At 33.0% G+C, this 139,317-nt stretch overlaps 11 protein-coding genes, 3 non-coding genes and 1 pseudogene across 24 annotated transcripts; 7 read left to right on the top strand and 8 right to left on the bottom strand.

The window, feature by feature from the left end:
* The first annotated feature begins 22,117 nt into the window (after nt 1-22,117).
* On the top strand, nt 22,118-29,752 carry LOC100788595 (uncharacterized). 4 transcript variants are annotated; one of them, XR_003263199.2, is made up of 12 exons: nt 22,118-22,235; nt 22,875-23,034; nt 23,915-24,599; nt 24,735-24,819; nt 26,728-26,815; nt 27,107-27,291; nt 27,459-27,591; nt 27,838-27,974; nt 28,117-28,191; nt 28,394-28,495; nt 28,608-28,778; nt 29,334-29,752. XR_003263199.2 is itself a non-coding variant. In XM_026124110.2 (11 exons), exons 2-11 carry the CDS (start codon nt 22,887-22,889, stop codon nt 28,668-28,670), a joined length of 1,701 nt encoding a protein of 566 aa, XP_025979895.1. In that variant the 5' UTR covers nt 22,118-22,235; nt 22,875-22,886; the 3' UTR covers nt 28,671-29,752. The 4 variants fall into 4 exon arrangements, 2 of the variants coding, with proteins under 2 accessions (XP_025979895.1, XP_025979896.1); XR_005886643.1 differs by having other exon boundaries at nt 29,291-29,752; XM_026124110.2 differs by having other exon boundaries at nt 28,608-29,752.
* Nucleotides 29,753-32,809: 3,057 nt separating this feature from the next.
* On the top strand, nt 32,810-38,501 carry LOC100806070 (ATP-dependent DNA helicase Q-like 1). Of its 2 annotated transcripts, none has more exons than XM_006589060.4 (10): nt 32,810-33,042; nt 33,128-33,456; nt 34,254-34,514; nt 34,815-34,978; nt 35,169-35,265; nt 35,368-35,411; nt 36,539-36,653; nt 36,745-37,098; nt 37,671-37,895; nt 38,144-38,501. In XM_006589060.4, the coding sequence occupies exons 1-10, from the start codon at nt 32,910-32,912 to the stop codon at nt 38,252-38,254; spliced, it is 1,833 nt and encodes a 610-aa protein (XP_006589123.1). In that variant the 5' UTR covers nt 32,810-32,909; the 3' UTR covers nt 38,255-38,501. The 2 variants fall into 2 exon arrangements, 1 of the variants encoding a protein (XP_006589123.1); XR_005886642.1 differs by having other exon boundaries at nt 32,838-33,042; nt 36,745-37,028; nt 38,144-38,285.
* Nucleotides 38,502-53,487: 14,986 nt separating this feature from the next.
* LOC102665160 (uncharacterized) lies at nt 53,488-58,056 on the top strand. 3 transcript variants are annotated; one of them, XM_006589059.4, is made up of 5 exons: nt 53,488-54,042; nt 54,358-54,416; nt 54,526-56,292; nt 56,649-56,727; nt 57,256-58,056. In XM_006589059.4, exons 1-5 carry the CDS (start codon nt 53,940-53,942, stop codon nt 57,846-57,848), a joined length of 2,601 nt encoding a protein of 866 aa, XP_006589122.1. In that variant the 5' UTR covers nt 53,488-53,939; the 3' UTR covers nt 57,849-58,056. The 3 variants fall into 3 exon arrangements, with proteins under 3 accessions (XP_006589122.1, XP_006589121.1, XP_014618657.1); XM_006589058.4 differs by having other exon boundaries at nt 57,169-58,056; XM_014763171.3 differs by lacking the exon at nt 54,358-54,416 and having other exon boundaries at nt 57,169-58,056.
* An 11,392-nt stretch (nt 58,057-69,448) lies between these two features.
* On the top strand, nt 69,449-71,922 carry LOC100805542 (uncharacterized). Of its 2 annotated transcripts, XM_003535277.5 has the most exons (2): nt 69,449-70,945; nt 71,451-71,922. In XM_003535277.5, the coding sequence occupies exons 1-2, from the start codon at nt 69,792-69,794 to the stop codon at nt 71,485-71,487; spliced, it is 1,191 nt and encodes a 396-aa protein (XP_003535325.2). In that variant the 5' UTR covers nt 69,449-69,791; the 3' UTR covers nt 71,488-71,922. The 2 variants fall into 2 exon arrangements, with proteins under 2 accessions (XP_003535325.2, XP_014618656.1); XM_014763170.3 differs by lacking the exon at nt 71,451-71,922 and having other exon boundaries at nt 69,449-71,330.
* Nucleotides 71,923-73,978: 2,056 nt separating this feature from the next.
* TRNAP-CGG (transfer RNA proline (anticodon CGG)) lies at nt 73,979-74,050 on the bottom strand. The gene has a single exon. It is a non-coding gene; the product is annotated as a tRNA-Pro (tRNA).
* A 5,899-nt stretch (nt 74,051-79,949) lies between these two features.
* Nucleotides 79,950-81,590, top strand: LOC100805000 (pentatricopeptide repeat-containing protein At1g09190). The gene has a single exon (XM_003535276.5). It carries the CDS (start codon nt 79,988-79,990, stop codon nt 81,437-81,439), a length of 1,452 nt encoding a protein of 483 aa, XP_003535324.1. The 5' UTR covers nt 79,950-79,987; the 3' UTR covers nt 81,440-81,590.
* A 215-nt stretch (nt 81,591-81,805) lies between these two features.
* LOC100804467 (uncharacterized) lies at nt 81,806-83,072 on the bottom strand. The gene is made up of 4 exons (XM_003535275.5): nt 82,948-83,072; nt 82,756-82,823; nt 82,311-82,536; nt 81,806-82,201 (listed from the first exon to the last, which is right to left on the bottom strand). The coding sequence occupies exons 1-4, from the start codon at nt 83,057-83,059 to the stop codon at nt 82,095-82,097; spliced, it is 513 nt and encodes a 170-aa protein (XP_003535323.2). The 5' UTR covers nt 83,060-83,072; the 3' UTR covers nt 81,806-82,094.
* Nucleotides 83,073-83,490: 418 nt separating this feature from the next.
* Nucleotides 83,491-83,563, bottom strand: TRNAA-AGC (transfer RNA alanine (anticodon AGC)). Its single transcript has one exon. It is a non-coding gene; the product is annotated as a tRNA-Ala (tRNA).
* A 4,754-nt stretch (nt 83,564-88,317) lies between these two features.
* LOC100788066 (GTP-binding protein SAR1A) lies at nt 88,318-91,046 on the bottom strand. Its single transcript, XM_003536000.4, has 3 exons — nt 90,635-91,046; nt 89,793-89,924; nt 88,318-88,810 (listed from the first exon to the last, which is right to left on the bottom strand). Exons 1-3 carry the CDS (start codon nt 90,761-90,763, stop codon nt 88,490-88,492), a joined length of 582 nt encoding a protein of 193 aa, XP_003536048.1. The 5' UTR covers nt 90,764-91,046; the 3' UTR covers nt 88,318-88,489.
* LOC112998253 (small nucleolar RNA snoR83) lies at nt 89,257-89,374 on the bottom strand. The gene has a single exon (XR_003263290.1). It is a non-coding gene; the product is annotated as a small nucleolar RNA snoR83 (small nucleolar RNA).
* Nucleotides 91,047-93,137: 2,091 nt separating the features above from the next.
* Nucleotides 93,138-94,423, top strand: LOC100305594 (USP domain-containing protein). The gene is made up of 4 exons (NM_001250696.2): nt 93,138-93,367; nt 93,486-93,592; nt 93,744-93,856; nt 93,976-94,423. The coding sequence occupies exons 1-4, from the start codon at nt 93,196-93,198 to the stop codon at nt 94,070-94,072; spliced, it is 489 nt and encodes a 162-aa protein (NP_001237625.1). The 5' UTR covers nt 93,138-93,195; the 3' UTR covers nt 94,073-94,423.
* A 2,761-nt stretch (nt 94,424-97,184) lies between these two features.
* On the bottom strand, nt 97,185-100,671 carry LOC100037475 (calreticulin-1). Its single transcript, NM_001249422.2, has 14 exons — nt 100,493-100,671; nt 99,628-99,735; nt 99,319-99,511; nt 98,961-99,219; nt 98,816-98,872; nt 98,677-98,724; nt 98,504-98,590; nt 98,340-98,397; nt 98,177-98,244; nt 98,002-98,097; nt 97,877-97,924; nt 97,760-97,789; nt 97,581-97,679; nt 97,185-97,499 (listed from the first exon to the last, which is right to left on the bottom strand). The coding sequence occupies exons 1-14, from the start codon at nt 100,590-100,592 to the stop codon at nt 97,488-97,490; spliced, it is 1,263 nt and encodes a 420-aa protein (NP_001236351.1). The 5' UTR covers nt 100,593-100,671; the 3' UTR covers nt 97,185-97,487.
* Nucleotides 100,672-102,657: 1,986 nt separating this feature from the next.
* On the bottom strand, nt 102,658-106,594 carry LOC100803942 (pyrophosphate-energized vacuolar membrane proton pump 1-like; annotated as a pseudogene).
* A 2,416-nt stretch (nt 106,595-109,010) lies between these two features.
* On the bottom strand, nt 109,011-115,257 carry LOC100803405 (RNA pseudouridine synthase 1). The gene is given in 4 exon segments (XM_014762753.1): nt 109,011-109,499; nt 112,547-112,561; nt 114,863-115,124; nt 115,229-115,257. Coding segments are annotated over 4 exon segments (795 nt in total).
* Nucleotides 115,258-115,801: 544 nt separating this feature from the next.
* Nucleotides 115,802-120,187, top strand: LOC100527400 (uncharacterized). Of its 4 annotated transcripts, none has more exons than XR_005886565.1 (5): nt 115,802-116,121; nt 116,280-116,395; nt 118,292-118,694; nt 119,678-119,746; nt 119,870-120,187. XR_005886565.1 is itself a non-coding variant. In NM_001248615.2 (3 exons), exons 1-3 carry the CDS (start codon nt 116,014-116,016, stop codon nt 118,647-118,649), a joined length of 582 nt encoding a protein of 193 aa, NP_001235544.1. In that variant the 5' UTR covers nt 115,906-116,013; the 3' UTR covers nt 118,650-118,720. The 4 variants fall into 4 exon arrangements, 1 of the variants encoding a protein (NP_001235544.1); XR_005886563.1 differs by having other exon boundaries at nt 119,633-119,746; XR_005886564.1 differs by having other exon boundaries at nt 119,627-119,746.
* Nucleotides 120,188-139,317: the final 19,130 nt, after the last annotated feature.

The following is a 139,317-nucleotide window of genomic DNA, read 5'->3' as shown; positions in this document are numbered from 1 at the left end:
ATCTCTTTGTGAATTATGCATCCATTTCTTAATATAATTTTCTTATCTAAATTGTGATTGCCCAAATCTTTGTATGAACTATGGCTCGAGAAATCCATACACATCGGCATTCCCCACTCGCATGCTTGTATCATTAATATGTCTATTGTTGTTAAAGTATAGTCAACTATGCATGAATATAAAACAACCAGTTAAGTAATATACAATAATGTAAAGTGACTTAATGAATCCACAATTGTATAATAGAGATGCTCAGACATTGACCACTGTAAGCTATTTCAGAAAGATCTTCATGTTTTATGTACAATGGAAAGTTATCATTATACACCCCAAACACGCTAACATCCCACAACACCTACAACGGTTTGAGGAAAAGCTACGGGATGGTCAATATCATCAGGTACAGGGGATCAACGTCAGGATCCAACATATCTATAGGTTTTGTCAGTCCCTTAGCTACTTGTTTATTCTACACAGTTAATAAATATTAAACAAATGATAGTCAAAACTTGATTTGTAACAAATCATTTATTAATAATTTTTAAAAAAACAAAAATGAAATACCTGTTCTAAAAAAGGCTTTACAAGATGTGTCGGCCAAATAAGGAAGGTGTTAAGTGTCTGCCCCATTAACTGAACCTCTTGAGTGGGTACAGGAACGCGAGCATCAGCATGTCGGACTTCCTCAACACCAACCTTCACTTGATCATTGCCCAAAGGAACGTTATGGATAGTCATCGACCCCTCATAAACTCTTCTAAGAGCAACTAGTCGGGGAGGACTGTCATCAACATACAATCCACATTTGTCTGAGTCTTCCATTTCTGGGTCATGCCCCGAGGGATCGACACAACTTTCTTTTGTGCTGACATGAGCAACAAAAGGACCAACCTTAGCCTGAAAAGGCAGTGCGATTCCCTGTAATTACATTTGTTACTGCATCTGGGACTGCATTTGGCTGAAAGACATCATTAATTATTGAGTCACTTTTTGTGTGATCAACTCCTCCAGCTAGTCTCTGATCTTTTGTGTCACCTGCTCTAGGTCTTCAGCAGCCATGGACGAAGAGGTGCAAAAGCCCCTTGAAGTCAGTCCAAAGTAGTTTTTGATTGTGACACCAGCTCCAGCAGCATAGACACGACCAAGGTGCTCTAGTCGTCCAATGGTAGCAATCAATACATCCTGACGTCCATGAGCAACAAAGCTTCCCTGTGAGACCTGCTCCTCTAGGGAATCCTGCAGTCAACAAATTAAGCAAATTTGTTTTACTCATCCAACAATTATTATAATAAAATGACCACTAACAAATGATAGTCACTTACAATCCTCTCTGCAATTTCATTTGTTGCCTCAGACACCATTTGACCTGATTTTTTTGTGCAGGCCATCTTCCACTTCATGTGTCATCTAATGAAAGATAAAGAATCAATGATTGTATCAGTGCTCCCAAATTAGGTTGCTTCCTCTAATCGTTTCTTTTGCTTCTCCTCTGTTAACTTTTGTTATAGAAAATCATAATCCTCATGAGACAACACGTGAAGGGTAGTGTTTTGTTTCTAAATGGCCTACGCCTTCTTTCGAACATCTTATGACAATAACACATAATGGTAAGTTAATATAGTTGACAATAATATGTAAATATGAAGTTTAAAAAATAATGAAAATCAACTAACCTCCCATGAAGGGTCTCTACGACTTTGACAAAATTGGGCCCACTTCTCTTTACTTATGTCGTACTTCTCACATACTTTGTCATCCTCACACTCCCTGTCGTGTGCCAGGCCCCATTTGGAGGTCAAATATGACTCAAACTGCCTCCACCGCTCTCCTACAATCTGAAGTATTTTTTTTCCTCAAATCAGATGATTCAGGAATATCAAATTCGCAATAAAATAAATACATTTTGTAGTTAGTCAATTACAAATTAAGATTTTTAGTACAACATATTACAACAACATTCAACATTTAGTTAAAATACCTGAATATCCTCCCAGATCAAATCCTTTTGAGTGACAGGGACTTGTTTCCAATTATCATATGTAACATCCACTTTATCACAAGCGACAATCCCCAAATATATTCTTAATTTCTTTTTGTGGAGACCATCGGCTTTTCCAGTGACAGGATCGACATGAATCACTGGTCTCTCCACCCCAGCTGGTCTAGTAGCCAACAATCTAAATCGTGTTGCTTTTCTTGTCTTCTTCAACGTAAACAGTGAAAAAGGTGTTGTTGACTCAGGAGGAGAAGGAGGTGAGCTAGGAAGTGTGGCCATGTGTCTGTTAAAAAACAACATTAATTACACAACATATGAAAACTATATTAAGTTGTGTAAATAAAATTAACAAACCAAGTAAATATAAAATAAATTACATTATACGATGTTAATTAATTCTCCTTCATCATGATATTATGATTTGTGAGGACATCATCAACTTCTTCTTCTCCGTCGACGTTAGTCAACATTTGTGTGGAGAAAGGAGTGAGACAAGTATCAACGGTTGAATCATCATCTTTGATATTAACACCAATTGCTTTTTCGTGTAGAACCACTAACCACTTTTCATCACAAGGATCTTGAACATAAAATACATGTTTAGATTGTTCTGCCATGATGAAAGGCTCATTTTGATAAGCAAGCTTCTTCAGATCTTCCAAAGTAAATCCAAAATCATTGATTCGTACATTGATATTGCTATCTATCCATTTACACTAGAAAACACAGACACTGAATTTTACATAATTAACCTCCCAAATTTCTTCAATGACTTCAAAGTAAGGCATGTAAGCTACACAAGGATTGTCGTCATGTACAGTAGCAAAGTATTGAGATTCAGCCCTTAGACTTACACCACTTTTTTACATAGTGCTCTTGTCGTCTTATGATTTCGTGCAAAACGAATACTTGTTGATGTCATATCCTTGCCAAGTTACAACATTTATTTTAGGCTCATCTACTATCTTCCTTAACGTTTCAGATGAATCATGGCTACCGAAGATTATATCTTTAAACCAATTTAGGAAAGTCTTGTTATGCTCTTTCAGCACCCTATTCTTGGTCATTTTTAGGTTACTTTCCTTGACTAAAGCTTTGTGACAAACAATGTATGGCTGATCTTCATTACTGTTATTCAGTATATACAAATGAGCTTGTTATAATTCTTCTAAACTTGGAGTGATAACATATAATCCTCTTGAACCCTTACCTCCCACTCTCTCGTCATCCCGAGACTCCGAAACCCCAATAGGTTTTGCCTTTTTCATGTACTCGAAACAAAATTCAAGAGCTTCTTTCGCAATATACCTTTCAATAATAGATGTTTCTGGACATTGTAGATTCTTTGTATACCCTTTTAAGATCTTCATGTATTGCTCAATTGGGTACATCCACCGCAAATAAATGGAACTTCAACATTTAATTTTCCTCACTAGATGAACAATTAAGTGAACCATGATGTCAAAAAATGAAGGAGGAAAATACATTTCCAACTAACACAAGATAATAACAGTCTTGTTTTACAGCTCATCTAGCTTGAGAGGATCAATGACTTTGCTACATATGGCATTAAAGAAAAAACAAAGATGAGTTATGGCATGTTTGAATTTCTTAGGCAAAATGTCTCGTATCGCCACAACTAACAGTTGTTGCATCAAGACGTGAGAATCATGAGACTTTAAGCCAACTAACTTTAGATCCTTCAACTACACAAAGCTCTTAATATTTGAAGAGTATCCTTGTGGTACTTTGATACGGCGCAGACACTGACAAAAACTTATATTTTCCTTTATGGACAAAGTATGACAAGCTAGAGGCAAGTACATTTTGTTACCATTAGACCTTGGATGTAACTGGTCTCGTACACCTATTTCAACTAGATCTTGGTAACTATTCAAACCATCCTTTGTCTTGTCTTAAATGTTAAGAAGTGTGTCGATAACACTATCATATACATTTTCTCGACATGCATAACATCAATACAATGTATGAGATCTAGATCGGGCCAATATGGAAGATTAAACAATATCGACATGTTCTTCCATATGGAAGTTTTACTTTTTTTCCTTCTTTTGGGTCTTTCCAAATACAATATTGAAGATCTAGATCAGACCAATATGTAAGATCAAACAATATCGACCTTTTCTTCCATATGGAAGTTTCACTTTTTTCCTTCTTTTGGGTCTTTCCAAATGCAATATTGATGTCGCCAACCCGCTCAAGAACATGTTCACCAGTTAATGATATTGGCGCACTTTCATGCTCTTAACTTCCATTAAAAGCTTTTTTCAATCTCTAGTAAGGGTGCTGAGGTTACAGAAAACGTCAATGTCGAGTGTATACTATTTTTCTTCCATGTTTCAATTGTACGTAGCTTATGTCCTCTTGACCAATAGGACATGCACGATGGCCTTTAACACTGTATCCACTTAAATTCCTGTATGTTGGAAAGTCATTAATGGTACAAAAAATATTGCACACAACTTGAAAGTCTCATTTTGATACCCATCAAACACGAAAACCCCATCGTCCCATAACTTTGTCATCAAGGGATTGAGATAAACATCGATGTCAATTCCTGGTTGTCTTGGGCTCGATATCATCATAGACTATCATGTATTTTTGCTTTATGCACAACCAAGGAGACAAGTTGTAAATTACTAGCAAAACAAGCCACAAACTGTGTTAAGTGCTTAAATTGGCATAGGGATTCATTCCATCAGTGGCAAGTCCAAGCCTAAGATTTATTGCTTCTTTGTCGAAATCCAGATACAAACGATCAATCTTCTTCCACTAGGATGAATCAGTCGGATAATAGAGCATTCTATCGTAATTTCTCCCATTTGAATACCATGTAAGGTCCTTTGCGTCGTTTCCATTAGAAAACAAATGCTTAAACCTTGGAACGATCGAAAGATACCACAACACCTTCGCTGGGGAACCTTTCTTTGAGTTTTTGTCACAGCTACACTCATCATCATTCTTCACTTTGTACTGTGATACCCCACACCTAGGGCATCGGTGCATTTCTTCAAACTCATGTTTGTACAATATTCAATCATTAGGGCATGCATGAATCTTCTGATACTTCATACCCATCAGACATAGTATCTTCTTCGCATGATAGTAACTTTTTGGCAACATGTTTTTCTCTTAAAGCGTATCATGCACTACCTGAAGCAATGAATTGAAGCTTTTGTCACTCCACCTATATTTGGCCTTCACATTAACCAGACTTAACACCACTGACAACAATGTCAACGACTTGTTGTACCTCGGATACAAAGGCTTTTTCGAATCACTTTGTAATGTATTATGCCTAGGAGCATGTGCTTGCTGAAAAGACTCTTGTCCAAGATCACGAATCATATCCTCTAAGTGATCTCCCATTTCTTCATCAAACCATTCAGACTAGGACCCCTCTACAAGTCTGCAATTCACCATGTCATATCCACATTATATAATTCTTTTTAATTCCATCACACAGTAGATGTTCTCGTATGTCATCGAGTGTTTGTCGTCTCCCATTCAAACAGTTTATACAAGGACAAAAATATTTTCAATCCTCATTTGGTCGACTTCTTTCGGAGGCTAATTTCAAGAACTGTTCCACGCCTTCCTCATACATAGGGCCCATGCGACTTGCCTTCTTCCAACTTTGATCAATGTAATTAATAACTCTATGATACTCACAAATTTTTTCGATGCATGGAAATTTCACTTTTTTCATTAAAGGTGTGGTCTTATCCTATTCAGGAAGACATTTTTTTATAGTAGATTCATACGTTAAGGTTATGTTTCGTTTCTTAAATTTGATGAAATTTCAGCAACATTTCGCATTGATCTTTAAGTACACGACATGAAAGTGTTGACATTAATTCCATGATAATCAAGTATGCACTCAGAGAACAAAGAGAAATGCATTGTACCGAAATTTCATCAAATTTAAGAAAATAAACTTAACCTTTGCGCATGAATGTAGTATAAAGTTATGACTTTCCCAAATTGTCCAAACGGACAATTCAAGATTCAATACAATGATTAATACAAACTGCCCGTAAGAATCATTGTATTCAATCTCAAACGAGAATCTAAGGTTCATTCATCATGAACATACCTTGTATATAAATCAATACACATTAATCACAGTCAACAAGTAATAAAAAAGTGAATTGACAAACTTACCAAGAATTGCACCAACAAACTAGTGTGAAGCTAGATTGGAGTGGGAGCAAGCAACTCAAGGCTCAACACAAGACACCCCAAATATCGGTTCAAACACTGAAATCAACAACTTTGATTAGAACTCAGAATTAAGAAGTATTGCATGTTATTTATATAATAATGAATAATGGTCATTTACAAAAATAAGCTTGAGATAACAGGAAGTGGGGGAGTATTGCACCTTCAATGGCTGTGAAATAAGCCTCATGGGACACATCTTAAATTGCTCTTATCTGGAAAAACAAAAACATATATACAAATAAAGGAAGACATGATCAAGATTCAAAGAATTGCTCCTATATGAAATAAGCCTCACGGGACCAACTAGAAGAATAAAATTTTGCATCATGAATGACTTTTGGACATACTAGAGGAATAATAATATAAGGTTGCTTTTTATTTTAGCTAAACAACATTTTTCTACCAACAAATCAACAATACATTTTCATGTACTGTAAGGTATGCATATTTTACAAGCATTACAATCACTAATGAATATTGTTATACCTTTATCCTTTTTTATTCAAAAATCAAATAATTCATTAATAGAAAAGGACAAAAGATTTCGTCATTACAGTCTTACATAGGCTTGTCGAGGCACCAAGTTTTCCCACACAATTTTGGTAGGACCTAGCAAGTGGTGCCATAACATGTGTTGGTTTATTGTTATCTCTTTTCACAATAGATAAAGATAAAAAGTTAAAACTCTATGCTAACTGAATACAATCTTTGAATTTGAAGAGCAATTGTGGACTTCCTTTACTATCCTTAAAGCATGCGCAAACAACTTGAAAAATGAAAATCAGACTCAGCTTCAATCCTCTCCATCCTATAATTAATTCTCAGTTGCAGACTCCATCTTAAGGCTAAAACTTCTGCTATCTATGGTGCTACATCTCACTCTAAGTATTGAATATACATGTACAATACAATACATAAATTGTTGATCTATACATAAAACAGATTTCCTTCAGGAGGAATATGTCTTTGCTTCTTTAAGCTCAATCAACTACAACCAGACAACACCAATGTATAGCACAATCTAGTGTCATAACTTTAGCATTATAAGATTATTGCATAACACAATTCAGTATACATAAAAACATAACATTTTGTCATGACATGAGGAATAAGTGTATCAAGTTTACTATATCGACATAGTTGGGATTTCTATGCCCACAAAGAAAGCATAACACAAAACATTAAATGCTTAGGCCGATGTCGCTGCGGCTGGGAAGGTACCTAGCACGAGATGTACCTGTCACCACAAAGAAACCAAATAAAAAGAGAAAGGGTGTAATAAAGGGAAGGTACCTAACGAAGACGCAAGATGTCACGGTGGCAGAAGACGTCGACACCAGAGTGTGAAGACCAGAGTTTGAAGACACAATGCTTTTAAATGTAGGGAGCCGAGACAATGACGTGAAGAGTGAAGGCGAAAAGGGAGCTGAAACAGAGAAGAAGAGAGTGCGAGAAAATAGGGCTTTGGTTCATACATTTTTAAATGTAGGTTCAACATCAGTTTTTACTAAAAAAAAACCGATGTTACCAAGTGATGTTAACATTAAAATCGGTTTTTGTTTTGGAAAAAAACCGATGTTAACTAATCATTTTCTAACATCGGTTTTTTGGAAAACCGATGTTAACGTGAGTGAGTTAACATTGGTTTTTTTAGAACCGATGTTAACATGAGTTAGTTAACATTGGTTTTTGAAAAACCAATATTAAAAAACTCACGTTATTCACAATTATGTCTCCGCGTTTTTGTTAACATCTGTTTTATCAAAAATCGATGTTAACCTAGCAATGTTAAATTTATATTTTCTAGTAGTGAAACTAAAAGGCTTGGAATCTTACAATCTTGTAACCTTTCAACTCCAAGAGTAAAAATTACAAGAGAAGCGTTAATATCTTTCATTTATGATGGTGCTTTGAAATATCAATTATCAATCCATAGATCTTGTCCTCCAAAAAATAAAATACTTGATTGATGGAGACTCCTAAGAGCTCTATTAGGGTTTCTAATGGAAAAACATACCAAGAGGAGGACTTGCTCTTACGAAGTAGGAAAAAGAACAAGCAAGGCAGGTGGAGTTAGACCGAAAATAGTAATAATGTCAAGTCTGAAGGGGAGGAGGACCCAGAAGGAGATGATCTGTTAAACTAAGTACGAGTAACAATACAGGAGAAGAGATGAAGTTACTTCACGAATAATCTTAACTTTAAAGGAGTTATTATACATTTTTTTCTTTATTTATCTAATTTAATCGTTAATAATTATTAACTCATATTTAACCATTAGATAAACAAATGTAAAAATTGAGAGTAACTCTAAAAAATTTTAAGTAAAAAGATCTCACCTATCCCTATCCATTGGATAAAAAAATACATTATTTTTACAAATCATGTTAATCAACGAAAGTTGTTTTATTTTATGCAAAAAAAAATATTTGATATTTTAATTTTAAAAAAATTATAAAACTCTTTAAGTAAATAAAAATTATTTTAGCCATATAATATGTCACATGTAGTTTTTCTTTTATATTGATAGTATATTTTATAAACAATTAAGCTTGGTCCTTAAATTTTCTAAATATTTTTTAAATTTATTTTTTTCTTTTTGGTTATATATTTTTCAGAAATTATTGTATTAAATTTTATAATGTTCTCTTGAAGTATAGGAAATTTGGTTTTTCAATTTTAAATATTATAAAAACAATATATGTTGTTACTTTACGAGAGACGAACTTTATACATATAATGGACCTTTTCAAAAAATTATAAAACTCTTTAAGTTAATAAAAAATATTTCAACCATATCACAAGTGTCATCTATTACTTTACTTTTATATTGATAATATATTTTATAAAAATTTAAACTTAGTTCTTAATTTTTTTTAAAAATATTTATTTTGCTTTTTGGTTACATACTTTTAATATTTATTGTATTAAATTTTAAATTGTTCTCGTGAGATATAGGTATTTTTCAATTATATATATATATATATATATATATATATATATATATGAAATTTTTAATGTTTAAATATTTTAATGATTTTAAGAGATTTTTCTTATTCAACATTAAATTTTATAAATTGACAGATTTGTTTATTATTCAGAAATAAATGATAAAATTATGTACGAGTTTTTTAATAATTTATCTTTGAAATTTAATTCAAATAAAGGGTTAAACTATTTACATTGATTATAATGTTGGGGATAAATGTGTATGCCTAAGATTCAGTTTATCATGTTATCAATTTTAATACATAATTGTTCTTTATTTAAATTATTATATTTATTGTTTATTAAATTTTTAATTTAATTATAATAATGAGAAACAAGTTCTTTATAATTTTATTATAAGTTGTTTGTGATAGGTTTATTGTGAATAGGAGTATATGACATTAATATTCTAGATAGACCAATATATATATATATAAAATGATTTTTATTGGATAAATATTGATAAATCTCATTCATTAAATTGCATATATAGATGATTTATACGTGGACGTCATCATTGAACTGACTCAATTAAGAATTTCTAATGATTAATATTACCTTAATTTGTCAATAAGAAGTTCTAAAAAAGAAATATAACATATTCTTTTGGCCAAGATTATCATAATAATTAAAAAATTATTTATTATACTTTAATCTCGGACATCTAAATGCCTTAGAACACTAGTTGAATGGATATTGATATGACTAAATACTTGTAGAATTAATGACTAATCAAAAAGAAATTCATCAACTCTTGATAATGAGTTTTAGTTCTATGACATAATTAAGACCTTGGTCAAGACAATTTAGTGAAAGAAAAAAATATTTTTTTAAGTTATTCATTGATTAAATATGATGTATTAACTTATTAGAGTTTGATAGTAATATCATACTTCAGAGTTAACATTGAGATGTAATTGATGAAAATAAATATTTTGTTGGTTATTGAAGGTAAAAGATGTTATTTCATGTTATCTGGACTTTAAATAATGTTGTTAGACGTCCACTTTGATTAGTAAATTATTTATGATTGATTTAATTTACCGTCAATTAAGGATTGAACCTATCAGATCACACAAATGAGTGTTTCAATTTTGGCATAAGAAATAAATTTATTTGATAGTTAAATTAGAAAATTTAATTTAATAAAAAAATAGTGAAATATTATTGTATTCTTTACTAGCACCAAGAATATAATTAATATAAATAAATAATATTTTTTTGTAAATATAAAAATTATCCACAAAACAAGAATAAGATTCTATTGCTACATATTAAGATTAAGATTAAATCTGTGACTAGTTACTTTAATTAGTCATCTGATTATTTCTTAATTATCTTTGACTTAAATCATAAAGCTTATTAAGGTGTAGAGATATGAGATAGTTTTTGTTTTCAAATCAAATATAAGGTGATATGAAATTATTTTAAATTAAATTTCTCATTTTTGAAAAGACTCATATCCATATTTTTTTAACACTATAAATAGAAGCATTTGCATAAGAACAAAATGTACTAAACACAAACTATAAAAAATTCAAACCTAGTTTCTAAACCTGAAAATAAGAAAAAGGGTTTGCTCCTTAGAATTTCATTTATTAGAGAGTTGATAGGAGACATTGTCTAAGTGTGAACACACGTGAAGTCTTCATATTATTAGAGAAAAATTTGTGTTACTTCAAGAACATGCATTCAAATACATAATTTTATTTTTCTCTATTTGTTATTATTGTAATATATTTTGAATGTAAAATAAATCCTAATTTTTCACTATAAATATTAAGAACACTCATATCCTAATTTATTGTAGTATCATATAACACATCTATATTACATTTATAAAATAATTATTTTTCTAGGTTTGAAATTTTTAACAAATAGTTTTATCCCATAATGAGATATAAAATAGTTTTACAACAATTGAGTTTCACATTATACTTTAACTGTTTCAGAAAAAAAAAACAAAATATTATTAAATAATTCAATTAATAAAAATCAAGAAACTAACTCACATTCTAAACTTTAAAATCTATTGTAGATAAGTGAAAAGATAAAACAAATCAAAAGGATATAATTAAAATGATAAAACCAAATCATGGTTTTAGCCAAAGTTAAAGGGGGCATTTGTGTAAAAAATGATTTTATGTTCTATTTAAATAGAAACTAATTCAATTGTTACATTGTTAGGTTTTTTATGGTTTACTCATTAGTTCAGCCAGTTAGTTATTGAGAAAAAAATATTAAATATTTATATTTTAATACTTGTGGAATAGTTACATAGATTTTTTAATATATTTTTTTTTATCTTTTGAGTCAATAAAAAATAATGCAAAATTTTCAATTCCTTTATTTTTTAACCAACAAAATTTTCAAATTCTAACTAAGTTCACTCTTGATTAAAAAATGGTAAATAGCCATTTTCAATTCCTTTTTTCATGATGCGACTCATGTTCGCGATCGGAAGGAACTGGTCTTGCTCCCGCGGCGACATCTCGCTCCCCTTCTCGGCGTTGAGCGCACCACCGGACTCGTTGTTGGAGTCCGCCATCGACAAACAAATAATCGAAGAAGCATTGAGAAAGATGAAACAAATCACTAAGTTAGTGCAGGAAAATATTGGACCTGAAAATTAAAATCAATGAATCGTACAATTCTGTGTGGAAGTCGAAAACGGTGTATTGGGAGGGTCTGATACGGTGGCCGACGGCAGGTGACGACTGCTCTGGCGGGAAGAGGAAAGGTGAAACGGAACGGAAGGGGAGCAACAAGTGTGAGTTTGCACGGACAAATAAGAGCCTTTGGATTTGGTGAGTGCTCCATGATCTGGACCGTTGCTTTGGTATCTGGCACGTGGCAATGACGTACTTAGTTGAAAAAAAAATATTAAATAATAATATATATTTTTTTGGGTATAAAAAATTTATTTAAACTGTTAAATTTTTAATTTTACTTTACCTTTTTCTTGTTTATGGAAATGGGAAGAGATTTTGTGGGCTCGGTAAAATCAATCTTTCCAAATGAAATTTGTTACACTTACACATGGATCAAATTAAAAATAAAAATGAAATTGACACACTCTTGGGCAAATTTCCAAAAATGGGCTCCTTTTCGAAACTATTTCCCCAAATGATGTTGTTTTGAAACTTATTCCTGCATGGGGCTATTTTTTACGTACCCTGTATGCATATCACCAGCCCCATTGGCGGCTTTGGGCTGACGTTGACACATGGCACTGGTCTCACTAGTGTCACTGGCGATTTAAGCTGCATGAGACTCGCCAGTTTGACTGGCGAGTTGAGCTAGGGGAGGTTTTCCAAGGGTTGCAGGCGTTTCCGAGGGTTGCAGGCGCGTAGCAGAAGAAGTAGAACCAGGTGCAGGTTCGCAAGGAATCGCCAGTTTGACTGACAATTTGGTTGGAGGAAATCGCTAGCTTCAATAGCGATTTGAACTCCATAAATCCCCCCCTCCCCCGTAGAGCATCCACTTAAACGCAAGAAAAAAACGCAAGAAAGAAAGAAGTTGTTGCTGTTGGTGTTGGAACGAAGCTTTCCCAGAAAGAGAACATGTTCATCCACTTCCAGTTTTCTCACTTGGTAAGATTGTTTAATTATTTTTTTATTTTATTTGTATTCTGATAATTAGTAGTAAATTAGGTATAGTAAATTAGTATATACGTTATTAATTTTCTATCTTACCTTAGTTTTAGTTTTAAATGATAAATTAGGTTTACTTTGAAAATTTAAGTTTTGTACAATAGGTTTATTTTTTGTTATAGTTTTAAATGACATTAGGTTTAGTTTTAGTTTTAAATGATATTAGTTTTCTACGTTAGGTTTAGTTTTAGTTAAATATATTTAAATTTTCTATGGTAGGTTAATTATATGATACATTGTATTAATTTTGTATATATATTGTATTAATTTTTGTTCGTAAATATATATATATATATATATATATATATATATATTATGTTATTTATTTAAATTTGTGTTTACTTAATAATTTAAGTTATTTACTGTAGGTTTAGTTTTAGTTATAGTTTTAAATGATATTAGTTTTAATTATAGTTTTAAATAATATTAGTCATAGTTTTAAATGATATTAGTTTTGTACGTTATGTTTAGTTTTAGTTAAAAGTATTTAAATTTTCTATGCTAGGTTAGTTATATGATACCTTGTATTAATTTTGTATATATATTGTATTAATTTTTTGTCACAAATATATATATTATGTTATTTATTTAAACTTGTGTTTGCATGTAGTTTAATTTATTTATGAAATATATTTAAATAATGTTTTATATATTTAAATAATTTTTTATATTTAAATTTTGTGGTTGGTGGGTATCTAAAATACTTTTTGTTTATATGTAGTGTAAGTTATTATTTAAATAATAACTATGTTATTTAAATTTTGTATGCTAGTTATATGATACCTTAGTTTGTAGTAATTTTGTATATATATTGTTTTAATTTTCGGTCGCAAATATATATATTATGTTATTTAATTAAATTTATGTTTGTATGTAATTTAATTTATTTATAAAATATATTTAAATTTTGTTATTTGTATAATATATTTTGTTATTTAAATATATATATTCTGTTATTTATTCAAATTTTAATTATGTGGTATATATATTTAATTAATTTATTGTAAATGTAGTTAATTTTTTTTCTTTACAAGTAAGTATAAATTATTTTGTGAATTTATTGTATTATATTTTATTTTGCAGTATCAATGATATCTTTGTCATCATGTTCATCAAATATTAAAATTAAGTCTGCCTCGATCGATGGTGACGTATTATGGATGCAAGCTAAGCATGTTTCAGAACATGTTTGGAATGGAGAAGAAGACCGGAAATTACACATCAGACGAGTTGTCCCCACGTACCAAGGGGAAGAAGAAATATCAGAGGAAATTATTCCTTTACTTCGACAATCTGATTTTTATTGGATAATGAAGATGGACTACCTAAAAATAAATGCGTCATTAATTACTGCCTTGATTGAAAGATGGAGGCCCGAAACACATACGTTTCACATGAGATGCGGAGAGTGCACAATTACTCTTCAAGATGTCTCTGTATTATTAGGTCAGCGTGTTGATGGGGCACCATTAATTGATCAAACTAATCTTGATTAGGCTGGATTATGTGAAGAATTGTTGGGAGTCAGACCACAAGAAGGTGAACTTCAATGCAGTGTGGTTAAATTAAGTTGACGGGCTCACCATTTTTTCACAAATAAATAACCATGACGGTAACGTAGAACAACTACAAAGGTTTACCCGTGCATAGATCCTTAGATTCATAGGAGGTGCCCTATTTGTTGACAAAAGCAGCAACAAAGTTTTCGTAAGGTACCTGCAATTTTTACGTGACTTTGAACAGTGCAATATGTATGCATTGAGACCTGTCATGCTTGCTTTTTTATATAGAGAGATGCGCAGCGCCACCGATTACAAAATTAAATCAATCGGAGGTATGTGCATCTTAATCCAAATGTGGGCATGAGAACGATGCACGACTATGGCTCCAAAGAGGACTCCTCCCGTAATAGAAAATAAACCACTCAGACACATGTTAGTTGTTTAAAAAATAAGATTTCATTTGAAAATAATTAATAATGTAACGCGTCGCCACTGATGATTTCATATTTTTTTGTAGGTGGCTGTGACGTGGAAATCAACATATTGACAATGATGATCTGATAGTTTTTCGTCGCAAATTGGATATCATGAAACGACATGAGGTAAGAAGATTGTATTGTATTTGTTAAATAATAAATAAAATGCCATGTTTAAGTGAAAATTAACAACTGTGTTATTGTATGCAGTTTCTGTGGGAGCCTTACACAACAAATGTTATGTCAGTGTTGCCTCCAATTTGTTTGGTTGGTAGTGTAACGTGGTGCGCGGCGGTGCCACTCATTTGTTTCCATGTTGTTGAGTGGCACCAACCCGATAGAGTGTTGCGACAATTTGGAATGCAACAACCTATTCCCAAGTGTCTTTTGCACCACTAAATATCCATGGCCTAACGCTGAAAGGCAAACAAGATGAAAATTAGTTCCAGCTGCTGACCCCAATGATCAGTCAATGGAACAATCGAGCTGAGTTTAGGGTCGACATTTATCCTCGACATGAGGGCCTATTAAGTTTTAACTCCGACTACATGGTCTGGTATAGGCGAAAAACGAAGATGTTTGTCGACCCAAAGAATGCAAACACAGCTACATTGGTATTTATTTCTTTTTGAATATTTAACTTCAATTTATTTTTTAAAGCATAATTTCCTGATCCTAATAATTGCAGGCTGAAGTTGTGGAGACATTACAGTATATGGTGTCACCACAAGGGAGGAACACATGGACAGTTGATGATCTCGTGCCTTATGTGGAGAAGATAACGATTTTATCTGAAGAGCAAGAGAGAATCACTGAGCCTGTGGCACATGGTCTAGCATCAGAGCGTCGATTTCCACCACAAGAGTTTCACATGCTTCAGTCAAGTGTTGAAACTCGAGGTTTTGACAGACGAAGGGAGGCTGTTGAAGCGCAATAATTTTCCTAACAAATTGAGGAGCGTGGCCATGAAATGTATTACACGCCACCAACATTTTCTCAGAATCCTTCACAGATGTATCAGTATCCGTTTGAAGGTCATCACACTGATATGTTTGCAAGCGAACATTCGTTCGATGGTGTTGCGGAAACACATCCTCATTTTTCATGGCCGACTATGACCCCTTCACAACAACATGATGCCCCAATGGCAACACCTAACGCCTCATTAGCTCCGCAATGAAATATACCCGGAGCAATACCTGATATGGGTGACTTATTAGGTGTTGATTTGCGTCAGGAGTTTTCTGCTGAGGCTGAGCAAGTAGAAGCGGGGAGACATTGCGGTAGAAGAAATCCTGATCTTCAAGCGCGAAGATGGGATCGACCATGTGGCACATCCTCACGTCATCACTGACATCATACCCAATGATTTTCATGCCTCTGTTTAAATTTGTTGTTGTATATTTGTCATTTGAATTTGACACTTAATCTATCGTATCTCATTTATTAAGGCTTACTAATGGATATAGTTTATGTCGCGCATCAAACTATAATAATAAAAAAAGTTTAAAAAAAGTATAATAACGAAAATAACTAATGGTACTAACTAACGATGAAGGGTATTAGGTTTTAGGGTTTATGGTTTAGGTTTAGGGTTTGGGGTTTATGGCTTAGGGTTAGGATTACGGTTTAGGGTTTAAGGTTTAGGGTTTAGAGTTGTCCAAAATAAGTAATGTTAAAAAAATATGTAAACTACACAAACCAAAATAAGTAATGTTTCTAACTAACGATTTCATTGAACCCCACAAAGTAAATACATTGAAGAGAACTTAAACCAATACAAGTCACCCGTGTAACATACATAAATCAATTAAATGAACAACTCCAACGTTCATATTGCATTGGACATCAATGCCTGTTGTACCCTTCTGCTCTACATCTACTACATTTTTGTCGGTGCTCAGATGGTTCAACCCAATCCATCTCATTTCTTATCCTTGTTGATTTTGGTTGACCTTTCGCACGAATTGTAGTTAGGTCAGGGATAAGTGTCTATGCGTCATTAGAAGGAGGAATAGTCGCTTCATTCCCAAGAGGCCACCATTGTGCGGAGTAAGCTTTTAAGATGTGCTCATTTGTGTAAACAACATCTATATATTGGTAGTAGTTCATGCTCACGTAACCACAAGCTACAATAATATGTGAGCATGGATAGTGAAGCGCAGAATACCTTCCGCATTGACAATAATGACCATTCAAGTTAACTTCCCACTTTTGTCCACCACATTGTGTAATAGGATTGAAGGTCTCCTCTACTTCAAACCTTGTCGAGTGGATATCATACACGCGAACGATGTGCGAACAAACTTGTTCTTGATTTTTTCTAAGTTCTTCAACAAGCTTAGAACAATATACTTGTCCTTCATTTAACTGACTTTGGGCTTGGCGGCCACGATCAACAAAGTACTTTTGGCACCTACTATATGTTGATTTGATCAACGCTGTTATCGGTATGTTGCGACAATCCTTCAATACCTTATTTATACATTCTAAGAGGTTCGTTGTCATGTGGTCATATCGACATCTTTCTCTATCATAAGCCATGGTCCATTTTTCCTTTGAAATGCGATCAATCCATGTTGCTATGGCTGGACTCAATTGACGGAATTTTTCTAAATTTTGATAAAAAAAAAATATGCTTGCAAGGAGTGTAGCCTGCATGAAATTAGTTAGCAACAATAATTTGAAGTATACATGAAACTTAAATTAACGTGACCATGATAAATGAAATCTTACTCAATTTTTTCAACATTTCTTTTTGTTTGGCATTATTGAATTTGTGATTGAAATTGCTTGCTATGTGTCGGACGCAGTAAACATGATAATCGTGGGGAGGTTGCCAACCAAGTGCTTCGTTAGCCACAACAGACTTTATACTCGCGTGACAATCAGATATGAGACAAATACCATTTTTATCTGTGATACGTGTTCACTCAAGTGTGTCAAAAACCATGACCACGTTGTTAACGTCTCACCTTCGACCACGACGAATGCTAGAGGAAGGACACCACCATTTTCATCTTGTGATGTGGCCATTAAGAGGGTCCCTCGGTATTTTCCGTACAAATGTGTGCCATCAACTTGTATGTTGGCTTACAAAACTTGAAAGCCTCCTTACATTGACCAAAAGTCCAAAACACTCTATGAAACTGACGGTGTTCACGACTAACCATGTTCTCAACAATAAAATCGTCATGTAGTATTTGAAAATATGATCCAGGAGAATGATTTTGCATGTGTGTTAGCCACGACGAAAGTTTTGCATATGACTCTTCCTAATTGCCATATTCAAGTGCAATGGCTTTTTGCTTCACCAACCAAGCTTTATTGTACGATACCTTGTAGGCAAATTCACTGTTAATCCTCTCTTGAATCAAAGAAACTTTTATTGATGTATCTTCTCTGATCATGCCTGTTAATAGTGTAGAAGCAAATGACTTTGATGTTTTGATGATGATCATGATGATTTGATGCAAATGCGCTTTTCAAGTTTAATTCAAGACAATGTGATTCAAGAATACAAGACACAACATCAAGATGATCACTAGTATTTTAGGAAGGGAATTCCTAATTGAAATAGCAAAAGGTTTGGCCAAGTAATTTAAGTTAAAAAGTGTTTTTCAAAATATTTACTCTCTGGTAATCGATTACCAGAGGATGTAATCGATTACCAGTGGTCAAAAATGGTTTACAACAGTTATTAAAAATTTGAATTCAAATTTTAGACTGTGTAATCGATTACACAATATTGGTAATCGATTACCAGCCGTTAATAAACATTTTAATTTAAATTTTAAAAGCTGTAATCGATTACACAAATTCTGTAATCGATTACCAGAGGAGATTTTCAGAAAATTATTTCTAAGAGTCACATCTTTTCAAATGGTTTTTACATGGCCACCAAAGGTCTATATATATGTGACTTGAAACACGAATTTGCTCAGAGTTTTTCATAACAAAAAGTCTTATTCTCTCAAAGAGCAAAAACATTTCATCCTCTTAAGAATTCCTTGGCCAATACACTTGCAATTCAATAAGGAATTAATTGAGTGCTCATATTGTAAAATCTATCTCTTTCAAGAGAGATTTATTCTTCTCTTCTTTCTAAATTCTCAAAGGGGATTGAGAGACCGAGGGTCTCTTGTTATAAAGAAATCTGAACACAAAGGAAGGATTGTCCTTATGTGTTCAGAACTTGTAAAAGGATTTTACAAGATAGTGGAACTCTCAAGCGGGTTGCTTGGGGACTGGACGTAGGCACAAGGGTGTGGCCGAACCAGTATAAATCTGAGTTTGCACTTTCTCTTCCCTTAAACTCATTTATTTATTATTGATTTATATTTATATTCAGATTGTTCTATTTGAATCATTATTTAAAAGTTCATTTTTAAGGGAACTTGCAACTTGCATTGAAATTGAAATAGAATTTTTAATTAGGGAAATAGTTTGTAATATCTTAATTCAACCCCCTTCTTAAGATATCTGAGGCCATTTGTCTAACAAATAGAATAACAAAATTAAAATGACAATTAACGCAAAAGTAGCATAATATGAACATAAAATACGTACTTACTACACCAGTGACAATTAAATCAGAATCAAGCTTCTCGTGATCTTGTGTCATGGTCATATTGAGACATGTGTGTGGTCCACCCCATTGTGTGACTTTTCATGAATCAGTTTTTTTAAGATAAAATTGCCCTCATATAGAACGGGCAAGGACACTCTGCACTTTTATTCAAGCAACAAACAACATACTTGTTCGATTTGCTTTCAACAACTTTGAAAGTTTGATGCACCTTCATAACATATTGTTTCAGTGCATTTTTACCGCATCTTTAGTATCAAAATCCATGCCAACATATAATTCTTGTCCAACATTAAAACTCGATGGCATCTCCAAACCACAAATGTCTTCCTCATCAGGATGACTCTAGTTGATATTGTTATAATGCAAAGCATCATTCCAAAATGGATTTTCAATTCCTTGTACACCTAATAGTTAAAAAAAATTCAAATCATACTTATTTAACATTAAATACAATTGACATCAAATGATAAATGTATTCACCTATTTTTTTAATTAATAAATTATACCTTCTATTGGGTGAACAGTTCTTACTGGTTGAATCATGTCGGCAACTTCATCGTGTGTATCAGATATACCGTCAAGACTATCATCTTCGTCTAAAGACTCTTCAACGTATGAGTTAGACACAAGATAATCATCATCATCATCATCATCTTCATCACCATGTAAGTTGCTCACATTTGTTGGCTGTTGCGTCTCATTATTAGATAAATTATTTTCACATGATGTAAGAAAATTTGCAGAATGAAACATAGAATTCCAAAATCGACATTTGATTTTGTTGTTGAAAAATTTCGAGCATGGTTTCAACATCTTCGTCATCACAAATTTGCAAAACAACATATTTTTCAAAAACTAAAAATCTACAACTGATAGCAGAAATAATTTCATTATTTTCTAACTTTACCTTATTTCCAAAAAAATTTCAAAGCATTGAAACTAATTCCACGTTTAATCTGAATCGTTTTTTTTACTGCCTTCAAATATTACACCATCATTCTTTTCATATACCCTTCGATTGAAATACAACACTGTTATAACTGAATTCATCATGTACCTACAAAAACACTATTGTAAATAATTAATCATAATAATAATAAATTCAAAATAAATAAATCTAATCACAAAAAACCTCTTTACTGAAAAACTTCACATTAAAACTTTATTTTAAATAAAAATTATTAACTTCAACTAAATATGACGAAAAAGACTTAAAACAGTTGAACAATTTGAAGGTACTAATTTTAAAAGCAAAATAATTCATCAACGAAGCAAAAGGTAGTAATTAATCTTCACAATAATAACTTAAAAAAAACAACAACAACAAGCTAATCTAATTAAAAAAAAATACTACACACTTCATATTGAAAATTTTTTCCGCACTCAAAATACTTACTTCAAATAAATATGATGTCAAATAAATTTTTTATTTTAAACAAGGTTGAAGTTCAAGGCTCATACATTTTTAACACACAAACAAACCATCAACACCCCAACCTAATCTAATTAAAAAAATACTACAACTTCATATTTAAAAAATTTACCATACTCAAAATAATTACTTCAAATAAATATTATGCCACAAAAATTTTGGATTTTAAACACACTTCAAAGAAGACTCATAAATTTTTAAGACAGTAACACAACATTAACACCAACCTAATATAATTATAAAATGACTACAAATTTCATATTCAAAACAATTTTTCGACTCTAGATATTTTATTCAAATAAATATGATGAGACAATTTTTTTTTCAAAACAAACTTTTACTTCAACCCTCACAAATTTAATTAAAAAAATACAACTTAATTAAAAAAAATTATAATAAAAACTTCACATTCAAACTTTTTTCCGACGTCAAAAAAATTACTTCATAAAAACTACTTTCATGCCACACACATTTTATTACGAACTTCATACCTTGAAGGCTGACTTCAAGAACAAAAGGTTTAGCAATGACAAAAATCGGATAGCAAACAATTCGAAAAACTAAGCAATTTTTAAAAAACGCACAGCAAATGTGGAACGAGAGTGCCTATTTAAAGCTGATGATCTCGCCATTGACAATGGCTATTCCAAGGGAAACTCCTCAGTGCTACTGACTATTCCAACTCCAACGCAATTCGTCAGTTCCACTTGCTATTACAACCTGAAAAAGCTGCTTCTCCTGCAACGCGTGCCTGCTTGGAAAACCTCCCCTAGCTCAACTCGCCAGTCAATCTGGCGAGTCCCATGCAGTTCAAATCGCGAATGACGAGACCAATGCCACATATCAACGTCAGCCCAAAGCTCCAATGGGACTAGCCATTTGCATGTAAAAAATAGCCCCATGCACTCAAAACAACATCATTTGGAGAAATAATTTCGAAAAAGAGCCCCTCTCGAAAAATTTGCCGGCTCTTGCGGTAAATTGGCCAGGTCTTATTAAAAAAATATTAAAAGAAAATATATAAAATTTTCTCGCGGGTAAATCGGTTAGGTCTTATAAAAAAATATCAAATGGAAAAAAATATAAAATCTTCTCGCGTCACGGATTAATGATTTAATTTTTAAACTAATGATTATGAATTTATTATTATTTATTATTTAATTGAATAAAATAATTGCCCGTCTCATTCTCCGTCTATTTTCTTCTTCTAATATTTGCATCCAACAACTAATGCTGACAACTTAAAAAAAAATATAAATACCAAAACTGACTATTGAGTCAAGCATAAGGCAAAACAGAGCTGCTACAATCTGCAAAAAAAAATTCTATCGAATTGGTTCCAACTGCAGTTGGTGAGTTTCTCTTTTTTCTCTTCTTTTCTTCTACTGTTCTGTTATTATTTTTGTTTTTTTTCTCCCTTTCGTTTTCTCAAAGTTTAGTCTCTTTTTTCCGCTGCATGCTTTGTTTTGCTTATCATATTCATAAAAAGAAAAAAGGGAAAAGCAACCGCACCGAACTTCTTCTTTTTATTCATTTATGATTTTTTTTTATGTTCCTTTTCTGAACTTGTCTCCAACGGGGATGCAAGGAAACACGATGTTTTCTCAAAATCACCGTGAAATATGTTGGTTTCTTCAGTCGCAAATGAACACACCGTAAGAACATTGTTGGTTTAAAAATCACTTACCTTTACCCAACTAATACACTTGAAAAACATAAAAAGTTTGTTTAAAAAGATAAATATAACATAAATGTGATATTTTATCATATGGTACTCATATTTTATTTAATTAGAATCTTTCTGTTTATGTGAATACGGTCTTTCCCGTGTCCTATATTTTAGACATTGGTCATATTGAAGTTTTCGTGCTTCATTTAGAGTCTAGAGATTAGATGATCTGATGAATGCATGGAATTAAGAATCATTAGGTGTATGCCTGTAATTTTCGAACCTCAAATAGTTATCTAACGCGTTGCTGCTATGATTACAGTTTTGACCAGGGATGAGTTTGAAGGAGAATGTAGCTAAGACAGGCAACACTGAGGACAATGCTAGTCAAATGTGGACCTTATGCAAACATGCTTTCTATGATTTAACTCATGTTTCTCCGGTGGTGTTTCTGTTCCTGCTGAAAGAATGTTATTATTATGGTATGAATTCTTCTCCTTTCAATGCCAATAATTGTTGTCTGAAATGAGATCATACGATGACGAGTGCTAAGTGTTTGCCGAAATGGTTCAATTGACCTTTCTGGTAGTTTGTTTTTCTTTAAGTAAACATCATTTGCCCAGATAAACTGGACATCAATGCTTATTTTCAAGGTTTTAAATTAATGCCACGGTTGTGGTTTTGTTGCAATCATTGACATTGTAGAAAATTGTGGGCTTATAATTCTTCAGTTAAATTCTTTCCCTCATGTTTCAAGATATTAATGGTCATCCAAAATCTTTGAGGGCTTAGAATTATTCAGTCAAACTCTTTCCCTCATGTTCCCAGATATTAATGGTCATCTAAAATTTGTCCAAAATCTCACTCTTCCTTGTCGTAAATATTTATGTTGAATGAAAGATTGAAATGATCAGCATTGTTAATTATGTAGTTTCCCAAAACTATTTATTTTGGAGGGTGAGCATTTCATTCAATGTTCTGATGTCAGAGATTTTATATCCTATTATATCTTTTAGGTTACATATGTGGTATCCTCCTCAATATGTTATTGCCCATGTGTGGCAATTTTTGTGTGTAGAAAATGATTTTGGAACCAATTATCTCTTTTCAGGGTCTAAAAATATGCTGAAAATTTATTATTTGAAATGCCCATAACTGTCAATTTTATAGACCTATTTTTTTATCAGATCTGATAAATGAGTCCTTGATCAAGTTAGTAACGTATTTTTTCAAATAAGATATCTAACATCTTTGTTGCAATGGCAATTGAAGATTATTCATTACGCGTGCTTCTGTCTCATTAATGTACATCTTGTTTCTTTCTATTTTCAATGTTGTTTCTCTTCAAATGCCATTGCATAGGCACATGTAAGGCATCAACAAAATTCCGAGCCCTTCAACATCAAGTACATCTTGTTCTTAGTAATGATCCAAAACCCGAACCAGCAACTTTTATTGTTCAGTGCATGTATGTCTCTCCATTATTTGAAGATCATAGTCAAGGATTTACTCATCTGATAATATCTGCTCTTCGCCGATTCCTGAAAAGATCAACAACCACTACAGAAGACTCATTGGAGGTGAAAGACCTAGTTGCCCATCTACTTGTAGATATTATTTGGGGCCAGATCGATCATGATGAAAAGATTGTCCTGAAGCTACTCGAGATTTTTGATGTAAAACTAACAAATGTTGAGAAAGCAATGTGTCAAATTAAGGAAAAACATGATTTAAGTTGTGGTACAGCAAAAGAATTTGTTGAACAGTATATTGTTGAGTTGGTAAAATCCCAGTTGTACATGACAGCTGTCACTTTAATAGAGCAATTCTCTGTCTACCAGTATGGCCAGTCTTTTCTCCTTGATATGATACAGAGTAATCAATTCAAAGCCGCAGAGAAGTGGGCAACATTTATGGGGAAACAAATGCTATCCACACTTGTAGAGGAGTTCATTGAGAGGAACATGCTAAAGAATGCCCATGAGATTATAAAGAAAAATAATCTAAAGCAGGATTTTCCTGATGTATACAAAAGGTGTAAAGAAAGGTAATTGATTTGTACTGGTTGACATGGTGAGGATTTTCTATTGCTGTTTGATTGTTCAGAGAATCTTAAATCCAATTCCACAACCCCTTACCTTTTCTAATTTCTTATTTACAAGATTACCTTATTGATTTGCAGCTCACTAAAAAACTTGGCAGAAAAAGGATGCTGGGAGGTTGCTGAGGCAAGAATAAACAATGATAGACAGCTTATGGAATATCTGGTTAGTAGTCATTTTCATCTCTTTGATAATAACTGTCATTCTATATGTACATACCCTGAGTTGAATAGGTGTACACCACTGGAAACTCTGTAAAATAGCAAATATTTACTTTTTAAACTACGTCCTTTATAGTATTGTACTGATTAGTGTGACCATTGTATTGATTCTCCTGTTAGATAAAATAATTAGGAAGCCAAAAAATAACAAACATAGCAGTGGTATAATTTCACCTAGAATTAAAACACAAAAAATGTTTATATAATAATCAATTAATACAAAACATAAAATGTAATAGTAGAAGAGTTTATAAGAGCCTGGGTTGAAGTGCACTATGCGCTAGAGAAAACGGCCCTCTGCAATGGTAGTAAATTAATATGCATGTGCTCCTCTCCCAAAATACGACAACCCATTGATTCAATAGAGTGCAGCGAAAGGATCCCGAACCAAAGAACACCATGCTCCATAACATATAATAATGGAATTTTATATTGAAAGAGAAGAGTTTTTTAAATATCCGTGAAGGAAAAACTGGGTACATAATTTTACTACTCAGTATGTTGTGCTACTTCCCTTCTAACAGCAAGCAACACACTATATATAGGAAGAGTTTAGGAGGAGTGCCGCTCACAAAACAACCCCAACGTGTTGCAACAAACAACCTCAACTTGCAGCAACAGATTACTAACAAACTTAATAAAACCTTCAACGTGCACCAAAGCCTCCAACAGATAGAAAATCAAAGATATAGTCAATAGAATTCCTACAAAAACAGGAATAAGAATATAACAAACGATAGTGGTCAGATTTTATATCTTTAAGATAAAACTGATTAAAAAGATATTTTTGACTTTAATTTTAAATTATAATGAAAATATTTTCCAACATCTCCTTGATTTTGAATTTTGATTTCTTTGCTATGTTGGTTGTGTTGTTTACAAAAGACACTTAGACAATCTGTTTCCTATTCCGCTTTAGTTGCATGGTGTTTTCAGCAGTACTTGTTAGACAACCTTCAGGTGTCTTCATTAGCTTTATTTAACTTTATTAACTTTATATTTGTCAACTTATTCCTCATGAAAACCAGAACAAACATTTCATTGTGTTACTCTTCTCTTAATATTTAATGGGTGATTTGGGCCATGTGAGTAACCAGTGCTGCAAAATATGTTTAAAGTATATTTCCTAAATATTGGATGATCTATACATTGTTTAAAATTGTTTTTGCAAAGGTAAGAATATTTCTCAGTGAGTTTTTAAATCACTGCTAGTCTGTTGATAATTGAAGTATTGAACCCATTGCTTAAAGACAAGGGGTTTCAGGTGGTACACTCATACTTGTTTGTTATAAACTGATGGATGGTGTAAATTACAAGGCTAGGGGTCGCCTCCCAGAATATATGATTGGTTTTTTTTACCAGCTCTCTAACTTAATATATCAGTCACATAATACATAGGCACCCTAAGCATAATTTTGCTTGGTTATTAGGCACCATCCACGCTGCTGCTATTAGAATTGCTTAGAGTGGATATATTAAAAAGAAGACTGAAGATTTTCAAATTCAAGACAGGGAGGCTTCATGAGCCCATTATGCCCAGTTTTGAGTGGGATTGAACAGTGTGAAGTGCCCAGGATGTATTATTAAAGCATCAGCTGCTCAATTGGAAATTGTGACAGTTTCATTTAAAGTTGATACAGAACATAGGCTTATGAGCAAAATATTAACACTCTGGTTCTCCATTATATTGAAATGAAGATGTAATAAGGTTTATAATATTTTTATTTATTTATGTTTTTGAAAAAAATGATGCTTGTTGAATGTTAGTTTTTCTCGACAATTTTGGCCTTATAGCCCCAGTAAAATTTTCAAATGTGTATATAGTATAATCTTTTAATTTTACTTGTTCAAGGTTTATTTGGCAATGGAAGCTGGATACATGGAGAAAGTTGATGAACTGTGTGATCGGTACTCCCTATCCAGGTTTTTGGACATCAATGGTAAGCCAGCTTGTTGTGACCAAGGAGAAAATAATTCTAATTAACACAAATTGTGTACCCATTAAGATTGCTGGTTGCTTATTCTTCTTTTACTTCAAATAGTTCTCTTTTTTTCCTGTTATTTTCTATTTTTTTTTTCTTGTATCCCTGAAATTTCTTATTGCCTTTGTTACCATCTCGCTTACATTGATGTTGTTACCATTTTCTTTTATTTACTTTATTATGTAAAGTGTCTATTCTCTGCGATTTATTCTCCAGATGACAAACACAAAACTGCTTTATTTCCTGCAGTACCTGAAACAAGTAATCTGCAAGGGCATTATTTAAATCTTGATGAATTATTGGTTGAAAGCATCATTTGGGTTGATGAAGTTGAAGGTTTGCTTGATGCAACAAGGCATATTGAGGGTTTTAAAGTTATAGGTCTTGACTGTGAATGGAAACCCAATTATATAAAAGGCAGCAAACCAAACAAGGTAAATAAAATGATCTTCCTGATAGATTAATGTTTCTCCGTACATCTTTCTAAGTTTATTTAAAGTTATAGGTCTTGTTGAATCGTTTCGAGCTATGCATGTCACTGATCAGAAGCTGAACTCTTGATTCTCTCTTTTCCTTTCCTCCTTGAATTTCCATGTTTCAGGTTTCTATCATGCAGATTGCTTCTGAAGATTCGGCTTTTATCTTTGATCTGATAAAGTTACACAAAGAAGTGCCTGACATTTTAGATAACTGTCTATCTCGCATTTTGCTGTCACCTAGAATTCTAAAACTTGGTATGAAAATTCTAAATTCATTAGTCTTTGAATAGATTGACAAACCAAATTTTTTGTGGACAAGATTGATCCATAACTTCTGTAATATGATTATTTTGACCTGAATGAGATTGCTACTATTAATGGGCTGTGATAAGTAGTATCTTCTTACAATTGTAAGCAAAAATGCTCAAGACAGATGAAGCACTTAGTGTTTTTTATAAATCTCAACTAGTAACCAAACTGCCCAATGGCTTGTATTTTCAGGCTATAATTTCCAATGCGATGCAAAGCAACTTGCTTATTCGTATGAAGAGTTGAGATGTTTCAAGAACTATGAAATGTTGCTGGACATCCAGAATGTTTTTAAAGAACCTCGGGGTGGTTTGGCTGGGCTTACAGAGGTACTGTATGTATTAATGTTTCTTTTAGTGTTCATGTCTCCTTTTAAGTAGTTTTGATATTTAAAAGGGATAATTATCAAAACCCCTGGTTTTTCCATGTTAGTTTATTTTGACAAAACCGGTGTTTTTATTGGTAAATCAGAAAATACTGGGAGCTAGTTTAAACAAGACAAGACGAAACAGCAATTGGGAGCAAAGACCTTTAACTCCACATCAAGTAATAGCTCCCCTTTCTTCTTTGCTATCCATTAATGCTAAACTTTTCTGATTATGCATTTGAGACATTTGCTTGGGGAACTTGAGTTTTTGAATAATTCCTAGTATGCTAGGTCTTGCAATCCATACATGCCTGCTGAATACGAAGAGCAACACATTTGAACCAAGTCATTCAGTTATCTAACGCGGTTCTATATGTGCAGTTAGAATACGCTGCTCTGGATGCTGTTGTACTTGTTCACATATTCCGCCATCTTCCTTGTCAAGGACATAATAAAGATAAATCTGAGTGGAAGTCTTGCATCGTATGTGACTATATACCTTTTTTTTCTGCCTAGTCCACTAACCTTTCCTGTATTGCAAATTCTTTGTTCTAACATACTTATTGATTTTTACTGTTTTTTAACTACCCTCCAGGTGTCCCTCACCGAAAACGCCAAGAAATTCAAGAAATGTGTACCAAAGATTGTAGACACTTGACAAGGAGACCAGCAAGCATTGATTTCTGATGAATTGAGATCGAATTTTTTAACTGATTGCATGTGTATATGGAAAAGTTCCTATAGAAAAATAAGAAATTTTCAAGAGGTAAATGATAATTAATTTCATTGAATATTTTCTTTTTCTTTTTTTGTATATGACATACAATTTGAAATTTGGCATTTTGTACATGCTATATTTACTAGCTGCAATTACAGTTGTATAGGGTGATACCCAAAATTAGCGCGATAAACTTATATGTAGTTTTTTTTAAAGAGAAACTATATATAGTTTTCTTTTTTGAACCAAGAAATTGTATATAGTGGAGGGTGATGAACATGGCTAAATTTAGACTGACCAATTTACCTCCATTCACCTCTGATCTCTCCTTTCTTCTCTACCATGAAATCATATATAAAACACAATTCATAGCATTTCAAGACTCTTGAATTCCAATATCCTTTCTTTCTCTCTATCTAACCAAGTTAAAGATTCATAATAAAGGGAGAGAGAGATAGAGGGACAATCAAACGCCAATACATATATAGAAGGAAAATATAAAACCTGGATAGAATTTTGAGATTTAAGAATTGATTATCATATCCAATCAAATCATATAGATGGAAGTGATCCAGCAACGTCAGGCTCAATCATTCTGTGTAGGGACGAGACAGATCCAACTACATGAAGTGCAACGGAGAACCATACATGACAACCGAATGAGGATACAAAGGAACAGGGACAGGGCATCTACTAATTATAAGCCATCTCCAAGGAGTGAACGAAAACCCAATAATGAATCGCGATGGAATCACGACGAGACCAAGAGAAAGCGCAGAGTGGCCAAATACCAGCTTTACGAAACCCAAGGCAAGGCCAAGTCTTCTCTTAAGGAAGGATTTCGCAGTATTAAGGTCACGTACATGAAGATCGTCGCCAATTTTTAGCTATAATGCATTGGAATGTGTCATCTTTATATTACGTTACTTGTATTGTATATGTGAGGGAACCTTCCTCGTGGTTTCAATCCGGTGAATGCGCTTTCGAGAGTTTGCTATACATGTACAGATTCTTGCTTTGCATGTTTGCTTTTTTCTAGGATAAATATGGGTTGCGTTTCTTTCTTTCTTGCATTAGTTCCATCTTGTAAAATCTTATCTTTTTCCCCTCTTTCAGTGGTGACATCTAGCGAAATGGTTTCATCTTTCCATTTCCAGTATCACCCTCAAACCGTTTCTTGGTGTCCTCGAAAGCTTGGAACAATGAGATTCTATACATTTTTTTTCTTCTTGTTTTTTGACTTGAGATTCAAGACCAGGTTACGTAAACAAACTGATGTTTCTTAATTGATTTTTTTATGACTGATTGTCGCAACCAGGGTCGAGAGAGGACATCGAAAACCGATCTAAAAATTGAAGAGTCATCACCATAGTTTATTACAAGGAAAATTATGAAAAAAATCTTTTTGAAAAAAAAAATTTGAAATCAAATTTGAGTTCACCATTACTACTTCTCAAGTCGGTTATCTCTAATTAATTAAGCAAATCAATTTTTTTATTATTTTTGAAAAAGAGAATTAATTTTTATTATTTTTTTATGATTATTAAATATAGGATTTTTAAATTGTCACCATCCATACGTCGCGAGATATAAAATTGACATGGGTATACACCCAAGTCAATTCTTAGAAGCAAATCAATTTATTATGGTTTAATATCTTTATTTTAGATGGAAAGTTTAAAACATGTCATAATGTGTTTAAAACCTTAGAACTAAAAGGATGTGACATCCAATTAACTCTTTTCTATTATCATTAGTAACTTATTTGTTTTTATTAAATCATGGAACTATTATAATTATTATAATAAGCACCCGTTAAATTAAAAACAAAAATAAAAAAAATTGTTCATAAATTAAATTATTCTTCAACTATTTATTTATTTATTTATTTTAATAAATGGATGAAGAAAGCTTTGATATTTTTTGAAAGAAGTCTATCAAGGAGTTAAGGAATTAGTTCTAACTAACAAACAGAATTTTTTATCAATTAACTCTTAAACTATTTACCCTTTTTATTAAAAGAGGAACAAATGAAGAAGCAAATAACTAAAGGAACAGTTATTCAACGCTAAAAGGAAAGTGAATTTTCTAGATGGAAGGTTTCTATTACAGAATATGTACATAAAAGGAAAAGAATTAAAAGTCATGAAATATTGTGAAACAAGAATCTTATAAATATACTAACAATTAGACATTGAGCTTTCAAAAATGCTTTGGCATGAGAAAATATTCAATTCATGATATGCAGCAAATGAATGGCAGTCTAAGAGCAAAAGCTATATGATAACATATCCAAAAACAAAGAAAAGGAAAAAAGGGTCCATGACAGCATGACAACAGTGGCAAATTTGCTTCACATCAATTACAGCACCACAAGTCCTCTTTTCGTTTTTGGACTAACATGAACTGACAGCACTTTTATATCAATCTCTGCATATACATATTCCGGTTTAAACTAAAAGTACCAAGAGCTAAACTCCTAACAAGAATTAACAGCCATGAATAGATCACCAAGACTAAAGAACAAGGAGTTACTCAACAGTGTATGCATTTTATTGAACCGATGAGATAACTCAAGCACGCAAATAATATATACAAACTTAGCACGAGATCATCGAGCTTTGACAGAACAAGAAACAATCTTGAAGAGCTAAAATTTGGTAAATACATCAGTTTAGGCATTTTATCGAGCAACTAATTAGGGAGAACAATATAAAACATATACCAACAAACAAGCAAAATTATTAAACCAGTAACAGCTCAAAGCTCATAACAGGAAGGATAATTCAGGGAACATCAAAAGAGAACATATTCCTTACACAGTGAATGCACAATGAAACTTACACAAGTGATTAAGATGAATTACTGAATCGAAGGTTTTCTTCCATTAAGAGTTCGGCGCCCGATTATAAGCTGAGTTCTTCAAGAAGAGAAAATTACACCAATTCCTCTCCTCACAATTCCCTTTTGCCCTTTTTTACAGAAAACTCTCAGGAATACTAAACCCCCAGTAGCAACAAGAAAAATCCCCTCATATTTGAAGTCCTCCTCGCCTAAGTAATCCCTCTCTAGTTTCAGTGGCTCCCTTTTTATTGTTGGTGTCTTCCTCTCTTCCATGAACCAAGTGTCATAGTTGACTACAGGAGGGTCTTGTGTGTGGCAGTTTCTAATCAACTTCATTTTCCATTTAAGGTCTTCTTCAGTTGCCATGCCTTCTTGCTTCTTCCCATACACTGCTTTGTAATCGAAAATGGTACTGAGTGACTCTCTTTGATGGTCGCTTGGCTTGTGTTTTAGGTGTGTAGTGTGATGGAGAGGTGCTGGGTATTTGGACTTTGGAGGTTGTGAAGGATGAACGTTGGACAAAGAAGATAAAGATTTAAACATTGGATGCTGACACCGATACTCATTGATGTTCCTTGGATTCAGGTAAGTGTAGACATTTTATGGGTGAGACAAAATAATAGATAAAGATTCTTATATATAAGTATTTGAAAATATAATATATATTATATAAAATAATAAACTTATAATTTTATAAAAAAAAACATACATTTTAATTAATTGAAAAATATGGCTTTAATAAATATAAAAAAGATGTATCACAATTTTTTATTTAATTTTACTATAATATCTTCTATCATTTAATTTACTTTCCGATAAAATTACCCCCCACTCATTAATATCTATGTATAAACTATAAAGTTACATCTAAAAAGAAAGAAAAAAGATATATACAGATGATATATGATTTTTTTTATCATGCAACTTTTTTTCTTATATCTCTTTCTTCATTTTTATTTTCTTTTTCTTTCTATTTCTTCGTGATCATATATCATATTACAGCTCACACCTCTCTCTCTCTCTCATTTTCTTATTTTTCTTACTAGATACACCTCTCATAAAATATACAACCAACATTCAATAACTTTTTAAGGTCTTTCTTTGTTTTCCTAGTGTTTCTTAATAATAAAAAAATTAAAGAAACATTATTTCACTATTTGAAGCAGATAATGTATTATTTTATCACAATTAATTTGAAGAATAATAATAATACGACCTCGTTTTACTGTTTAAGCAGCAAAGTCCGCGTCCCCAACCTTGTCTTAAACCCGGGAGGGAGCAGAAGCATAAGAGCGCAAAGTAGAATTGAAAGCAGAAAAAAGCGCGGGAATCGAAATGGGAAGCAGTAGCAGGAAGAAGAACCAAGATCTGGAGTTGGAGAAAGTTCGCTTAATCAGTTTAGCCCTCGAATTTGGCTTCGACGAATCCTCCGCCAACAAATGCCTCGACCGTCTCATCGCTCTCTACGGTTCGTACGATACCCACACTTTACCAATTCCGTTTCCCTTTTTTCAAATTCACGCAATGCAATTCGATGCTTTCATTCTCTTCAGGCGAAGACGGTCGCGATTTCATCACCGTCGAGCACTGCGGCGACGATTTTCTCGCGGCGCTGGCGGAGTCGATGCAGACCGAGGATTGGGATGACCAGCAGGAAATGGAGTCGCAAGCGTGTGGAACATTGACGCACGTACTCGACAAAACCGTTGACACGTGTGCCGATGCAGATAATGACGATGCTTCGAGAAGCTTCTTCGTTGACATTGTTGACGACTCGCCTCAACCGCAGAGACGCAAAGGCAAAAGCCACACTAATGTAGTGGAGTTGGATTCGAGTGACGACGAGGATATGCACTGTAGTGTTTCGAGGGAAAAACCTACGGTAACACAATAATTTGATTTTATTATTATTTGCTAAGATACTTCGAAATCGCAGTGACTAAAATTTCTTCGAGTTCAGATTGTTTTCCTTAGTTATTTTGGAGTGTTATGAAATCTCTGACTCACAGTTCAATAGAATGCTGAATATGCGAGATTTGGATGTGTACATGCATAAATAACAGTGGATTAAACAAATAAAGTGGATAGGGAAGGAATATTGATGCGGAGGAAATAAAAAAAAGTGGGAAGAGGAATGATAGTGAGCTTTCTAAAACTACATCACAGAGTGATGTGTACATTTGATGCTGATTAACTCAAATCCTTGTGAACAAGATTAAAGCTATACCATTCTTTTATAAGTGAGAAAAATGCACTTAAATGGACATAAAATTATTATGGGTCTGCATATACACTCTAATGCTTAAATGTTAGGCTTCTTCGAAAGCCAAAACCTTGAACACCGATTATTAAATGATCAGGAATAAAACGAAATTAACAAAATAGGAAGTGATGTAACTCAAAAAACAATATGGCACTAATAAAAAATTGCAAGGACAGTTTCTTCGATGGTTGGGGCCTTGAGAGCTTTTCACCCACCCTTCTTTCTTAGGTAATCAACTAAAACTATTGCATGGTTCTGAAACAGTTGATTATTTTGGAGGGCAATAATAATAGGTAAAGATTTCCTGTGATTATTTGTAGTTCTATTATATTTTCTTTTCCGTAGTTACATTTTCTGGTATATAAGACCGAGACCATGATGAGAGACTATACTGAAATAATTACTATATGTTGTAGGATTACAGAAGTGGCATTACTCAAGGGTCAGTTTCATCAACTTCCAGCAAAATGCAATCCTCCTTTGCATCAAGGGATACAAGCAGTAGTCCCACTTATGAAGAATTGCAAGCACTAGATGATATTGAACTGGCCAATGTTGTTATCTTTGGTAATAGGACGTTTCGACCATTGCAGCATCAAGCATGTAAAGCAGCTTTGGCAAAGCAAGATTCTTTTATTCTTATGCCTACTGGGGGCGGTAAATCTCTTTGCTATCAGGTCAGTTCTTTCTTGTAATCCCTTTTTTGTTTTTTCTCTGTTTATTTTTTGGCCATATTCTTCTAAGCAATTAATATGGATGGTGGTTATGTTCTTCTGAAGAAACTATTTGCTCAAAAGTGATAAAGATCTAGAATGTGTCAAATGATTGTGTATGCTGACTGTCCCTCTTTTATTCATTATTCAATGGGTAGTTCCAAACCATGCTTTGTACACAGAGCTTCCATTGATAGGTGAAATATTATTTGTCATCCTATAATTTGTGCTTCTGAACACGTTTGCCTTACCTTGTGCTTACAGCTTCCAGCTACTCTTCAACCAGGTGTTACAGTAGTTGTATCTCCATTACTTTCACTCATTCAGGACCAGATTATAACACTAAACCTCAAGTTCGGAATACCTTCTACTTTCTTAAATTCTCAACAAACTGCTTCCCAGGTCACAGCTGTGCTCCAAGAGCTAAGGTGAAATTCACTTCTTTATGTATTCTTATCTATCATGTTCTGTTTGATAATTTACCCATGAGAATAGTGTAGTAATACTGTAATGCACTAATTCTACTATCATTTCTTTCTTTTCTTTTGAAAAAAATCTTCCAGCTTACTGACTGTTTTAATGTTTAAATTGTTCTTACATTAGTCTTCTTGTATCCAGAAAAGACAAACCATCATGCAAACTTTTGTATGTGACACCTGAGAGAATTGCTGGCAACCAATCGTTTCTTGAGATTCTAAAATTCATGCATCAGAAGGTAAAGTTTTCTTGATTTGAGTAGAATTTTTTGAAATCATTGTGGCAGAGCAGTAGATTTTGAAGTATATTTTGTTGGTTTTCCCTCTTACTTAAATCGCAGGGACAGCTAGCAGGTTTTGTTGTTGATGAGGCACATTGTGTTAGGTATGCCTTGTTCTTTTTGTGTACAATCCCAATAATCATTTTTTATCAATGACTACAATGTTAGATTCCATTTTAAAGACATTAATTAAAGTTGCCCAATAGATATATAAGTTGCACTCCACAAATGCTTGCTAGAACAGGTGATCCCTACCAGAATAGGCGATTCACAAAGATGGGCTATAGGCTCTAATGCCATGTTAGATTCCATCTTAAAACCAATTTGCTTTAAGATGGAAGCTAACATACAATTGTATGAAACTCTGAAACATAACATTACCATTGATCACACATTCTTAAAGCTGCACTGCCCTATAATGTATAGTGGCCAACTTTATACAATGACCTACTTATATGGAGTGCAATGAATGGAATGATTGTAATGAGACAATTTGTATGTTCACAATGCAGCCAATATCACAACAACAATGTTAATGCATCAGTTTATTCAATCAATACGAAGATTCAATGGTAATTCACAATTCAATCAATAGAAATCAAGATAATGACCCACTCAATCAATTTTCACATTTAAATGTAAGAAATGAAAAAGTTAGGGTTTAAGAAAGACTGCACAAGAGATTTTGGTTTATTCTTTACCACTGAGTGAGAGCTACATTTGGTCCCCAATCCAAAATTTGGTTTTCCATTAAGTCACCTTAGTACAATCAACCGATCAAGAGACCTCATTTGATGCTTCAGGATGAATTGATTCTCCAAAAATCAAGTCTTTGAGTTTCAATTTTGGCAGAGTTGTGTGGCCAGAGTTGGCACTGTAGGTCTTGGTTCATGCAAAAAATGGACAGGTTGTATGGGATCTATGATGATGGTTAGTTGATACTTGAGAGTAGTTTGAGTTGGGGAATGGTTATAGATGTTTAAGCTAAGAAAATTATAAGCATACTAAACAGCCTTAGCTGTATTGTTTTAAGGTTTTAATTGTGGCTTTTAGCTTCTTAGTAAGATGAAAAAAATAGGTCAAACTCAAACTTTGGTGTGCAAGCAGAACTTAAAATTGGCAACTTCAACAGGGGATGGAGTTTTTAAAGCTATGTGATTTTTGTTAACAAGAGATATCAAATTATCTACTATTCACTCGTTACAATTAAATTGAAAATTATGCTTTCCAGCCAATGGGGACATGATTTTCGGCCTGATTATCGGGGATTGGGATCTCTTAAGCTACACTTTCCAGATGTACCTGTCATGGCATTGACTGCCACTGCAACGCATGCTGTTCGTGAGGTAATCAGAATATCAAATCACTATGATGAACAGTTCTATTGAGTATCTGCCCCCCCCTCCCCTTCACCTTTAAATGGTTTTTATTTTTCAGGACATATTGAAGGCTTTAAGAATTCCCCATGCACTTGTTCTTGAAAGAAGCTTTGACAGACCAAATTTGAAATATGAAGTGATTGCTAAGACAAAGGAGCCACTAAAGCAGCTAGGACAGTTACTAATTGATCGCTTCAGGAATCAATGTGGAATTGTTTACTGCCTTTCAAAAAGTGAATGTGTTGAGGTCTCCAAATTTTTGAATGAGAAATGCAAGATCAAAACAGTGTATTATCATGCTGGCTTGGCTGCCCGACAGAGAGTAGCCGTTCAAAAAAAATGGTATGATGGAGAGGTCCATATTGTATGTGCAACTATTGCTTTTGGAATGGGGATAGACAAACCTGATGTTGTAAGTTGTGCTACATCTTAAAATTATAATAATTCTGTTATCATTCACAATTTCATGATCAACTTTGTTTAGGAATTTTACACTTCAAGAAAGAAATTACATCCTTCTCTGTAGATAATTCCATGACTTGATAGTTGATACTTATTGATCACCAGTCTGCTGACTAAGAAATGCCTGGGACAACCTTTTTGTAAAGCCACATCATTACCAAAAACCTTCATCTCAAACTCTGAATTTTACACAGGAAGTTCTTTTCCAAGCCATTTTTCCTTGATTGAGTTAACTAAATTTCAAATAAAAATGATAATTCCTACAATTATTCAAATTCCTAGTGATCATCTTATAATCTTATTCTTATCCATCCTGTCCAAGTGCATAAGTTGGAAGTATAAACCTACTGCCTTGTAAACTTAAATGTAATATGTATACGTTAGTGCAGAACTTGCTTGGCTAGGGAAAATGTAGACACTTGCAAATATAGGGATCAGTTCTAACAGCAAGAAGTTCTTATTGGTATCTTTAATTTATAGATTTTGTTACTCAAATATTCCTTTTTATTGTCATGTTTTCAGCGCTTTGTCATTCACAATACAATGTCAAAATCAATCGAAAGCTATTATCAAGAATCTGGAAGGGCTGGAAGAGATAATTTTCCTTCAGTTTGCATTGCCCTATACCAAAAGAAGGATTTTAGTAGAGTTGTATGCATGATAAGAAATGGCCAAGGATATAAAAAGGAAAGTTTTAAGACAGCAATGGCTCAAGCCAAAAAGATGCAAGAGTACTGTGAAATTAAGGTAATCAAGCTCCTTACATTTCAACATCTATTTGTTTTTTACTTTTTTCTCTCACATCTATAGTCAGTTTAATACCTTTGAAAATGGAGTTAAAAAAAAATAATGCATGAGTTCTCGATATAAGTTTTCATATAAAAATCATCCATAAATTGTTCACCCGTGTTTTTAACGGTGTAACAAACTGACGATTAGTGCAGAAAAGCGTTAATCCCCAAGACTTTATATTTTATCTTTGTTTGTATGGGTAGGCTGAATGCCGGAGACAAACTTTACTCAAACATTTTGGAGAATCTTTTGATAGAAAAGACTGCAAGTATGGATCTAGCCCCTGTGATAACTGTCTCAAGAATGTATTGTGAGTTGTTGCACGATCAATATCAAGTCTGGTACGCTCTAACCAACTCTCTGGACTTTGTGGAGCAGTACCTATTGCGTTTTTGCCCTTGGGATTTTATCTTTATGGTTTACCCGTGGAAAAGTCAAAATCTCTTTCTAGGTCATTATTTTTCAGATCTACAAAAAAGAGAAATGTTTATCCAAGATGTACCAAAATTTTGAAGGAAAAAAATTGATGGAACAATAAAAAAGAATTAAATTCACACAAAATTCTAATCTTGGTAAACTGGAAATTTCGTTCTATAGCTTCTTTTTTGGCCATGATCTTATTGGTCTAGAGTTAGCAATGGTTCCTTCTAGTTCGTTGAAGTACAAGGACTGGATAGTGGATACAGCTTCACCTGGAACAGCTGGACCTCCTCTCCATTTTTGAAGCGTCAAATTTTTTAAGAACTTGAAATATTTTCTCGGTCAATATGGGATGATTTTGGGAACACATTATGCTAATAAAGAGATTGATGGGGTTATACATTTTTATAATTTTAATTTCTGTTTTTCATTAGTTCAATGCTGAAAATAAGCATGATTCCAGTAATACTGTCTGTTCATGTTAATTTCATTCAACTTCTGATCTGAGGAATCCACCATACAAATCTTCTGGGGCCAGTAATGATGCTGAATTGAGAACTTGTGGACATCGAGTACATATGAATAAATGCATGCATTTATTTCTAACTGCAAGGGCACCACCGCTATTAAATGAAGAGTCCATTGAGCAAAGTGGATTCAATTCTGATGTACCATGAAAAATAAATTACATTATCGTATAAATGATTATCATAAATCATAATCACTGCATAATAAATTATGTTATCGTATAAATGATTATTGTAAACTGAGCTAATATAATTTGGTGATTAGAAGCCGACTTGTGTTTTTTGGTCATTGGAAATGTAAATTTATACTATTGGTTTTCTAAAGTGATACTTATTTAACGAACTTATCCTATTAAATTGTCAACTTGTAAATAATTTTATTCCTCAAAGTACTATCTTGTATTTCACCAAAAAAAAAGTACTATCTCGTATAGACCAAAACTTGACGGATAAAAATAATACAAGTTACTACTTCTAAGGATTAACTGTATTAATCTGGAAAACTTTAATAATAAACCAAATTTGAAGTTAAGACGATTTATCTAGTGAGAGGTGAAAGAGGGTTAGCCTTGACCATGCAAGCATCTTTATGAACGATTAAGAATAATTTTAAGTCTAAATTTGATAACTTCTATATAATTTTATATGATACACCTAATGTATTGAAAAATATTATTTGTACAATAATTCATACAACATATTACTATTTTATTTATATGACTAAGAATGAAAAGAATGAGATGTGTGTAATAAATGATGTAACGAAGATATAAAAGAGTTGTATAAATATTGTATGAGTTGTGTGAATAACACAACTCTAATGCATTTACGGAAGTTTGATTTGTCACGTGGAAAGATTAACCCAATTGGGATGAGATTAGGAAAATAAATGTTGAGAATTTTTTTTCTTCTGTATATGATGGTGACAATTAGAATAAAATTTAATACCTCAGTAAAACATATATACTGTCCAAATTCTTTACCAATAGACAAACTCTAGTGGGTTGTAGAGTAATCTTTGATAAAATACATATTTTCAACTATAAAATTTTATTACACACCTTTCGATATTGAAATATATGCATCCTGAGTCCAACTGCATGACCTGTAGTTCTTTACTGATTCTGATTCACATGTGATCGTGATCCATATAGTATGATAGTCCACTTCTATGTATGAAAGCTACTCAACCAAATATTTTGATATCTCATTTGCGTTGTACGATGCAAACTTAGTCAATAGAGTTTTATGAAATATGATTCTATGAATGTAATATTAATATAAGATTGACAAATCATATAAGGTCTAAAGGCGAATTGTAAGTTTCGTAAAAAGAAATTATTAAATAAAAGCACATGCGATGTATTCCCAAGCAGTCCCGATTTTTTATTCTTTGGTGTCTTCTTCATAACAAGAAACATTTTCAGCATGACGTCTTAACTACTTGCGTTTTTTTTTTTTTTTTTGCCAATTTCACCCTCACATAAATCTCCTCGATAGAAAACAAGTATAGAAGCTTGCTATAACTGGCGGAGCATGGGATGCTAAGACAAATGACATATTGGAAAAATGAACCTTAAAATAAGATAGTTCATAAATGGTGCTTTCACGTATATCTTGTTGGTTGTACTACTTGTAGAGGATATAATTCATAAACGTCTGTCGATTTTATTAGTCGTACTAAACTATATTTCTTTTGGTACCAATTGCACTAAAATATATTATAAACTAATCATTTTTTTATATTCTTTTCTTATAACAAATGAATCTAGTTAAATTTGTTAAACATCATTTGTAAATTATTATAAATTTTTTTATATTATTTTTTATTTTTATGGATAAATAAAAATATTCTTTTGTCTTGCTAGTTGTAAATTCCTTGATACCAATCAGATGTTGATTTCAAATAATACTGAACACGATCCTTTTAAGTAAGATATAAGATTTTTGTGCATAGAAAAATATAATTAGAATGAAAGATATATAAGGATAAATGCATTAGAGTTGTTAAGTAATCAACAAAATATATATATATATATATATATATATATATATATATATATATATATATATATATATATATATATATACTCGATAGCGAAATTTTGTAAAATCAAAATAATAAAATTATTCGAGTAAAAAAACAGAGAAATAGCTTCTTTCTAGTGAAAATTAAAGAGACCAAAAACTTTTGTATGCATACTTTTGACACATTGTACTTTGCCTAACAGTATATACATTAGGTACAAATTAAAATTATTTCTGAACCGCAATAGCATTACAAATCAGCAACTCACCTGAAGTTTGATGATCAGTTGATCAATAAATTAGATTTTTTTACCCATTTACACCTTCTTTCTCCATAATATTTCTAAAGTACATTACTTTGTATTTTATTTCCCAAAATACATGAGTTTTGAGCTTCTTTGAGAAGTCAGGATTTGTCACCCCAACTTTTGTTGATTTTAATTATTTTTTATAATTTACATTTTATTTTTATTATTAAATTTGTTTTAATTTAAATTATTAAAATAATTTAAATATTATATTATATAAAAATATTTTTAATTGATTTTAAAAATAATTTTTTATTAAAATAATTTTTATTTGTTTATGAAAATAATGTTATTAAGTATAATTATTTTTTTTATATTATTTAATTTGTACAAGACTTAATTGATAATAAATTTTGTTCGATAATATTTAATTTATATAAAACTTTTGGAGAAATTAAAACTCTCAAATAACAATTGAAAATAATAAAATGAATTTGAAACATAATAAATAAAACATAATAAAACAAAAACAACTCAATGTAATAACAATAACAATTTAAACATGAAAATGAAAAAAGTAATCTTAGTTTGAAAGATGTTGTGCAGTGAACATGTCTTCTTGCAATAGTTGGATTATTGGTTTGTTAAAAATAGCTAAAATTATATTGGACAAAAACGCTTCCAATAGTTGGATTCTATTAGCACCTTTAACACATCTTTATTGGTTATCAACTCTATTATTTGATACTTGGTTAATTTTTCTGAATATTTTGTATGTCATGGCTGTCAAAAGAACAATTGTCTGACCAATTGTGATTCATGAATTTCATAAAGGGAATCCCTATAGGCGCAACTTCTTGATGACATCCTTGAGTTTTTCGATGCTACATCCTGAAGGAATTTGAAATCTTATTGGATTTATTCCAGTGAAGGAGTAACCTGAAAAATCGCATTGTCATGGTATTTTCCACTTGCCGTTGTAATAAAAAAATGTATCATGAGTAGGAGTGATGGTGTGTTAAAGTAGGTTGAATATACCATCGAGTGTTCTATTGATGATACATAATAATTCTATAGGGCCAACACATGAGTATTACTCATTGCACATTAACATTGTGCAAACATCATCATCATTTTCCAATTGTAGAGAATGAAAAAAAGATTGCTTACTTGCAACTATGGATGGTTGTCGATAGTAGATTTTATCCATAAATTGGTCATTGGTTAGTCTAAGGGTGTTGTGAATTCTACTGTTCAATGGATCAAAAGAACAATTTTCAAGAACTCGCATCGGTATTGGAGTAGGACATTGAAAATAAGCACTAGTTTGGTTGTGAATGATTGATCCATTTGGAAAAATGAATGTTAATCTCGAGTTGGAAATGATCTGAGTGCTTGTTTCTCCTAAGAATGTCATAGTATTGAGATTGAATATGGTTTGTGAAGGTATGTTATGCGCAAGTGTGTGACTATATTGAGGGTATTTTGTGTTATTTATAGTTGTTTGAAGCTTTGCCCCGTTGATGTTTATGGACACATGTCATTATTGTAATTTCGCTTTATCGATATAGTGCATAATACTGTGATTTTACCCTACTACTTAGTGCACCAGACCATCCATTATCACTTTGAGAATTGAATGCAAATTGTGAGTTGTCAAATCAATGTCAGTTTTGTTGGTGAAACATCTATTATTTTTTCAAAGACTTGGGTAAATTATAAAGTATTATCGATTTCGATTGTGATATTACCCTACTACTTGGTGCACCAGACCACCCATTATCACTTTGAAAATTGAATGCAATTTATGAGTTGTCAAATCAAGGTCAATTTTGTTGGTGAAAACATCTATTGTTTTTTTTTAGAAACTTGGGTAAATTAGAAAATGTTGTCAATTTCGACTTTGATTTTACTATACTACTTGGTGCACCAGACCGCCCATTATCACTTTGAGACTTGAATTTAAATTATGAGTTATCAAATCAATGTCAGTTTTGTTGATGAAACATATATTATTTTTTCAGAGACATGTGTAAATTGTAAAGTGTTGTCAATTTTGAATTTGATTTTACTCTACTACGTTGTGCTTCAAACGTCCATTAATATTATTTTCAAACTTGAATTTAAATTGTGAGTTGTCAATTCAATGTCAGTTTTTTTTGTAAATAATAGATAGTTGAGTTGTCATTTTTTTTTACCAAATTGTCAACATAAACTGAAACAAATGATTTATTTCATTAGTTAAATTAAGTACTACAAATAACAAACACGAAATGAAGTAGGCAATGTAAACTCACAATGGCTTAATGTTAAAGCACTGAACACCAACATGGCACACCATTGGATAATCTCAAAGCGGTAACAACACACGTATCATCCCCAGATTACCAACTTCGTTTGAATATTGGTTCGTGGGAAGGAGACATGTTGTATCCTCTCGGTCCGGAAGAGGAGTCACTATCACTACCATAGTTTTTGACCCAACAACTCTCGTATTCATATAACAGGTCGTCAACATTGGAGGTTGAGTCATGTTGGTTGTTTTGTGGGTTATTGTTGTCACAAATTGTGGCAAATAACTCCACAAATGGTAATGTTGGATTGTTGTAAAAAATGTTGAACATTTGTCAAACGTCAACTTCATCTCCCAGAATAAAAGATGTATATATATATGGTTGTCCTGGCTCAAATATGGGGCATCGAAAGCAGAATTCTTTGATATGTTGGTGTGGTTCAATGTTTATTTTTTGGTGAGCAAGTTCAAGCAATTGAGTAAGAGTTATAGCCTTGTTGACCATGAAATTTTTTGTGTTGTTACTAATGAAGGTGGTGACCTCATTAGTGTTGCAGATTTTACTATTGTTGTAAACATAAACATATGCAGTTAGGTGATACATTGTTGTAGGGGTTGAGGTGAATATTTGAAAGTTCTACGAATGTCTTCAACTGGTATTGGTATTTATCAATTTTTTCAATTGCAAGCAGGTATCCACTATTTACTCACATGCACAGGTAAATGACATGTGAGCATGTGGGAAACATACTTTTTTTTTTATTTTTTACTCTTAATTTGAGGTCTTTCTTGATGAAACCGTTACATCATATATTTATTTTTGGATTCTTTGACATGAGAACTATGAAATAAAGCTCTCATAGAAGTTTTTAATATATTGGACATAAATTTAAAAATTTGCATAAGATGACCACTTAAACATTGTTTTAAGGGTGGGAAACATATTTTTTTTTTATTTCTTACTCTTAATTTGAGGTCTTTCTTGATGAAACCATTACACGATATATTTTTTTTGGATTCTTTGACGTGAGGACTATGAAATAAAGTTCCCACGGAAGTTTTTAATGTATTGGACATAAATTTATAAAATTGCATAAGATGACCACTTAAACATTGTTTTAAGGGTGGAAAACATACTTTTTTTCGATTTTTTACTCTTAATTTGAGGTCTTTCTTGAGGAAACCATTACACCATATATTTGTTTTTGGATTCTTTGACACGAGGACTATGAAATAAAGTTCCCACGGAAGTTTTTAATGTATTCGACATAAATTTAAAAATTTGCATAAGATGATCACTTAAACATTGTTTCAAGGGTGAGAAACATACTTTTTTTTATTTTACTCTTAATTTGAGGTCTTTCTTGATGAAACCGCTACACGATATTTTTTTTTGGATTCTTTGACGTGAGGATTATGAATTAAAGATCCCATGAAAGTTTTTAATGTATTGAACATAAATTTAAAAATTTTCATAAGATGACCACTTAAACATTATTTTAAGGGTGGGGAACATTTTTTTTTTATTTCTTACCCTTAATTTCAGGTATTTTTTTATGAAATTGTTACACAATATTTTTTTTTATTATTTGATGTTAGGACTATGAAATAAAGTTCCCATAAAATTTTTTAATGTACTGGACATAAATTTAAAAAATTTCATAAGACGACCACTTAAATATTGTTTTAAGGGTGAGAAACATATTTTCTTTTATTTCTTACTCTTAATTTCAGGTTTTTTTATGAAACTTTTACACGATATATTTTTTCTTTATTCTTTGACGTGAGGACCATGGAATAAAGTTTCTACGAAAGTTTTTAATGTATTGAACATAAATTTAAAAAATTACATAAGGTGACCACTTAAACATGATTCTAAGGGTGAGAAACATACTCTTTTTTTTAATTTTTTCTCTTAATTTGAGGTCTTTCTTGATGAAACCGTTACACGATATTTTTTTTGGATTCTTTGATGTAAGGACTATGAAATAAAGTTCCCACAGAAGTTTTTAATGTATTGGACATAAATTTAAAAAAATTTCATAAGATGACCACTTACACATTATTTCAAGGGTGGGAAACATACTTTTTTTTCCTCTTAATTTGAGGTATTTTTTGATGAAACCATTACAGGATATATATTTTTTATTCTTTGACGTGAGGACTATAAAACAAAGTTCCCATAGAAGTTTTTAATGTATTGGACATAAATTTAAAAAATTGCATAAGATGACCACTTAAACATTGTTTTAAGGGTGGGAAACATTTTTTTTTAATTTTTTACTCTTAATTTGAGGTATTTTTTTATGAAACCATTATAGGGGTAGTTAAACATAGTTGATCCCATTATCACAATATTTTATACTTCAATGACCAAGACGATGATCAATCCCACAGGGTGGTGGACGTCGATTACGTCGTGGATTTCTTCTTTCCTGTAGACTGGTTCTCCCACGTGATGATGATGTTGTTGTTCTGTGTCAGTGTATTTAGTGTGGATTGTTGCAGCTGAAGAACTTTGTTCTTGTTCTCCAAATGAATATGGTGCATCGAACTGTTGTAAAGAAGTTAAATATGATGTCATAGAATTTGGTGTATTCAAATAGACACCAAATAAATTGGTCATCCATTCATGGCTAGTTGTGCTGACTGACTCACCAGTCTGGCCAAAAGTTTGATGAACAAGTGAAATAGTAAAATACATTGAATGAGGATTTGGAATTTCAAAATGTGTTTGTTCAACACTTGTCCCTGCAACATTATGGGTAATTGTTGTGCATGAATCATTTAGTTGTTGTGCAACAGACAAGAACAAAATAATGTTTTTTCTATATCATTACATGTACTCTAGTGTATGTGTCACTATTCCTTCAACCCATTGTCCAGTTAAAACATCATTACGTTTGTTTTTTCATATATTAATCCACTTCGCATGATATTCCATCTAGTCACTATAATGATTGTCTTGCATGTCAACTTGGTGAAGTCGATCAAGATTTATGGGATCAACAGGGATATCTTGTTGTAGTCCAAATTGTAGCTTGACCCGATTTGTTTGATATCATTCCATAATCAGAAAACAAATAATTGCAGTACATGCAGACAAAATCTCCCTGTCTATATATGCATTTCTTAGTGGGTGTTCTTCAAATCCTCTATATGGGACCCAAGAAAATTGAAATATATGCTAATAATGCAACATCAGTAAATGTTAATATGTACATATTGATGGTGCAGTTCATGATATTATTATACCTCATGGCTCTTCATATGATCTATACGAGATCTATATCCGACCAAGTCACCATGAGGTGTGGCCCTTTATTCTAATATATCACCACTCCATCTGAAATGTAAAAGAAACAAAATCAATATTCATTGTAATGTTATAATACGCGTCATTGAAATTAAAAATTTAGATTTCACTATATGTAAATAATCTTTTAGCGAGTGGATAAGTTGTTTCGGGTCGTGGGACTCTTGGTGCAATAGAAGGCATGCAGTACCAAGCCCATGATTGCAATAGTATGGCACAACCATCCATAACTCTACCAACCTCCGATGATGCCCAACATAGTTCTCTATATAGGTTTGTTAGACAAGTAGAACCCCAACTATATTTTTTTATGTTGTTCGAATCACGTAATAGGTTCAAATACATTAGATGAACTCTATTTCCATATTTATCAGGAATTAAAGCACCACCAATCATGTATATTATGTAAGTTCTACACCTGCATTGTAGTTGGTGTATTATTGGTTCTTCAGGCAATGGTGCACGCAAGATGCTAACATGTTAGCTTCAATGCATCTCCCTTACATGTATTTTCTGGAGGGACTTCTCCTAGTAACTCATCGTATAACTTATCCCAACGTAAGAAGTTAGGTCCAATCACAACACAACCATCGACTCTAATGCCTAGATGCAGTGCAAAATCTTCAAGTATGATGGTGCACTTACCCCATGACAGGTGAAAGGTGTGTGGTTCAGGCCTCCATCGTTCAACCAATGGAGTGATCAATGCAAGATCAATTTTGCACTGTTTGATTAGGGCAATATGTTGGAATCCGGTAGACAATAATAATGATATAATTTGTGGTTCTGGTTCAGGCATTGTATGATAATATGAAGTGATTAAGTCGTCAATCGTGGTACGTGAATGGTGAACGTGTTGATGATGCAATAAAGGTCTATGAGTCATGACAATGATGTTAAATGGTAAACCGAATACAAATGATATAAAATTTGAAGTTGGGTGATGAAAATGTGGTATTGACATGCACCTGCCATCTATTTGTCATATAATCTGTGTTGAGATTCCAAAGCACATTTACACTTTATCTCATTGTAAGGTCTTGAGATTCCAAAGCACATTTATAATTTGTCTCATTCTAATGCCTCGAGATTCAAAAGCACGTTAACTCGATTGCGCTAGTGTCACACATCGAGATTCCAATTCACGTGAACCATGGACCCGTGATTGATTGTATATATAAATGCACCATATCATCAAAGACTTTGCATAGTTGCATTAAATCGAATTGTGAGAGTAAACAGGTTGAGCAAGCAAAATGAGGTCAGAGCCAATTTGTGCGTACGTTTATATCAATGGTGAAATCATTTAGAGTTCAAGTGCAAATGCAGTTTTCAGAGGTGATAAGACAAAATCGTTACTGTTGAATCCAACAATGGCACTGCCAAACATAATCACCACAATATAGTCATCAATTAGACATAATGATGTTACACCTATAATTACTGCACTTTGGTATCGTTGTCCTGTATATGAATTCAATGGTTAAGTTCAATAGAGGGCAATTCAAATTATTGACGAAGAAGGTGTTTTGTGCATGTTTCATACATTTGTGAATATGACAAGTGTAATATGTATGGAACTTAAAGTTGATGTTCATAATTTATTATCACATACTCAAGTTAATGATCTAAGTTGGGCCGAGATAGAACAGAAGCTACACAATTCCCTGAAATTAGAATGAATAATTTAACATATTTTATTGCTGTATTACATTTAAGTTTTTCTCAGTCTTTGTGTATTTGTAGTTGTTCGATGCTTTAAAGTTGTTATTTTCAATTTACTTCAATAATAATAGCCTACACATGCATGATTTCAGAGATGCAGAACAGTGTGGTACCTAACTCTCACATGCACTGACAACCCCATTAACGTGTGGTGTTGCACACTATTTACTCACATGTGTATGTTTACCGCATTGACGTGATTGTCAACAATCCACGTGGGCTCGACGTGCAATACGGAACACTGTGGTCAACACTCATGATGCAATGGACAGTCTGTCATGTACATTAATGTGTGGTGTTACACACTGTTCACTCGCATGCGAATGTTTACCACATTAACGTGGTTCTCAACAATCCGCATGGCCTCGGCACATGATGTGGAACACTGCAATCAACACTCATGATGCAAGAGATAGTCTGCCATGTACATTAATGTGTAGTGTTGCACCTTGTTCACTTACATGCGAATGTTTACCGCATTAATGTGGTTCTCAACAATCCGCGTGCAAAGGGTTATCTGATTTCAACTCGCATTCTTACTGAGATGATGAACGAAGAAGAAAATGAACAGAAAAGTACAAAAAAATGTGAAATTTTCCAGCAACAAAGCCATAACAGAAACAATTATCCTAACATATTTTCATCTTTCGTCTTCCATTAGACAAATGTTAGTGTTTAAGTAGTTTATTTATAATGTAATGAAATATTCTTTTATAAATAAATTGTTAAACAAAAAGTATTATCATTTGAAAAAAGATTTAATGACAAACAAACAAATTATATTTAATAAAATAATAATATTAAAAATTTTAATTTTTTATTAAAGCAAAAATAATATTAAAAAATCAGATTTTTTTTAAAAATAAAATATTAACTTAAAAAAAGTCTTATATAAATTAAATAATATAAGAAAAATAATTAAACCTAATAAAATCAATTTCTTAAATAAATTTAAATTATTTTAATAATTTAAATTAAAACATACATTAAAAAAAAATTAAAACCAACGTTCAGAAGTCGGGATAACAAATCCCGACTTCTCAAAGAAGCTCAAAACTCATGTATTTTGGAAAATAAAATACAAAGTAGCGTACTTTAGAAATATTATAAAGAGAGAAGGTATAAATGGTTAAAAAAACCAATAAATTATATTCTGAGTCACTCACGTCACGTGTATTATTAATAAATACTATATCAATATTAATGTTTTGCAATTGCACCCCAGAAATTTATCAGACTAGGTGGGAGTCACAGAGAGTTGACAATTTCATTAAATAAGGTATAATATATAAATAAATAGTGTCTCCAATCAGATTGATGATTTATTCTACTACGGACTCGCCTCACATGCACTAAAGTTAAAGATGTGGTGGACGGTCCATTAAAAGTTCACTCAATCGAGGGATTTTCTTCTGCACTTAGTGTTTTTTTTAATATATCATTAATTTTTTCTTTAATTTTAACATTATCCTTGTGTAATTGATAATCTGTATCAGACTTACCGATTAATAACCGTATGAAACTTACAGATTGTTTACAATTTATATGAAACATATGGATTACGATTTGATCATACGAATTACGTTCTAATCAACTGAGTTAATAGGTTAATTATGTTAAAAATAATTAATGTCATCATATATAATACTAAAATTTCTAATACATATTTAATACACATATAAATTTACATAATAAATTTTGTAACAATTAATTTTAATTTAATAATGTATTTTTTTTACATATATAAATTTTAAATAAAAAGCATAAGTTTAAATAAAAATCATAAATTTAATAAAAATTTATATATGTAAAAAAATATATTTTTAGATGAAAATTAATTATTACAAAACTAATTATGTAAACTTATATGTATTAAATACACATTAGAAATTTTAGTGTTATATATAACAACATTAATTATTTTTAACATAATTAACATGTTAGTTCATAGGTTTGAGACTTACAATGAATCATTAGTTTTAAATTATTTTATAAAATATATTTTTAATATAATATTGATGATACAAATCTGTATGATTTGTATGAATTTTTAATTTTTTCTTTTCATACGAGGAAATATGTTGGATGTAGAAAAAAAATTCCCATAATTAAACAGAGTAACCAGGAAAAAAAAACAAGGACAAACTGTTGACCAGGTAATTTTGTGGTAGACGGGTTATTACTTTATTTTCCTTCCAATGGAACAACAAATTTGAACTTTTTATTTAATGCAATAAAATATATTTTAATATTTATTTTCATTGTTAAAATTGTGTTCAAATTGGCATAAATAAGATATTTATGTTTTCTGTTAAAACTTTATTTTTTTACATGTCACAATAAAAAATAATAATATTAAAAGATTTATAATAATTCATTTATCATATTTAATCTAATGAATTAAATTCTGTTGTGGTTAAAACTACATTTTGTGTTTATCGCAATCATGTTTGTCCCGTAAGGATTTGATGAGTTATAAAAGACAGGTTTGGCTACGTTTTGGTGTCATTAGCTGATTTTATGCATTATCTTTCCATTAGTTAATGTAAAAAAAATACTTAACTTTTTAAGAAATAATATATTTCTTGTGTTGAGAATTTGATTTATAATGGTACTGATAAGTATTATTCAATGAAAATAAAAAAAAAATATTCTCCAAACTTACCTGAATGCTTTTACCTAAGAACTACCCTGTAGATAAATGACCGGGCAGGTAAATAATAAAAAATTAGAACAAATAGTCATTTTTATTTATTTTATAAAATGTTACACTAATAAATCTATCCCTGAAAAATTAAAAAATAAAATTTAATTTTTGAAAGAGTAAAAAGTATACCAAATTAATCTCACCGTTAATTTTTGTCCGTTGGAAAATAAAAAAAATGACCCATAACATCTATGTGAGTCTTTTTGTTTTGTATGAATAAGTTTAAAACATCTTATTTTTTAGATGATTTCTCTAGAAGAGCAATATTATAATATTATATGTTTTTTTTAGTTACTTCATTCTCTATTTCTATTTAATAGAATCTTTAGGAAAAGCATAAAATTTTCGTCGAGCTAAAAAAATGTAGATGTCTCTAGTAAACTAAAATAATCATTTAATAGTTATTTTGCTTCAATTTCTGCTATACAAAAAAAAAATGAAAGATTTAGTTATAATCCTGTTGATACATTTGAGTAATTAAACATTTTACAATTAATAAACTAAATTTATTGTTATAACTGACATTTTTTACAAAAATGGACCCATGACCACAAGCTAGTCCGTAAATATATTCTCGAAAAAAAAAGGATATAGGGTGTCCCGATGTCGAGATCTATGGAGTTCTAAATATGCTCGAGATTCCTACATTTAACATTACAAAAGTCTATTTGGTCAAACAAAGAATCAAATATTCATTGGATTATCAAATGATACATAGTGCGATATGATCAAAACAGAGAATTATAGGTATATGTATATATACCTAAAGTTAGGAAACTCACCTATATGACACACAAAAACATAAAATTGTCATGGAATTGACGTTCACGTGAATATAAAAACTAAAGTTATTGATAAATATGTTTCTAATTTAACAACTTATTGACATTTTGTTCTTCAAGTATACAACTTAATGAAAAATATATTCACGAAATAAGTAAACCTAATTAGTTAATATCAATAACAAGATATATGCACTAACAACATATTAAACTTAGAAGTCTATGATTTTGTTATTGTAAATATTTACTATAATGTATTGTAATTATAATTATATTTATAATGTCAACTTATCACAAGGTAATCAAGACTCAAGAGGAGGCAAGATATGAGTATGTTTTCAAATAAAAAATCAATTAGTTAAATCTTAAATGAATTATCCACAAGTAGAAGAAAACTAACATGAAATATCTAGCAATCAAAATTATGATGCTTTATAATTATTTTGTCAGTTAGTCACCACTTATATAATTATAATAGATGTCAAAGTAAAAAATGATAGATTATCCTTTCAGGTTATGCAATAACGAAATTAAAAACTTTTAAGTCTAATGTGTTGTTGGTGCATGTATTTTGTTGTTATCGATGTCAACTAATTAGGTTTATATATTTTGTGAATATATTTGTCACTAAGTTGTATAATTGAAGGATGAAAATATTAATAAATTATTAAATTTGAAGACGTATTTGTCGGCAATTGTAGTTTATATATCCAAGTGAACATTATGTTGTGACATTTTCATCTTGCATCTTATGTGTTACGTATGTCAGTTCAGTTCAAATTTGTTTCACTTTTTACACTTTTAAGAATTAAATTTTATATTTTTTTATCTTTCAGAGAATGATTTATCAGTATTATACACTTTTATAGACAAAAATAATTATTTATCCAATAAATTATCACCTTGCTTTTATACATTAAGTTTTTTTTTGTTACCACTAGTAGTATCTTTTACAACTAAAGATTAATTTCTTTTAAAGTGTAGACATTGTGCAAGTGAAGTTTAACTTTTTTTTTCATACATTCTTGAGATTTTTTTTATAATTTATTTAACATGACAAAACACTTCATGTACTCCTTATTACAATTTATAGGTCGTCTTTTAAAAGCTCCAGCCAAAAGTTAGGAAGTGTCTGGTTTAAAGGAATAGAAAATGTGGGAACGTGCAAAAAGATAAAATAAGCTGAAAATTTTAAATTAAAACAGAGTATATAAATATGAAATTCACACTATTTTTTTAAATTTTTATTTCAAATACACCCTCGTAAATGTAATCAAACATCGTCATCTTGGTCTATGCAGAAGACCCAAATTCTCCAACATAATAATAATTTTTATTTTAAAGAAGAGCCTGATTGGTTGGTGTCTTTTAAGACGTTAATTAAGAGAGAAGAAATTACTACTGAATAAAAAAAATACTAATAAGGTGTAATTTTTCTGTAGAGGGAAAAAGAATCAAAATCTTTTTATTAGTTCACTCCACCTCTTTGACTGAGCTTTCATTTGTTTTAGCTCCACGAGAACCCCATTCTCCAAGACTTTTCTTTCTTTGTGATCTTTGCAAATTTATACTACCACGCAAATTAATAAATGTTGTCTTCTTCTTCTTTTCTCACAGATCCTTTTTTCCATTCATCGTTTGGACTATCTCCTTTGAGGAATAGAGACAAGACAAGGCAAGAGTGTAAGCATTGTGCAGTGAGTGGTTTTGTTTAATGAGAGAGAGATTGATGAAAATGACTCATAACTCCTCATCTATTTCTTTCCATTTTCAAGGACCCTCTTTCAAAAAGACTTGAGTTTTATGACACACATTGTGTTTTCTGGTTGCAAGAAAGAGACTTGAAAATGGGGTTCTTCTTCAGATGAAGGACTTTGTTTCTTCTTCAGATTTGAGTCTTGAGAGAAAATAACCTTCAAAAGAATCTCATATTTTGTTAGAGCAAAGTTATCAATGGAGATCCAGAAAAAAGGTTTCAAGGGAAGCTTCCTTAGCTTCTTTGACTGGAATGGCAAATCTCAAAAGAAGCTGCTTTGTGACAGGCCTATCTTACCTGGTAATTATTTTGCAGTCTCTCATATATATTTATTGTTCTTATTTGTTAAACTTCTGTCTTGCTTGCTTTGTCCATATATTGTGTACCTTCTTCAATTATTAAGTCCTTGTTTGGATCCTAGTGGGGGAGTTCAAAAGTATTTTTCAATCCCAAAGCTACAAATTTTTCTTCTTCATTTTGTGTCTTGGAAATTCGGGAATATGCATTAAAATTTCAAAATGCACACTCCTATCTTTGTTCCAAACATAACCTAAGTCATGCTATGAAGTGAGTTTGGTGTGCCTATGCTAAACATTTCTGCTACATTAATTGTAGATGTTTCAAAGCAAGGAAAGGAAAACATGGACAGCATGCCAAAGTCACAGGAAAATAGGGTGTGCATTTGTTCAACCTTTCATAGTCTATGACTTATTTATAACCTTTTTTTGTTAATTATTCCTTTCATAATACAGTTTTTTTTGTTGATTGTTACAATTGTTTCAGATAAAAATGGATGACAATGGAGTAAATCCTAGCAATAATGCAAGTTGTGGTTTTGATTGTGCCATATCAATTAATAGTGATGAAGGGTATGGGACTAAAGCCCCAGGGTTAGTAGCCAGACTTATGGGTTTGGATTCGTTGCCAGTTTTAACTGTCTCTGAGCTCTCCTCATCATCCACTTCATTATATGGCTCCAACTCTCTTGGATCTTCTCATTCTCATGATGAGGATGTTCTTCACTCAATGGTTGACTATGGTTGCCCTGTGGATCCCATAAATATGCGACTTAAGCCGGAGAAGTCTTCTTGGGGTGCCATGCAATCAAGGGCTTTGAAAGTGGGAAATCCGTCAATGAAGAGATTTCAGACTGAAATGTTGCCTCCAAAGTCTGCTAAACCCATTCCAGTTTCTCACAACAAACTTTTGTCTCCTATCAAGAGCCCTGCTTTTATGCAACCTAAGCATGCAGCTCATATAATGGAGGCAGCTACCAAAATAATTGAGGCAAGTCCCCAGCCATGTAGGAGGAATAAAATGTCTTCATATGGACCTTCATCTGTTTCATTAAGAATTCTTGATCTGAAAGAGAAATTGGAAGCTGCACAATATGAATCCAAGTTCATGGATACACACACTGCTAACCCTCTGAATGGCAAGCCTAGTGAGAGGAGAAACAATTTATATAAATCCACTTTAAGTTTCAAAGGTTCAAGGCATTCAGTAAAGAACAGTTCTTGTCAGTTGGCAAGCAAAGGAAAATCTGCTTCACTTGCAATGCCATCTAAAACCAATGCTCAGAGCCGTGATGAATTGACTTTGAATGGGAATAGGAGATATATGAGGCAGAAAGAACATAACAATATAAAATCAAACCAGTTGCCCAGGAGCCAGAAGAAACAAATTGCAGACAGGGGCAGGGTAATGCAGCAGAGAGCTTGTACAAGCCAGAATAGAAATGTGCTTGGAAAGAATAATCAAAAGCAGAATAGTGTAACCAACAAAGGTAGTTCAGCTTCAAAGATGGACTCTAATAAGCCAACACAAACTTGGTCTTCAGAAAGTTCTACTGGAGCAAAGAAGACTAAAAAAAAGGTTTCTGTAAATGCCAACATTGAGCCCAAAAGGTTTGGCACAAGGATCACTGATACCATAAAGGAGTTTCCAGTTTCCAAAAGGAAGGGTATTTCCCAAAAGAAAAACTATAGCAGTTGCGATATTCACAATAAGCCAAGAGGTTCTGATAGTGCAGCTAATACTTATGAAAACATGCCCATAAAATGCAATATTACGACTGATGGAAGTATTGACCAGGATGCATTTAGCATGAAAGGAAGCAATGGTGTGATTTCATTTACATTTACATCTCCCTTGAGAAGAAACTTGCCCGAGTTACAGTCCTCTAGCGAGCAAGCGATGGGAACAAGGAACAAAATTGATGTCAATTCTTGTAGTAGTAATGACAAGTTTTATCCTCAAAAGTCATCATTTTCTCCTCCCAGGTTACATGTAATAGATGGTGATGCTTTAAGTGTTCTTTTGGAGAAAAAACTGCAAGAATTGACATCTAGAATTAACCCACCTCAGTGCTCCCTCACGACAGAAGGGTCTTCTACTGGTTTAAGATCTAGTTTGGAAGACAAATTTCGAAGTGTGTTAAGCACCACAGTAAGGGAACAAGACATAAGCTTTTACAATCAATTGGACAGCGTGCATGACAATTGTTCTTCAAGTGATATTGTGGTGCTTAGCATGAATCAGCAACTGCAGGTCTCTCTCATTTCTTCTATACTCTCAGTCTCATCTATTATGTATTTTATTTCATTTTTTATGTAGAACTATTAAATATCAGTATATTATCCTTGGTAACCTTCTGCCATCAATTAGTCAAGGGAATATTTCAAGGTTTTGATAGAGGGAAGGGGGATGAGGGGGGTGCACATTATGCTTCAATTACTAGTTTCCTGGGGATTTGTTTAATATGATCCACACATCAAGTATATAAACAACTTTCATTTCTATTAAGTTATTCTTATTTGCAAGTTTGAATATTTTTAATGTTTGAAGTTTGAACTGGAAATAAGAATATACTCATATTAGCACTAAATCACTCTTCACTTGTGCAGACATCAGAATCAATGGAAGAGCCTAGCTGTCGCAGCAACAGTGAAAGCAAAAATGGAAGTTACTTAGATAGTGCATATGGTAATGTCTTAGTATTTAGTTTCTTTCAACTGCCTGTGAGCATATTTTTATCCAGATCTAAAATCAAAACCTTACAATTTTAATGGTAATGAGTAGCTTTCACTTTTTTTTTTTATAAATCCATAATTGCAAATTTGCATCAAGTTTAGAAGAACCTTGAGGCATGCTCGGGGGTGGGGGTGGGGAGTAAACTCTAGAACTGTCATTGGGCTACATGTGGTAATGAAACCTCGCAGATGTTGCAGAATTATTCTTAATAGGTGGCCAATTTTGCTCAATTATGGAGCATGACAGTTTCAATTTTTTGTGTTATAAGGATATATCTGTTATTTATCAAGTTTAGGTCATGAAAATAATTGTTAAGAATTTTTTGTGGTTCCTCAGCACAACTGCATATGCTCATAAAACATTAATTCCTGTCCATTTTTAATCTCTTTTTAGGCATTACAGTTTATTCTTCCATGCAAGATGAAGAGGTATCTAATTTTTCTCTAATGAATGAATCTATGTCACTCGAAAACGAGGCAGAATGGTCTGAGCAAAGCTCTTCCATAGTGATGGGGGATAACATGGCCAGTGAACAATCAAGTGTAATGTCAAATTCGGCCGAATTTACAAGATCAGCGAGGAACATGGAACTTGAATATGTAAAGGATATATTCAGCAATGCAGAGTTGATGACAGAAGAATTTGTGGTGGGTGAGACAGACAAGATCATAATGCCAAATCTCTTTGACAAGTTGGAGAATAAAGGCCTTGGGGCAGAAAACTATGAAGAGTACTCTAAGATTGAGAGGAGGGCTATATTTGACACTGTGAGTGAGTGCCTAGAACTAAGGTGCAGACAAATTTTTGTTGGAAGCTGCAAAGCATGGCCAAAATGGTTGGCTTCAGTTCAGAGGAAGAACTGTTTAGCAGAAGAGTTTTACAAGGAAATACTGAGCTTTAGAAGTATGGAAGAAGAGGTAGAGGTGGATGAACTTGTCAACAAGGACATGAGCACTGGATGGTGTAAATGGCTTGACTTTGAAATTGAAGCCTTTGAGAAGGGTTCAGAACTTGAATTTGATATCCTAACATGTTTGATTAACGAATTGGTTTCTGATTTATTGCATGTTTAATTCCTTGGTGGCATAAATTAACATTCTTCACAATGTATACATGGATAAAGCAATCACAAGACATGGTAAGATTTGTATTAGTTTTCTATAACTGTAAACAACTGATTCCTTCAAAATTCCCTCTATGCAAATCCATTGGATAGTGATATTTTTTATGTACTAATTGACGGTAGAACTTATCTTAATCGTTAAAAGATCTATTAGTATATTATACTCCTTTCTCACAAATATTTTTCTGATAATATTTATACAATTTTTTGTTGTATTTATGAAAAAGAATGTTACTTCTACGTATAAAATGTTAATGATGGGCATTAACCCTATGTTTGTTAGAGGAGAAAGAAAATGAAAAAGAAAAGTTTGAAATTTAAATTGGAGTGAAAGGGAAACAAAAAATAAATAAATTTGTGTCTAGAACAATGTCATGAAAATTGGTTCTCATTGATCCGGTCGAGATAGTAGGTTAATAGTTCAATTGGTGAACTAGTAATTGACTCGGTTTGATTTGATATATATTAAAAAATTTAAAATTATATATTTATCTATTATATATAAGTATGAGACTAATATTATTTGATTAAAAAAAGTTAATTCATATTTCAAAATAACAATTGAAGTATTAAAATTAATAATAAAGTCTGTAAAATTGGTCAAGTCCAAGTTTGTAAAATCATTCAGATCATCCCGGATCACATACATAAACAATCCAATTAGATCATCAGATTTTCATTAGACTAGTCCTACCGGTTGGACCGAACCGATTTTTATAAAACTGGTCTAGAAGTTAATTATTTTTCATATTTTCTTTTTACTTTCTCTCCAACAAAAAAAAAATGGGAAAAAAATTCTCTGTTTTCTTTCCTCTTTTATGTCTTCCAAATGGAACATTAGATAAATCTTAAAGTTTTTTCTTTAAACGATAAATCTTCAAGCTAGCAATATTACATGAGTACTTATTTTATTTTTTTAGTACTTGTTTGTTTTCTAAAGGAAGGAAAGCCATAATAAAGGATGGATTTAATTCTTGATCTCTGCATTCACCAACAACTACAAGAAACTCTTCATTAGGCGGCTTTCTGTGAAAATAACCATTTTAAGTAAATATCTAAATTTATATGCGTTAGTCCTTCATAAATCATAATATAATAAAAAAACAGGCGTAATTTCCTAATGAATACCAAATAAAGTAAGCTTTAAATTCGAAATACATCCTTAAATAAAAAGATACAACTATTCCGATTATAAATGCAATGAATTGAACAACTTCTGCGCAGATGTTTGTAGAGACTTGAGACAGTAGGGTTGCACCCATGACCCATCGGGGGGTTGAAGCCATGATTTTTTGCTTGGCATCAAGCTTAAATGGTTGTCCCCTTGTGTATACAGTTATGTTTGCCCATTAACATTATTTTTTTGTATGAAAGACAACAAAAATATGATTGAACATGCATAATTAATTTATTTTAAAAACTTTTGAATGGTTAATTATTTGCAGCCACACCTTAAAAATATCATTGTCTTAATTTATATGCTTTAATACTCCTGATAAGGTCAGGTTTGTGTGGACAAGCTTTCCAACCATGGTGGCAATATGTTTTACTGTTTTCAGTAGTGTTTCTTCTTTTTTAGCCATTCCTCTTATCTCTAACATGCTCGAGGATGTTCTTTGATGCATGAATAGCAGTGGCAAGTGAGATCTAATTTGAATAAAATTTTGAGCAAAAACCTATATAAAAAAGAAGAAGAATAAATTAAATTAAAAAGATATATAAATCTAATTTTGACATAAATTAAAACTAACTCATGTATATTAACTTTAAAAAAATCATTTTTTATGAAAACATATGAATTCAAGAGTTTGACATTCTTACCTTAAAAATAATTTTAATTTTAAATACTATTGATCTTTTTAATTTAAATTGTGTGCAATTTTGGTCTTTAATGTTTTTTAACTAATTCAATATCTGTATTTGTAAAATTTAGCAAATACTTAGGGTTTATAATAAATTTAAAATATAAAATAATTTAAATGTTATAAGTTGGAAAATTAGTAAAAAAAAATGATCATAAAACTTGAAATATTTCTTAGATTATGATATTCTGCTAGCAAGTTAAAAATACAAATTAAGAGAATCAAGTTGAGTTTTTTTTTTCTTTTTTCGTTGTCATATTCAGCTTGAGTTAAAAGGATGCATCATGTATATTACATCCAATGTGTTGAGGGGCTCATAGACTAGACCGACTTAAGTTAAAGCATCATTTTTTTTCCTTGAAAATGAATTATGGATATTTCTTAATTTATTAAATTAAAGATTAATTTCAACTCGCGGTATGTAATTATTATTGATTAAAAAAAATCTTATTGAAAACATCATTTAACATTAAGCATGAAGGGGCCATGGACCAAAAACAAAAACTGAAGTGAAAGAAAATGTAGATATTAAACAAAGAAAAGATAAATGTTTTTTCGATTGTAACGAAAATGGAGCAAAGCAATTGGTGCGCACATGGGGTCCTCTCAGGTGAGAGAAAAGTGGTGTTCTTGACTTTTTCAACGTTGATGCAGATGTAGTCGTTAAGAGGAGAATGGGAATCCACACTGTTTGATGGATTCATCTTATTGTGTGATCAGTGATCTATTGTCAACGCGCCACACATGTCATAACAATATATCTATCCGTAACCTCTAACTATTTATTACAACATCACATGTGGTTTCTTACTTATTTCCTTTGTCTTTCTGTTATGTTAGCTTCGCTCTTTCCTTCCATCTTCTGAGATCTGCCATCAACATTGCACCTTTGCCCAGCATATATATATCCTTGTCATATGACACTCACTTTTTCATCTCTTTCTCTCTCTCTAATCTAAGTTAGATACATGAACCATATTATTAAACTCCCTTCAATGGTATTAGTGTCCATAGTTCACTTATAACTAGAATGGGAGAAAAAAAAATTGAAACTGAAAACTCCTTGTAAATCAAAGCTATTCGCACAAACAATTATATATACAGTATACATATATAAGATTTAATTAATGGATTTAATTAGAATTTATTCACAGTACAGAATTTTTTTCCTACCCTATGTTTGATAAAATGAAATGAAATAGAATGAAGATGATTTGAAATGAAAGTTTTAAATTAAAATATAGTATAAAAATATATGTCTCATCTTATTTTACTATTCATTTCATTTTCTTCAACTCTATTTCACATATACGAAATGAAGGATAAATTAGAATATAAGATGTGTGAGTCTCACATAATTACTCCTTTGTTACTCTTTCCATCCATCCTATTTCTCTCCTACCATGTTAAACATAGAGTTATTCATTTAGTAGAATATAGTCTCAGGAAAAAAAAAATATAAATTTCATGCATACTAATATATATAATTTATTTTGTAATAATTATTTTAAAAATTATATTTAAAATAATTTATAACTGATTAATAATGTAAATTTTTTACACCAAACATATGCAAAAAAGATAAGCTTTTAATTAATAAAGTTACAAATATAGTATTTGAGGAAAAAGGAACTTTGTAATGTATCATACAGACATATATAAACGCTAAAAAGTACTGATGAAGAAAATGACAAATGTAGTTATGTAGATGTTTAATTAATATATAAAAGATTGAGCACCATCCCCAGAGTATCATTCCACCTATTCAAATGAAGTTCAATTATTTTGCCGGTCTTTTTAGGACGATGAGATGGGAAAAAATGACTAAAACTAAAGAGCAGAAGCTAGTGAACGAATTCAAGCAATCCGTAAAAGTAATTACACATCACTAACACATAATGTTTTCTAGCAGAAGACCAGTATGTGAGATCAATTGTCTATCCTGATTCAATTTTTTTTGTTACATGAGTAGAACGTTAAGTACTTTGTAATTTCTTTGCTAGAGGGCGACACATCCAGAGCTTTTATTTCTTTCTGTAACGATACCTTTGAGGTAACACATTTATGACTGTCTAGAAATAGCACAAATTTACTCTATTTTATTTTTAATAAATATATAATTTAAAATTATACACTTTTATATTAATATTTATTTAAAAAAATATTCAAAAATACATATAAATACCCACAAATATTTATAGAATTTATAAGAACTCACTTCCCGCTTAAAATAAACCATATAAGTATGGAACAAATTGTCATCTATGTGAAAAAAAATATTCCTCATATCCACCTCACCTCATTATATATCATTCACATTTTGTAATAGAAAAAAATGCATATGCAGACATTGTTTGTCAGACTTTGATTTGCTGGTCATTGTAAGTTGTAACCCTCTTTCCTAAGCAAAATTTGTTGGCAAATGCTAATTAATGCATTAAAAATATGTGTTAAAATGTTAAAACTAAATATTTTTTATTAAAATTTATAATTATTGTTCTTTTCATAATTTTTAATACACTTTCATAGCAATATGCTTAAATAATTTATTTTATTTAATACTTTTTAATTAGTAATTTTAATTCCAAGCCACTGATCTCAACAAGACCCAGATCTTTATAATAATGGACACGTAACACGTTACATCCCTCCAACCCATCCCACTGATATTCTTTCGTTTTTTTCTTGGGTTTGGAGAAAACTGAAAAGAGTCTCTTCTTTCTATGATGTTCAGTTGTTCACAGATTAATATGCTATGTATCTTCTTTCTAGATCATTAATTTAATTGAGTTTTTTAATTGCAGAATGATGCTATTATTAGAATACTCAGCGGAACTGCGGGAGGATCCTATGGAAAGAAATGTCTTTGCTACATCTCAAGAGTTGCGGGAGGGGTAAATTTACTTTAGAAGATCTTCTTTACAAACTATTTACTTAAAGGGTCTTTTTTTTAAATATTTATGGAGGGGTTCTGTCATTATCATAGATGCCGCCAATAGTACTGGCGAGAAATGTGTACCGCCATCAGCAGTGGCGAGAAGCTTGGTGACGTGGAGGATGGAAGAGGGTGCCGCCATTGTGCTTAGCGAGACAGTTGACGTGGACGCTGTCTCGCTGCTCCCACTGGCGAGAAGGTTGTCTCGCTGCTCCCACGGGTAAGAAGGCTTCCACGTAAGCAATGCCGCCATTGCTTCCTGCGAGACACCTTCAACGCATGCACAGGCCATAGTTCTGAAGATGGCAATGTAGGCTTGTAGTGTTTAGGGTTAGGGTTTGCAGTGTTCTGAAATTTGTATGTTATATATAGATAGTATAATTTTAAATAAATGAGTTGATAAATTAATATTATTTGAGTTAATTATTTTTAGTTAGAATGTTATATATATTATTTGTTAGTTTTAGTTTGTAGGTTAATATTATTTGTTTTAGAAAATTTACGTGATTAAATATATGATACATTGTAAATTATTATTATTTTTGTATTACACGTTGTTTAAATAATTTTTTGCATTTCAATATTTGTTTGTATTTTAATTTATTTGGTAGTTCATATTTTATTTAATTATTTATTTGTTAATTGTAGAATATATTATGTTATTTATTTAAATTTGTCTATGTGTATGTATTTGAAAGTATTTGTAGAATATATTTAAATTTTATTATTTGTATAATATATTTTGTTATTTATTTTAATTTGTCTTCGCATGTATTTTAATTTATCTATAGAATATATTCAAAATTGCCCAATTTTATTTATTACAAATTTATTGTTATATATTTAATAACGTTTTTATAAATGTGCGTAGTTTAATTTATGTTATCTACAAATAATGTATAAATTGTTTTGTGAATTTATTGTATTATATTTTATTTTGCAGCATCAATGACATCTTCATCATCGTCGTGTCCATCACATATTAAAATTAAGTCTGACCCATCGATGGTGATGTATTATGGATGCAACCTAAGCATGTTTGAGAACATGTTTGGAACGGGAAAGAAGATTGAAAATTACATATCAGACGAGTTGTTCCCACGTATCAAGGAGAAGATCGAAAATTACATATCAAGTTGTCCTGCCATTGGCCACTGCTGATGGCGGCGGTACACGTTAACGACATCCATGATAATAATAGACTCCCTTTTATAAATACTTAGAAAAGAGACCCCTTTACATAAATAGTTTGTAAAAGAAATCCACTAGTAAATTTACAGAGTATCCTATGAAAAGTAATGTCTTTGCTACATCTCAAGCGTTTTTGATTACTCACAAATTGGCAATCTTATCTTTTGTAAGTATATTATTGATGGATGATCTATAAATACTTTTTTAAGTTTTTGAATAATTCTGATGAGACTCAATCAAATTTATCTGGGAAAAAAAACTCACAATTTTGTTATAAGTTTTTTACTATAATTTCCAGATTTCAATATTGTTTACTATAATAATTTTAAAAATAATGTGTATTGTACTCATAATGATATGAGTGAGTCAACTCTCGTTTTCTCTTTGGAAACAGCTTATCTAATTCTCTTGATGTGACCCAAACTGAACTTGAGAATTAATATTTACAACTTGCAAGCATTAATTTACATGTCACGTTTCATTTTTTTATATATAAAATAAATAAGTCAAAATTTCAAGAATTACCGTAAATTCTGAATCTTAAAAAGATAAAACATTATTTTTGTGAAACTCTAAAGTAAATAATAAAGGAATTCAAAACTTAAATTCATATATTTTAAAATTTTGAATTTAATAATATAAATGTTTTATAAAGGATATAAATATTAATTACATATTTGTGTTATGAATTTAGAATAAATCTTACGTTATTTATTATTTTAAATATATTATGAATTTAAATCAGAACATATACCTGTGTTATCAATTTAAATGTTTGAATTAAGAACATCATAGTGGTTATGGCTATTCTAATTAATATAATTATACATTTTCATGAATTAATGATAGAATTTATTTACATTTCATTAGAGTTTTTTTTCAGGATTTCATTAGAGTTTTTATCTTCCTTTACACACAAATACATATGTTCGACAAATTAATTAAAAAATTAATTATTAATTGAAAATAGAAAAATTAATTTATTAAATTATATGTGTTTAGTAAGACTAATGATCGTTGAAGTAAATTATTGAAGTAACTCAAAATTATAAAATGATATAAAAATAATAAAATTATTATTTATTTTTAAAAAGTAATTAAAAAAATTAAAATATATTAAAAATAAAAATGAAAAAATATAAAAAAAATTATAAGTTAATGTTTAAAAAATATTACAAATTACTAAAAAAAAACTTGTTGATCCAATGCTCAAATAAATTTTTTAATAAATAAAAAAATTAAAAACTAATTAAAATATCTTACGAAATATAACCATAATTCATATGATTTTAATGTGGTATGAATTAGAAAAAAAATGCAACTACGGTATACTTTGTAACAATTGACTTTATCATTTAAATTTTAACTGAATTTCTTAATTTAATTAAAATTAAAATTTGATTAAAATTAGTAATACTGATTAGTTATTTTAGATATTTTTTTGAAAACGTTTCAATGTTAACAAATATCTATAAAAACTCATAAATGTCCATAAATATCTATCACTAACACAGTGGATAGTGGATACTCACGTCATGTGGATATGAGTAATTTTTTACCGACAGAAATAGGTAGTGGCCTAGTGGTAAATGCTTCATCCGCCTAATTATTAATTAAAAACACTTAAATATCTTTTTTTATATTTGAAAAATTAATTGTTTTTAAATTATTATCTAAAATTTATTTGTGATTAATTACATATTTGATTTTTTTTATATTTCAATTATTATCTGTCATTACTTACTAAAATAAGACTAACAACATATATTACATAAAATATAAAAAAAAAAATCATGTAAGTATTTAATTAAAAATAAATTTTAAGTAATAATTTAAAAATGTTTTTAAGTAAAAATATTTTTTAAACCTATTAAAAGATATTTGCAAACTTATTCTTCTAAGTTCTAACTTTAGTTTTTAAGAATACTATCACTATTTTGTCACTCATGATTTTATCAATCTAGATTAGCAATTACTATATGCTCAAAAGTGAGTGGATAAACTTGCTATGAATCTGGGACGCATATAAAAACGATCTAAAATCTTTTGAAAGTAAATTACGGAAAAATCATCTTAAAGTGACAAATAGGATCTAAATATTCTGCGTGAAAATATAGGTATTAACTAAGATCTTTGACATTATCCCGAGTTGCATTTGTTCTCTTATTATAAATAAAATTATATAACCATCTACATATAAAAAAAAAAACTAATTTTGGTTTTATTTAAGTGGATTCATATAATTTGATGCAAATTTTTTAGAATTCAAAGCAACTTTTAATTAAATATCTAAGACTATTATAGAAAAAAAGTTAGGCAATTTTTTAATTATTTTAAGATGTCTAGTACTACTATAACATTATAAGTCCTTTTAAAAAAAAGTACTATTATAAGTCTATAACTCTACAATTGTGGGGTCAAAAGTTCAATTAAATTAAATATACACGTGTTTCATGGGTATTAAACATTGTAGAAGTTCCTGTAAAAAAACATTCTAGAAGTAGATGATTTTTTAAAAAATATCTAATAAGACATTTATTAATATTTCATTAAAACATGAAATATAAAAAAAAATGGCGTATAAAATGTAAAAAACGCCTTAAATATAATTAATGCGTTGTTATCACTTTTTTACAAAATATTATATTTTCTGTCTAATCGAGAGAATGCACTCCAAAATCCATGAAGACTTAACACTCAGGTTAGGATGTGAGTTAAGAAATGAGAATGAGTGGAGTTGATCTATGCCAAAGAGAGGGAGTCCATATATGGAGACATTATTGGAGAAAAAAGTCGTTAAGTTAGTTAGGTGTTATGTGAAAACTTATGTGATTAAATCTATTTGAGTGTTTGACTTTTTATGTTGGTGTTATTATCCGTTCTTTCCTAATGTATTCAAGTTAGTCATGGGTGCCAGTTTTGGATGACTGGCTAATTGTGTGTTTGGTGTTCTTATACTAAGTAACCTTTAAGGCATTCCTAGTAATGAAAATCAGCTTTAATGAGATAATCCAAGTTTAATGGTAAAGGCATATTTAGCCATTATATCTTAAGAGTTGTTTGTGTACAAGATATGATTTTTAGATTATCTTTAATAAAGGTTTTTGAGTTGAATTCATGAGCTTAAAAAATTTTATCTACCAGATTTATTATTATTTTTGTTCAAAAGTTTTATACACTAAATGTTAAGTTTCAAGGAAAAAACTTTCAAGAACTTCATTTAAAAAAACATTATTTTTAATGTCATTTGAGAGAAAAGATAAGTTTTTTTTCTTACAATTAAAATTTAATAACCCAAATTAGATTCTACAATTCTTCATCCTATGCAGTATCATAAAATCCATATAAAATTATCTAAGATCATAAAATAGTTTCTTCCACTAAAGATGTTTTTATATTTCTTCAGCATTCGAGCCGGCCTTGCAAAGTTTCTTGAAAATAAGATTAGTTTTTTTATATAAAAAATGATTCCTTAAGAATACTTTTTTTTATTGTACTAAAGGTGGTGCAAAAGAAAAGAGAAAAAATTAGTGATGGAAACTAGAAAAATAATTATAAAAAATGTGAGTTGTTTAACATTTTTTAACATTGAACCAAATTTATGTGTGGATTACTTAAGTGTAAAATGACATTGGAACTATAAAAATATAAGAAGTGTGAGTTATTTAACTTTTTTTTTCTATCCATACGACATGCATATATGGTAAATATTATTTTTAGTAAATAAAATAGATAGTAATTTTTTTATTGAATTCAAAATCTCATTTTGACGAAGATAAGACTGAAAATATTATTTGGTGTTATTATTAATGATATTAATCAATTAATTTAATTAGAAATCATAAAATCATATCTCATTGTTTGTTAATTATAATTTTTAAATTTTTTTAAGAAAATTAATTTCAACCTTTTGATTATTTAAATTGAATGACTTGAATTTAGTGTAAAACATTATTTTACACATAATGTAAATAAATCATATCCCATTCTAAATATATTTGAAAAACTTATCAATGTTGACAAATATCTATAAAGGTTCATAAATAGCCGTAAATATCTATCACCCACACAGTGGATACTAACGTGGATAATGGTCAATTTTTACCCTCTAAATTAGGTAGTGGGGACTATAATCCTTACTCGCATCACCCTGACTAATGACTCAAATTATCTAATTAAAATTAATATTAATAGTGTAAAAAGATTGTGTAAAAAACAAGCATAAAAAAGTATTTGTAAACTTTATCTTCTAACTTTAATTTTTCTTTGCCATGCAGGATTTTATCAATAAAGAGCTGCAAGTCATTCCGTATTCTTTTCTCCAGGTTTATTTATTCACTAATGCTCAAAAGTCAAAAGTAAGCGGATAAACTTGGTTTTTTTGTGTGTGTGTGAGGGTAGTGGATAAACTTGTTTTGAATATGGGAAGCACATAAAAAACGATCTAAAAGCTTTTGAAAGTAAATCAAATCATGGGAAAATCTTCTTAGAGCAACATATCGGATTTAAATATTGGGTGTGAAAAAACAGGTATCAACAAAATTTTGTTTTATTCAAGTGGATGTGTCTATTTTGATTCAAATTTGCTTGGAGTCAACATAAAAAATTTTTGTTTTGAGTCAAAGTAACTTTTAAATACTAAGACTAGAAAAATATATAAAAATATTAAACAATTTTTTTAGTTACTTTAAGATGTCTAGTACCACTATAAGTGTGGGTCAAATGCTCAATTTAAATTAAACATAGGCCTGCGATGCATGGGTATTTCAAAATTGTAGAATATGTATTTTTTTACTATATAGTAAAACACTTATTAATATTTCAAATAAACAAAAAAATAACAACAAATGACGTTTGAAAAATAAAAAGTAATTTTTGTGTGGAGAAAGTATTTTTTTTATAATGCAATAGAATTATGATTAATATCAATATGTTATAAAATGTCATGTTCTTTTTAGTTTTTTTACTGCTTCGAATAGAAATATTAAGATGGGTTTAATTTTAAATAGAAAGTGAGAAATTAAACAAGAGTTTTTTTTTTTTTTTAATTAAAGCAAGAATGTAATAACTCAACACAAATACCAGAGTAAGAATCATGTCTAACTACGACCATTTACAAACGGAATCTGAAAATAACACAATCAAATGTCAATTATAGATATTCTAAATAAAGAAAATTATTTCTCATATAATTTCTCTAAATTTTAAAGCGTATACTGTACCTTAACTTTAACGTATTTCTTTACCTCTTTATTTGTTTTGTAATAAGTATTTGTTTTTTTTTCAAACTGCCTAAGTCTTAAATATATTTTTTTCGGAAGATAACCGTATTAAGATTTCATCCACCATATTTTGATTGGTAAACATTAATGACAAAATAATTTTTAAAAAAATAAAAAATAAATTTAGTATTTAAATATATAAGAAGTGTGATAATTTATTAATTGTCTACAGATTATACTGTCTCATTTTTTTACATTTAGAGTAAAATTCAAATTATTTATCATAAGAAATCAATATGCCACAATTTTATAGTTTCAGGAATCAAAATTGATATTTATCTATTTTTGAATTTTTCCATTATCCATTATCATGAATGGAAGGGCTGACAAAAAAATAAAGTTATCATGAATGGAAGGGAGATCTAGGTTAAGCGAAAAAAATAGGAAAGAATAACGAATGGCAATTAAGGGTATAAAATGGCATAGAAAAGGGCAAATTTGCGCAAACCGTGTTAAAGTCCATAGCCTAGAAATCTAGAATATAAGTAAAACCATTTATGTATTGATTGTGTTGTGTGTGTGCACGGCGTCAGGTAAGGTATTACGGGGTCACTCACACATCCACATCCACTCTCTCTTCTTCTTCTTCTTCTTCTTCCTCTCCACGACGATTAATAATAATAATGGAGCAGCTTCAAACACCCACCACCACCCATAATAACACGAATCCAGAAACCTCCAACTCCAACAATGGCGATCTTTTCTTCGAAGACTTCGACAGCACTTGTTCCACCCCTTACGTTAGCGCCCCTTCCAGCCCCGGCCGTGGGCCCCTCCCAGGCTTCTTCTACAGCGCTCCGGCCAGTCCAATGCACTTCGCAATCACTGCCGCATCGTCTTACGAGAACACCCCTTCTTCCGCACCAATGGGCTACGAGTTCGAATTCTCCGCCCGGTTCGGGTGCTCTGGTTCGGCCGGGTCCGGTTCGATGAGCTCGGCCGACGAACTCTTCCTGAACGGTCAGATCCGCCCCATGAAGCTCTCTACCCACCTCGAACGCCCGCAGGTCCTCGCTCCCCTGTTGGATCTGGAAGGAGAGGAAGACGAGGACGAGGAAGTAGTGGAATCCGTTAACGTTAACGTTAGCGTTGTCCGAGGAAGAGATCTGAGGCTGAGAGACAAGTCGGTTCGCAGAAGAACCAGATCCATGTCCCCTCTTAGGAGCAACACGCCGTTAGAGTGGGCCGAGAACGAGGACGAGGAGGATCACGTTCACGACAAAAACGTGACCAAGCCCAACCAAACCAACATTATTAGTTCCTCCGAAGCAGAGAAAGTAGAGGATGGTTTGGGTTTGGGTTTGGAGACAACACCTTCGGTTTCAGGTTCGGCCTCGTCCTCTCGGTCTTCCTCCGCTGGGAGAAGCTCGAAGCGGTGGGTTTTCTTGAAGGACTTTCTCCGAAGCAAAAGCGAAGGGAGGAGTAACAACAAGTTCTGGTCCACCATTTCCTTCTCCCCAACCAAAGACAAGAAAAATCAAAACCCACCAAACGCCAAAAGCGAAACCACGCAGAAAACGAAAGGTAGTAGTAGTTCTAGTTCTCAGACTTGGGCCAGGAGAATGAGTGGGAAGCCCACAAACGGTGTTGGGAAGAGGCGCGTGCCACCATCGCCGCACGAGTTGCACTATAAAGCGAACCGGGCCCAAGCAGAGGAGTTGAGGAAAAAGACCTTCCTCCCTTACAGGCAGGGTCTACTTGGGTGCTTGGGCTTTAGTTCAAAGGGATATGGGGCCATGAATGGCTTTGCTAGAGCCCTAAACCCTGTTTCCTCCAGGTAAATTTCTTGGGATTTCCCTTAAATTGTACAGATCATTATTAATTATTATTATTATCACTATCACTACTCCTCCTATTATTATAATTTCTTTGTTCATTTTGGAATCATTTAGCTTTGTCTTAGCTTTAAGAATTAAGATCACCATATGTTCAAAGGGAAAGCTTATCCTAGGTTGGTGAGAAGTAAGATTAAAATACGAGGGTTCTGGTTCTTGTTCTTCCCTCTCCATCATCCTTGTTGAGGATGCAGAACTGATAAAAGTATTTATGTACAATATACCAAGTCATGTACTCGTACTCGCAGCATTTTGCTATTTACACAGTTGCTGTGGAGTGACTGGAGTTTATTAATATATATTTTCCACACTTGCCTTTTTACTTAATTTAGGTCTAATCCGGTGTTGTTGTTATTATTATTATTATTATTGTGGTGATGCGAATGGCGATGCCTGTTATCTCTGGTACACTATAGTTATCGATTTATATTGTTGCATTGGTTACAGAAACCACGTGGTGTGGGGAGCCATGTTAGTTGGTTGAGGCCCCATTGTAACTGTGCGAACACACTTGACTTGAGCTATTTCCACACTACACCATAATTGAAAGATGCCCCTGTTTTTGTCTGCATCTCTCGCGTCTTGAGTTTTTGGTTGCGTATGCGAATTGCATGAGATAGGATGTGTCGGGATCATGGCAAATTGGCAATAGAATCAGATGATCTTAAATTTGCCCTTTCTTTTGGGGTCCAAAATGGTCTTTTTAGATGCAGCGTTATAATTATGCCGTGGTGAAGATTATTTGAGTTGAGTTCGGGAAAAAGATGTTTGCAAATCTATATGCGACAAGATGTGGACGTAAAGTTAGATGGAGATTATTTGACATTGACTTGCTTATAAGTTAGTACTAGTATATTATAAAGCAGGAATGTAACCCATGTAAACAAACCACCCCAAGAGATGTTCCATTTTCATTTTCTTTTTGGTTGCTTCTATATTTTTTTCATTATACTATCCGCTTGTTCTTCGGTGCACCCTGAGTTTTCTTACTTGATGCCCCACTGCTACAATTTGAGGGATTTCAATTGGTTTCATAAATTGCTACTGGATTTGGAGGAAACTTTTTCAAAAAGGGGCTAATAAATAATCCACGAGACATGAATCCACCTGGGGGGCCCAAGTCCTTTAATAAGCTGGGCAGCATTTAAATTTGTTTAGCTAGCCAAGTCAAGATGTGTGTGGATAATCAAACGATTCAAACCTTCCTATCCGGACTTTGTTACGGAAGAATTTCAATTTGGACGGACTTTCCAAATTTAACTTTGAACATTGAATCAAAGGTAACTGTGGTAAAATAAGATAATAATAATAATTATATTTGGCTGGTAGGTGGTTCCAGAAGAAACTGTTCATATTGTTCACTCATCAGTTCAATCACATGCTAGCTACCTGTGCGGGGATTCTGCTAGAGTAAGCAGCTAACCTGTACTTGGCCCCGAATTTTTTCCCCCTCCTTTTTGTCATAATATTTGCCCCTTACCTTTTGCGGATCACGATCCTACTGTAGAGGATACTAGTCCTAAAAAAATTGAAAGAAAATTTATAAATATAATTTGTATGAATATGGATTTTTGGATCACAACTGCTCTGCCAGTCAGTTCCTTCATATCTGCAGCAGATAGCATTTTACACTGCATTGCTAGTAACAAGAAATTGGTCAATGAAACTACAAGTAACAAGACAAGTGCTTATATTTGGACACTCTTAAATTTTAGACACTATCACCACATCTCATTTCACTTATTTCTTCTCTTTTTTTTTTTTTATCTTTTCCAAGGTGTAAAGTGTAAAAACACTTAAAAGGGGTGTTTAAGAATCATTTTTCTAACGAGACAAATAAGGATATTACAATAATTTTTCAAGAGAGTTGATAAATAATTAATTTATTAAAACAATTACTTAAAGAGAGTTGAATTCATCTACTCACTGTTGTAATGTCAGTAATCTAAATCAACTGTAATAGATTTAAAATAAGATACTATTTATCAGATGAGAATAATCTATGCTTTTACTGTTAACTAAACACATGGTCAGGAAAAGGATAGGTGTGATGTAAATTTGGGGGCATGGCCAGGACGGTAAGACCTTGGAACTCAGGAATTAGAACCCATATCTCCCGGAGCAGAATTTATTAATGCAACGAATCTTCCATCATCATGAGATCAAGCATAGGAAAATAAGATGCTGAGCTGAGTGAGAGTCAATTCATCTGACTATACAAGACTGATTGACTGCATCAACAGACGCAAAAATTCAAATATGTTCAGACGACTCATCCAAATTAATGTCAATAATGAGAGTTTTTTTTGGATGCTAGTACGTATCTGAATTTTTTTAGGAAACAACCATTATTCGTTGCTGCTTCTTATTGTTGACTGTTGCAGTTCGCATACTTTTCAATTACAATTTGTGTTAATTGATTAATTGGATTTTTTTTAGAGTATTGTTTGTTAAGGGAATGGATCTTTTTAATTGCAGTTATTTTTTTTTCATTTTATAAGATTATGAGAAAATAAATAAAATACGGATTATTGGGAATAACAATCAGTAGGGTCGGGTAGAATTATAGTACCCGTTCTCGATTTAAAAAAAGTATTCATTCTTGTTCTTGTAATTGAAAACAAGATATTTGTATTCGTCTTTGTCAGGCATGAACAACAATTTTAATCCTCATGTGAGTATCTAATCAATCCATTTACGAATATTACTTTCAAAGTTATCATTATCTATTACATTCTATTATTTATTACACACCTATCTCTTTGATAGTCCACCTACTATCAAGAAAGCGAATTATTTGTTAACATTAATAATCCACATAAAAAATAGTTAAAAATTTGGAACTAAAAGTCGAGGGTTTGTGGAAAAGCGGTGTAACTAACGAAGTAATAAAAATAAAGGCTGAAGCTGAATCAAAGAAGCCCAAAACCCAATTCAGAAAATTTTCAAATAAACTAAGAACATAATTTGAAAAAGGGGTGTTGCGAGAATCGAACTCGCGACCTCTCGCACCCGAAGCGAGAATCATACCACTAGACCAAACACCCTCTACAATTCTTAAAATTGGCATGTTTTAAAATTTTACATCAAAACGAACTGATATACCAATAATAAATTTCGACGCCTAAAAATAACAATAAAGAAATTGACACGTAAAATAGTTAAATCAAACTAACAAAGAATAATTTTTTTCATCAGCTAAATAAAATTATTATATATAAATGAAAGCACAACAAAAGAATAAATTTCTACATTTAAACTGAATAAAGATTAATCTAATTTATAATTTTCAACACTTATAATCTAGTTGTTGAACATGATGAAAATTCTAGTGCATAATAATTATAAAGTTGAGAATACTAAAGATATAAATGATTTACATAAGAATGAATGATAAACTATTAAGATAAGAGAGAAAAAAAATTATGTGCAACTTTAGCCTGTTTATGCAAGTGTGTTTAGTTTGTTGCGAATCCTCCCATGCTCCATGTTAATCTTTTTACCTTCTTACAAATGATCAATCTAGATTGTGTCTTCCCAAAAACTTCAAAGAGATGGGAGCATGTTGGTGATGGATGTATTTTTGTAAATCTTATTTTCTTCTTCAACAAAAATTTCACATGCTATCGTATTTTGTTTTTAAGTCATCTTATTTAGGATGCTGTTGTTGCACTATAAATTTAATATAACATACTAACGAGGGTTAATGAAGATTAATGAAAGTTAATGAGAATTAATAAAACGGTTTTCATAGTAATTGTGACCACTAACAAATTTTATCACTAAGTTTTGTCATCTGTGTTAATAAGGTGTTCTCCCAAGGAGAGAACATTTGCATCTCACACTTATATCATTAGGTAAGTTTCCTTAATTCATCTCACATTGATGTTAAGATAGTGAGTTAAAAAAAATTATGTACCCTATAAAGAGGAAAAGAAAAAAATAGAATAGGCTCTTGAAGTTTGTAGCCTAATCTCATGTGATTGTGCAAACTTTACATCAAATCTCAACCACAAGTCTCTAACTTTTTTTTGTTTTATTGACGAAGAGTGCGGTAGTTGACTCAAAACCAAAAGATGAGTATTAAGAGGCGCCATGACAGAACATGCTGTAGTATCCAAGACCCACCCATAGGTACTAGGACTGTTTGTTCAATGACTTCTTTGTGTTTTGTTAGTTAAGTACATTTTTATTATAATTATATATTTGCATTTCTTGCATTTCTTTTTTGTCCCTACCTATTTTTTATTTTCCCAAGATACTAACCTACAAAGAAAAAATACCTCAATTTTTAGGATTTCATGTGAGTTTTTCTTGCACTTCAAACCATCATGACAATTGTGTGAAAATGTATCATTATGGCACTGGAAAACTAATGGCTTGGGGAAAGGTGTGATTAAACCCAACTAAAACCTATAAATAAATCAGTTAATATTTTATTAATGTTTTACTATAAGTTTTTAATAACAAATGTATTTTCATGTTGGCAGTAAGAATTGACATTGTTTTGAGATATAATTATTCGTGTTTTTACTGATTTTTGACTAAATGTCAAAGTCTATTATGTTTTAGTATTATTTTATTTTGATACATTATGTTTAAAATGCTTCAGTTTGATCTTTTATGTTTTTAAAAGTTTCAAGATAAAAGTTTTGAAATCATAAAGAACTAAGATACAACTTTTTAAACTTAATGCACCAAAATGAAACGGATCAAAATGTAACTTAAAAAGCATGAAAGATCAAAATAAAACTTTAAAATATAATGAATTAAAAGTAACAATTAATCTTGATTGTTTTAACTCTCAACACTTTAACTCACTATTCATATTATTATTTGAAAACAAAATTAAATCCTATAATAAAGAATCATAACCTTGATGTTACTTAATGAAGAAAAGAGTTAATATTTCATAATAGTACACTTCTAATCCCAAAATGTTTATTTAATATGTTATAATTTCCTAAATGCTTCTTAAAGAAAAAATAGTTAATATTTGATAAAACTACCTTAGGTGGTTACATAGTTTCATGACTAAATGTGTTTATTTGATAATAGTATAACCAACCATTCTAATTCTAAAATAAATAGATAAATTTGTAACTTATGTAGATTTATAAAGCAATTTCATATGATTGTTGTATTAGTTCATAGGAAATTTGTGAGAAAATGGACGAATAACGAAGCATTCATGTAATTATTATTTTGATGTTTTTTTATCAAAAAATTACATGATATGTCTTTTTTATCATTTTTTTCACATGCTAAAAATTGAGCACAAATTTTCTATTAAATAGATTATTCTTACTCATGTGAACGTAGTAACACATTACCCCATTGCATCAACCCTTTGGGTTCTATTTATCTTGGTTTGTGAAGGCTAAATAATTAACCAGGAAAATGAGACATAATTCACACACAAGATAGAGATTTAAAGCAGTGAAAAAAAAAACCCAAAAGAAGAAAGAATGGAAGCTCTAACTACACAAGGGCACTTGAATCCTGTACCTCTCATTTTATTTGTGTAGACAAAAATACCCCAAAATGATTTATGTCTTAGCACCTCCCTTCCCCACCATGGACGACTTGCATTGATCAACAACAACTTCCTCTGCTACCTCCACTACAAGCGTGGAGTAGCGTCACACCATCACAACACTAATAAATCTGGTAATAATTATGCTCAATGTAGGTGAAATCATGACCTATGCGAAGCTTCCTGTGATAAACACATCATCCAAGACTCCTTGGAAACTCTCATCAGAGTTAGATCTGAGAAGAATGATGATGATGTGGTTGAAGGGGGCGGCAGATTTGAGAAGCTAGAGATAGGCATTCCTCATGGCATAAAAGATGAACAAGGAGAAAGAAGAACAAGGATATCACCCTACTTCCAGAATGGGGTTCTTGGTGAAAGGACTATTTTTGTTCACATGAATAAAATTGGAGGTGCAAGATACAAGTTGGGAGGTGCAAAACTCAAATGCCCTACACAAGGGACCCAAAAACATGGCATAAAAAAAGAACAAAAATACGACAAAGTCTCACACCACAACGTTGCAGTTGCCCAATGGGTCATGCCCAAGCCCCAACGTGTATAAAAAGCTACTGTCGCCAATATGGTGAACCTTTTTTGAAAAAAAATATATATTAACTAATAGGTTTTTTTACCTGCCCAATTGGCTAAGGGTTTTATTTTGATGTTTTTAATAGGAGCATTCGTTGAATCAAATTTATCCAATGAACCTGAAAATGCAAATCAAACCAATGAAATTGGTTTGGATTGGTTAGGTTATCAGCTTCTTTTTTCAACCTAACCCATATCAATTAAATCAATTGGTTTTTAATTGTTAAATTATATTTCAAACTCAGTCTAAAGTTTGTTATAACTTTTGTATTTTCTTTCTTTGTCATTCTTTTTTATTTTCATTTAATCTAATCTAATGGTATCAAATGTCTTAATTTGGTCGTGTTAATATGTAATTTTTTTATAATATTTAAGGCAAAGAAATTAATGATATATGCAAAGTGATAACTATAAACATTGAATATTTTAAAATAAAAAATTTAAAATATTTTACCTTGCTTTAATATAAAATTAAATAGACAATAAGTGAAAATAAAAACTTAAAATTTTAATATAATTTTTTTGTCATAATCTAATTACTCGAACCACATCAACTTGATTTTAATTTATTTGGTTTGATTCAGATCGACAAAAAAAATTCAGAATTTAAACCAAATCAATATAAATAGTCCATAATGAATCTTACGGTATATTTGAATCAATCTAACTCGTCAAGATCTCTAGTTTTAAACCCTTAATGGGCCTAGGTTTGGACGATGATGATTGTTCAAGAAGTCTAAACTCACTAGTTAAAAGAAAAGAATACTTATCATCCTTTTGAGTTTCATGAACAAAGAGAAAATAATATGACATTAGATTTTTAAATTTTTTGTTTTTCATTAATTTTATTTCTCACATGATTTTCACTATGTTTATGATCCTTATTTGTACGAACATATGTTAGGTTCTATAATTTTTATGTATGTGAATATAATTAGACAACTTTCACCTCTCGAATTGGTAAAAATAAAAATTCAAAATTATGTTCCAAAATAAAAAAAATAAGCATTTTTTAAAACATCATTTTGACTCACTTCAAAAACTCAAAAAATACTAAATTATATTTTTTTTAAAAAAATAAGATACTAAATTGAATATAATAAAAAACAAAAAAAAATCTACTAGTGTATTTTAACCATTTAAATTTTGTAACATTATTAATTAAAATTCTCTAATTTAATTATACATACATCAAGGAGTAGTATTTTTTTTAATAAAACATTCAACATAGATAGTTTCCAAATGGAGTACTTTGACAATAGAAATTTCAGAGTAATACTGTGTTTATTATTATGTTTGTTCAAATTTAAACCTCTTTTCTTATTTTTGTTAAAGTGTTTATTATAATGTTATGTTTGTAATGATTAAAAAGAGAAAAAATAAAGATTAAATTATATTTTAGGTAAATAATCATTTTCGTCCTTAAATGTGTAGGTCATTGAAAAATTCATCCCTAAATGTGTTACATCAACTTTTCATTAATGGTAACAAACAAAAGTTAACAAATAGATAAATTGGTTGTACTTTTTTCACTTGCGGAAACTAAAATTTAAATTTTTATCTTTCAGAAATAAATTTATTAGCGCTCTACACATCCCGTAATAAAAATGACTATTTACCAAAATTTTACATACACAAAATAGATTCATATTATTCTTGGTGGCCAACTTGAGCCAAGGAATATGTTATTCTTAGCATTTGTAAAGTCGACCTCCAAAAGAACTAAAAAAAGTAAACAAAGAAGAGTTAATTACGTTAAAAAGGATAAATAATCATTGTTATCTTTAAATGTGTAATTCACTGACAAATGCGTCCCTGACAGATGAAAATATAAAATTTAATCTTTGAAACAGTAAAAAGTGCGACAAATATATCCGACCATTAACTTCCATCTATCATCGTTCAAAGAATAACCTACATGACACAGAGAGACAAATTTGTTATTGAAATAATTGTCAACGTGACCATCTTTAATTGTCAACATAGGGACATATTTGTCATATAATATTTTCTTGACCTTTTGTCTTCCAACTCTCTCGGAATATGAATGGGTAAATAGTCATTTTTGTCTTTGAATATGTAATTCATTGGCAAATGTGTTTCTAAAATATTAAAATATAATATTTAGTCCCTAAAAATGTAAAAAGTGTGATAAATATATCTAGTCATTAATTTTCGTCCATCATCATTAATAAAATAGTCAATATTCAAAGAAGTGAAATATGAGATATATTTATCTTTTAGGATAATTTGGAAAAATTTGTAATGATTAATACATGTTACAATATTTTATTTTGGTAATCTGATACAATATTTATTTTAGATAATTTCTATTGTGACAGACAAATTATGGTTGATAATCAATATTATCGTTATTATTATGTTTGTTTTAAGTTATATTTGTCAATATATTTTTTAAGTGATTATTGTAACGTTATGTTTCTAATGATAAAAAAACTAAAAATTTATCTTAAAATTATATTTTACTCTTAAATGAAATAAAATTTCGAGTCTAATAAATTAGTCAAATAAAAACATCCTTATATTTAGGTCAAATAAAAAAATTACTGATATTTTCGTCCAATAATAATAATTTATTACCATTTTTTATTCACTTACTAACATCTAAGTAAAAAAATTATTAAAATTTCCGTCTAATAAAACTTATTAATATTTACAAACGAAAAATTAACAACAAATATATTTATCATACTTTTATACTTTTAATAATTAAATTTTATATTTTTATCCTTCAACAATACATTTATGAGTTAGATTAGCCCACCATGAAAAAAAAGACTACTTCCTTTAAGAAATAAGTAAGGCGAAGAGAAGAATTAATTAATTGAGCGAGTCAATGAGCAGAGGCAGGGAGATAGAGCGCAAAATTCTACGTCTCCTTCACGGCGGCAAAACCCGCAGCCACCTCACCGAAATCCATGGTCACTTCCTCCGCCATGGCCTCCAGCAATCCAATCAAATCCTCGCCCACTTCGTCTCCGTTTGCGCCTCCCTCCGCAGAGTCCCTTACGCCACGCGCCTCTTCGCCCACACCCACAACCCCAACATCCTCCTCTTCAACGCCATCATCAAAGCCCATTCTCTACACCCACCCTTCCACGCTTCCTTCTCCTTTTTCTCCCTCATGAAAACCCGCGCCATCTCCCCCGACGAGTACACTCTCGCGCCTCTCTTCAAGTCCGCCTCCAACCTCCGCTACTACGTTCTCGGCGGATGCGTCCACGCGCACGTTGTTCGACTCGGGTTCACGCGCCACGCCTCCGTCCGCGTCGCCGCGTTGGAGGTCTACGCGAGTTGCGAGAGGATGGGCGATGCCAGCAAGGTCTTCGACGAAATGCGTGACCCAGACGTCGTCGTTTGGAACTTGATGATCCGTGGGTTTTGCAAGATGGGTGATTTGGAAACGGGTATGAAGGTCTTTGGACAAATGAAGGAACGGACCGTGGTTTCGTGGAATCTCATGATGTCTTGTTTAGCTAAGAATAACAAAGAGGAGAAGGCTCTTGAACTTTTCAATGAAATGCTCGAGCAGGGTTTTGAACCCGACGATGCTTCCTTGGTCACGGTGTTACCTGTTTGTGCTCGCTTGGGAGCTGTGGATATTGGCGAGTGGATCCATTCCTATGCAAATTCCAAGGGGTTCCTACAAGACACTATTAACGTGGGGAACTCGCTCGTGGATTTCTATTGCAAATGTGGCAACTTGCAAGCCGCGTGGAGCATTTTCAACGACATGGCAAGTAAAAACGTTGTTTCATGGAATGCCATGATATCGGGTTTGGCGTATAACGGTGAGGGTGAAGTTGGGGTTAACTTGTTTGAGGAGATGGTGCATGGAGGCTTTGAACCTAATGATTCCACTTTTGTGGGGGTTTTAGCGTGTTGTGCTCATGTGGGTTTGGTGGATAGAGGGCGTGACTTATTTGCTTCTATGAGTGTCAAGTTTAAGGTTTCACCTAAGCTGGAGCATTATGGGTGTGTTGTTGACTTGCTTGGGCGTTGTGGGCACGTGAGGGAAGCTCGTGATTTGATTACAAGCATGCCATTGAAGCCAACTGCGGCCTTGTGGGGTGCGTTGCTTAGTGCTTGTCGGACTTATGGTGACAGGGAAATTGCAGAAAATGCGGCTAAGGAGCTCGTTCGTCTTGAACCATGGAATTCGGGGAATTATGTGTTGTTGTCCAATGTTTATGCTGAAGAAGGGAGGTGGGATGAAGTTGAGAAAGTTAGGGTTTTGATGAGGGGAGGCGGTGTCAAGAAAGTTCCAGGGCAGAGTGCAACTGGATAGTGGCAACTTGCGAGAAATAGCTGTCTTTTGGTTGACACAAACTAAAGGAGTTCCCTTTTTTAATTTAATGCATGCATGCATGCATGATGTTAACTTACACAAAAACGTAGTACCATGAAGATTGGAGAATGCCACCAATCTCACTGATCAAGTCCCAACTCCAGACAATTTTGACATTTCACCACCACGGCTTTGAATTATAAAGGAACCAATTATTTAGATATGTCAAACTCTTAGTTGGATGTACTGATTGGTTCAAGAGCACGCTGGATACTTTATCATGCCTTTTAGATTAGGTAATCCATATTTGCAGATTTAATTTTGGTGGTTTTTATATAAAGGAGAATCCATGTAGTTTCAACTGAATCCGAAGCCTGATTTTTTTTTTTTTTTTTTGTATTATTCCAAATGAGTAATATGTAAAATAATTTTTATACATTATAACTACCGTTTTTGTGTCTTTCTGTCTTTGTGCGTTCATTTTGTAATATGTTGATATATTTCGTAGAGCCATAAATAATTATACTAACTGTAAATAGGAAGTACATTAAGACAACTGTCATGAACGTTACAATAAAGTAGGAAGCTATCACTATCCGGTTTAAAATATAATGAAGTCCATTGAGCATCTGTTAGTTGCGGCTAATACCTCAAATCACATTGCATAAACTGCTGCTACTGCCAGGATGAAGAGATTGTCGATTGATAACTTGGGAGCATTATTTGTCTCTCCTCCGATATACTCTGCCAAATTGAAGTTCCCTACACATAGCTTACATGTTTGTTAAAGCAGCAAAATTTATAAGAACATTGAAAAAGAGAAGTTCAAGTTAATATATATGTGTCCGTGGAAAGTAACTAGCATCCTGACCTCTTTGTCTTGAGTAGCTGCAGCCAGCATTTAGTGCATATCTCATTTGTTGTAAAGTTGCCTTGTTGTAGAATATGAAATTGGATAGTATGTTATCAATGCAATTCAGCACTAGCTGTGTTTCAGTTAGGCACGGTCCACTACAGAAAAAATCAGTGGCCACCGGTGGTATGTTAATATTCCCAGATGGGTTTAATCTATATGCTTCATCACACCCAACATAAATCTGGGAAAAATTCAAAAAAAGCCAAATGAAATGGTAAAAGAATATGTCAGAAAGGAAGCGAGATTGATGATGACCAAACATAGATTGAGTTCGTGTTGTATATGATAGTGAAAGTGGAAAATAATTAATAATCTTTCATTCAAGAGGGAAAAAAACATATTGTTAACGTGAAGTCACATGCTAGCTTCCAACAAATGCCATCAAATATTTGTTACTCACGAGTTTATTGTCAAAGCACGATAGAGCCTTTAGCATGTTTTGTCCTTGCAAATCACCCTCAGCAGCCTCTGTTCATTTTTTCAGGCATACATATATATGCCACAAAATTGTATAAATTAGGATCCGTAGTGCATAGAATAAATGGTTAAAAAGAAAACTTAGTTGAAGCCATAGATACGATATAATCATAACCTGAGTAAAAGCAAAACAAAGAAATTGAAAGTATAACAAGGATGCTGAAATTTCCCTTTAGCATGAGTGCAAATGCCATGACTATACTCGTGTGAAACACAGTTGAGTACATGGGGGGAATCTTATATGAATGAGATGACGTAGGGGATTGATTACTCAACTTTTGTGATTTTATGATCAAGACAAGTTGAATATAGTAGGCCACCACACAAAAATCTAATAATGGAAAAAAAAAGAAAGTGAATCAGTGGTTTGGTTAACAAATAGCACCAGTTTATACCTGTAGTAGGTGCAGACAAATTGACCGATACAAAAGTGAAAGCAATGCATTAGATTATTATTATTTAGTTACCAACTCGAGCTTTCAATCCATCTCACTTTTGGAGTGTGTGACTTTTAGAACTTAGGTTATATCGGAGAATGGATTTGCCATATTTTCGTCAGCTAGGTATTTCTAAAAGAAGATTCCGTAACCGGATTCAAGAAAGTCACAACTCACAAGAAAAAATGAACAGAGATAAAAACCAAAAAAAATATAGATTCTGGAGATGCGGGGTATCGATCCCCGTACCTCTCGCATGCTAAGCGAGCGCTCTACCATCTGAGCTACATCCCCACATTGATGTTTTCCACTTATCTATAATATATATTAAATACATTATAGGTCTAGTAAGTAAAATCATAATTGCAAAATTAACAACGGTATGTTTGAAATTATTAAGGAATAATTTTTAATTAATTTATAATTAAATTCTTTTTTAATCATAATTTATATTTAATAATCTAATAAATAAACTAAAATCGATCATTTGTAAAATTAGGAAATCAAATGTTTTAAAATCATGAATTTGAAAATTAAAATCAAAATTATAATTTTTTTTTTATTATTATGAAAATCACAAGAAAAATAGAAAATGTATACATGTCCAACAAATCCGATATTAAACTTTTCACGAAAACAAAGTAATACAAGACCTTTTTCCAGTAAGAGAGAACTCGATAAAGATTAGGAAGAGAGAAGAAATAGATATTTAAACTGAATTCCTTCATTTTCTGATTTTCCAATGCATTACAATGGTTATATATTCGACACCTAGCTGCTACACACGCACACTAATCAGCAAGCCGAAACATATTCCTAATAATGCCAACAAACTCATTCTAGAGCATCTTTCTTATTATTATTTCCTATATTTAATAACAGAGAGTAATAACAATTCTTTTGGACCTGCCAATATGAATTGGACCGTAACACAAAGACTTGGCTAGAAAAGAAAATATTAGGAAAAAAACTTGGAATTGAATATATAATAACTTAAAAGTAAACAATTCCTTTTCCTAAAAAAAAGAGTAAGCAATTCATTTTTTGACTGAGTAAACAATTCATTAACATATCATTATAGCAGTTTAAATAAAAAGAACATTATGCATGACTTACAAAAGAAAAAAAATTCATTATATATATATATATATATATATATATATATATATTAAGTTGTCTCAACTTATACACCCTAAAGAATAGAATAAGGGACTCTGAACTAAGTTAATTTCTAAATAATTTTATTTTTGGGTGATATTGTTATATGTTTCACAAGTATATCAAATCACATGAGTAGTATAAAATGAAAATTTTAAATATCATTTTTTCAAAGGACTAGTATAATATAATTTACATACTTTTTATTTATTAGATAAAATATAAAATGAACTTAAAATAACAATGGTTAAAATCAAAGATAAAGATGAAAACATGAAAATAAAACTAATAAAAAAAGTTTTTTATTCTCAAGGATCTAGATTGAAAAAGTGTTGCGAGAAACAATAATAATAAATATCAGAGTTTAATTTCACTAAATCATTTTCTGATACATATACAAACTACTAATCAATGTTTATTATTTATTTATTATGATCGACTTATAAAAATATTCAACTTTCATTCCTTAAAAAAGAACTTAAGTCTTTGGACTAAACTACCAATCTCCTTTTTCACCTTTATAGTTTTTTAGAAAATAAAAATAAGTAAAAAAAATATTATCAAAGTTGAATGTATGATTTATGCATCGCACGAATTCCACCTGATATTAAATAGATTTTCAAGAATTTTTAAATTTAACTTATTTAAAGTAAAAATATGTAAGTCAAAAACCAAAGACATATTTAAAGTCAATTTATGCAAATTATATTTGAAAATACTTTAAATCAGTCTAATGATGAATAGAGTCTCACTTTCTTTTTTGAGTAAAATAAAGTCTCACCTTCTTATTTTACATATCTCTTCAGTTTAAATATATAAATTTTATTCATGATTTTGTTTACAATTATCTTTAAAATAATAGCCAATGAATGAAAATCAATTTTCCTTAAGAAATTATATTTAATATTTTACCAATTCATTCTTAACATTGTTTCCAATAAAAATTATAAAAATAATCAACTACAATAAATTATTAATGGTATTTTTAATGTTTATTTTTGGGTGAAATCTAATATCCTCGACTGAGTGACAAGGATTAATTTCTCAAAATGTTAAGATTCAATAAAGAAATTGACCTCTACCAATACTCAGATCAAAGATTGAATCCCTAACCATGGGCTTACCAATCATGTCGTATACCTTGTTGATATTAATGTTATTCTTGATATGAAACATAAGAAAAAAAAACATTAAAGTGATTCCCTCATTTAGTAATCAAGATTTTAAATTCCTTTGCTTATGTCATATATTTGTCAACATTTATATTCAATATTATGTTTAAAATACATTTAATTAAAAAATAAAATATATTTAATTGATTAGAAAAATTAAATAAGAAATTGCTAATAAGTTGTTAGAGTTAAAAGTAAAAGATTAAATGGAAAATTTTAAATGCTTTTAACTAATTTATATATTTATAATAAAATATTTTATTAATAAGTAATTAATTAATATTGATAGTTCCATGTGAAATATTATTTGATTTCACACAAGTATTTTTTTCATAAATAATTATCTCAAACTAGTATTCATTTTTATCTTTCTCTCTTTTATATCTATATATTAATTAATAATTTTTCGAAAAATCAATAATTAAAAGTAATATTATATTACAGTTAATTGTTTACTATAAATATAAATTATAATTTTACCCACGAGTCAAAATACTAGTTATTAAATTAAAATTATATTTTTAATATTATCAAATATGTGTAGTCAATAAATATTTAATGCTTAAAACTTGAAACAATATTTCAAAATTTTAACACAATAAATATTTATTCATTTTTATCATTTTTTTCAAAGTGAAATTATTTTTTTATGAAGTTTGACTAAAGAGAGAAATGCTTAGTCAAAATCTCCATAGTTTAGAAAGAAACACATAAGGCAATTCCTTTACTCTAGTCTCATTCTCAAGATTTGACCATGACACACATCACAAACAATAAACACTACCACATCTATTTAATCCCACTATCAAACTCAATAATGCACACACACTCACACACATCATCTCTCATTTCCATAGGCATTGTTTTTCTTTCTCCAAGCTTTTTCCTTTGTTTAACAATCAAACTCTTTTCTTGGAGTTCAAATTTCATGCTGACCAAAATCAAAGGACATTATCACCAACAACATGTCCTCTTTCCACTGTCACCTATGTATCTGAAAACTCATTGGAAGGTAACACTCACTTTTTCAGTTCCTTTCAAGAGACCCATTGTTTAAAAATACAAGGTTTTTCTAACATTAGTTCATTTGTAGGGTCTGGGTTTGCGTTAAGGATTTTTCCTTGCAATGTTCTGACACCTAATGTTTTCCCAACATTGGTGTCAATCAATGTCAACGAAGCATTATAACGATATTTGGAGGAAAAGCAAATGCAATGAGAATTGGAGAAGGAGAAAATTAGGAGACAGATATTCACAAGAGAGATGGCATTGGCATGATGACAAAAGTTGGAGGAAGAAGTTAGGAAAAAAATGACATAAGAGACTGCATTGGGAATCCCATTAGAAATCTGATTTCGAGAACATGTTTGAATGTCTTCCAATCTAATATTATGCAATCGAGATAATAACATTAACGTATTTGGTGTGCCACAATCCCAATAATAACAAACAATGATAATAAAGTCTCCATATTGGTTAGTATACTTGTATCTTATTTATTTGGTTAAACACTAGTCAACAATACATTATCCTCATAACATACTTTCACTATTGTAATTTTACTGGCAATGTTAAACAATCATAATATTTATATATATCTTATTCATACACCAACATCCTAAAGAGAAGATAGAGTCAATATATAGGGAATACTGAAACTCTTTAATTGGTCGTTGAGCTTATATTATATTGTTTATCCCATTGTAGGCTAAGTCAGGTGTTCCTCCTTATGGTACAAAGCGCAAAGTGATGTCATCTCTTACACTTGATGACAACGACATTTCTCCACTAGTCATGCCAAAGAAATCCAAGCAAGAGTGGATCTGTAAATTATGTCATATTAGTACTACAAGTGAAAATGAATTGAACAATCATCTTTTGTTTCCTCGAGAATGAATTTGTATTTATATTTCTAATTATAAAAAGATGATTGAAAGGTTATTATTTATTTGACATTGGAGCAAATTTCATAAGATTAAACAAGTTAATATTTCTTAAAATTTGACACTTTTGTTGTCAAAATTACCATTCCTCAATTTTGAGGGAAAAATAGTCAAAATACCATGGATGTGTAATTGACATAGGATTATACTCTTTATAACAGTGGTATCGGCTGCAAAGCCTGTGGTATTGTAACTCACATCTAGTTCATAATTCACATACAAAAGATAGTGATTAAAAATGAATTTTAAAGAAACTATATTCGAAAAAATATATTTTTAAAAAATTAATATTAAAATTAATATTTAGATTGAGTTTCAAATGTTAGTTAAAAATAAATTTATTGAATTAATCAAATAAAATATATTTCTTTTTCTTTTTCACCACAAGAATTGCAACCCAAATATGATTAAAAAGGGTGAAAATTCAATAGCAAGTGGGATACCGATTAGATAGATAAACATTTTAGACTCCGCAGTTCTGGCTAGTAGCTAGCTACATGCCTACATCGTAGGAGTTTGTAGATTTACAACACAATGGTGAATGGTGTGTAAATATTTGAAAGTGGGAGGGTTAGGGAGAAGCTAATGTTTAAAAATAGAGGTGAAATATTGTTTAATAAGCCAAAAGCCAGCAAGAAGAAAATGTTTGTTTTCCAAGCATGGATATAGAGAGAAGAGTCCTTAAGTATATATTATAGCCCTCTCTTTCTCTTATGGAGCAAAGATAAACGATCACCAGAAATAACTAACATTTGCACGGCATATAATGGACAGGTGAAAGAAAGGGATAAGTGTCATTTTCTTTTAATAAAATATTCTTTAAACAATTTTTTGTACTAAAAAAAAATGTTTAACAGCAATTTGTACTAACAACATTTCTATAGCATAACTATAGGAATAAGCGTCTAGAAACAGGATACCAAGCCATCTCTTACTACATGGACTATTTATTTGATGTACTGAGAGAGCCATTTGAAACCATCTCCGTAACCCATTTTCTTCACAATACTGCACATGAAAACCTCCATAGGACGGACATTAGAATCTGACAAATTTACATTTCCCTTGCCCGTAGTGAAATTGGTCAGGCCCAAATGGTAACGCAACTCTTCTTCTGAGGCAGCATATGGAATATCTATCTTGTTTCCAAGGATAAGGAAAGGGACAGTAGTCAAAGACTCATCAGAGAGCAGAGCATCTAACTCTTTTTTAGACTCGGCAAATCGTTCCTTGTCATATGAATCTACCAAGTAGACCACTGCATCTACCTGCACCAAAGAAGGATGATGCCTTGCTCTAAATTCTCTAAAAGTAACATAGGTGAGTATGTAATAAACCTCCAGCAAGAAGTCCTCAGTCAAAATATTCATTTAACTTCTTAAAAGCCATGATGCGCATACCAAAGTCCAGGCATTGCTTAATGCTTGAGAATAATAATGCAAGCAACAGCTAAAAAACCAAAAAAAAGGAAAGCAACCTCTAAGAGGGCTATATTTGTTCAGAGAATCATTCTCCCCCCCCTCCCTGAGGTATACTATTAGAGCATTGGCAGCAAGAATTATGAAGGCATGTGTATATCCCTTGATTTATGTATATATTATGCTCAACTAGAGCATCAGTAGCAAGAATTATGAAGGCAAGAGTATATCCCTTGGTTTATGTATATATTATGCTCAACGAGACACCCCATAGGAAAAAGTTGTATCAGCAGCAGATATGTCTGATAACATACAATTAGCAACACTCTAATGAGAAAAGGTGCTATCAGCGAATTTCCATGTATAATTTCTGCCTCCCATGAATCAGACAAACGATAACCATTTTGCTGGGATTATGAAGGCATCAATCCTTTAACTAAGCTCTAGTCACATAAATTAGACAATAGTCCTAATATAGTAATATTCAACACATGAGTATTCTTGGCAACTTGATCATTACAGCGCAAGTTCAGTAATGAGTATAGAAAGAAAACTTTATCCTTGTTAACAGCTAGAACGACAAATAAACATATTCCAAGTCAAACCACACATTAATATTAGCATGTAGACCAAAAGTCTAAAACCATATCAGATTGAGGAGTAAGATTTAATCCTAAATTCCAGACAAATCTTATAGGTATATAGCCAAGTTCCATCAAGTGATGTTTGCAGGTGTAAAACAGAGTTGAGAAGTCAACTGTTGGGGTGCAATCAGGTATAAAAATATGCACAAATGTGTGTATGTGTTAGGAGAGGGACAAGAGAGAAAGACCTTAGCATAGTAATCTTTCCAGACTCTTCGTGCAATCTGGTGACCCCCGAGATCAAAAGCTTTAAACTTGATCCTCCCAATACTCAACTCCTCTGATGTTGGATACTGTGTAGGCTGATGCTGAACTAGTCTCTGCCAAACCAATTCTCATTTAAAAAAATACCAATAACCAGGCGCATATTTTAGCCCCAATAAACTATGATAATGTCAGGAAGGTAGACATTACAAAGTACATATGTGAAATCAATTTGTTAAGCTTGCTAAAACCAGAAAATAATTGTTGAGAAAAACACATTTAAAGAAAAAAATTGATGTTAGATGACCAAAAAAAAAACAAACATTAGACCAAAACATGTCAATACAGATAATTGGTTTTAAATTGTAGACCACAACTACAATTGCAGCGCAATCAATTGTGGTCATGGTTGTGATCCTTGATATTACGGAAAATTGCATACAAATGCAATCAGATGGTTGAAACTTAATCATAAAGACCCCAAAAACCATGACACTGAGGCTGCAATGGCGGTTGCAGATGATTTTTTTAAAACCTTGAGCACAATATTGCAGTTTTTGAGGCTTCCTCAACTGCATCAGCAAATACACAGGATTGACTTTAAATTGTGGTCCACGGCCACAATTTTCCACAATATTGCTAATCACAACACAACCGAGATTTAAAAACATGCAGAGGATATATAGAGAGACAATTAGCCATGCAACCCTTCTTTGAAACACTGAATCTCGTAATAATATTTAAATTGTACAAAAGGATTCTAACTAAAAGAATAACATTCCCAGTAAATTTAAAGCGATTCAGGGCTTAAGCGGAAAAGGGAAACCTCGTCTTTGAGCATGTGAAGCAAGGTGGTCTTTCCGGCATTATCGAGACCTAAGAATAAGATCTTGGCCTCCTTCTGCCACAACCCAAGCGATGCCAGAATCCCATAAAACCAATCAAACAAAAACATCGCCTTTGCTTCTTTTATTATTTTTATATATTTTACGCTCGATCTCAAATACTACTCCACTCCCAATAGATAACAAAATTCAAACAGAATACGAAGCCTTCGGCATTAAGATCTGACCCCCGAAAACAGAGCGAAGATTAAAGCAGAAAAGAATATCGGAGGAGTGGGTGTGAGGTTGAACGATTTAGAGAGTGACTGTGCTGCTTTAACGATTTCGATGGGTGTGGAAATAGGACTGTGGGTGTTGTCGTGGGAAGGGACTAGTGACCGGGTAATCCGGTAATGCTGAATTCCAAATTATAAAAATTGTTATTCTTATATAGATGTTAAAATTCTATCTAGGGTTCTTATTCTAGCATGATTTTTAAAACCTTCAACTAGTATCTTCACTGGCTGAATCACTGTTCTGATTTTACAAGCATTGAATTTTAGTCTTTTAAATAATTTTGTTTTCATTTTAATCTTTATAAAAAACAATAATTTAATCTATATTATTAAATAACAATGTTAATTGATGACTTAGACAATAATAATATTGGTTGTTTATTATTGTCTTGCGTTGTCAAGAAATTTGACATGTAATTTCTACTAATAAACAATATTTTTAAATCATCATCTATTTAAAATATTATGAATTAGGTTCATAATAGAGACTAATTATAAGGACTACAAAATTCTTTAGAGAATAAAATTAAAAATATCTCATTTTTTAGAAACCAAAAGGTTATTTAAGTTTATATTTAATTAATTATTTAGTCCTTATTCTTAAAAATATCCATTTTAGTCTCCACATTTATGTATGTATATATTTTTTAATTTTTTTTACTTCATATTCATATCACTTTTAATAAACTTAAAAGATATTATTTTAAAGTATACGGATTAAAAGTTAAATTTTTTACAAACTACTTGACAAAATGAATAGTTAAGCTTATTTTTTACATGGTTTATTTAAATTGATTAGTAGAGCATTTAACTTAATAAGAATTTAATTAAAACTACTCCTTCATGCTCAATCATAAGCAACAAAAAAGACTCAAATATGAACAATTTTAACTACTTTATCCTATTTGATGATATTGTCTGAAAAATATCCTTTAATTAATTGAAATTCTATTTCTAATTATTCTTTTTTATTTTTTATATTGAATTTTAATGAATAACACTGTAGGAAAAAAATATTATTTCTTAAATGTAATTTGTATGATTAAATGATATTGACCTAACTAACTTTTTTTATTAACATAAAAATTGATAATTTTATCTTATATTTAGGTCCAGATAGTGTTTATTTTTTTGAGCCAAGGCCTAAGTAGTATTAATTATTTGAAAAGCCTCTTTAAATTACCCAAAAATCCGTAATGTCACGTAGCTATTTAGTGGTCAACATTTTTTTCATTACCCGTCAACGTCTTGATGATGGAGGGTTGAACAAAAATTATTGATTTTGAAAAATAAGTAGAATGAATGCATTTAATTTTTATAGGAAGACTGAAATTACGGATTGAGTAAAATAAGTAAACAAAAATTATATTTTAACCTTAAATCCAATAATTAAGATTTATGTACATATCATTTAATTGAAAGTTAAACTATACTAATTTTCGAGAACTTTAATTAGAATCAATAATACCAAAACATATAGAATTAATTTTTTTATTATTGCATTATTTAGAATTCATTGAACATCATAAATTGAGTGATTAAAAAAGGATTTTAATTCTAAATCCTTAATACTAGTGTTCCATCCATTTCAAAATAACGTAGTTTTAGTCTTTGAAAAAACAATCTCAAATTGACTTATGTTGTTACTTTTTAATAAAATATTTAAATATTTATTTTAATTTTATCTTCTAATAAACATTGTTGTCTTGAAACATTTAATATTGTATTTATTAAAACTAAGAAAGAGAACAAGAATATTTGAGTAAAATTACCAAATATTAGTCAGAATTAAATATATTAAAACTTCAAATCAAAATTGAATTCGAAATATCAGAATCCTTAAACCAAAATTGAATGTAAGCACTAACATTGACCATTCACTCTGGAAAAAGTTAAATTCAATAATTAATTATATTCCTTGAAAGTTCGAACTTTGAAACCTGGTAAATACTGTATAATCATATTGCGGCTTAGAATTCGGTGGGCTATTTTGTATAGGCAGATGAAACTGGCAAGTTCAGCAAATTTGGGTAGAAAGGCCCACTGTGTTGAAACACCGAAAACCAGAAAGCCCAAACCCAGAAACCGCCAACAGATTCAGCACTAAAATCCATTGCATGCTCGATGTCAAGTCACCTTAGGATAAGGACACGTGGCAAAATTAAAAAAATGAAAAATATATAAATAGACACATATGCCACATATTCTCACACGAGTCACTCTTCTTAGTGATACTTATCCTTTGCTGAACCTTGTTGTGATCTGACATGGCAGAAGAACAACAACGACGGATCCTGGTGGCCGTGGATGAAGGCGAGGAGAGCATGTATGCTCTCTCATGGTGCCTTAAGAACCTTGCTTTTCAAAATTCCAAAGACACCCTTCTTCTTCTCTACGTCAAACCCCCTCGAGTCACTTATTCAGCCTTCGATGGCACAGGTATGCATCACTATAGGACTGAAAAAAAACACATAAGCTTAGCTAGGTAACTTAGGTTGGTGTTTATTTTGATTAATCAGATTATATGTTGTTGTGTGGTGTTTCTTAATATTTTCAGGATATTTGTTTTCCTCTGACATAACGGCTACCATGGAGAGGTATAGCCAACAAGTGGCCGATTGCGTCTTGGAGAAAGCCAAGAAATTGTGTAACAATATTGAAAATGTACGTACCTTTTGCTACCTTATCAATTAATTACTATAATCTTAATTTAATTACATTACATATATGATGTATGATGTATGTCCTCCTTTTTTTTTTCTTCTTCTGTTGAGTTTCTGAATATTTCAACCGTTGGTGTGGTTAATTAATTAAGGTAGAGACGAGGGTAGAGAATGGCGATCCAAGGGACGTGATTTGTCAGATGGTTCAAAAGTTGGGTGCTGATGTCTTAGTCATGGGAAGCCATGGTTATGGTCTCATCAAGAGGTGAGTGATGAGTCAACATTACAACATACCCTTTTAATTAAATCAAGTGTTTAACTTCTCTACAAGTGAATTGTAGATTTAGTTAGTAATTAATTCTTTGAATGTTGAATTAATGGCAGGGCTTTCCTTGGAAGCGTCAGCAATCACTGTGCACAGAACGTGAAGTGCCCGGTTTTGATTGTTAAGAAGCCAAAACCAACCACCGGAGAAACATAATAATGATAATAATAATAAATTAATCGTTACTAGCTTTGTTTTTATGTAAAAAATAGACAACCAGTTTGCTTCTGTCGCTTATGTGTTATTTGGGCTCTGTGTGTTTTGTTTGTTTCTCCTCTAAAGGAATATCTCGCCAAATATTAAATGTTAAAGGCTAAGTGAAGATGAGGATGCACGCCTTTTGGTTTTGACTTTATTATTTTCTATTCAAAAGTTTCCTATTCGTTTGTTACTTTTACATAATTTGTACTCCATGTTGAACTATTGAATATTGATAATGCTCCTAAATCATGATAAAGTGAAAGTAAGTGAAGTAAAGAATAAAGAGAAGAAAATGTTTAGTATCCATTCAAAGCGCAATCTGTTTTTTTCCTTCCTAGTTATGTATCGCTTCCAAATTCCAAATCTCTCCTCACGCCCATTGATTTCGTCATTCCACTCTATGCGTGTTTGGATAAAGGTTGAGAGAATTGGTTTTAAAATGTCTCGATTTATATTTGGATTTTTTATTATAAAAATAAATTAAGAGTAAAATTTAGTATGTTTAATGCAAAATTATTTTAACTTATAATTAATTTTGGATTTTTTAACGAGAAATTAAATATGTGAAATTTATTTAAAAATTATATTTTCAGCGTGAAACAAAAAGGAACTTTACTTAGGAGAAATTATCAACCGTAATGGTTTGAGATCATTATGTCATCGAGACATACTAACAATCTAATATTTAAGAAATCTTAAAAAATTTAAAATGTTCTTTAATTAATTTAAAATATTAAATTATTGATGTTTTACATTATTGGTTGAAATCACATATGATCTGGTGGCCACGGATTACCTAAATATTATAAAATTGAAAATTGATTTTAGTTTTTGAAAATTTTAAACTTTAACTGAAAAGTAAAAACTATGATAATTAGAGCCTTATTTCCATCGTGTAAAAAGAAAAATAAGTTTTAAAATAAGTGTCATTTTTTAATGTAATATTGATTAATTTTTTATTTAATCCCTAATAATATTATTTACAATGTTACTATTGTATTGCATCTTTTCTAGCAAAAAGGATTATAACTAATATTATTTGGTACAAATGTAAGTGTAAAAAAAAATAAAATTTAAGAAGACACTTATGAAACAAAAGAAGTATTATTGTAAGGGACATGCTAGGTGCACCCAGCAATATTGCTGGTGCACCCAACAATTAGGTGAATGAGCAAAATTGTTCTTGTGCCAAAGTTTGAAAATAAAACTAATTTTTTTAAAAAATAATTCCTTCTTTCGAAAGAAGGTTCTTCTGGTAGAACAATTTAGTCTACCGGAAGAACCTTCTTTTGGAGAAGCTACCGGAAGAAGTTCTTTCAGTAACTTCTCTGGAAGAAGATTCTTCTGGATGAACAATTTGTTCTATCGGAAGAACTTCTTCCGGTAGCTTCTTAGAAAGAAGATTCTTCCGGTAGCTTCTTCGGAAGAAGGTTCTTCCGGTAGAACAAATTGTTTTACCGGAAGAAGGTTCTTTCGGATGAACAAATTGTTCTACCGGAAGAACCTTTTTCCGGAAGCTTTCTGGAAGAACCTTCTTTTGGAAGAAGAAATTATTTTTTTTAACTCAAGGACAATTTTACCCATTCACCTAATTGCTGAGTGCACCTAGCATGTCCCTTATTGTAACTACCATTCATTTGGTTCAAGCCCAATCCAAGGCAATGGAACCATGTTCAAGATGATAGTGCTTTGGGCTATGTTCTCACTTCTTGGTAATTGTTGGACAATAGCTTCTGGTACTTCCCCAATTGCTTCATGCACATTTTATATTGTTTCCAGCACTTTTCATATGACTTCCGAAATAGTCATTTGGGAAGTTAAATGAGAGGTATAGGAAGCAATTCTGAAAGTGTAGAAAAAAAAGACCCTAATTGTTGAACGTAGCTTGTGAGGGTCTCTTAAAGCCCAATTGTTGGGATATACACTTACATGAACTCCAATAATAATGTCAAATTGTCAATGAATCGGGAAACTCTTGAATGAGTGCGACTCCCTTTCAAGAATCATTAACTAGGGAACACATCAGGTGATTCAGGTCCTTCATGAATAGAACGTGACTAACGAGACTCCGTTATATTCAAACTACTTGAGGCTATTGTTTCCTGCTCTTCCCAAGTTGCTTCCAACACTTCCTTTATATGGCTTCCAAAATTGTCAATCCAAAATGTAAAATTACATTACGGAATGCATCCCTTTTTTGGCTTCTGGAATATAATTCGGGAGGTAAAAAAAACATTCTGGAACTTTTTTGGCTTTCGGAATGACTAATTCGGAAGGTAAAAAAAAAAAACATTCTGAAAAGGGTGCAGGAAACAACTTGGAGGTGCAGGAAGTAACAGTCACTACTTAATCATGTGATCTTGCCGCAGGTCGATATTAGAATATGCTTTTGGGTTAAGTTGGTTTGGTTATACTTTCTGAAACTCAATCTTCAAATATTTATAATAATAATTTTGACTTAAAAGTTAGTCATGTAAATATCCTTATCTCCCTAAAAAATGACCTCATAAATTAATAAATAAATAACTCTATAATTGAACGACTTAATCAGTTATCAGTTAAACTGATTCATTCATCCCGGTTTTGGTAGCCGTAATTACTTTTTAGCAGCTCAAATTGATTAAGAAATAAATTACGTAACAATAAATGCACTCTAGGACAACGATGGCATACACCGCATTGATGCTACTAGCTGAAGGCTGAAGCACTAAAAGTCTAAAACTCCACAAGGAACTGTAGGGGGGCGGGGATTCCTAAAATAAGCTATCACATTTTTAAAAAAGAGTAATTGACTTAAAATTATGGATTCATTTGATTCTCACACTTTTTATTTTGATAAACACTTAATTTAATATAAATTGTATTAAAATAAAATATTAAAAGAATATTCTAATGAATTTTATACCATTTTACTTGATGATAACTTTTTTTCTTATAACTGTCCAGTTCTTGTTCAGTACAAGTTATCTATATATATTAAGCCAGCTCTATTAAATTAGATTCTTTTAGCCAACCATGCGCCACATATTATAACTTGACAAGTAAAATTTCTAGTAGCTCTCAAACTAGCTTAGCAAACGATTAACAAAGATAATCCTTTTTTGCAATTAATTAGATTTTCAGGACGGTGTCATAATGGAAAATTCAATTGATCGAAACATAAAAAGATCAACCCAAAAGAGACATCTTTGCCTGTTCTAATCAGTGAAATAGTCAAATGTGATTGAAGCAAAAGCTCCAGCTTTCACTTGCAGTTTTCCACGGTCTGCTTATCTAGGGAAAAATAAAAACAAAAAAACACTACAACTGAAAAAGATATAACTTTCCGGAATATAACTTCCGCTCACTCTTTATCCGTTTTGCAAACTTCCTAGAGTTCATCCTGCAAATAAAACGGGAAGAATTATTAAATACATTGATGCCAAGTTTGATTAAAGTGAGATAAGGGGATGGAAAAACTTACATGTACACCCTCTTCCTTGGTGTCTTCTCCAGCTTCCGTCTTTGATTCAGCATCGGAGTCATTGCCAGCTTCATCAGCATCTTCCTCTTCCTCATCAGCCTATAGAGAACATTAACTTCGTCAGAATCAGTGTAACTGATGATGGACCAAAAATTTCAGGAATCAATAGTTTTTCTTACATCAGAGTCAACTGGGTCATCCTTTGATTCCTGGAAAAGAGTTCAAGATATGGAGGTGTAAGAAAATTTGATAAACAAGAAAATTTTCAAAGATGCTATTTCAGGACAAAATTTTACCTCCTCTTCCCTCTTCTTCTCGGCCTCCTCAAATGCTGCCTTCTCAGCCTGCAAGAACACATTTTCATTAAGGAGATCATATCTTTCAATAGCATACCAAAAGATCAGTGGATAGAAAGACTTACATCCTTGTGCTTGCCCCATGTTTCTTCAACCAGCTGCTTAGCATACTCAGGATCATCAGTAATTAAGACATTGTCAAACAAAGTACCAGATTTCACCTGTAAGATAAAATAGCTTGCTTGTCAGAGTTTAGATACAAAAGTATCAACTATAGCGATGTAAAAATTAAAAGTTTACCTGCCACAATTCAATCCCCACGTACTTCAAGTTGGGGAAAACATAGAGGTCGGGGTCATCCTTGAAATCTGACAAATGTTTTTCAAATGTTGAATATATTTATCTTATAATGCAAAATAATTTATAAAAATATTACTACGGTGTAGAAGAGTGTATAATGAACCTGGGTTATCAATCAATGGTGCCTTCCATTTTCCTTTATAGTTGGGGTTCTTGATTTTCTGCAAATATGTAGCATGCAAAGTTAGAAAGCAAATTCATTACCAAACATAATGGAATATGTCGTATTTCAAATATTACAAATTTACAATAAAAATTTCCACAAACCTCTGCCTTCCATGGGCCCTTGTACTCAGGGTTGGCAATGGTAGGGGGTGTCCACTCACCATCTTCCTCATCATCCCAATCTTCAGGCTACAGCATCAGCAATTAATCTAATAAGTAACTACAGCATAAAGTGATGTTTATGCAGCACAAGGAAACAAAAAATTGAGAAATACCTTCTTGGCTTCGGGGTCTGGGAGCTCTTTTGGGATGTCATCATACCCCTACAAATACAAGACATACGAGTCAGTACATACCACATAGTACTCTGAAAGGTTCATATAACATGAGAGGCCTTTTAGAAAAAGGCATTACCTCTGGTTTCTTATCCTCAGGATCAGGAATATATTCTTTGTCATCCCAATCTTCTGGCTGTGAGTATATTAAAGATTAGAAATGATCAAAACCGAAACCAAAACCAAATCTGACAATTAAACTACAACTCTGGGAAGAAAAGTACTTTTTTAGCCTCAGGATCCTTGATTGTCTTTGGAGGGAGAAGATCCCAATCAGAGTAGAGACTACCAGTTTGCTTCTCCACATTATCAATCAGGATGCTGTAGGTTGCATCCGGACGGAGGATAAATGTGTAAACATGAGTAAGTTGGTCAGTCTCACAAGGAACATCCTTCTTTATCAAGTGGTTTGTGTTATTGTAGGTAAGAATAGCGTGAACTTTCTTGGTACTGTAACCGCAGATATCTGGGCCAAACATAATACTGCAACAGAACAACAAATGTCAAAAGATCAGCTGTTTTACAACATCAAAGGCACCCATCAGGAAAGAGCAGCAAATCAAAAGGGGATATATAAATCACCTGTAAGGAGTATCCCCGCCAAATTTCTTCTGATCAACATCCCCACTGAGCAACTTCATGTAGCCACCACCACAGTCAAGCTTCTGTTCGTGCTTAACAGAAAATTGAAAGACTAGTGTCTTACCCTTGTTGCTGAATTCAGGGTACTCAGCTGAAATAGCATAGAATCTGTAATCCTCACTGGTTTGAATACCTGCAGAGATATCAACATTCAACCAAACATATCTTAATATCAATTTTAAACAAAAGTAAACATGAGCAACAATAATAGTATAATACCCGACTATTCAACATAGCAATTTAGTTTACCTTTGTCATTAGCGTCTCCATTCCATTGACCAGAGGTGTGGTTCCACTCCCCAGCCACGTTCTCATCTTTTTTCCAATCTGATTTAACCCATCGATTTTCCCACCCGTCTGGCATCCACACAAAGCACATGCACACGAGTTAGAAAAGTGGGAAATACTGATCTAGGATTAAAGAAAATACAAATGAACTCCGAAAAAGGACTACCCGTTGAGGCGCAAGGACAAATAAATTTTAAAAAAAAGCTATTAATCTTATAGACAATGTACCATCGAATGATAAAGGAAAATGCAAAAAATTAATAAAAAGTTCGCCAGTACCATCGGCGTGTTTAAGAAGAATGTTCACCTTTTCAGACATGAAACAGACTCCTTACTTTTAAGTAAAAAAACTACTATCACTAATCACTAATTCAAACATTTCTGAGTGACTGTAACTGCCGCCTACTCAATTATCCATTATCAAAAGCTGAATTTAACCTAAAATTGCGGCAAAACAAAAAAACTAGAGCCTCCCATGCTCGCCTCATCTATACAATCTATTTTGAGAACGGTTATTGAGGCTAATGCATAAACCATTATAAACCACGCCAGCACAATCAACACATAGAAAAAAAATAACAAAACGGTACACGCGTTAACAGATCTAGTCAGAAGCATGACATTTGAAGCCAGACCTCGATTTCCAACTCAAAACACAAATCGAACCATCGAAGCTTTTCAGATCGAGGCTCAGACACGAAAGAAAAACCTTGATCCTGGAAAAGTAATGCCTAATTCGGCACACAACAATGCAGAATGAAAATGACGAAAATTCAGGGGCGCGATCTAGTGAGAGAAGAGAAGAAACGAAGGAAGGATTTTATACCATCGAAACGCTCTTCGAAGAAGACATTGGCGGAAGCGATGGACAAGAGAGAGAGAAGAAAGAGAGAGCGGAGGTCAGGGCTTCGCACCCGAAACGCCATCGTCAACGACGGAACGACAGAGCTAGGGATGTGTAGAAATGAACGTGAGAAGTTCGAATTTGAGTGAGTGAGGCTACCTGTTCTATATAGCGGATCAATTTGCTTTGGGTTTTCAGTGGAGTGGACAAATTTGGAAATTGAGGTGGCTCAGTCCTACGTGGACACGAGGTGGCAGTTTTGAACCAATTGGTTTATGTCACGTACGTTTTGATTGTCATTGATGTTGCGTGGCACTTTCTCATTGGTAATACTACAGACTCTACTGAACCGTACACGTTAAGTGGAATCCCTTGACGTATTTACGCTACTGCCATCAGGATTTTATACTTTTGTTCTAGGGTGTGTGTTCAGTGGCTGATGTCACACTAATCACACGTGTGATTCGCTTGAATTACATTTTATATATTTTTGAAGATTTAATTATCAATTTCTTTCTTAAATTATTTAATTTCATATTTAAATTCTTTAAAAATTTAATTTTATTATTAAATTCTTAAAAATAAATCAATTTGGTATTCAAATTGATAAGAACTTGAAGATTAAATTAAACCATTTAAAATAATTTAAGAAACAAATTAATTTATTTTTTAAAAATTTTAATCAAATAAACATTTTAAAAATTTGAGAATCAAATTAAACTTAAAGTTCAAATTTAATCATTGCCTCCCATATAAAATAGATTTCTCTCTCAACCTAAGGCTCTATTCTTCTTATTCTCTCTCATGTTGGTAGGGTGATAGGGAATTTATTTTCTCATCATGTGGGGAGAGATAAATTTTACCGAGAAAAATAAAAAAAAACATTAAATCACATGAAAACGAAAAATAAATTTAAACCTATAATTTTATCATCACCATCTCTAGGTTTGAAGTGTTAAAAAGGGCGAGAAGAAACTTGGAAAAGATAATATGCTTAAATCTTATCATCTTAGGAAAAAGTTTGCCATAGGGGAAGGAAGATTTTTTAGTTAAGATATACTAATAATATACTCTTTTTTCTTAAAGAACAACATACTCTTTTGATTATATTTTATGATGAATTAAAACATATTAAAAATACAATTTGATAGGTCTCATTTTTAATTTAATGAATTCTAATTATGATTTAATAGTTTCTAATAAATTTATTTTTTTCTGAGAAGATTCTAATAAATTTAATTGACAATAAAAAACAAATGTATTTAATATTACATCAGTGGTACTTACTTACCTTTTTATAGATGAGGGGTAGAATGGAAAGACGAGAATTATAGTCCGTTTGATTGGAAGAATGAAAAATAAGAGAGAGAAAAAAATTAATTTGAATTAAAAAGAAAATAAAAAAAGGAAAATTTAAATCTTAGTTTTTATGAGTCAATTTTTCTCTTTCTTTTCCTTTAATTCTCTCCAACGAAATAAAAATAAAATATTTTGTTATTCGTGGTTTTTTTTTTCATCTCTGTTCTCTTTTCTCCCATTTTTTTTTATGAGTAATGACAACCACAAACTCCCAGTCCACTAGGGAAAAAGGAAATAAAACCAAAGAGGCATAATATAAAAAAGGGCACCTGTTCTATTCATGGTTGGATTAGAATGACGCCGGCATTCATTTTATTGTTGTTTGGAAAATTAGGATGCTTAGATTAGAAGTTCTGCTATCTCTGTTTGTGGGCCACAATTATTTATGATTCTAGAGAGTTCCATTTTGCAGTGCACCAGGGAGTTAGGTTAACCTTGGCTTGGTTTGATCATAATCCCACACATCACGCGGCACGTGTAGTTCATGAATATTTATTTTACTATTCTCTTAATAATTAACAATGAGATCCTACTCCCAACTTGCATAATCTACATTAAGTAATCTTATTTCAGATAACTGAAATAAAATTGGTGAAATCAAAGCAAATTACTATTCTCATAATTAACAATGGGATCCTACTCCCAACTTGCATAATCTACATTGTGTAATCTCATTCCAGATAACTGGCTTAAAAATCACATAAACAAACACAATCAACCAATCTCACAGCTCCATTAGATGCTGTTGAAGGTATGCATAATCGGATTTAGATGATTGCATGAACAGCTCGAGATCAGAACGATTTAAAGATTAAGCCTCCATGAGCTGCAAAGAATGGAGCAAACAGCAATGATTCAACTGCCATGAGCTTAATCAAAATGTTGAGTGAGGGACCCGAAGTATCCTTGAGAGGGTCTCCAACAGTGACAGCTGCTTTGTGTGGATTGGAGCCTTTTGGACCAAGTGATGCATCATGTGGGGTAGTACCGGCCTATAAGCACCAAAACAATGTACGAGTCATTTCTAAAAGCCAAAAAGACAAAATGCAATGAGTTCCTCAGAATTTTTCATTGTCAAAGTTCTAGTTTTGTATACGTTATGAAACCAAAAGTTGAAATAGTAACATAAAGTTTCTTAGCTCTACCTCTATGTATTTCTTGGCGTTATCCCATGCACCACCAGTGTTGGAATCTGAAATTGCCACCTGTGAAGAAGTGAAAATATCTCAACAAAGTTGAATATTACTACTACCTAAGGCTCTGGTTAGAAATGAACAAATATAATGCTGCCATTTACCTGCACACCACCGGAAACAAGGGAACCGGCAAGAACCCCAGCAAGATTCTCTACCCCAAAGAATGTTCCGGCAATAAGTGGTGTAAGCAAAACCAATGCACTGGGGGGGATCATCTCCTTAAGAGAGGCATCAGTGGAAATCTTTACACAATTTGCATAATCAGGTTTTTCTCTTCCTTCTAAAAGACCAGGAATGGTATTGAATTGCCTACGAACTTCTTCAACCATTTTGAGAGCTGCACTCCCAACACTCTTCATTGTCATGGCTGAAAACCATTAGGGAAGCATTGCTCCCACAATCAAACCAATAAAAACTTTTGGGGTCATCACATTCACTGTTTTGATGCCTGCTCTGCTAACATAAGCACCAAACAATGCAAGAGACGCAAGTACAGCTGATCCAATAGCAAAACCCTGTCAGAAAGGCACAACAGATTCAGCTTTCCACACAAGACAGACGGAAATTCTTTGTTTTAGATGACAAGTTACCTTGCCTATAGCGGCTGTGGTGTTTCCAGCAGCATCGAGAGCATCAGTTCTCTCTCGTATCTTATGTCTCATTCCGGCCATTTCAGCAATACCCCCACCATTATCACTGATTGGACCATAAGCATCAATGGCAAGACTAGTGGTGATGGTACTGAGCATTCCAAGTGCAGCAACACCAATTCCATACATGGCGGCAAGACTAAAGCTTACATGAATAGCAATAGCAATAGCAAATACGGGAATGATGACTGATTTATATCCAAGTGCCAATCCAAAAATCAAATTTGTTGCAGCTCCAGTCCTGCAGGAATCTGCCACATCTTGCACTGGACTGCAATTTGGAAATTAGATATGAATAACTAGTTAGCAATTTAAAATCTGAATATCTAATTCACTAACTATGTGGGTTATAGTTATTAGAGTCTTATGATTCACGATTTGATGCAACTCGGAAAAGGATACATATCATAAGAAGAATCATAAATGACTTTGAATATCATGATAAATGAATGAATCAATGTGATTTAGTATCATTGATATGAATCACACAATTCATTACTTTTTTTTCCTTCCTTTTTTACCTTTCTTTAACGAATCACACAATTCATTGAAGCAATGTGATTTAGTATCATTTATATGAATCACACAATTCATTACTTTTTTTTCTTCTTTTTTTACCTTTCTTTAACGAATCACACAATTCATTGAATTGTTAAAAAAAGGAATTGAAGGAGGAATACTGAATTTATCCTATTTGATTATTCTACTACTCAATTTGTCACTTACTCACTTATTGCATGCACTCTATTTGGCTGTTTCATTGCTTCATTTCCATTCTTCCAAAATAGAGGCTTCATTTTATCTATTTCTAGTTTAAAATTTTGAATACTATACACCATCTATATGATATATTTGATATTTGAAGTTATTTTTCATTGTCTCTGAATCTTATTATTCAAAATACAAATTATGATTCAAGATTAAAAAATTAGCTTGACAATTCACAATTTAAATCTTAATTTGAAAACCTTGTTGTGGGTGTCTACATGCTAATGATTATGAGAAAATTTAAGCCATTTACAAGATCCAACTTTCTGAAAATTTAGGATAAATTTTAGATTTTAAGGAATTGATAGACTCCTCAGAAACTAGAAGGAAAGGGAGTCTATGCAACAGACCAGAAGCAGAGGAAGCCTGCTCAGTGTGTAGTACTCAGTAATGTACCCAATTCCAAGGCCAGCCAATAAGCCAATAGCAACGCAGAAGAAAAGATGCCTGAGATTATGTAATTACTGACCAATGAATATGATTACAAGTAAATAATATAAAACCAAACAATCTATACATGTTGGCAAAAGGAGGAGGTCGGCTGAAATTTAGTCATACCAGTTCTTGACAACCTTGCTGGCTCCAAAGTTATAGAGGGTAAATTCTGATGGCAAAGCAGTGAAGCTGACTATGGCAATACCAGCAGTTATTAATATAGTTGCAATAAGAAGCTGTCTTTTCAAGGATGGTTCTATTTGGCTCACGTTTGTAATTTCAAACAGATCAGTTGCAAAAAGAGTTGCAATCAACCAAACCACAATTCCCATGGAGCTTATGATGAGAGGATATGTCATGGCTGTGTAGTCATGATTCGTTCCAAACGATGATATGGATGCTACAAATAAAGCCGCACATGATGATTCTGCATAAGACCCAAATAAGTCTGAGCCCATCCCAGCAATATCTCCAACATTGTCTCCTACATTGTCTACAATAACCTGGAAAGATTCATAAAATTTAGTGACTAGAAATATAGCATTTATGAATTATAGTTTGAAATGTCAAATGTTACTTCAGTTTTTCAGAGATTAAACTGTCAGAGACTGAAGATTCTTAACTACAAAAGGAATATTTAATAGAATATAGAGAAAGTTGCATGCTTGAAAAGACAACTTATGTACCATTCAAGGCTTCCATAACTCCAATAACAAATAGAATTTTCTGATGATTAAAGAGAAAGGGATAGAAGATATTACAGCGGGGTTCCGTGGATCATCTTCTGGGACAGTGTTCAAGTTTCCCACCAGGTCAGCACCAAAATCAGCTGCTTTGGTGTATATGCCACCTCCAACTCTTTCGAAGAGTGCCATTGACAAACCTCCAAGGCCATGGCCAGTAATAGACTCGTAAAGTCCCTCCCAGTCATCTCGATAATACAGTTTGAGTAAATTGATGGTGATGTATAGCACCAACAGGCCATTTGCAGAAAGAAGAAAGCCCATCACCGGACCAGACCGAAAAGCGGTAACAAAAGCCTTTCCTATTCCCTTCCTTGCTTCAGGAGTAGTTCTAGCGTTGGCATAGGTTGCAATCTTCATCCCAAGAAAGTCAGAAAGGACAGAGTTTAGAGCACCAAGCAAGAATGCAACGGTGCTAAAGACGGCATTAGCAAGTGCTGGTTTACAAATATTGCCTTCATTGTAAGTGCAAGGGTCACTTTGTGTACTAAAGCCCTTCACAGATCCCAGAAAGACGAAAATTATTGCACCAAACACTCCATGAAGATAGTCAGATACTTATACTCGGTAAACAAAAATGAAGTAGCTCCCGGGAACATATCAAAAAGCAATTAAGTTTTAGTTTGCATGTATCATAGCTAAATGACTAAATCCAATCATAAACTTATAAAAGAGAAGGAGACAACACTCACCAACAGAAATGGCATGCTGGATTTCAGCACAGTTATTGGTAACTTCAACACTCTGAACACCATTCTCCAACTCTGAATCTCCTATTAAGCTTTTTCTATATCCGTTGTCCGCATTGGTGTGATCAGCAGAAGAGACTCTTACCCTTGACAACAAAAGCCATTGAAGCAAAGCAAACCCAATTCCAATTAATGCAGTCACAGGTATCAGAATTTGTGTAAGACCCTCGCTCAATACACCCATTTCCAAATGCAACAGTTGAAAATTATGTAGTAAACTTCTTGAGGTAATGTAGCATATAATTGAACACCATGTTTTATAGCCTTAGAACAAGTCTAGAAATTTGTTATTCTAAAGCTAGCTAGAGAAAAACAAGGGGAGCTTTCATGGCCCTTGGAATATAAAAAAAACTGGTTGTTTTAATGGCGGATTTGGACTTAAAACAGGTTTTTTTTCCGGCATTGATTCAGTGAACTGGCTGTTTATTAATAGGTAGGTTATTTGTCATTTCAGTTCTTATCTATTTTCAATGGGCTGTGTATAAATGAATTCAACTTCTCTAATTATTTAAAATCTCCATAGATACAGATATCACCTTTCCTTTGAATAAGAAAAAGGAAATTCAAACTGTTGCTTAAAAATATAAAAGTAAAACCGTTAACTCATTCTAAATATTTATAGTACCAGGTGGTCGATGCTTAAAAAGTTCTATACAAACTAAAGAAAAGAAGCATTAACACTTCAACAATTAAAGATTGCTTGTGTGAATCTATATCATGCAAGTTTTGATGATGTCAAAAGTTTACTTGATGAACACGGATTGAATCAAGTCAAAGAACAAGATCAAGAAAATCTAAGATAAGGACTTAGTAAATTTGTTAAAAGAATCTCAATTTGATTGTTATAGTTTGACCTCAAAATCTTTACTGTCAAAATTCTTTTATTAAAGTTAAATCAATTCAGAAATCTCTTTTTGAACGGGTAATCAATTACCAGGTTGAAAATGACATATTGAAAATTTTGAATTGATGACCCAACGACACAAAATTATTTGAATTTTGATTTGTGTAATGATTACAAGAGTCATGTAATCAATTACCAGCGAAGAGAGTTCAGAAAAACTATTGAAAAATCACAATCCTTCAAGATATGATTGTGAAATCGATTACAAGTGTCATGTAATCGATTATCAGTGAAAAAATTTCAGAAAATCTTTTAAAAAGACACATCTCTTCAAATTGTTTTGAATAGACATAATGAGCCTATATATATGTGTCCTTACTTCGAAAATATGAGAATTCTCATAGAACTTACCTTTCAAAACCTCTCTAAATATCTTTGGCCAAACTCTTGCAAATTATTGAAAATTCTTCTAAGAACTCCAAGTTGTATCATCTTCTCTAAAAGAGAGAAATCATTATGTTTGTCTTACAAAACTCAATTGTAATCAAGAGATGGTTTGTCTCTTCGTGTGTGAGAAACTCGAACAGAAGAGTGAGGGATCCCAATGTGTGTTCAAAGATTGTGAAATCACAATCCTTCAAGATATGATTGTGAAATCGATTACAAGTGTCATGTAATCGATTATCAGTGAAAAAATTTCAGAAAATCTTTTAAAAAGACACATCTCTTCAAATTGTTTTGAATAGACATAATGAGCCTATATATATGTGTCCTTACTTCGAAAATATGAGAATTCTCATAGAACTTACCTTTCAAAACCTCTCTAAATATCTTTGGCCAAACTCTTGCAAATTATTGAAAATTCTTCTAAGAACTCCAAGTTGTATCATCTTCTCTAAAAGAGAGAAATCATTATGTTTGTCTTACAAAAATCAATTGTAATCAAGAGATGGTTTGTCTCTTCGTGTGTGAGAAACTCGAACAGAAGAGTGAGGGATCCCAATGTGTGTTCAAAGATTGTAAAGGTTTACAATAATAATGGAGAATCTCAAGTGGGTTACTTGAGAACTGGACATAGGTATGAAAAGTGACCGAAACAGTATAAATCGAGTTTACAATTATTTCTTTCCTTATCTCGATTATTTTGTCTTACACATTTAAAGAACATTGTTAAATTGATTGCTGCTTCTTCTTCTACATTCTAAATTTATCACATATCATTTAAAAGGGGATTAAAATTTTTTAGTCAAAATTTTTTTAAGACTTAATTCACCCCCTCTTAAGTTATTGAGGCCACTTGTTCAACAGCTTGCACAATTACAAACATCACCTTCACTTTATAGTATTGTTGAAGTGTTAACCCATAGTAAATATTATATTATTCCAATTGATCGATGCTTAAAAGTTCTATACAAAGTTTAGACAAACATGAGTTATTCAATAATTAAAGATTTCAAGCAGAGTTGCATGAATTGAACCACGATAAGAATAATACTTTATACAATAGATGAAATCATTAAATTTAAAACCATGCCATTTGTAACCTATCTAGAACCTTATGTGCCAAGAAACAACGGCTCAGTTTCAAGGGACAAATCAAAATTGAGTCACTTTCGCAAACTCTTCTTTATTCTAAGAACAATGTGAGCTAAGTCAACAGACTCCTTGTTTAATCAAAATCGAGTCTATATATACCATGATTATGTTAGTATTTGACAGGAATAGTTGAATCAAATACAAACATCATGCATCATGGCTAAAACGCTTGGGTTGCCCATGGTGGGAGAGGTGCACGTAGCTTAACGTGAAAATCAGAAACAGGATGTTCAAACGACAATGTTTCTGCATGAAGGTGATGTGCATGATGAGTGGCTCCTTTTCACTCGTGCACACCCTTGTATTTCACATCTCCTATGATAGAAATCCCAAGGTATTGACAGTGCAACCGAATCTGATGCGTTCTTCCACTCTGAGGATACGCTCTCACCACTATCTCGCTCTCATTACCTTCCTCTTTCACAGCCTTTCCTTCAACCACTATAACATTACCCCCCTCTTCGGCGTTCCCAAATTCAAAGTCCAAAACCTCCCTGAAGCTTCCATTTCCGTTTATGGAAAAAATCTCAAAGGAAGTCTCCATGGAGCGGACAACCGAGCCGCCTGGTAGCGTGCGTCCGACGTCTGAGGCAGCGTAGACTCGCCAGGCGCCGAACTTGGACTACCGTGACCGGATCTGACGGTGACCCTGATACAAAGACTGAAGCAAGCACAAGCAAGAAGGAGGTGAAAATAGCAATAACAGACCAAGAACACGAAGCAAGGGTGCAGTCACAAAACACATGGGTGCAGTCAATAGGAAAGCCTAAAAGGGTCATCACAAGACCTTCTTACCTCAACGACTACATATGATGAGGCTGGTATGAAGGGAAGCTGACATGGTTGCGCTAAGGAGAATCCACAATTGCAGAATTGTTGGTTGATGGTACTGCAGGGGACAACATGATCACAATAGAATTAGCCAATAATTTGGAAAATATTCCCTGAGCATAAGAAGATAAATTCTGTTAGTAGGGAAGTTAGTATAAATAAGCAATTGTAATAACAATAAGACATGAATGAAAATACAACTTCCTTTCTCTCTGTGTCTGTTTTCCCTTTCCCTCTCTTAATTCTGGAGGAGCTGGCCTCGAACCCAGCATTATTAGTTTCTGTGTCTAACAAATTGGTGCTCTCGTTGCGAATCCACCTCCATGAGTTCCTCGGATAAGCTTGATGAGGCTCTGCTTCGCCTCTCTAACCATCAGGCCCTCCTTGGTGAATCCATGAATACCCTCACTCAGAAGATTGACGACCTCCTGACTCAGGTCACCCCCATGTTTTCGTCTCCTTCTAGCTCATACACACCACCCCCACCACCTGTACCTACACAAAGCCACAAAATGAAGCTCGAGGTTCCACGCTTTGATGGCACAGAACCTCTTGGTTGGATTTTCAAAATCAACCAATTTTTCGAATACCACAGAACACCAGAGAATGAATGACTTACCATTGCATCGTTTTACATGGAAGGGGGCGCACTTTCGTGGTTTCAATGGATGACCAACGGCCAGTTCACGTCGTGGACCGTGTTCCTCCAAGCTCTCCAGACACGATTCGCCCCAATATGATGATCCTACGGGGGCGTTATTCAAGCTCACTTAGAGAGGGTCAGTGACTCAATACCTTTCCGAGTTCGAAGAACTAGCAAATCGAACCATTGGCCTTCCCTCGCCGTTCTTGCTCAGTTGCTTCGTCTCCGGGCTCACCCCAGAGATACGCCGAGAGGTTCAGGCGCTTCAGCCACTCACTCTGGTCCAAGCTGCAGGGCTGGCGCGCCTCCAAGAAGAGAAACTCTTGGACAAACGTCCTCCACCATGACCAAGACCTACTCCGCCAGTCCCAACCCCAGCCTTGGTTCCGCCTTCCCCACCATCTCATTCCCCACGCCCTACACCATTACCACCCCTTCTCCCTGCTCCCACCCGCACTGCACCACCCCCAATACGCCGTCTATCTCTGGACGAAATCGCCTCACGGCGGGAATGTGGTCTCTGTTTCTATTGTGATGAAAAATTCCATAGAGGACACAAATGTGCCTCTAGGGTTTTTTTGTTGATTGCGGACGAAGAAGACAACCCCACTCCTCATATAGGATCCCCTAACCCACCCCTCGACCCGCCAGACCATATTGATATTACTGACCTGGGCCTGTCCCAAATTAGCCTAAATTCACTTGCGGGTCACCTCGCCCCGGAAACCTTACGACTCATGGGCCAACTTTTCCAGCCACCCTGTTGTGGTGCTCGTGGACGGTGGCAACACCCACAATTTTATTCAACAGGAGCTCGTCACTCAATTGCGCCTTCCCTGTCAGCCCACTCCTTCACCACTACGTGTTATGGTGGGAAATGGTCAGAATCTTCAATGCACCAGCTTTTGCGAAACCATCATTCTCGACATTCAATCCACTCAGTTCACCGTGGATTTACATGTCCTGCCCATTGTCGGAGCAAATGTGATTTTGGGAGTTCAGTGGTTGAAATCTTTAGGACCCATTCTCACTGATTATAACTCCCTTTGCATGCAATTCATTCATGAGGGTCGTATCATCACACATTAGGGAGACAAGGAATTCACTCTAAACCCGATAACTTCATCTCAATTTCGTCATATGTCGCAGACAACAGAGACAGGCCTGTATTGCCATATCTCCCTTATTGAGACTGACTCCATCACATCTCAGAACTTCCATCCGGATATTCAAAAGCTCCTCACCAAGTTTGCGAGCCTATTTCAGCAACCAAACACCATACCCCCGGCACGTGAAACTGACCATCACATTCATCTTCTTCCTCACTCAGCTCCCGTCAATGTCTGGCCATACAGATATCCCCACTTTCAAAAGTGTGAAATCAAAACACAAGTTGACGCAATGCTCCAAAAGGGTCTAATTCAACCAAGCACCAGCCCCTTCTCTTCCCCGGTGTTGCTGGTGAAGAAGCACGACGACACGTGGCGGTTCTGCGTGGATTATCGCGCCCTGAATGCAATTACGATTCGTGATCGTTTCCCAATCGCAATGATTGATGAGCTCTTGGATGAGCTTGGTGGTGCTCGCTGCTTCTCTAAACTCAATTTATTGCAGGGATATCATCATATACGCATGCATTCCGACGACATCCCGAAGACTACCTTTCACACCCATCATGGCCACTACAAGTTCAGAGTGATGCCATTTGGGTTGTGTAATGCGCCTTCATCCTTCCAGGCCATGATGAACGCCATTTTCCGCCCTTACTTGCGTCAATTTATCATTATGTTCTTCGATGATATTCTCATATATAGTTCTTGCTTTGCTGACCATCTTCTTCACTTAGAACTCGCCTTTCAGGTACTCTCTGCTCACCACTTTGTTCTGAAACTCACCAAGTGCTTCTTTGCTCAAGATTAGGTGGAGTACTTGGGCCACTTGGTGTCCTACCGTGGTGTGGAGCCCCTCGCATCAAAAGTGGCGGCCATCCATAACTGGCCTATACTTCGGACAACTCGAGCAGTTCGAAGCTTCTTAGGATTGGCTGGATTCTATTGTCATTTTATACGAGGGTATGCTTCTATTGCAGCTCCTTTGGTGCACATCACTACTATGGATCAATTTGCGTGGTCACCCCTGGCGCACACTGCATTCGATCAGCTCAAGCAAGCTCTCTCTCACGCACCTGTTTTGGCCTTACCGGACTTTACCATGTTGTTCACCGAGGAAACGGATGCCTCAGGGATTGGAATGAGGGCAGTCCTTTCCCAGAACAATCACCCCATAGCATTCTTCAGTAAGCCCTTTCCTCCAAAATTGCTACGGGCTTCAGCATACGTCCGCGAGCTCTTCGCCATCACAGCCGCCGTGAAGAAGTGGCGGCAGTATCTGCTCGGCCATCGTTTCACCATCATTACTGACCACCAAAGCCTTAAGGAGCTGCTAACTCAAGTCATCCAAACACCAGAGCAACACATGTACTTGGCTAGGTTAATGGGATATGATTATCAAATCCAATATCGGTCTGGTGCCCACAACCAAGCTGCTGATGCTCTCTTACGATGCTTTGACCAAGATTCCACTCTGCTTAGCCTTTTCGTGCCTTGCCCCTTGTTTTTGACTAAATTGTACAACCAATTGGATGCTCACCAGGAATATAATCAACTCCGACAGAAAATTCTAAAGAATCCTGAGAAACATGTTGGTCTCTCCCTCGCTCAGAAATTGATCCTTCCCAAAGGACGAATTTGGTTACCCAAAGACTTGAAAATCATCCCCACCTTGCTGGTCGAGTATCACACTACACCAACTGGTGGTCATATGGGGGTTGTGAAAACCATAGCCCGCTTAATGGAAAATTTTGATTGGGAAGGACTTCGAGCAGATGCCACTAAGTTTATGGCTCAATGTCTTGATTATCAGTACGTTAAATATGAAACGAAAAGAGTAGTTGGTCTCCTGTGTCCATTGCCGGTACCGCATAGACCTTGGGAGGACCTTTCATTGGACTTCATCACCGGACTTCCCCCTTATCACGACAACATTGTGATACTAGTCGTGGTTGATCAGTTTTTTAAAGGAATGCATTTAGGTATGCTTCCAGCGTCCCACACAGCTCAAGTTGTAGCTACCTTATTCATGGAGATCGTAGGCAAAATCCATGGTCTACCAAGAAGCTTGGTCTCTGACCGTGACCCGCTATTTGTCAACAAGTTTTGGCAAGAACTATTCCGTCGGAGTGGAACGTAGCTTCGAATGAGCTCTGCCTACCATCCACAAAGTGATGGTCAGACTGAGGTGCTCAATAGAGTCATTGAACAATACCTGCATGCTTTCGTTCATTGTCGGCCACGCGAATGGGGAAAATACTTACTTTGGGTAGAATAGTCACATGATACCTCGTGGAACTCAGCCACAGGGACCACCCCATTCGAAGTCACCTTTGGGTGCAAGCCTTTCAAATTTCCTGAATACATCGCAGGGACTTCGGTGCTAGATGCAGTTGATGAAATGTTGACAAACAGAGAGGAGACATTTCAGACTATAAGAAAGAAGCTTCTGCGGGCTCAAGAACGGATGAGGAAGGCAGCAGACGCTAACCGGAGAGAAGTGAATTACCAAACAAGGGATTGGGTAATGCTGAAACTACGCCCCTACCGCCAAGTCTCAGCCAAAGGACCTCAGGCAGCAATGGGCAAGTTGACCAAGAGATTCTATGGGCTGTTCCAAATCGTAGAGCTTATTGGCAAGGCAGCATATCGCTTGAAGCTATCGGAAGGACCTCGTATACATCCGATCTTCCATTGTTCCTTACTGAAGTCTTTTAAAGGTAATCCTGAACAAGGATCCGAAGTTGCTCTGCCCAAATGCTTCACTCAGCACCAACCTGTCATCTCCCTTATGGCTATCCTTGATTATTGCCGAGCATCAGAGCAAGCTCCCTGGGAAGTTCTGGTGCAATGGGAGGGGTTATTGCCAGAAGAAACATCCTGGGAAGATTGGAAGCAGCTGTGTGCAGATTATCACCTTAAGGACAAGGTGAATTTTCAAGGGCCCACGACTGATACAAAGACTGAAGCAAGCACAAGCAAGAAGGAGGTGAAAATAGCAACAACAGACCAAGAACACGAAGCAAGGGTGCAGTCACAAAACACAGGGGTGCAGTCAATAGGAAAGCCCAAGAGGGTCATCACAAGACCTTCTTACCTCAACGACTACATATGATGAGGCTGGTATGAAGGGAAGCTGACGTGGTTGCGCAAAGGAGAATCCACAATTGCAGAATTGTCGGTTGATGGTACTGCAGGTGACAGCATGATCACAATAGAATTAGCCAATGATTTGGAAAATATTCCCTGAGCATAAGAAGACAAATTCTGTTAGTAGGGAAGTTAGTATAAATAAGCAATTGTAATAACAATAAGACATGAATGAAAATACAACTTCCTTTCTCTCTGTGTCTGTTTTCCCTTTCCCTCTCTTAATTCTGGAGGAGCTGGCCTCGAACCCAGCATTATTAGTTTTTGTGTCTAACAGACCCGTTCCTAAATGGGAGGAGAACCTGTGCAGAGGGCAATGTAAGTTTTCTTAACTTTATGATCAGTGAAGGCATTGACAAGCTTGGCGGCGACCTTGTGGGACTTGGATAGGAGCAATATGCCGATGGTGTCGCGATCGAGCCGATTAGCGAGGGAGGAGAGGAGGTTCTGGCAGTAGATTTCGCGGTGCTTGTTGACTGCGATGAGGATGTCGACGGGTGAGAGGGAGAAGAGGCGCTCATGGCCTTGCTCAGCTCGAGTTCTTTAGAGATTGGGTAATGACATGTGACATTGACATGGCTACGGCGGAGAAGACCAAAGCCTTGGGGTTGAACGAGAGCGTGAGCCCTGAGGCTCATAAGTCACCTGTTTAATCTGAAACCAATGTGAAGCATGATCCTAAAATATGAGCCCCATTTAAATTTAAGATGTTCATATATAAATTTGTAAATTTTATACATATCTTGCATAGGAAGATTTAAATTCAAGAATTAGGAGTAGCAGACAACTATATGTAAAAAAAAATAATCAATTAGGAATATAAAATATTACTATATGTTCCAAAATATAAGGAAAAAAATCTTATGCATTTATCTTAAATATAAATAAATCTTAATAATTTTGTACTCATTTAATAATATTTTCATTAAGACTTCATTTTTAATGATTTTCATTTATTTTTGATATTAAATTCAAAGTTAGATACTTTAAAAAATATTTATTTTTAAATGAAATAGTATAATTAAATATTATTAACCAATTTTTTAACTAACATAAAATAATTTTATATTCTTTTATAATATGTGAGAAGTAGTTGTATATAAAATTATAGATCTTTCAATCAAACCAATTTTTTAATTAGCATAAAATAATTTTATATTCTTATAGTATTTGAGAAGTGGTAGTATATAGATCTTTCAATAATAATAAAAAAAAAACAGTATTATATATTAGGTGGGAGTGACAGGTTTCCCTACCCCGTCATCTTCTTCGCATTAGGGTTCTTCTCGTTCCCTCAAATTCTGAGAATTTGACCACCAATTATTACTGCGTTTTAAAATCTGACATTTGTCCGTATCCAACGATTCAGCAGAAGATCGAAATTCTTCGGCGTCTTCGGTTCGGTTACGGTTCTACGTGGACAATTACGTATGGCTTCATCCTCGATAATCACTCCCGAAGATGTGTTGGAGTCGCTGATGAACGACGGCACAATTGATGCCCTCAGACTGAAGATCATCAACCAGCTCAAAGCCAATGTAGTTTCTTCCCTCCCTTCTTTTCAATTTCTTTGTTAATTGAGTTTTCATATCATTCTTTTTCTAAGTTTCTACTAGCATCTTCATATATTTAATTTCTTTAATTTACTTTGACCTTAAGTCTGATCGGTTTGTGCTATTTTGTTGTATTTTTGTAGGAGGAATTGAAGAGTACTACTATAAAGATGGCTGAGCAGAGTAAGGTTCTGAACACCCCTGGGGCTGAGAAACAGACCAAAAGAGAGCTCTTTGACGCACTTCGGCAAGAACTTGAGTAAGTGATACGGTTGCGTATTTTTCTATGCGGAACTTAAACTGATTCAAAGGGAACTTAACTTCACAAGTTTCATTTTTTTTTTCTGTAGCCGTTGGGCCAGTATCATACTAGTATTCTTTTTAGCACTGACTATTTTCGACCCCCGTTTAATTCTCTGCTTAAAGTAGAAGAAAGCTTTTGTGTTGACTAGAATTTCTTCTTTGAGCTATTGACCTAAATGTTCTATAATCTGTATGCTGCTACAGGCTTATAGCCACTGAACCCTGGTTAGTATAGAACATAAATCAAATCTGTGTACTTAGGTTCAGTCCTGTCATGGTTCAAATGAAACTAAAAGACATACATAATAGATCAATTGAAGATGACACGGTAACATTGCTGCACTAGCATGAACAACACTCATGTTACATATTAGTATTTTATAAACCCCCTTGTCTGGCAGAAGTCCCCTCCACCCCTTTCACTTGAAAAGGTAAACCGCTCCCAAGTTCTTGGGTTGACCTTGAAATCTCTCCTGCCAAATTGAAAAGAACATTTACCAGGTTCACAATACTCTCTGGTATGTGCTATCAGTACTGGTAGTGGTATGTGTTACTCGACCTTTCAAAGTATAGATATGTGGAGGGTATGCAGTCTAATGTATTTGTCCTTACTCAACAGGTGGCCAGCTCATTTATTTAGTTAGTTATCAATTCTTAATTTTATATAATAATTTTTAAAACCTGAAAATGCTTCCCTTAATTAATCTGAAAATTTTATATCAGTTTATTGACTGGCCATTCAAGGATTGTCTTGATTATGTGTTTTGAGAAGTAATGCTGGATGAACTTGAAAACTTTAGTTTTTTTCCTCAGTGGTTTTAGGTTGTCTATCCAGCTTCAAAATCACAGATTGGAGTAGCATTCCAAACTTCCAAATTCAAATATGTAATCTTTTCATCCTCCGGGCCACCTTCCAGAAAGTCCAAAGGATTGCAGATTTGTAGTCACCTTTTGGAGTCTCTGCATAAGATCCGACCTGATCTCTATGCAGGCTTCTCACCTCTTGCATAAGTTGCACCAACATTGCTTCCAACAGCACGAGTGATGCGGCTCAAATTTGGTTAAGCAGTGACCTCCAAATTGATGTAGGATAACAGACCTTAGGATTTTACTGTGGCACTCAGAATATTGGGGTAAAATGATATGTGCAAATCAGATCTGGAACCCAGCCAAAAGATGGCCTTTAAGTTTGAACCCCTCCTGTTATTTAGGAACAATGGATCTTGATCAAAATCATTGTTCTGTCATCTGTGTATAGACTGTGAGTAAATTGATGTCAATTTTCTTCAAGGACATTACCGATATTGCTTTACATGGTTGAGGTCTAAATTAATGTTGAAATTCTTTAGAGGACTGAACCAAAGTGATAGCTTTTATATCTTCAGAGGGTTGCCACAGGGGCTTACTTTGCTATTAACCTTTTTTGCCCTTCCCCACAATTGTTTTGCATGTTTGAAAAATAGAAGCTATGTGTTTGGAATTGGATATGTTAAAACTTAAAACACTCTCTAAGCAGACCTCCCTGGTCAATCAATGCACAGCTACTTGGTTGTACACATGACTAAAAAGTTTCTTACTCTCCTTCTGGCATAGTTTAGAATAAATAGAAGCACACTGCATAAAGTTCTTCTATTTTACCCTTTTGTCTCCTGAATGTCTATTTCCTTGTGTTGTCTTCCAGATGCTATATGTAGGTCTTGGAAGAATTGTTACTTTGTCAGAAGTCATTATTCCCAATTGGATTATATCTTCATGATTACCACTGTATATGTTTTTGTTCAAACATATTGATATACATCTTTGGTTCACTGATTGTCTGCCTTTATCTTACATCCATGCTTATTTCATGCAGAGCTTCTGTACTTGAAAAAGCCTCAAAATCAGTTTGGGATTTAATTTTAGACAATAATGGCCTGGGTAAGGAGATTAGTGAAACGGTTGAGCGAGTGTTTTGTCGATTGAGTGGCCAGGAACCTCCATTATTTCCACTTCCGAATGGAGAACCACAACCTGATAAGGAGACTGACAACAGAAAAGAAAAAGGAAAGCAGAAGGAAAATGAAAACACAAATTCAAATACTCCATCTAAGAAAAGAAGCTTCAGTGAAATAAATTTGGATGGAGCAGATGAAACTGCAACCAGGTCCTCTGATCCTGCAGCAGTATTGGAAGGTTCTGGCAAATCGCCCCTATCAATTTCTAAGACTTGACTTGCAAGTTTGACGAGCCTTTTGTAACAGAAGTGATTGCATCTGGTAAATATATTATATTGACACTTTGTAGAACTTCACTGCAATTTAGATGAATCTTGGTGCTGAAGTTTTCTTTAGAATGCAACAGTCATCGTGTATGCTATATACAATTGATGAAATTAATTTATGAAACTTTAGGAAAGTCTGTTGTTTATTAACTTATTTTGTATCTTTAAACTTGTGAAGCTTGATAGAGGAGATTTGGGAATTACAATTTGCATATCATGGTATATGCCATATAGGTTGAAGCCCTCTTGTTGGTATTTTATTTTACAACATAATTCACTTTCCCTCAAGCAATTAAATTGCTCAGGGTGAAACTATTTCCAGCTTAGAAAACACTTCAAATTTGTAAAACCTGCGAGCCATACATTTTTAAAGTAACTTTTGACTGTTTTCATTAGTTGAATTGAGACTTTGTTTTTATTTTTTATTTTTTATTACTGAAGTTGAATTGTGAGACCTAGACTGCGTTATTATAAATATTCATCCTTTATTACATGTTGATTATTGCGTTAGTTTTTTTCATTTATTATTTCGTTGTCCTTTGTTAATGATTATGATCTTTATTTTGTTGCATGCTTTTCTTTTTTTGGTACAATTTTGCATTCTTTGGTTAAGTAGATAGTAGACAGATGAAAAAAAAAACACACTATAAAGGAAGTTTTTAAACTTAAGTTTGTGGTATGCTGTTATATCATTTTGTTTTTTAAAATTAGCTGATTAAGACGTGTTCCATGAGAAGAGTGTTTTTTGTAATTGATACAAGTTAAAGTAAAAGTTTTCCAATTGAACAATAACTAAATGATAAAATTGGAATATATGTTAATTTCTAATAAAAATCAGGAGCACTGCCCTTGGGTCACATACATTTCTTCAGTTACAATTGAAATCTTTCAAAAATTTACGAGATTAAATTAAATGTAAATTATGAGATTAAGGCGAATCATTGGCATATCAAGAAAACATTCCTTTTGCTTTTGGAGTGCGAGATGTCTACAACTACAAGCTCCGCAATTGCTTTGGGAAGATACTTGCGTGAACATTTCACTATGGTTAGTGTGTTTTTTTTTCTATGATCCATCTATGGTTAGTGTCAGTAGTTCAATATACTATCTAACATTGAAAACTTAATAACCAGGCACCTCACACTCGTTGCTTTCTTTGTTCAACTATAGGTACAGATGAAAAGATGACCACATCCAGCTTCAACCTTTCAAGTTGGAAGAGTTCTTTCATCTAACTTGATCTGATCATTATGGAGTCAGGACAAAAGATTTACCAAATATAAAATATCTTTGTGGATGAATTCAGCTCACAGCTCATATCTATCTATCTACCTATGTAGTATCCATTTGAGAATAGTTTACACTGCAAGTGTTAGTTTCTTAGCCAATGTTTACCCACCAAAAAATGATGGTATGTTAGAAAACTCATAATATGAACAGTTGAACACACACTACCATAAAGATGTGACAGGTGAATAATTTTTTTTACTCTTTCACTAACTTTTGTATTTTAATGACATAGAGAGGCATTAATTTATATTACTCCTTTTTTGCCATTATTTCTTTTGTTTGTAATTTAACTGATAAAAAATATAATTACTTTACGGGTAGTCAACTAGCTAGGAATAAAGATTATTAAAACGGAGGAATTTAATCGTGCTTAGTCTTGATCAATTTTCCAATTTAAAAATGGCGACAAAAAAAATGCTAAAATGTCATTTATTATGAAATCAGATTAATTAATTATATATTTTTTATTTAAATGTGTTGTCATATTATTGTTATAAAGTTTAAAATTCACATTCCAATCAGCCAAAATTTTATGTGAAAACATATCTATATATAAACTTCACTCGAAGTTTTAGAACAATCAAATCGAAATTTTAACTTATAATAATCGTTGATCTTATTTAAATATGTAATATCCACTTTAATATTTTTTGAACCGTTAGATTAAAACTTTAATCTCATAATAACAGTTGATATGATTTAATGTGATATAAAATTAATGAAAGGTTATTAATTTTTAAAAATCTAGGGAAAACTAATAACATAATATTAATTTAAATTTCAGTTTTAAAATGATTATTTACTTTTAAAAACTATGTAATATACTAAATTTAAAATGTATATTAATAATTTATACACACATACATTTTTTTATTTATTAATAATCTAGGTTTTACCTCTTTTGCCATTACTTTGAATATTTTTTGCCACAAAATAAATAAGATGATTTTTTTAAAAATATGTAATATTTAATATATTTTTTTTACACTAAATAAAATGAAAATAATTTCACAAACCTTAATGTCTATATATATATATATATAAAGAAAGTTTAAAATTTTGTCAATTGTTGGATCAAAATTCTAATTTGACAACAATTATTGATTTGGTACTAAAGAAACCTTGAAGCTTTTTCAACCGTTAGATCAAAATTCTAATTTTATAACAACCATTGATTTAGCTATTGTAATTTTTTTTTGTAAAAATATTTTATTCAACGAATTTTTTTTATAAGAAAAAGTATTAACATTTTAGAACAGATAGATTTTTTTTACTCCCTTTGATTTTATAATCAATTTTAAAAATGGATTATAAAAATATATATAGACACATATAATGTTTTTTATTTAATTTCAATGCTAAAATATTAATTTTTAAAAATTATATAGCAAATAAAATGTTACTACTTAATATTATTATCATTGGATCGAAATTCTAATTTCACAACTTCGCTGTTGTAAATTTTGTTGTCAAGAAAGTACTTAAAAATTATTTAACTTATTAGATTTATTTTAATTATTTTGACAACAGGAATTTATATTATTCAATGCAAATCCATTGATTTTATTCAACGGAAATTTAATGTAAAAAATTTATTAAACATTTTAAAACAAATAGATTTTTTACTCCCATTGATTTTATAATAAATTTTAAAAATAAATTATACAAATATATGTAGACATATATAATTATACTTTATTTAATTTCTATATTAAAATATTAATCTTAACAAAAATATATAACAGATAAAATGTTTTTTTACATGATATAAAAAATAAATGTTACTAAATATTACCATTATTTATTATTAATAGTAATTAAAGGGCAATTCATCAAATCATGTCCAAGTTTTTAAAAATATTTAAAAGTAACGTAATGTTTCAAAGTTTTTGCTCTCTTTAAATGATTTAAGACTAATTTAATATCAACAAAAAAACTGAATGTGTACTCCTCCTTTTACTATTTGGTGGCTTCATGGTTATTATTTTTCGGTAACATTTTTTTATGCCACACGTTTATAATTTTTTATGTCTTATGAACATTAAAAATATGAAGAACAAGTTATCCATAAAAAAATTTGTTTCTTTCCTGCATTTTGCATACTATTTCGATTAGTTTCTTTCATGCATACCAGCAGCAATGGCTACTTACAATAATGATAAGAAAACAATGAGTACTCTCATTGGTGATCAAGATCAATAAAGAATGACTGCTTCGAGCAAAGAAGTTGATACTTCCAAAAAATGCTATGAAAAAGTAAGTAAAATTTTTATAATGTTCACAAGATTTTTGTTATAACAATGTTCTATTTAAAATCCATTTGAAGAGTCTTTGGACAGGTTTTATAAGATGCGAATTGTTGTGTTTCTTTTTACTACCTTTCTATCTTCTATAAAATTTGAGCACATTTAGAATTTCCGGCCACTTCTAGGTGAGCAAAAATAATATTCTTCTTTATATATGGCAAACACTGTTTCCATATTATGTTGTTCTTAAATATTATTTTTTCCTATTTTTCTTATTAGTATTATTGTTTTCTTCTATGATAACATAACATAGGATGAGTGTTTTTTTTTTATAAATAAAAATGACATTTTATTTCCTGTCATCATTTGAGTCTTCAAAGTTTTGCCTTATCAATTATGCTCTAACATAAGATGAAATTTACCAGGTTTGTTGAAGCCTAAGCAATAATGAGGGTGAAGTTGGAGGCACGATATCCATGCTATTTCTCTCATAAATTCTATTAGCATGGTTTTTCCAATATCAATTACCTCCTCATGCTACAATTTGAGTATTTTATTTTATTCTAATAGGTATTGTATTATAAACCTTTAAAATTAAGTAGCAATAAAGTTAGTATATACCTAAAACTAAATTGAAAGAATAAAATATAACTAAATTATTACTTTCTAAAAAAAAGGTAATCAACCAAACAGGTTTAAAAATCATTCTACTTAATATTTGGTGAAAATAACTCTGATGGGAGAACCAATCATCGTCGTCAATAAGTTCCTCGTGCATGTAGTTGAAATTGACATCAGTTGGACAATGTTGTTGTTGCTGTATAATGAGTGGATGCATTCCATAAGTTTTTATTGGTACAAGGTCAATCATCTTGTGCGATTGTTGTGATATTGCAAGAAAGATCTGTGTTGTTTAATAGATCAACCGTTGGATAACTTGACTTGATAATATCCCGTATGTCTTTTTGTCAAATTCAACATCAGGGATATATTAGTTTCTCAACATATCACTAGGGTGACTTTTTGCTCCAAGTCAATTTTGTGGCATGTTGCTTGAACATGATGACACTGTTAGGAAAGAATTATCTACTAACACTACAAGTTACGGGTAAATTCTCCTTGCTGATTTTATTTCCATATCTGGTATTTATAAACATAAAATGGATAACAAAAAGTTGAAAATCAATAGCTGGCCAGCTATGCTGTAACAAACTCGTAATGAAACTAACAAAATTGATTTGTTGTCACTAACCAATTCTTATAACAGAATTATCTATTGCATTATCCTATCATCTAGTCAGCAAGAGCAATTGTGCATTTCAAACGAAGTCCTTGTAGTGGGTTGGTTTCCTGATGATCCTCTTGGGCCTACTGTTATCTTGTGCCCTATTGCTATCAACACCTTCCCCAGGAAAATCAACCTCGTCCTCGAGGTTGTAAGCGGAGCAAAGAATGTCCCAGTCCTCCCACGAAGTTTCTTTTGGAGCCAGCCTGCGCCATTTGACCAAGACCATTTGCGATGGTGGGTTCGCGGCAGAATTCCACTTCCAGTCTAGAAAGGACAAGGGCTTGATAATGGGGTGGTGATCAACCTACGCTAGTGGAAGTGTCTCGTCGGTGGTAGGGGGTGGGCTGTTGTGGGGTTTCAGGAGTGACACGTGGAAGACGGGGTGAATTTTAGATCCCGTTGGCAGTTGGAGGCGATATGCCACAGGCCCAATTTTCTTCGTGACCCGAAAAGGCCTATAAAAGGGTTTAGCAAGCTTGGAATAATGGGGTCGAACGGACAGCTGTCTGTATGGCCGGAGGCAGACATAGACTAAATCTCTGACCTGGAAGTGTACGTCATGACGGTGGCGGTCGGCGTAGGCCTTCATAGCATTATGGGCCTTCAGCAAGTGGTGTTGTAGTTTGGTGTGCAAGGCCTGCCTAGTGGCCATCATCGAATCAACAACCTCAATTGGGGAGGACCCCGAGAGATACTGTGTGTTATAGCTCCATTCCGCCAATGGAAGGAATGAGTACCAGAGAGTAGGCCGATCATGGACGAATGAACGGAGGTATTGTTCGAGAGTCCGATTAAGGACTTCAGTTTGCCCATCGGACTCAGGGTGATAGGTAGTGCTGTAACGGAGTTTGGTGTCACTTAGGCAGAACAATTCACGCCAGAAGGAGCTAAGAAAAATTGGGTCTCTGTCGGACACCAAATTGTGGGGGAAGCCATGCAACTTGCAGACAATGTCGAGGAAGAGGCTGACTACTTTGTGGGCGGAGTACTTTGGCGGTAAGACTCCAAGATGGGTGCCTTTCGAGTACCTGTCCACGACAATCAAGATGGTCGTGAATCCATGGGACGGCGGCAGCCCAGTGATGAAATCCAGGGATAAATCCTCCCACAATCCTGAAGGGGTGGGTATTGGTTGGAGGAGGTCTATGGGTTTCTTACTCTTATACTTCATTTGTTGACAAATGCGACACTCTGAGACCAGGCGGTGAACGTCACGGCGCATACTGTCCCAGAAGGAATTATCCTGGAGTCGTTGTAGGGTCTTGGCCTTACCCATGTGTCCCCCTAGTGGGGTTGAATGGAATTCTTCCAAAAGCATGGGAATATAAGGATTGTCGGACGGAAGCCAAAGCTTGCCACGATAGAAAATCCAGTCCTTCTTGACCGAATAATCAGAGTGAGCATCTGGTTGCTAGTGAATCTTATGGAGTAAGTTTTGATATGCCGAGGAGTGGGAATCAGAACACTTTATGTCTGCCAAACATTCGAGGTTGGGAATAGAGAGAATTAAATAGTGCCCCGGCGGAACAATCCTCGAAAGTGCGTCGGCCGCCACATTGCCCGAACCGGAACAATATTGGATGGTGTAGTCATAGCCCAAAAGCTTGGCCAAGTAGTGCTATTGTTATGAGGTCTGAATTATCTGGTTCATTAGGTCCTTCAGACTCTAATGGTCCGTGATGATGGTGAATGGGTGCCCCAAAAGATAGTGCTGCCATTTGCGGACTGTTGTAGTGATAGCGTGAAGTTCACGAACGTATGTAGAGGAGCGTTGGAGCCTTGAGCAAAGGATTTTGCTAAAGAATGCTATCGGGTGAGCTTGCTGGGAAAGCACTGCCCCCATCGCGAACCCAAAAGCATCGGTCTCCACGCAAAAAGGAATGGTGAAGTTCGGCGGAGTGAGCACCGGTGCCGAAGTCATGACTTGCTTCAAATTATCGAAGGCACACTGAGCTTCGTTACTCCATAGAAAATTGTCTTTGTAGAGGAGAGCTGTCAGAGGAGCTGCCATGGGCGCATAACCACGTATGAAGCGTCGGTAAAAGCCCATTAGGCCAAGAAACCCCTGAAGGTCAGTAGTGTTGGTAGGCGTTGACCAGTTCAACATGGCAATAATTTTGGATGGGTCCGGGGCCACGCTGTCCGCCGACACAATATGGCCTAAGTATTGGAGCTTGGCTTTGGCAAAGGCGCATTTGGACTCACACAAATGGAAGGAACCTTGGGAGAGCACAACAAAAATAGCTTCCAAGTGTTGGAGATGAACGACCCAAGAAGGGTTGTAAACCAATATATCATCAAAAAACACGGCCACAAACTTGCGGAGGAAAGGCTTAAGCAATTTGTTCATGGTGGCCTGAAATGTTGTCGGCGCGTTGCAAAGCCCGAAGGGTATGACGTAATATTCATAATGTCCTATGTTGGTCCGAAAAGTTGTCTTATGAATGTCCTCTTCCACCATACGAATTTGATGAAAGCCCTGGCGCAAATCCAATTTCGAAAAACATGACGCCGCGCCAAGCTCATCGAGGAGCTCATCAATGGTGGGCATAGGAAATCGGTGTTTGATGGTGATAGCATTAAGGGCCCGATAGTCAATGCAGTAGTGCCAGCTACCATCCTTTTTCTTGACTAGAAGCATCAGTGAGGAGAAGGGACTATGGTTGAGCCTAATGAGTCCAGAATTGAGCATAGATTGGACCTGTTTCTCGAGTTCTGTCTTTTGGCTATGGGAGTAGCGGTAAGGTTTAACGGTGATGAGTTTGGAGTCAGGCGAGAGGTGTATATGGTGGGAGATGGGCCGAACAGGGGGAAGCTGGGATGGTTCGCTAAATAATTGGTGAAACTTGGCAAGGAGGGTGGAGAGGGCTAAAGGTGTGGGAAGGTTGTCGGAGACTAAGGTTGGTGAAGCTATTTGGGAAGAGGAGGGTGCAGGTCCTAAATGGAACAGGGCCAAGACAGCTTGGGTTTGCAACATGCGTTTAAGTTGGTGGGCCGAGGCTGAGGGTGGGTTGACGGGCATGTTCGCAACGAGGTGAAAAGGATGGCCCAGGTGGGTGAAGGACATGGAAAGGGAGGTGTAGTCAGTAGTGACCGGGCCCAAGTCCCTAAGCCATTGGACGCCCAGTACAATGTCAACACCACTCAAGGATAACCCAAAAAGGTCCACGGTGAACTGGTGGCCTTGAATGGAAATGGATACCTGAGGGTAGCGGAACCTGCACTGCATGACACCTCCATTACCAACCATGATTGGAAGGGGGTCGATCGAAGTGGAAGGAAGGCCGAGAAACTTGGCCACTCGCAATTGCACAGATTTGTGCGTACTGCCACCATCGGCAAGGATGGTGAGCTTGTGATGCTGAACGGTGCCATACGCACGAAAGGTTTCAGGAGCTAGCATTCCTGGCATCGCGTTCAAGCTTAATTAAGGCGGAGAGTCGTCGGAAGGCAACGGTGGAGAAGAACCCCTTGATGGAATTGGGATTCGGGTGGGCATGGTGATAGGGACAAATCCACATCTTCGTCTGCGATGAGGAGGTGGATGCGGGGGTGGCAGCGATGCCCTGTTAACCACTTCTCGTCACAATAATAATAGAGACCCTTGTCTCGCTTGATGGCTATCTCCTCCGGTGATAATCGACGGAAAGAAAGTTTGGGTGGTGGGGTAGCAAAGGTGGGAGTGGGTGGACTGGTATGGGTTGAAGAATGGTGAGGGGCACGATGGCTACGACGACGGTCTAAAAGCTTGTCCTCTTGATGTTTGGCCAGAGCCACGATCTACGACAAGCACATCGGCTACAAGGCCTGTACCTCAAGGCCTGAAACGAAACAACTCAACAGGAACGGTGGAACGAGTCCGACGACCCAATTTGCGAGGCACTCGAACTTCATCAAATAATCATTCATGGTGCCTCGCTACTGTAGTTTGAAAAACGCGCTGTGTGGGTTGTCGTAGTACGACGTAGCAAATCGGGACTCCAAGGCCTGAAGCATGGCCGGCCACGATGTCAGGAACCTATTCCTCGACATCCATTAAAACCAGCAAAGGGCGGGTCCCTCCATATAAAACGACGCGACAATGAGGCGCTCGACGTCGGGGATACCTTGGTAATCGAAGAATTGCGTGATTTTGAAGATCCAACCGAGAGGATCTTGGCCATCGAAACGCAGAACTTCGAGTTTCATGTGTGGTTTGGGTGTGGGTATGGGCGGTGGTGAGGGAGGTGGTTTGGGGGAGGGTGGTGTGGAGGTGAGGGTGGCTAGGCGATCAAGGACGGAGTCAAGCTTGAGGTTGAGGTCTGCATTGGCTTGGGTAAGTGTTTGATGGTTTTGGGATAATGTGGCCTGATGTTGAGTGAGTTTGTGAACTGCATCCTCCAAGCGTTCAAGGGAGGTTTGGCGCGTGGTGTGCTCCGGCATGAGGGCAGGTCGGACTAGATTTGTTAAGAAAGAATTATCTACTAACACTACAAGCTACTACTGGTAAATTCTCCTTGCTGATTTTATTTCCATATCTGGTATTTGTAAACATGAAATGGATAAAAGCTGAAGACCAATAACTGGCCAGCTGTGCTGTAACAAACTCGTAATGGAACTAACAGAATTGGTTTGTTGTCACTAACCAATTCTTATAACAGAATTATCTATTGCAATATCCTATCGTCTAGTCAGGAAGAGCAATGTGCATCTCAAACGAAGTCCTTGTAGTGGGCTGGTTTCCTGATGATCATCTTGGTCTACTGCTATCTTGTGCCTTGTTGCTATCAGACACCAACTCATTTGAAACATAAGCCTTGACTCCAAGACATTAATGTTGTATCTTGAAGCGAGCTTTGGTAGCCTCGTTTATAAGAGAGAAAAGATCAGATTAGGTGCAACATGAAACAATATGCACTAATTATCTTGATACTTTGATTTAACCTTGTCTAAAGCATTAGGATGAACACATTTTTTTGTGTGTGAAAAAAATGAATAGTGGTTGTTACCTCAGGTTTGGTGAATTTCTTGATGTGCACCTTGTGATCCATTTACACGCACATCATGCCTCGAAGAAACCGAAACCTGTGTTGTCATCTGATTATAAATCAAAATAAGTAGGGTAGGAACTAGGAAAAGGTTTTCGACTCAATTCCAACATTCGATGGTTGCATCAGAGATTCACGTAGTGTTGGTCCATAACTCCGGCATCAAATTCAAGATAGTGTCTCCTAAGTAATTGTTAAGATGATAGAATTTTTTTTTAACTATGTTCCATAAAAATGTATAAGTTGATTACATAGTAACAGGTGAAAAGTATTTTTATGATTATATGAATAGTATTAAATTAATTGTAAGTAACATTTTCTGTCAAACAAAAAAAAAAAAACTAAGGAAACGTAGAGTTTATAAATACCCACCGAAATTGTGAAGCCTGACCGTTAGTGGAGTCTGGGCATTGGTTCAATCTCGCCAAAGAATGATGGGACTTTACTTAGCTGTGTGAAAAAACGAATTTTCAAACATGTGGTTTTGACATTAAACATGTATCACAATTAGAAATTCATTGTAATCATTATTCATTACCATCGTAAATTAACTATATCATATATTTTTTTAAAAAAACTATATCATATATTTAAACAGTCAAATGAGGATATTTAAATGATTTTACTATATTTTATACAAATTCTCCCCCAAAAGAGCCATTGAAACTTCAAGTGTAAAAAATGCATTAACTCAATAATTTTAATGCGTGCTAATAATTTTAGTTTTAATTCAAAAAAATAAAATAAAGGACAGTGAGGATACCACTTGGTTAAGAAGGTTGGAAGAACGAGTATAATAATTCTCCTACATTTCTTAACAAAAACAAAAACAAATACACTGTGTATGTGTGTTCTAAAATTGTGATCTAAAACACTTACACGAGCATGTAGAAGAAAAATAACTCAATTTCTAGCATTCCTTGCAAATTTTCCCCAATAACAGCTCGAATAGCCGAAATATTCTGCCAGCGTATTTCAATTTTCTTCAGCAAACCATCAATTAATATTTCCCACACCAGTTTTTGCCTCGCAATAGTAACGCTTAGCTACCAAATCCAATGGATATTTTGCCTCAACCTGCACATGACATTTGCAGGTCAATAACTTAATGAAGATTAATAGTCTACCAATCTTAAAGATAACTTAGATACACCATACTGCCATTTTTTTGTAGATATACTGGCATTTGTATCTGAATATTATTGTTTTTCTACCAATTACAAAAATATTCTACCTATCTTTCAGAACTATTCAAAACCTCTACAAGTTAAGAAATTATATAATTTTTTTCAATTTTCTTTGTTTATAATATGTATAGAAAGTTATTTCAAAAAATAGTCGGAGCTTTCAAATTTTATACCCTAACTCAAATTAGCAAAACTCTTTTCAAAATCTTGTTAAATAGTTGTCATCATAGGTTAGAGGCTAACATAGATTAAAGAAAAAATTCAGTTAAGATATTAAAATATTCAGCTACATTCATTAGCTTCAAAATAATGTAGACTCTTTGTTTTTCTGAATATATTGATATGGAAAATGTTAATGCACTCGTAATACTAGTTTATTAAGAACTAATAGTAAAAATGTTTATGAAGATATTATGAAAACATCCTATTATGATTTTTTTAAGTAATTTTATCATGATTTTTTAAAATAAAAATGTTTATTTATTAATTTTTTAACTGATGCCCAAGTGAGTTAACGATATTTGTGAGTAAAACATGATACTATTTATATAAAACTATTGGATTTAGCTATATTCTATATTTGGCTTAACATATACCTTAAAAAGCCCGATCCTAAGCATTTTCATTTGAAATTTGGCAGCTTTCAATTTCTCAACCTTCTTAACAGCGTGTTGGTTTGGGTATTGTTCTGCTAAACATTGCGGCATCTCGGATTTCACCGTAAGGTTTGACCCGATGGGTAGCCAATGTTTGGAAGACTCCATCGTGTTCATATTAATCTGCAAGAAGATCAATAAATTAATTAAATGAAAAATCATCAAATACGTATATACTGCAATTTTTTTTAAACGCGTACATTATAAATAGTAATTTGCGAAGAACTAAAGTAGAGAAATGTATATGATTGAATAATTTTAATTGAAAGAAGTGAGCTGAAAAGGATATATAAGGGTAATTCTATATACCTACTTTTTTAATTTCTTTGTTTTTGTCATTTTTTTTCTTGAAAAAGTATTACCAACTAAGTACTCTTGAATATACTCATTCTAATACACTTTTTTTTATTGCTTAAAATTTATTAATAAATGATAAAATCATGAGTAGATAAACTAGGATACAATAAAAGTGATAGGAGGTGAAAAAGATAAAATATACAAATAAAATAAAAGAAAGATAATTTAAGATAGTTGAGACAAAGATTCTTTAGCTAATTGTTAGGTGTGTAAAATGCACATAAGAAAAATTAAGAATGTCTAATTAAGGCTATGTTGGGATTAGTGATAGAGAATTAAATGAAATCGAATAAAAAGGTAATTTCATTGTTTGAATATTTTACAATGGAACAAAACAAAGATTTCATTCCATTGTTTGAAAAAGTAACAGAGCCGAAATGAGTCGTCATAACTTTTTAACTCTCAAGTTCTTTTTTTTTTTTTTAATTACATTCTCATGTTCTCCTTATTTGCCTATTAAAGCTTTTTTTAAGAGGTTCTATCAAAGCTATGAAACATGCAATTTGCCTCTTTTGTTATTCCAATTTCCACAACTTGTGTTAAATTAAATTTTATCAATATTATTCATTTTTCCTATAAAAAAACTAATGTTATCTTTATTTTAAATATTTTATTCCTAAGAGACTCATGTTTAGGTTAAAATTTACAAAGATAAAATAATTATTTTATAATTGAAAAGTTTTATTCAATCAAATGCACCCCAAATTTAGAGGAAGAAAATTGTAGTTAAACAATGGCATTGAGTGATTTTTTTAAGAAGCAAAAGAGAAATTTTTATTAAAAGAGCCAGATTCATTAAAATAATAGAGAGAAATAAAAATTACACTCTCCAAATTGTACGTCATATAGGTGTATGCATATGAAATGTGCCCAGAAAACATACGAGATCGTGCAAAAACGTGACAGTGCTGTAGTACATAGACATTTTCCTACTAAAAAGAACAAAATAGGATATTTGCATATGAAAAATAAGTACCTAATCATAAATCGTGAATCATGATCGATGAATGATGAAGGAATCACTTCTTTTAGACTACAGACATTTTCTATTGGACACCGGAAACAAATTTGTTTGACTCGAGTAGAGGATTACAAGAAGTACAACCTGTACTAAATTTATAATGAGAAAACAACATTTTTTTTTTAATTTGACACTATTTATAAAAATACAAATTTTTATTAATTTAATTTTTGGCGTCAAAACAATCCGCCAAATGAATTTTGTTTGAACTCTTAAATTTTTCTTTGGACAATTTCGTTCTATGCTTTATTTAACACCTTAATTTTTTTAATTAAATTTAATACCTTAATTTCATTTTAGCCCTTAATTACTATAGTTATGTTATTTTGATCCTTTATTTTTAAGTGCAAAAATTAAATTTTAAATAGTGATGACAAAAAAAATTATATTTGTAGAAAACACACTAGATAAAAAATTGCAATTAAAAATAAAATAACCTTTCTAAAATATCTTGAAAATTAATAGCCTTTTTTACCGAAGAAAATTTATGATATATAGCTAAGAAAATAAAAATTAAATTAAGTCAATTTTAAAATATTTCTCTTTATAAAATACTACATTTATAAACACTCAATCTCTTTTAAAAAACACACTACCTCAATTTTTTAACTTTTATTTTGTATCTTTTATCTTTTTAATTTCTTATCATATTTGATCTGGTAAAAAAAACTATAAAAAATGGCATTAAAGATTGTATATGACAGTAATATTTAAAAGTCTGTTATCCTATTTTTCAATTTTAATTAAAAGAATTAAAATTTGGACTAGTTAGCATTTATTCAAATTAGAAGAATAGTTTGTTATTTTTTTTATCTTATTTTGTTAACTATCAAATCTTTAAATAACAGCCAATCGTATTTATTCAAAAGATCCCAAAAGATATACTCATAAAAGATATTAATTAGTATTAGAAACTAGACCTAATTAACATTAAATGATTGGTTGAGTGCGACTAAAACCAACAAGCTAGCACATCAACGATTGATTCACTCATTTATCATTTATCTTGTTTTGTTCCTGTCTCTCTTGTTTTGTACACCATCCATCAATCTTTTTTCATTCTTTAAAACATACTTCAGAAGTTTGGTATACACACCCATCTCAATTTCTTAAACTAGATTTCTGATCACTTTCTTGCTCTCTTGGCAAATAACTATTTAGAAGTTTCATTCTCTCATCAAACATAATTCCCTCAACTTCTCGCACTTTCAGTCTCCTTAATTGTGATCAATGATGTAGTTTATTTCGCTCTAAATTTCTTCAATGTATTTTCATTTATCTCACACACTGTCAATTCCTGCTTATGGGTGAAAACTACACCAATTCAAAGACTCGTTAATTTCTATCATGTCATCTTCAAGGTTTCATTTATCTAATAGTGCTCTTAACATATCTTCTATGTAATTCACTTAATTAAGACATTATCAGAATCTGCCATTGGCAGAAATAACTCTCTTGAAAAACTTGACTGCCAGCTATGATCATTTTATGAGAACGTGACAGTGACTTCTAATATTCTCAGCAGCACAAGTTTCTACCATAAATATCTGAAAGTATTGAGTATCCAAATATCTTAGCCACACTGGATCATTGGTTATAGTGGAGGTGAGCAACCACGTTTTGAACACTTGAAGGTGTAGGATCTCACCTCAGTCACAATCAATTATCTGCTGGAAAATTGCCTAAACTGGATTTTGTTTATGAACTCTTGGAACTTCTGGTCCTTAAGTTCCGCAACAACTTTAAGGATTTATCCGCTCATATCTGAGAATGACCTCGTATGAGAATCACCATCCTCATCCGTATTAACATGAAAAATTAAAATTATAATATTTTAAATTTAAATTAAAGCCTCGTTTAATTATAAAACCTATATATAGATTTATCAAATTGAAAATCAAATATTTTAAATATTTAATTTATGTCAAGATCATCATTATAATTACCATCATTGTCACAATCACTACTATTATGATTGTCACTAGCAATGATGACAACGATCACTGTGATAATCATGTTGACCGTGACATCAACAATAATGATGGTGGGAGTAATAGTGATCATAGTGTTAATCATGGTAGAACGACAGTAGCAGTGATTATATTGGTGATAACGACGGTGGTCATCACGACAATATAAAATATTTAATTTTTTATTTAATAAATCTTATATAAATTCTATGATTAAATAAGATCTTAATTTTAATTTAAAATATTTTAATTTTGATCTTTCATCTTAATCTAACGGATGAGAATAATCATTCTTATATAAAACATTATATATATATATATATATATATATATCCCTAGTTAATTTAAAGTACGTAAGTTTTTTTTTTTTTAAATTTATCATGTTGAATTTTTCGAAGGTCATATATATCAAATCTTAGAGAAGTCGACTAGATTAGGTATGCTCAAAAAGCTAATTTTAAAAAAGTAACGATACCTATAACTAGTTTTATATAACTAGTTATATAAAATTAGGTATAAAATTATAATTAATTTTATAGTTATAGATATTTTAAATAATTCATTTTAATTTTAAAATTAGTTATAGTTTTATAAAAATGAATATTTTAAATAACTTATTTTTATTCATTCATAACTAGTTATATAATTGATTTTACACATATCTCATTATATAATTAGTTATATAACTAGTTTATTCATGACTAATTATATACCTATATTTTAAAAACAATAACTAATTATATTAAATTATACTCATATTTTAAAAATTAGTTATAATTATAATATTCACTTATAATCTAGATAATTACTTATTAGATATGATTATAATTATCTTAATATTCAGATGAGATGAGCATCCCTAGCTTGGATGGGAGTTTGCACCACGACCAGAGAAGAGTCACCTCCACCTCCTTAGTCACGGACTCATAATATCCCTCTGCTATCAGAATAGGGTCATCATATTGCTTCCAACAAGCTTAACAAGGGAAGTACCAAAAATAGATTCTTCACTCATTTGGATAGAGCAAAATGGGAAAAGATCAATAATACCTAACAAAGTAGGCAAAAGAGTACCTCTTTGATCTTATTTGTTTATAAATGACAGACTGATTCCTAAAGTTATCAAAGTGAGCAAGTCAACTCGGTTCACCATGGATTTCATCTGGGTTGGGTTGATAAAAATCAAATCATCCTAATTATATGTAAAAGTGGACTGCTCACATGAACCCAACTCATTCCGATTAGATCCAACAACATTGGCTCGTAGATTAGGGGATTTTACTTTAAAAAATAAAACACTTTACTATTATTTTAAATATATAGATCATAGATATATAATATATATCATCCTTAATTATAGACAACTATTTAAGTGCCACAACATTAATTTAAAACTTTAAGTTTAAATATTTAATTATTTTAACATTTCATTGTAAAAATATTAAAATAATTTAAATTTTATTTATTTATTTTAGTTGAATCAATCTATTTAAGTATTTAGCCCACCAATCAACGATAATGGATTGAGTTGAACTAACTATTCTTTGGCTTGTCAAAAAATAAGTCGGGTTGACAGACTTGTCTTTTGAACAATCTATAGTTAACCCACGCGAACCCACTTAATATTGGTTCTTCTGTATAGTTCGTTAGGAATCACAGGAAACAAATTCAATAAATTGAATATTCTTATTAAATCTAATATGAAAATGCGATTTTTATACCAAAATTCATGAAAGCTTTGAGATTGATCATAATTCTATAACCACAACTTAATTAAATAACATCCCAATAGTTTAAATTAATGAATAAATCCAAATACACGTTCTTCACTTATTCAAGGATTATCGGATCATCACTATTAGAAAATATGCTTTCTACATCGGTTATTTATGACTTTCAACATCGGTTTTTCAACCGATGTTGAAAGTACCGACGTTGATAATATTATCGTTAACATCGGTTTTTGAAAAACCGATGTTAACGTAAAATTACCAACATCGGTTATATAAATAACCGATGTTGCTAATATGAATTACACCCAGAAAATGAATATTAATGTTGAAAGTTAACATCGGTTTTTACAAAAAACCGATGTTAACGAATGTGTTACTGTTGACAGTTAACATCGGTTTTTTACAGAAAACCGATGTTAACGAATGTGTTATTATTGACAGTTAACATCGGTTTTTATAAAAACCGATGTTAACGAATGTGTTATTATTTACAGTTAACATCGGTTTTTATAAAAAAACCGATGTTAACGAATGTGTTACTATTGACAGTTAACATCGGTTTTTATAAAAACCGATGTTAACGGATGTGTTACTATTGAATTTTAACATCGGTTTTTTTACAAAAAACCGATGTTAACGAATGTGTTGCTATTGACAGTTAACATCGATTTTTTTTATAAAAAACCGATGTTAACCCACATTAACATCGGTTTTTATGTATGAATTTAAAACAATTACTTTGGTAATTAATAGTAATGTAAAATGACTTACAGAATCCACAACTATATAACAGATATGCTGAGACATTGACCACCATGTGCAATTTCAGAGAGATCTTCGTGCTTTATATACAACGGGAAGTTTTGATTAAATACCCCGAATATGGTAGCATCCCACATAACCTGGAGCGGCTTCAAAAACAGTTGTGGGATGGTCAATGTCATCAGGTACAGGGGATCATCGACCTTTTCATCCGGGCTTTCTGGAGGTTTTGCTGGAGACACAGCTGCCTATTGATAAAACATAGTTAATTAGCAAGTTTTGATTACAGTGAACAAATTAATTGAAAAAAATAAACATATAATCAGAGTAAAATACCTGTTCTGATAAACGCTTCACAAGATGTGTTGGCCAAGCAAGGAAAGTGTTAAGTGCCTGCCCCACTAAGGTAACTTCGTCAGTGGGCACAAGAACGAGAGCCTCTGTATCTTTAACCTCCTCAACACCAACCTTAACTTGGCCATGCAACAATGGGATGTTGTGAACTGTTGTGGATCCCTCGTAACGTCTTCCTAGGGCAACCAAGCGGGAAGAATTTTCTTCAATATATAGGCCGCATTTGTCTGAGTCACCCGTCCCTGGATCATTCCCTGAGGGAGCAACATAACTCTCCTTTGTGCTGACACGAGGACCTGAGGGACCAACCTCTGGCTCTGGAGGTAGTGCAATTGCCTGTGATTGCATCTGAGACTGAAACTGCGACTGCATCTGGCTAAAGGATTCCATCATCTTTCGAGTCACTTTTTATGTAATTGACTCCTCTAGTTGGTCTCTGATTTGTTGGGTCAGTTGTTCTAGGTCTTCAAGAGGCATGGAGGAAGAACTACGGGATGTTCGTGAAGCTGATCCAAAGTATTGCTTTATGGTGACACCGGCTCCAACAGCACAAACACGGCCAGGGTGTTCTGGTCGCCCAATGGCAGCAGTCAGGATATCCTGACGTCCATGGGGGACGAACGATCCCTATGACCCCTGCTCGTCCAAAGAATCCTATACCGAACACATATTTGTCCAAGGAATTCACAAAATACACAAAGATAATTACAATTATTAATTAAAAATGACTTACAATCCTGTCAGTTATTTCCTTTGCTGTCTCAGACGTCATCTGTCCAGTTTTCTTCGTGCGGGCCATCTTCCATTTCACGTGGCGTCTGATGGGAGATGGAGGGTCAATGATGCCCTCAGTGCTTCCAGACTGGGCAGCTTCTTCCAGTCTTTTCTTTGTCTTCTCAGCCATGAGCTTTTCTTCTAAATATTCATAACCCCCACGAGACAATACGTGGGGGGCAGTGTTTTGCTTCTGGGAGGCCTGTGCCTTTTTTCGAACATCTTGCAAAAGTTTAACATTAATGAAAATGATTATTACAATAAATTATAAGAAGTGATTTTGTTGTGGAAAACAACTAAAATGACAAAGTACATACCTCCCATGAGGGGTCTCTGCGGGTCTGACAAAACTGAGTCCATTTCTCCTTACTAATGCCATATTTTTCACAGACAATGTCGTCTGCACCGTCCTTGTCGACTGCAAGTGCCCATTTCCTAGTCAAGTCAGATTTAAACTACCTTCAGCGCTCGCCGACAATCTGAAGAATTTTCTTCTTTGTCCTACTGTCAGAAGCTTCAGGGATTTGAAATTCCGCCTGACAAACAATAAATTAGGTTTTATTGTAAGTAAATAACAAATTTAGACTATTAAAGAAAATCAACGAAGAAAACTCAAATACCTGAATATCCTCCCATATCAAATCCTTCTGAGCAGTAGGGACTTCCTTCCAAGTGTCATATGTCACGTCGACCTTATCACGAGCGACAATCCCCAAATATGTTCTTAATTTCTTCTTATGGGGACCGTCGGCCTTGCCGGTAGCAGGATCGACGTTGACCACAGGTCTTTCTGCCCCAGGTGGTCTAGTGGCCAATGATCGTAGCCGTGTCGCCTTGCGTGTCCGCTTCAACGTAGATGGAGACGCATCAGCGTCTGTAGGAGGAGGAGGAAGAGGAGGAGGAGGCGAGGCAGGTGGAGTAGCCATGGTCCTTTAAAGAGAAAAAGTTGAGTTAGTTAATATTATCAAAAAAACACTGTATGAGTTATGTAAATGAATGTACCGAAATGAAATATTATATTAGAAAATTACGTTAGACGATGTTAATTAATTCTCCTTCATCATGATCATTACGATTAGCATGAACGTCGTCAGCTTCTTCTTTTCCGACGTTGTTAGAAGTCATTTTTGTAGACAAAGGACTAACATAAGTGTCCATGTATGAATCATCATCTTCTACATTAACACCAATTGTTTTCCCGTTTAGAACCACAGACCACCTTTCATCACAAGGGTCTTGCACATAAAATACTTGCTTAGCTTGTTCTGCCATGATGAAAGGGTCATTCTGGTAAGCTAGTTTCTTTAAGTCTACTAACGTAAATCCTACATCATCAGTCCGCACACCGGTATTGATGTCAACCCACTTACATTTGAAAACACAAACAGTAAATTTGACATAGTTAAGCTCCCATATTTCATCAATGAAGCCAAAGTAAGGGATTGAAGCTACAAAGGGATTGTCATCATGTACAGTTGCAAAGTGTTGAGATTCAGCCCTTAGGGTGACCCCGCTGTTTTGCATTGTACTTTTGTCGTCTTGTGCTTTTGTGTAAAAGGAATACTTGTTTATGTCGTATCCTTGCCAAGTTATAACATTTCTTTTAGGCCCATGAGCTAGCTTTCTTAATGTTTCAGAAGCATTTTCGTCAGCAAAGATTGTATCTTTAAACCAATCAGAGAAAGTCTTGTTATGATTTTTCAAGACCCAGTTCTTTGACATTTTTGGATTACTTTGTTTGACTAAATGTTCATGCTGAACTATGTATGGCAAAACTTCATTGCTGTTATTCAATACATACAAGTGAGCTTGTAACAAATCTTCTACACTTGGAGTGATAACATGCGGTCCTCTTGAACCCTTACCGCCTACTCTATCGTCATGGCGAGACTCAGGAAGGCCAACAGGTTTAGCCTTTTCAATGTACTCTGAACAAAATTCAACGGCTTCTTC

The sequence above is a fragment of the Glycine max genome, chromosome 10, assembly GCF_000004515.6.
Source record: "Glycine max cultivar Williams 82 chromosome 10, Glycine_max_v4.0, whole genome shotgun sequence".
Classification (NCBI taxonomy): Eukaryota; Viridiplantae; Streptophyta; class Magnoliopsida; order Fabales; family Fabaceae; genus Glycine; species Glycine max.
The sequence above is the reverse complement of the archived record's forward strand: the minus strand, read 5'-3'. Positions and strand labels throughout refer to the sequence as shown.

What these genes read in the sequence shown, in the direction of transcription:
- LOC100788595 (XM_026124110.2), top strand. Translation starts at nt 22,887, where the DNA reads ATGAGTTTGAAGGAGAATGTAGCTAAGACAGGCAACACTGAGGACAAT. An exon ending in CAGGTTTTTGGACATCAATG is followed by an intron (nt 26,816 to 27,106) that starts GTAAGCCAGCTT and finishes TATTTCCTGCAG; the next exon opens with TACCTGAAACAAGTAATCTG. An exon ending in GACCTTTAACTCCACATCAA is followed by an intron (nt 28,192 to 28,393) that starts GTAATAGCTCCC and finishes CTATATGTGCAG; the next exon opens with TTAGAATACGCTGCTCTGGA.
- LOC100806070 (XM_006589060.4), top strand. Translation starts at nt 32,910, where the DNA reads ATGGGAAGCAGTAGCAGGAAGAAGAACCAAGATCTGGAGTTGGAGAAA. An exon ending in GATGAGGCACATTGTGTTAG is followed by an intron (nt 35,412 to 36,538) that starts GTATGCCTTGTT and finishes TATGCTTTCCAG; the next exon opens with CCAATGGGGACATGATTTTC. An exon ending in CAACGCATGCTGTTCGTGAG is followed by an intron (nt 36,654 to 36,744) that starts GTAATCAGAATA and finishes TTTATTTTTCAG; the next exon opens with GACATATTGAAGGCTTTAAG.
- LOC102665160 (XM_006589058.4), top strand. Translation starts at nt 53,940, where the DNA reads ATGGAGATCCAGAAAAAAGGTTTCAAGGGAAGCTTCCTTAGCTTCTTT. An exon ending in TGACAGGCCTATCTTACCTG is followed by an intron (nt 54,043 to 54,357) that starts GTAATTATTTTG and finishes CATTAATTGTAG; the next exon opens with ATGTTTCAAAGCAAGGAAAG. An exon ending in CAAAGTCACAGGAAAATAGG is followed by an intron (nt 54,417 to 54,525) that starts GTGTGCATTTGT and finishes CAATTGTTTCAG; the next exon opens with ATAAAAATGGATGACAATGG.
- LOC100805542 (XM_003535277.5), top strand. Translation starts at nt 69,792, where the DNA reads ATGGAGCAGCTTCAAACACCCACCACCACCCATAATAACACGAATCCA. An exon ending in CTAAACCCTGTTTCCTCCAG is followed by an intron (nt 70,946 to 71,450) that starts GTAAATTTCTTG and finishes CATTGGTTACAG; the next exon opens with AAACCACGTGGTGTGGGGAG.
- LOC100805000 (XM_003535276.5), top strand. Translation starts at nt 79,988, where the DNA reads ATGAGCAGAGGCAGGGAGATAGAGCGCAAAATTCTACGTCTCCTTCAC.
- LOC100804467 (XM_003535275.5), bottom strand. Translation starts at nt 83,059, where the DNA reads ATGTACTCAACTGTGTTTCACACGAGTATAGTCATGGCATTTGCACTC. An exon ending in TTTGTTTTGCTTTTACTCAG is followed by an intron (nt 82,824 to 82,947) that starts GTTATGATTATA and finishes AAAAATGAACAG; the next exon opens with AGGCTGCTGAGGGTGATTTG. An exon ending in CGTGCTTTGACAATAAACTC is followed by an intron (nt 82,537 to 82,755) that starts GTGAGTAACAAA and finishes AATTTTTCCCAG; the next exon opens with ATTTATGTTGGGTGTGATGA.
- LOC100788066 (XM_003536000.4), bottom strand. Translation starts at nt 90,763, where the DNA reads ATGTTTTTGTTTGATTGGTTTTATGGGATTCTGGCATCGCTTGGGTTG. An exon ending in TTCACATGCTCAAAGACGAG is followed by an intron (nt 89,925 to 90,634) that starts GTTTCCCTTTTC and finishes TTGGTTTGGCAG; the next exon opens with AGACTAGTTCAGCATCAGCC. An exon ending in GGAAAGATTACTATGCTAAG is followed by an intron (nt 88,811 to 89,792) that starts GTCTTTCTCTCT and finishes TCTTTGGTGCAG; the next exon opens with GTAGATGCAGTGGTCTACTT.
- LOC100305594 (NM_001250696.2), top strand. Translation starts at nt 93,196, where the DNA reads ATGGCAGAAGAACAACAACGACGGATCCTGGTGGCCGTGGATGAAGGC. An exon ending in TGTGTAACAATATTGAAAAT is followed by an intron (nt 93,593 to 93,743) that starts GTACGTACCTTT and finishes TAATTAATTAAG; the next exon opens with GTAGAGACGAGGGTAGAGAA. An exon ending in GGTTATGGTCTCATCAAGAG is followed by an intron (nt 93,857 to 93,975) that starts GTGAGTGATGAG and finishes AATTAATGGCAG; the next exon opens with GGCTTTCCTTGGAAGCGTCA.
- LOC100037475 (NM_001249422.2), bottom strand. Translation starts at nt 100,592, where the DNA reads ATGGCGTTTCGGGTGCGAAGCCCTGACCTCCGCTCTCTCTTTCTTCTC. An exon ending in ACCATTGATTGATAACCCAG is followed by an intron (nt 98,245 to 98,339) that starts GTTCATTATACA and finishes AACATTTGTCAG; the next exon opens with ATTTCAAGGATGACCCCGAC. An exon ending in AGAAGAAGAGGGAAGAGGAG is followed by an intron (nt 97,790 to 97,876) that starts GTAAAATTTTGT and finishes ACTCTTTTCCAG; the next exon opens with GAATCAAAGGATGACCCAGT.
- LOC100527400 (NM_001248615.2), top strand. Translation starts at nt 116,014, where the DNA reads ATGGCTTCATCCTCGATAATCACTCCCGAAGATGTGTTGGAGTCGCTG. An exon ending in TCAACCAGCTCAAAGCCAAT is followed by an intron (nt 116,122 to 116,279) that starts GTAGTTTCTTCC and finishes GTATTTTTGTAG; the next exon opens with GAGGAATTGAAGAGTACTAC. An exon ending in GCACTTCGGCAAGAACTTGA is followed by an intron (nt 116,396 to 118,291) that starts GTAAGTGATACG and finishes TATTTCATGCAG; the next exon opens with AGCTTCTGTACTTGAAAAAG.